Genomic DNA, 112,699 nt, shown 5'->3' with positions numbered 1-112,699 from the left:
GTTTTTACTTTAGTTTTAGTTGAGTGTAATAACCTTAGCAAGCTGTTCAGGGTGTACTCTGCCTTTTGCCTGACAACTGGGAAAGACTCCAGCAACCCCGAATTGGATAAGCAAAAGAAAATGGATGGATGAAGATTTTTAAGCATGAATTCCTCTCAGGGGTATTAAGGTTTTTAAGGTTTTAGTTGTGAGGGTCTAAACCAAAAGGCCAGCACTCTGTCCTAAAATGTTTTGATGTCTATTTTTTCCATTTTGTTGTATTTGTTCATTATTTGTAGACCCTAGTTATACAGAAAATTATACAGCGGTAGAACTACAATGCTACAGATTTTAACTTTAGTGCTTTAAACCACAGGAATACCATTATATTCAGACTCTTTCCAGTTTTAAGGATTCAATTTAAGTAAATTTAAATATTTATTTTCTTGATGTATTTGTCAGTTTTATTCTTAAACTTCTATAGAACATGACTTATGTATACCATTTTACTTACATTTCTAAAATAAATATGAATTTACTGTAATACAGTGGCTTCTTTGGTTGTCATATGAGTAATAAAGCAGCAGCAAAAAAATAAGTCTCTCCTTCTGCTTTAGCTATTATATCATATTGTTTTCTGTTGTTTCTATTCTGTATTGATTCTATAGCTGTAAGATGTAAACATGATTTTTCAAACCCTGATCTTATTTTTTCTGAGCCTAAAAATAAGCTACCTGCCAAAAAGTATTTTGCAGCACCACAGTAGTTTGTAACATACAACAAAATTATCTTTGAAGACTGAACCACAAGCCATTGCCGTTTTTTTCTGAATGCTTAAACCCTAACTGTGATTCTCATAGCACAATTTCTAAAACTATTAATACTTATAGCAAAACCACTCACTGAGTTTGCAAAACTAAAAGCACAAACACTGCTTTGCACTCAGTTTGCCATTTTGTAACACACACTTTGCAAAACTGTAGCTACAATCCACTGCACAGCACTCTTTTTGCAGAACTGTAAACACAACTCACTGCTTTACACTCAATTTCCAAATGATCAACGCACTCCTAGCAAAACTATACACATTTATGGCCATTATTTACACTATTTTACCAACTGTCTGGCACACTGTCACATGTGAAAACTTTTTTAGATAATTAGTTCACTTTGCAATCAGCCTAAGCACTATAATACAGGTAAGCTGTGTGTGTGGAGTACAATGGAGGGAGCAGGAAGAGTGAGAAGGGTCTGGGTCTGGGTGCTGTTTCCCCCTCCAGGGGCAAGGGTACCTAGACCCGGTTCTTAGAGTACGCTTGGGGAGAGTGATTGTGTGTACAGCGTCTCTTTATGTCTGTCTCCACGTTGGTTGAGTGTGGAGTAATTGCAATTGAGAGCATGAGGGTGGGAATGGATGTTTGTATCTGTGCGTGCCTGTATGTCTGTGTCTATATGTCAGGTTGGGTATCAGACGCCACCTCTCTGGGGACATCTCAGGCCCTCCAAGGTTTGGAGGCCTATCTCCCCCCACCACTTCCCCTGCCGGTGGCGGACGCCCTCAGACATCGGTGCGTTGGTGGTTCTTTGTGTCCGGGGATGGGCGCCCAGGCACACACTGGCTCACTCCTTGGCGGCTGCTTATCGGGACCTGGAGCCTGGGGCTCGCTCGGGCCACTTCGGAGGTGGGGTGCCCTCGGCCTCTCGGCCCGGGGCTCGGTCACTCAGGCACAGCTGGCTGCCGGCGGCGCTCACGGGCACGTCACTGCAACCCCCCCTGGCTTCTGCTCCGCGGCTGCTGAGTGACCCCTCATCTGGGACTCTCCTCAGCTCTTTCTGGGACAGTGACGCAGCTGCCCCTCTGTTGGTCTTCCTTGGTCTCTTGTGTTCTGGGGGCCTCTGGACGTCTGGAGTTTTGATCTCCTCCATACCTGCGTCATGCCCTGGAGGACGGGGCAGTGGCCCCCCACACCCTCTAGCAGATCATTACATGAAGGAACCTTTAAAAAAAAAAAAAACACAGGTGTACACACAGATGATCACACACACAAACTACACCCTTTTTGGCTCTTACTTCAAAGCACACTGTGCGCTGTCGATCTTACGTGCTGCACAATAATGTTTAATATTTAGTATTTACTGTCATATTCTCATATATCATTGTGATGTTGTTTATTACTCTCGTTTTCTTCTGCTTGCTTTCTTTTTTTCTTTCTCAACAGGTGATCCAGGTGATCGATATATGTATTTTTTGTCTGCTTATTCTGTTGGTTTTTGTTTTTTGCCCTTTTTCCCCGTCCCTCTTCTCAGCTGTTTTTCTTTCCCTCTTTCTTTCTCCCCTTTCTTTCCCCCAGTCAAGTCTGTCCCGTATTCAGCAAGTGAAAATAAAATAAACAATAAAAGGTGAATCAAATGGACCATTACGGCAAGGCTGGGATGGTCAATTTGGTAAAGTAAATCCGTTGGGCATCTTTCTTCGCCTTTAGACAATAATTCTGATGGCAAAAGAACCAAACGGGACAGGTTAAAAAAAAAAAAAAAAAAATTGTGCTATAAGAATCACAGTTAGGGTTTAAGCATTCAGAAAAAACTGTAAACAAAAAAGGGACGCAGATTATATATGATATGCTCTGGTCAAACAAGGGTTAAGTTTCTCCGAGGGTTGATGAGCTCTGATGAGAGCCTATTGTTTTACTCCACTCCTCTCATGTCAGCCGATCGGTGAAGCTCTAGGCAGCTCTTGTCCCGCCTTAGTGCCAGCTCCCAAGTTTTCAGTCTCTTGCTTCTACAGCCGAACAGAGCAGGCGGACTAAAACTTTGTTATCGGTAAGCTGGAGAAATTAACCTCTAACGAGTTAAAAAATACCATCTAAACTGATATTGTTCACAAAGTATGGTTTTGCACTTGTTGTCGTTGAGGGCAGAGCGAAACCGGAAGGTTTACTGAGCTGTGGCTTCACGTAAACGCTGAGCATCCACTCAACGACGGTAAGCTAAATGTGGCTAATCAGACACGTGATGTGCAGAGTGTGGGTACAGTGGTTGGGTGTCTCTGAAACGCACTGTTGTTATGCCAGTTAGATCATTAACTAAGTCATTACAGTTTTTGCCCGTTGCCTGAACACTATAAACCCATGCTTAGACTAAAGTAACACAACTTGAAGCTTTTGTTACCATACCTCAAACACATGTACCCATTCCTTAAGCAAAAGCGCTGCTTTGCACTCTAGTTGCAATTATGCAACACACTTACTCCTTTATGCAACACACATGGTCCTGCATACTACACTCTATTTCATACATAAGACACTCCGTTCAAAAATGAAATTTCAGGGTGCCATTTGGAAAACACATGTATCCAAAATACAAAACACATCGGGTAATTGCAACCACTCAAATGCACACCTGAAGGCACTTACTTGCAAAACTGAACACCAATTAGCCAACTACAAAAAGCCCTCAGTTCAGCCATTTCAAGAACTTTGCAAGCATGGATGGAGGGAGAGCAAGAGGAAGAGGAGGAAGAGGAGGAAGAGGAAGAGGAAGAGGAGGAGGAGGAGGTCGAAGAGGCCGTGCACGGACCCATATTTCTGATGACATAAGAGCAACTTTGGTGGACCATGTCATCAACCATGGCCTGACTATGAGGGAAGCTGGGCAGAGAGTCCACCCACATCTAAGCCGCTTCACAGTGGCATCTGTAATACGAACATTCAGACTAGAAAACAGGTATGTCGTCACCTCTCTACCTTCTACTCCACTCAGATGGTTTTCATAGCACTGTTCTACAGTATATCACATTACCATATCAAGTGTACAGGATATTGCAGGGTGCTAATGCTTCTTTTGCAGCCAAAGTGGTAGTTTTTGTGAAACATACCATGATTACTTATATTGAAGTACAGTGGATGATACAGTATATACAGTAAAGTACTGTAAGAAAAATGAGCAAACCAATGACAATATGTGGTTGTATGTCTCTAGAATGACTCGAAGACCTTCTGGGGGAGGACGCCAACGCCTGTTCACACAACAGCAGGAACTTGCCGTTGTGGACCTAGTGAGGGCAGACAATGCCATCCGTCTCCACCAGCTACGACAGAAAATACTTGCAGACAGGCAAGTGTTCAACGACATAAACCATGTGAGCATCACCACCATCAGACGCATCTTGGGAAAACACAGCATCACCATGAAGCAGCTCTACAGAGTCCCATTCGAGAGGAACAGTGACAGGGTCAAAGGACTTCGAGCTGAATATGTACAGGTAAGTGTAAATGTCCTTTACATTTACAATACAGTATTGGTGAAATCCAGTAGCAGCTGAATATGTACCATATCAGTACCACATGGATCCATTCTGAGGGCTACACAGGTGTGATGGGGTGAGGGTTCTGTATGTGTAGGACTGTAGTACAGTAAGATGTTCTAATGTTTTTTTTACAGAGAATCTTGGCCATGGATGGAGCTGCACAGCCTCATGAATACATTTTCATTGATGAAGCTGGATTTGACCTGTGCAAAACAAGACGACGGGGTCGTAATCTAATTGGCCGAAGGGCAATTGTGCACGTCCCAGGGCAGCGCGGGGGAAATATCACATTGTGTGCCGCCATAAGCCTTCGAGGGGTCCTGCATCATCATGCACAACTAGGTCCATACAATAGCCAACATATACTCACATTTCTAGATGCGCTCCATAATATAGTTGTACAGAACAGACCAGATCAGCCCAGGTTTGTGGTGATATGGGATAATGTCAGTTTCCATCGGGCTGCTCTGGTCCAGGCCTGGTTCACCAACCACAATCAACTTGAAGTGGTATACTTGCCCCCTTACTCACCATTTTTAAACCCTATAGAGGAATTTTTTTCGGCTTGGAGATGGCGTGTATATGACCTCCAACCACATGCCCGCATGCCTCTTCTGCAGGCAATGGAACAGGCCTGCGGCGACATTCAGGTGACAGCAATCCATGGATGGTTTCGACATGCAAGGGGATATTTTCCCCGGTGCCTAGCGAGAGAAGACATTGCTTGCGATGTCGATGAGGTCCTGTGGCCGGACCCCAACAGACGGCGGGATCCATGAGCCCACGTATGCACAATTGACATGGTTTTTTGTGTTTACATGACAGTGTTTTTTCTATTACTGTATTATTTTTATTTTATTTTTTTTGTTGCTTTATCTGAATTCATGGTACTACAATGTACAATATTGAGTAGGCCGATTTGCTTTTTTGGTTGTTTCAAATGTGCCTTCTGAATAAACAATGACAATCAAAGGCTGCAGTGTTTTATATAAAGTAGACTAGTGTGTTCCCCCTGATCTGAAAGTGTTTGCATATGATGCAAGTAGGTGTCATTTTGTCAACAGAGTTACATTTTGACACAGGAATGTTAGGTTTTTGTTAGCAGAGTTTAGGTTTTGAGAGTAGAGTTTCAATTTGGCACACATGTGCATGGTATATTTCCCAGTGTTGTGTCATGTTTACTTGTGTTTAGAGTTTTGGCACAATGAGCGACGTTTTGCAAAATGTGTTCAGGCAATGGGCAAAAACTGTAACATGTGAAAAGCTGTAAATGGTTAAAGCAGCTAAAAATAAGTCCATGAGAGATAATTGTAAGCAGACTTTATGCTGCTTCCTGTTTAATTTTTTGATGTCAATCAGTTGTTTTACAATACTCAGTATTGAATACTTGGAGGTAATTTTTAGTGTATTTCCACTGGTACTAGTAGGCCTATGGTACACGTGGAATTAAGCACATCTATTTTAATACTCCTATTTGTAGACTGAGTCCTTGTGTTTACATGTTATTGAAATTATTTGCACTTTGTTCAGTTTCTGATATGCATTTGCATATTATTCCATTTCTTAAAATGGGTAATATACTTATTTATTTGTGATTAGATATATATGTACAGTGAGTTTATTTTGATGGATGTAATTAATGTTTACCATGAAAGTGAATTATATGGTGACTATAATTCCTAAATGTTGGAGCCTTGTACAGGGAGTGCAGAATTATTAGGCAAATGAGTATTTTGTCCACATCATCCTCTTCATGCATGTTGTCTTACTCCAAGCTGTATAGGCTCGAAAGCCTACTACCAATTAAGTATATTAGGTGATGTGCATCTCTGTAATGAGAAGGGGTGTGGTCTAATGACATCAACACCCTATATCAGGTGTGCATAATTATTAGGCAACTTCCTTTCCTTTGGCAAAATGGGTCAAAAGAAGGACTTGACAGGCTCAGAAAAGTCAAAAATAGTGAGATATCTTGCAGAGGGATGCAGCAGTCTTAAAATTGCAAAGCTTCTGAAGCGTGATCATTGAACAATCAAGCGTTTCATTCAAAATAGTCAACAGGGTCGCAAGAAGCGTGTGGAAAAACCAAGGCGCAAAATAACTGCCCATGAACTGAGAAAAGTCAAGCATGCAGCTGCCAAGATGCCACTTGCCACCAGTTTGGCCATATTTCAGAGCTGCAACATCACTGGAGTGCCCAAAAGCACAAGGTGTGCAATACTCAGAGACATGGCCAAGGTAAGAAAGGCTGAAAGACGACCACCACTGAACAAGACACACAAGCTGAAACGTCAAGACTGGGCCAAGAAATATCTCAAGACTGATTTTTCTAAGGTTTTATGGACTGATGAAATGAGAGTGAGTCTTGATGGGCCAGATGGATGGGCCCGTGGCTGGATTGGTAAAGGGCAGAGAGCTCCAGTCCGACTCAGACGCCAGCAAGGTGGAGGTGGAGTACTGGTTTGGGCTGGTATCATCAAAGATGAGCTTGTGGGGCCTTTTCGGGTTGAGGATGGAGTCAAGCTCAACTCCCAGTCCTACTGCCAGTTTCTGGAAGACACCTTCTTCAAGCAGTGGTACAGGAAGAAGTCTGCATCCTTCAAGAAAAACATGATTTTCATGCAGGACAATGCTCCATCACACGCGTCCAAGTACTCCACAGCGTGGCTGGCAAGAAAGGGTATAAAAGAAGAAAAACTAATGACATGGCCTCCTTGTTCACCTGATCTGAACCCCATTGAGAACCTGTGTCCCTCATCAATGGTGAGATTTACAAGGAGGGAAAACAGTACACCTCTCTGAACAGTGTCTGGGAGGCTGTGGTTGCTGCTGCACGCAATGTTGATGGTGAACAGATCAAAACACTGACAGAATCCATGGATGGCAGGCTTTTGAGTGTCCTTGCAAAGAAAGGTGGCTATATTGGTCGCTGATTTGTTTTTGTTTTGTTTTTGAATGTCAGAAATGTATATTTGTGAATGTGGAGATGTTATATTGGTTTCACTGGTAAAAAAATAATTGAAATGGGTATATAATTGTTTTTTGTTACGTTGCCTAATAATTATGTACAGTAATAGTCACCTGCACACACAGATAAAATAGCTAAAATAGCTAAAACTAAAAACAAACTAAAAACTACTTCCAAAAACATTCAGCTTTGATATTAATGAGTTTTTTGGGTTCATTGAGAACATGGTTGTTGTTCAATAATAAAATTATTCCTCAAAAATACAACTTGCCTAATAATTCTGCACTCCCTATATTTGGCCATTGTTTATAGGTCAGGTTTTTATATGGGACGAATCCAAAGACCAGTCAGCGATTCCAGAACCCAGAGTGTTCCAGTGTTCACTGGATGGCGAGCCAACCCAAGATCCTAGGAGACGATATACATACACACGCACACTCATTTGCACATTGATGGACTACAATCCTCTACTGTACAAGTAGTACGGTAGGATAGACAATCACACACATTCTTACCATTGGACGGACTCGGATGCAATACACCCGTTTGTCATGGGCCCCACCAGTACCATTTGGACTTAAAACAGACTAATTCTTTTACTTGTGCACAATTTTATTTTATTCTATTTTTTTGCTACTTTGGGGGAAATTTTTATACTTGAAGTTCTGTTAAAACCTGTTGTAATTCAGTGTTGGTTACAAAATTCTTTCAAAAGGCTTGACATCACTAAAGTACTTTTAAGCCACACAACTGTGTTTTGTCTGGTTTCTGTGTCATTCATGTACCAGAGCTCTAAGAGTCGTTCTTAATCTTCTGATACTAGCCCGAATTACTCATTACCTTAGTAATTATCCATTGGTACTGTACTTCAACCCACGTAAGTGCTACAAGAGGAAGCCGAGGAAGAGGACGTGGAGGTGAAGAAGTAGGGACAAGGAGGAGCAAGAGGAGGACGAGGAGGGGGGAGAGGAGGACGAGGAGGGGGGAGAGGAAGGGTAAGAAGAGTAAGAAATAGAATTGCTGATGACATCAGAGCTACAATAGTGGACCATGTAATCAACCATGGAATGACCCTGAGGGAAGCTGGCCAACGGGTTCAGCCTAACTCAAGCCGCTACACTGTAGCAAGCATCATAAGGACATTTTGAAATGAGAATCGGTTAGTACAGTCACTTTGCACTAAGATTTGTAGCACTGCCATATTCTAATGAGAAACTCAACAATACTATAGATGTAAAATTCCAGAAGATATTTTCCCCGGTGCCTTGGACTAGAGGACATTGCATGTGATGTGGACGAAATTTTGTGGCCGGACCCAGAGAGACGACACGATATAGACTGATTTCTTTTTTTTCCTCAGTGAAATTACTATTTTGTTTTGACTTGGAAATAAACACTTGTGTTTGTTTTGATGTGTGTGAATAAACACCAATACTTGAAGTTTGGATCTGTCTATGTTTACGGACCTATGACAAAAGTATGACCTCAATCTGACATGGCCTACCTTGTGCACAGAGAAAGCAAAAGCCAGATGTGTTTTTCATTCATACCATCAGTGTGTAGTGGGTGCATTGTGTGCTTATTAATGTGATGGCTTGTGTTAACTGTTGGATACGAAAATACCATTTTTACAAAGGTTTGGAGAGTTAAGCAAGGTTTATTAGCTTTTACAAGAAAACTACAATGTTTTGCTGATTTGGTGAAGGGTTTTCTTATTGTGTGTAGAGTTTTGCAAAAATAGCCAATAGTTACAAAAATGTGCTTAAGCCATCAGTGCCATCGGGACTGGATCGCCGGGTTCTGCTGGCCGATCGCCGAATGTCCCGTGGCGCCCCACAGTCAGGCCGCAGGTCCTTCTTTACATATGCTGGCTTGCACACGTTTTGTTTCCTCCTGCTCACTTTTCGTGTGTCTCTCCCCTCGTTTCTGCGTTCACTATCCCCCTTAAGTCAGTTTGGAGGCTGATAGGCCACCTCAGGGAATGCCCCCACCTCACAGGTGCCTACAATTATCCGCTTAGTCCACAGTGGAATAAAAAGAATATTGTCCAACAACACTAAACACACAATGTAAATATGGGGATAAAACCATGCAATAGAAATATCAATAAACAAGCACGCAATATCACTATCACAATAAAATCATGCAAATAAAATCAACACGATGTACCAACACACAGTCTGACCCAAAACAAAATATAAAAATTTTCCACTGTGTGGCATTCGCTCGCTCTGCGGTAGAGTATCACTTCCTGTTCCTGCTCAAACACAGTGGTGTTTCTGAGTAGCTTATCTGCTTAGCAATTTAATTAAAAACTTTTAAATACATTCTTTTTTCATAGTATAATCTTCACGTGCTTCATCCAAAGCACACTTTCTGTGCACTCACTACCTAATTTATAGCCAAAGTATTCACTCACTCTCTCTGTACTGTTTCGCTAGCTTAGCTTAGCTCGTAGCCGACTCGTTAGCACCATGGCTACTTCACCTGTCCCTCCTGCACTTTCCTGCTCATTGTGTCAGGTGTTTAGCTACTCCTCTGCCTCCTTTAGCAGTAGTGATGGGATTTCCGGCTCTTTTTAGAGAACCGGCTCTTTCAGCTCAGCTCACTAAAAAGAGCCGGCTCTTAAAGCTCCGAACCGGCTCTTCAGGTTGTTTTGTTTCTTTAATTAATTTATTATTAACAATAATATAAAATTATGCACAAAAATTATTACTAATGTTAAAAAAAGTAGTTTTATTTATATATGTTTATATATAAATATATGCGGTGGCCCCTAGAGACAAAACACGTACAAACTCCAAAACACATTTCTAGTGTTAAGTGAACTTCCAAAACAGATTACCTAGATCACTTAAATTACACAATTGAAAGCATATGTGTATTGTTTGTGTATTTATACACAAGCACACATATATATTATATATATATTTAAATGTTCATTTACCTGTTACTACCACACACCAAATCTGGTCGTTGATACTTGCTGGCTTGTGTAGCCACTAGGTAACAAAAGCTCAACACTGCATTCTGGAGCACTTCTTTTGTCTGTTGTACGTGTTTTGGAGTTTTTACGTTCTTCTGAGTTTTTACGTGTTTTGGAGTTTGTACGTGCTTCAGGGTTTGTACGTGCTTCAGAGTCCGTACGTGTTTTCAAGTTTGTTTGTATGGGCTTTGTCTCCAGGGGCCACCGTAAATATACTTTTATTTATTCACTCCACATAAAATGTAATAAATAAATCATATAATACAAAACCAACTATTCACATTTCAACTTTTAACTATTTAAATTTTCAGCTTTTTACTTTTCAACAAATTTAAAGTAAAACAACACAAAACACTGCGAACCACAACACAATTAAATATAAATTTAAATATGAAAACAAAAAGAAGATGCATATTCTCTGTCATGTGGACCTGCATGAATAAACTTTCTGAATCCTTTATCATCTGCAACTGAAAATAGTTGTGGATGATTACTATACCCTTCTAATGTGACGTTGTTGTCCCTGGCTCTCTTTCTGTCTCTCTCTCTCCCGCTCTGTTCCTGTGCTACTGCGAGTGTAACTACCGCCCCTCCCCACTCTTCACAGCGCAAAGCACAAGCGGAAAAAAGTGCAAGAGTACAGAGCCCCGCAAGGGACATGGGAGAAAAAAAATTACGATGAACTTTTGCGAGATCTCACAAAACTAACTCGGGATCTCGCAAAACAAACTCGGGATCTCGCAAACCGCTTTCCCGGCACATCGTGCCTCGACCTCCCGGTCGGCTTCGAGCTGGCGGCCTCCGAAGAATGCGGCTAAAAGTTTTGCGAGATCTCGCAAAAGTTTTGCGAGATCCCGAGTTAGTTTTGCGAGATCTCGCAAAAGTCCGTCTTAATTTTTTTTTCTCCCATGTCCCCTGCGGGGCTCCGTACAAGACAGAGGGTGAGAGAAAGAAAAAAAAACCCCACGGCTCGCGATAAGGAGCCGGCTCGCGTCGTTCACGTCAAAGATCCGGCTCTTACGGTGCGTTCACACCGAACGCGATAGAGGCGAGCGAAAACGCCCCAAACGCCCCTAATGTGACGCGTGCACATTCGCACCTCAACGCGTGTCCAGGAAAAATCCACCGCGCCTCAAAATTGCATCTTTCCACGCGCGTGAACCGGAAATGTGGGAGGGATGTGGGAGGAAGGTGTGCCAGATGGTATCTTTGCAAGATGGCAGCTGTCGAGCTAGAGCTTGAAGAGAGAGTCAGCCTTCTCTATCTACTGTGGAGAGCAGAGCAGCGGCGTAAAAGACGTCCTCGCCGTACCTGGGTCTATCAGCTCCTCCAGAGGCGTGAGCAGTTTGGTGAGTTTCACCATTTGCTCCAGGAGCTGCGCCCAGCGATACCACCGTATGTCACCCGGCCAGTTTGAGGACCTGCTGTCCCGCGTCGGTCCCAGGATCGCCCGCCGAGACACCAACTACAGGCGCTCAATCCCACCTGCAGAGCGTCTGTCCATCTGCCTGAGGTTAGTAAAAGTGTTTAATACGGCAGTCCTTTATTGATACCTGTGCTAATATATGCTAAACCATCCGTTTATACACTGCTAACATGGATGTGCTATGCTAACAGTGAATGCCGTCGGTGTTTACTGATAGCAAACTGCGGTATGGAGACGACTGTTTATAATATTTCTAGTGATACTCGAAAGGTCTCATCAAGTCCCGATTTAATTTGTTCGCAATGATAGCATGGCTGTGGTGTCTATCAGTGTATGCTCTCTGTGTTTGCTGATATCACACTGTGGTATGAGGCCCACTGTTGGTAATCTTTGTAGTGATACTCTCCTTTTTTTATTTACACCTGGTTTAATTCTGGTATAGTTGAATATTTGTATATAATCCCTGCAGCTGTCAGACTCTATAACAGGGGTCACCAGCCTTTCTTAAAACTGAGAGCTAGATGAAATTGTGAACAGTTTGGTTCATCTTTAGTTATATGGTTCTATCTAGCATATTCTATCTTGATATGCTATGTCTTATCACAGGTTAATTTTTCAAAAATATCAACAATGATTTAAGCAAGGAAAGGGCTACATGTCAACATACAACTCTTTATTTCTATTAATGTCTTACTTCATTCCTACCTGACTGACATGTCTAGGAATTATGAGAGATTGGCACACTGTAGTGGTAAAAGTTGCTACCAATCAAATTATGATATGTTAAAGTTAAAAAAAACACAACTGTTTTATATTATATCTAATATATATTATGTAATTAGCCTTATAATTACAAAATGTTTTATGTAAGATTTGTTTTGAAATTTAAATCTGACATCACAAAAGTATTTTGGAATTTGAATAATGTATTTTGTAACTGCAGTACACATAATACTAATTTTGAACAGTTTTGTCCAGGTCCCTTGCCACCAGGGACTCCTTCAGGACCATCACGTTCAGTTTCAGAGTCGGTGTGTCCACGGTGTGCCAGATCACCCCCCAGGTAGCGACGGCCATCTGGGACTGTCTAGTGGACGACTTCATGGCTGTGCCTTCACCTGGAGACTGGCGCTCCATCACAGAGGGATTCCAGGAGCCCTGGAACTTCCCTCTCTGCTGTGGAGCTCTGGATGGGAAGCACGTCCAGACGAAGGCCCCCCCATATATCATATAGGAGACACACACATTGATATACACTAAATATTTATTTCATTTCTTTTTTTGTGGTGCCCAAATTTATGCACCTGCTTGATTTTGTTTAAACAATTATTGCACACTTTTTGTAATTCCAATAAACTTCTTTTCACTTCTCAAATATCACTGTGTGTGTCTCCTGTATGATATATTTAACTGACATTTTTTATTGTAACAACCAACGATTTATACAGGAAAATACTGGCTATTAACAAGGTTGCCCAAACTTTTGCATCCCACTGTATTAGTGTATTTTGTCATTGGTATAATATGAAATAAATTCTACATGTGTCAAGTCGTGTGCCAACATTTGCTGTGTAGTAGAACTGAGACATTAGTCATTATAAAAATTTATTTGAAATAATATTAAAATTCTCAAACAGAAAAACATTAAACATAAATATATAAAATATAAGTATTTACAGAGAGACAGGAATAAAAAGGACCCAGCTGCTCTCCAGAGCAGGAACAAGGCTGAGGAGGAAATGCTCCATTGGAGACTGGCGTGGCCTCTTCAGGAACTCTAGGATGGCCAGCTCCACCACCGATGGACCATCCTGGGACCCGTCCCTCATCTGCCTCGGAGCTGTCCTCCTCTCTGGGCCTGTGAAACAGCACAAAACACAAGGAAAAGAGAAGGCTGATGCTAGATTTTCATTTCAACATTGAAAAAACAAAACACAGGATATAATCAGATTGGTTGTTGACATTTAGTAAAGTGATCACAAGGGAATCCCACCGAGTAAAAAGCTATCAGTGCGCGCTGTACATCTGATGCTACAATTGCATACCTGTCGGTGCAGCAGCAGGAGCTCAGGGACTGGGGAGCAAGGAGAAGCAACAGGGGATGCTCTGCTGCAGAATCAGCTGGTTCTATCAAGACAATATTAAATGTTAACAGGTTGAATACAATAATCATAGAGAAAGTATATACAGTGGTCCCTCATTTATTGCAGCAGGGGTTGTCAGAATAACTAGCCCCTCGCCACGCACTTTATACACTTTTTTCCACCACACACATGAACATTAGTCACAGTTCTCACAAGTTGATTCTCAAAGTGCAAACCTTTGTAGATTGCAAAACGTAAAAGTATTATTATGTCGCGTTTTGTCTTCATCTGCCTGCCACTTTCGTGCGCCTTTTTCCCTCGCGGTGCAGGTGTGTATTTCTGAACGAGGGTCATAGTTATGAGTGTTTTTGTGCTGTTTTTTCTATTTGACGTGATGGTTAACAAAACCAAACATGATAAATTTGGCAAGTGCAGGAGACACGACACGGAGGAGATTTGTCAATCAGGCTGCAGAATGCAATGCTGTACTGTGCAATAAAAAATCAGCGAAAAAGCGAGGCAGTGACGGATGAGCGGGACCACTGTGTGCTGTTTATTAATAAACTATATTCCTATATGACAACATGCATAAAAGCAGAACGGTATTTGTACATCAGTGGGAAAATAGCGGGACAGTAGGCGGGCTTGCTAGCTTTTGCGCGGCTTTATCGGGTCAGTCTGAAAATTAAAAAGAAGAATGAATGAACTTACCAGGTTGCCCGATCTCCTCACTTCTGTGCCTCCAAGCTCGGTCCTTTTTATTCCTGTCTCGGTAGAAGTAGCAGCTGGCATCATACAGCTCTGGGTGATTAGCCACGGCACTGATGAGTTTTTCCTCCATACTGAATGAAGAATGAAGGGCTTTGGTTTGATCTGCCCCTGTGACCTGGTTACAGCCACGGCACCGGCCTCCTGATTGGTTGTCGGGGCGCGATTTGACGCCGGAGTTCATATTTTCCAACTCGAGCGGTTGGCGCGGTACGGGCGTGTGCACAAAATGCAACACACAATCTGACACGCGTGGTTTTCTTCGCGAGTCAAACGCGCCCCACGCGGTACACTGACGCGCGTTTCACGGGTTTTGGCATTTTCGCGACGCAAATCTGCTTCCGCATTTTCGCCGGATGCACAATCGCGTGTCATCGCGCTCTTTCCATTGACTTTACATGTGAACCTGACGCTCTGGCCGCCTCTATCGCGTTCGGTGTGTGCGCACCGTAAGAGCCGTTTTGTTCGCGACCGACACATGACTATTTAGCAGTAATGATACCTGTAACAAATGTAGCATATTTGCAGCTCTGGAGGCCAGGATTACTGAATTGGAGACTCGGCTTCGCACCCTTCATTCACCCATAGCTAGCCAGGCCCCGCGTAGGCCGCGCTAGCTGTTCCCCGGCAGATCCCAAGCAGCTGGGGAAAGAGGGCGGCTGTGTGACGGTGAGGAGGAAGCATAGTCCTAAACAGAAGCCCCAGGTACACCACCAACCTGTTCATGTGTCTAACCGTTTTTCCCCACTCTGCGACACACCCGCCGGGGGTCAAACTCTGGTAATTGGTGATTCTGTTCTCAGACATGTGAAGCTAGAGACACCGACAACCATAGTCAATTGTCTTCCAGGGGCCAGAGCAGGCGACACTGAAGGAAATTTAAAACTGCTGGCTAAGGGTAAACGTAAATTCAGTAAAATCATAATTCACGTTGGCAGTAATGACACCCGGTTACGCCAATCGGAGGTCACTAAAATCAATATTGAATCGGTGTTGTCAGGATCCTGGGTCTCCTGACCCAGCGTTTTTAGTTCTTTGTGATTCTTGTATTTTGTACTCGTGTGATTTATTCTATGGTTTCTACTTTCCCCTGCGAGCAAATAAAGCTGAGTTCTTTGTGTTAAACCTCATGCCTGAGTGCCTGCATTTTGGGTCCAACTCCTGCCTGCCACACAGTGCTTCCTGACAGGTGTGTAACTTTGCCAAAACAATGTCGGACTCTGTAGTTTTCTCTGGTCCCCTCCCCAATCAGACCAGGAGTGACATGTTTAGCCGCATGTTCTCCTTAAATTGCTGGCTGTCTGAGAGGTGTCCCAGAAACTATGTGGGCCCAGAAACGTAAACAGAAAAAAAAATTACAAAGAAAGAACAATACAGTATCCACATCTGAACCAAACAGTAAAACAGTGAAATGTGGATTATTAAATATTAGGTCTCTCTCCTCCAAGACTCTGTTAGTACATGACTTAATAATTGATCAACAAATCGATTTACTCTGCCTTACAGAAACCTGGTTGCAGCCGGATGATTATGTTAGTTTAAATGAATCAACACCCCCGAGTCATTCTAACTACCAGAAATCTCGAAGCACAGGCCGAGGGGGCGGTGTGGCAGCAATTTTTCACACCAGCCTATTAATCAACAAAAGACCAAGACAGACTTTTATTTCATTTGAAAGCCTGATGCTTAGCCTTGTCCACCCCAGCTGTAAAACTCAGAAACCAGTCTTACTTGTTATCATCTATCGTCCACCTGGGCCTTAAACAGAGTTTCTCTCTGATTTCTCAGATCTGATTTAGTGCTCAGCTCAGATAAAATAATTATTGTGGGTGATTTTAACATCCATGTAGATGCTAAAAATGACAGCCTCAACATGGCATTTAATCTGTTATTAGACTCAATTGGCTTCTCTCAAAATGTAAAAGAACCCACCCACCACTTTAATCACACTCTAGATCTTGTTTTAACATATGGAATAGAAACTGAACATTTAACAGTATTTCCTGAAAACCATCTCCTGTCTGATCATTTTCTGATAACATTTACATTTACAATAATTGATTACACAACAGTGGAGAGTAGACTTTATCACAGTAGATATCTTTCTGAAAGCGCTGTAACTAAGTTTAAGAATATAATCCACCCACTGTTATCATCTTCAATGCCCTGTACCAACATAGAGCAGAGCAGCTATCTGAACGCTACCCCAACAGAGGTCGATTATCTTGTTTATAATTTTACCTCCTCACTACGTACGACTCTGGATACTGTAGCTCCTGTGAAAACTAAGATCTCAAATCCGAAGTACCTGACTCCGTGGTATATTTCTCAAACGCGTAGCCTAAAGCAGATGACTCGTAGGCTGGAGAGGAAATGGCGTGTCACAAATTTAGAGGATCATCATTTAGCCTGGAGAAATAGTTTGCTGCTTTATAAGAAAGCCCTCCGCAAAGCCAGAACATCTTACTATTCGTCACTGATTGAAGAAAATAAGAACAACCCCAGGTTTCTCTTCAGCACTGTAGCCAGGCTGACAAAAAGTCAGAGCTCTACTGAGCCAACCATCCCTTTAACGTTAACGAGTAATGACTTCATGAACTTCTTCACAAATAAAATTCTTATCATTAGAGAAAAAATTACCAATAATCATCCCACAGATGTAATATTATCTACAGCTACTCTTAGTACCATTGATGTTAAGTTAGACTCTTTTTCTCCAATTGATCTTTCTGGGTTAACTTCAATAATTACTTCCTCCAAACCATCAGTGTCTTTTAGACCCCATTCCTACAAAACTGCTCAAAGAAGTCCTGCCATTAATTAATTCTTCAATCTTAAATATGATCAACCTATCTCTAATAATCGGCTATGTACCACAGCTGGCTGTAGTTAAACCTTTACTCAAAAAGCCATCTCTAGACCCAGCAGTCTTAGCTAATTATAGGCCAATGTCCAACCTTACTTTCATATCAAAAATCCTTGAAAGAGTAGTTGTCAAACGGCTAACAGATCATCTGCAGAGGAATGGCTTATTTGAAGAGTTTCAGTCAGGTTTCAGAGCTCATCACAGCACAGAAACAGCTTTAGTGAAGGTAACAAATGATCTTCTTATGGCCTCTGACAGTGGACCCATCTCTGTGCTTGTCCTGCTAGACCTTAGTGCAGCGTTCGATACTGTTGATCATAATATCTTATTTGTCACGGCTCGGGGCAGCGGCCGTGTGATGTGAGGAAAGGAGGACTCAAATGCAGTACTTATTCAGATGTGAGGGAGATTTATTACAAATACCAAACATAAAGTGGAGATGGTAAAACAGAACTAAGGATGAACTAAACTGGGAGAAACTAAACCAAAGAGCAGCAAACCTGAACATGAAGGGAGGACAGCAGGGAGAGCACGTAGGGTGACACAGAGGATGAACACAGACAACGCGACGAGGAACTAAGGGAAACACACACTATAAATACACAGAGGGACACTGGGCAATCACATACAGGTGGGAGACACAGCTGGACCTGATTAACCTGACGAGACAGGGGAACACTAACACCAGGGACCAACAGAGGGAGCACAAACCCAGAAACCCAGTATCTAAAAATCCCAAAACACAAACCATCCCAAAACAGCCCACAAATAATAACAATAAATACCCCAAACACAAAATCCCTGAGTCATGGACTCAGGATCATGACATTATTAGAGCGATTAGAACATGCTGTAGGTATTACAGGTACTGTGCTGCAGTGGTTTATATCATATCTATCTAATAGACTCCAATTTGATGGCCGCCCCTCCCTGAGCCTGGTTCTGTCAGAGGTTTCTTCCTGCTATAAGGGAGTTTTTCCTTCCCACTGTTGCCAAAGTGCTTGCTCATAGGGGGTCATATGATTGTTGGGTTTTTCTCTGTATCTATGAAGCGCCTTGAGGCGACTTTTGTTGCGATTTGGCGCTATATTAAAAAAAATTGAATTGAATTGAATGCCCTGGGGGACGGGGCTATGGCTCCCCACACTCCCTAGCAGATCATTACATGGAGAAACCTTTTGAATACAAGCATGCTTGTCCTGCTAGACCTTAGTGCAGCGTTCGATACTGTTGACCATAATATCCTATTAGAGCGATTAGAACATGCTGTAGGTATTACAGGTACTGTACTGCAGTGGTTTGTATCATATCTATCTAATAGACTCCAATTTGTACATGTAAATGGAGAGTCCTCTTCACACACTAAGGTCAATTATTGTGTTCCTCAGGGTTCAGTGCTAGGACCAATTCTATTTACATTATACATGCTTCCCTTAGGCAGCATCATTAGAAGACATAGCATACATTTTCACTGCTATGCAGATGACACGCAGCTCTATCTATCCATTAAGCCAGGTAACACACACCAATCAGTTAAACTGCAGGAATGTCTTAAAGACATAAAGACCTGGATGGCCGCTAACTTTCTGCTTCTTAATTCAGATAAAACTGAGGTTATTGTACTCGGCCCTGAAAATCTTAGAAATATGGTATCTAACCAGATTCTTACTCTGGATGGCTTTACCTTGGCCTCCAGTAACGCTGTGAGGAACCTTGGAGTCATTTTTGACCAGGACATGTCCTTCAACGCACATATTAAACAAATGTGTAAGACTGCTTTCTTCCATTTGCGCAACATCTCTAAAATTAGAAATATCCTGTCTCAGAGTGATGCTGAAAAACTAGTTCATGCATTTATTACCTACAGGCTGGACTACTGCAATTCATTATTATCAGGATGTCCTAAAAACTCCCTGAAAAGCCTTCAGCTAATCCAAAATGCTGCAGCAAAAGTCCTGACAGGGACTAGAAAGAGAGAGCATATTTCTCCTGTTTTGGCTTCCCTTCATTGGCTTCCTGTTAAATCCAGAATTGAATTCAAAATCCTGCTCCTCACATACAAGGTCTTAAATAATCAGGCCCCATCTTATCTTAATGACCTTGTAGTACCATATCACCCTATTAGAGCACTTCGCTCTCGCTCTGCAGGCTTACTTGTTGTTCCTAGAGTATTTAAAAGTAGAATGGGAGGGAGAGCCTTCAGTTTTCAGGCCCCTCTTCTGTGGAACCAGCTTCCAGTTTGATTCGGGAGACAGACACTATCTCTACTTTCAAGATTAGGCTTAAAACTTTCCTTTTTGCTAAAGCATATAGTTAGGGCTGGACCAGGTGACCCTGAATCCTCCCTTAGTTATGCTGCAATAGACGTAGGCTGCCGGGGATTCCCATGATGCACTGAGTTTTTCCTTTCCAGTCACCTTTCTCACTCAGTATGTGTTGATAGACATCTCTGCATTGAATCATATCTGTTATTAATCTCTGTCTCTCTTCCACAGCATGTCTTTCATCCTGTTTTCCTTCTCTCACCCCAACCGGTCGCAGCAGATGGCCGCCCCTCCCTGAGCCTGGTTCTGCCGGAGGTTTCTTCCTGTTAAAAGGGAGTTTTTCCTTCCCACTGTCGCCAAAGTGCTTGCTCATAGGGGGTCATGTGATTGTTGGGTTTTTCTCTGTATCTATGAAGCGCCTTGAGGTGACTTTTGTTGTGATTTGGCGCTATATAAATAAAATTGAGGTGAACTGAACTCAGAGATTCTCACATCTCTCAGATTTCCACAATCTCACACATACAGAGAGACACAAGGATGAGCAGCATAGTCAAAAACACTCCCGCAATCAAGGTGAAGAAGTCTGGCATCAAATAATTTTACAGTTTCTATTTCATCATATTAATTAAATTTAAACATGATTAACCATTAGCAAAATAACATCTAAGTAAACTCAGTTTTATCACTCTGCATCACGATTCCCATAAAAAGGCTGGATGTTAAGTCCTTCTTTTCCACATTTAGACAGAGATGAACCGAGGGATCTCATTGTCTTTGGCTCTTTGAATATGGAAGGAAAATCATTTGTATAAGTTCTATCACATCACAAACTGCAGATATTTTATGTGGCCCTACAAATGTATGTTTTCATATGCTGTCCCTTTTTGTGTTTTACAATGTAAATACATTAACATTAAAACGAATAGCGCAGGGAGGATAAGAAGGAATGTTTGTGTGAACCACAATCATTTTATGTAGCGATACAACATTTGAGCATGTTAAATACGCCATTAAATACGCCATTCTAAAAACACAAACAACAAAGCACAAAGCAACAACTTTCAGCCAAGATTTATAAATTATTTTTCCTTCTGTCAGTGAATCTACTAGCTATACACCATAATTCAGCAAGTCAAACTTAACAGTTGCATTTATCTATTGTGGGATGGTTGTGGCTGGCCCGATGACTGTGACAGAACAGAGTGGCAATTTCTATTTTTTTGATACTTTTGAGGATTAAAGATGGTATTAATAATCATTTTTTAAAGTGTTCATCACCCAACATCGTTTCACTCCTCTGTTAAAAAGTAAAACAAAAAAGAAAAACAAAACACTTGCTCTGAGGCAGGTTGTTACCTGTCTGCCAGCCACACCCTTCTGCACAAACACCTCCTCTTCCTGCTTTTCTCAGTTCTCCGTTCTGCTTTTCCCTGCTCCCGCTTTACTCATGTTGGATTTACCTTTCTATTATATGTATAGATGCAGTTGCACCTGTGCAGTCTGAGCCACACAGTTCCAGTTTGTTTTTAACCGTATCTGTTTGTGGACTTTGCTTTTTGCTCGATTTCTTTTTTCCCGCTTGTTTCCCGTTTTTGTCTCACTGCTTCCCTCACATCTCCCTCAGCAGCTTTTTCCTGCATTACTTCTAACAAAAGGTGAGCAGTTTGAACTTTTAATCTGAAATTTAATATCAGTGTCTCTGATTATATATGCATTAAAGAAGAAGCTGGTTACAAATGTCTAATCTGTAAAGCAGTACTGTCTGGTTAAATATTGCATTTTATATTTCAGTTTCATTTCTTGGTCATGGATGATTTCGTAAGAAACAAACTGGTTGAATGGGGGCTAAGTGAGTGGGTGGAGAAATTTAAAGGTAAACTATTAACGTGAATCTGTGATGGGTACAGATATTGATTCTGTTGTGTTCTGTTAACTGTAAAACAGATTATAGATTTGGGCCGATTGCTTTTTCACTCATTAACAAGAATTTCTGAAGCAAGTTGACAATAAACTTTATCTCTGCAACTTTGTTTTTAATTACAGATGAACAAATCGATTCTGAAAGTCTGTGTGAGCTTGATGATCGAGAAATTGAGAATTTGATCACAAAAGCTGGACCAAGAGTGAAATTCAAGAAGAACCTCAAGCTGTTAAAGGTAATTAAGTTTTTTTTTTTTTTTTTTTTTTTTTTAATGTTGCTATATACAGGGGTGAATTTTTGTTAGAATTATCTGTACATTTAAAAATGCACTGGCAGTAATAATCAGTGATGAAAACAGCAGCGATAAAAGTAACGCTGTTACTTTTTTCAGTAACTAGTAATCTAACTATTTGCTATTTCTATCGTTACAACGCTGTTACTGTTACTAACAAGAAAATGTGGTGTGGACGCGTTACAGTTTTTCAATACACAGATGGTTTAAGCTGTCTTCAGCTAATTTAAAGTGGAGACTATAAATTAGATAGATTTTCTCCTGAATACTATTGCCATGTTTCTGCAGGACAAAACTGTAAAAGCTGCATTTTCTAAGAAGCAAAAACAAAAAACTCCATCCTTTCTATGGGCTTAAATTGTGGTCATAAATATTTTGTACTTTTAAATCAAATGTGTAGTTGTGAACTCAGTTTTTTAACCTTGTAACGTAATAGTGACTTTTCCTAGTAATAATTTATTTTTAAAATATTGTAGCTCAGTTACTAACTAAATTAGTTTTTTGAAGAAGTAACTACTAACTATAACGAATTAATTTTTAAAAGTAATTTGCCCAAAACTCAAAATAACATCTAGCGCAATTTTTGTTAACTCTTTACTAAGATGGATTTGCAATGTTTTGATCGTGCTAGAAAGAACAAAACAGAAATCAAGAAACAGTTATTTCTTTTCAGTTAATTTACAAACTATTTTGTTGCCTTGAGATTCAGTATCTATAGGAGAAATACAGTTTTTAATACATGTTTAAGTGCTCAGTATTGTATTTGGCTTTGCACTTTTTATCTGCAGCTTGAACAGGAGCATGAAGAAGCAGCTGGTCTGGTTCAGGTAAGGATTTTACTGAATTTCAGACATATTAGCCAACTGCCTGAGACAAAGGAAAGCTTGATTTTGTTACCTATAGGGTAACATACTGATTCAATATTAATTTTAGTACCTCCGATTGACATAACCGAATGTCATTACTGCCGACGTAAATTACAGTTTTGCCGAATTTATGTTATGCTTTCAGTTTTACATTTCCCTCAGTGTCGCCTGTTCTGGTCGTCTTTGCTGGTGTCTCTAGCTTCAAATGTGTCAGAACAGAATCACCAATTACCAGAGTTTGATGCCTGGCAGGTGTTTCGAAAAGTGGGGAAAAACAGTTAGACACATGAACAGATTGGTGGTGTACCAGGGGCTTCTGTTTAAGACTGTGCTTCCTCCTCATCGTCACCCAGTCATCCTGTTTCCCTTGCTGCTCGGGACAATATGCCAGAGGGAGCTAACTGGGCCTACGCTACCTTTGGCTCCACCGGCTAAAGGGGCTTGGCTAGCTATGGGATTTTTGAGGGTGCGAAGCAGAGTCTCCAATTCTGTGATCCTGGCCTCCTGTGTCTCACTGGCAGTAATTATTTGTAGAGTAATTTTATTAATTCTTAACTAATATAGATTTGAACTGTTTTTACTGTTGTAGGAAGAACAAACCTCAAATCAGGAAACAGTCATTTCTTTTCAAGTCAGTTTAAAACTGTTTTTTCCTTCAGATTTAATGTCCATATGACAAATACAATTTTTAATACATGTTTAAGAGCTTAATATTAAACACTGCTTTGCACTTTTTATCAACAGTGTGAACAGGAGCATGAAGAAGTAGCTGATGTGGTTCAGGTAAGGGTTATACTGAATTTCAGACATTTAGGCCAACTGCCTGAGACAAATTAAAGCTCCATTCTCTGGTCTACAGAGACTGACCACTCTCTACAGAAACCAATAAATGACTGAATCTAAAAACTTAATTCATAGAAGGTTGGAGAATATACATTTTGCCCTAGCTAGGGGGTTCGCCAACTGTCTCTGTAGGTCTTCATGAGTGGGACTTAATTATGTAAAAGAATTGTCTCATAGATGTTTAATAAGAAGAAGGTAATTTATAGTGTATTCTTTATCAGCCTGCTGGTTGAAAACATAACTGCATTTAAGTTCGTTGATTGTAAAACTTGTATGTTGGTGTCCTTAAAATGTTGTTAAAGAACAATGCCAATGCAAATAGTAATAATTTCCTGTATAACTCATATTCATCCTCAGGTCTTGCCATCCACAAGTGATACAGGTGAGACACGTGTGTCGTATTTATTGTATCTCATATTAGTCGGTGTTTTAAAGGCACCAGTATTTTTTTGCAATCAACATAACTTTACTAAGAATAACTTTCAATGCTTTGTTCTTATTTTTTTGTTGTTTTTATCCAATCAGGAAAGAGAAAATCAGACCTTCGAAGTGATGCCAGCAGGTTGCAGTCACCAGCTAAGCGACAGCGTCTGTCAATGCCAGGATTTGCAGGTATTTACGTCTCTTTCTAAACAGTGTCACAGTTTAAGCCACTATAGAGTAAATTTCTGTGCAGCACAATCTGTCCAACATGCCAGTTTCATCTTTGATGCTAGAAATTACTTTTTCTTTGGTCTGTTGTCAAAATTTAACAGTCACATGATGCATGGTATAGTAAGTTTGATTGGTAAGTGGTCACATTATGCTCCTCATATACTCTAATTCACACAGGTTTGCTTTTTTTTAAAACATGAGATTTTACATTTTCTGGTTATTCTAGTCTATAATTCCTTCTAAATAGTTCTTTACTTTTTTGTCCACAGAATCAATCATACTGTCTGATGTGAAAAGCATCATGACATTTGTACATGCCAGACTAAATGACCAAGACAAACTCAGTGCTTTCTTGAAGTGAGTATTAAGTTTTTTCATATTTTGTAATGTATGGGCCTCGTTCCACTCCTGATCATGTGACAGTTTCACAAACAGATCACAGAGAGATTGTTTTTAAAGAAAGCAAAAATGCACAAAATATCTGTAAAACATCCTCAGGAGCTGCTAGTTATGTGTAATTTAGTCACACAGAGAAGATGATCCCTTTTCAAGAGTCTTGACACACGCAAAAATATTCAGTATATTCAGATAATCACAACAATTAAAATAATTCAGTACAAACAAAATTTATGGATGTCACACTGGTTACACCAAGAAACAGTCACAGGAATGAGTTACTACATTGATGAGGATTTAGAATCAATACTAATTGCATGTCTTTGGACTGTTGGAGAAACCCAGAGTACCGGAAGCAAACCGAGGCAAACATGGAGATAAACTCAAAACAAAAAGGCCCCCAGCCAGATGGTGGTGTGAGACAACAGTGCAAAACATCATGCCATCGTGCTGCCTGTACAAGAACCTATTAGGTTTAATATTCACCAATTTGTCTCTTGTGTCAGATTGTATGACACAGACTGCTGACATACAGCAGTACAATTACAGATGCTGAAATAATTCAGTAGTAAAATAAAACAAAATACAGCAAATAATTTGTGGAACCAGTGTATAAAACTGAAATATAAATATAAATCTAGTAATGATTCATTGAATAATCACTTCCATGATTATACATTTGAAATCTTTTAAAGCATGCTTAAAATGTTCTCATGACTGAATCAATTAACCATATTTAAAATCTTGTTCAACAGGAAAAAGATCAGTGATTTGGAGACAGACAAGAGGGAGCTGGTTGGTGTCTTTGGTAAAACTGGGGCTGGAAAGAGCTCTTTGATAAATGCCATCATCAAAGAGAAGAATCTTTTACCCTCAGGAACTATCAATGCATGCACCTCAGTCATGATAAAACTGGAAGCTAAAACACACAGCTCAAAGTATGAAGCAGAAATTGAGTTCATCACAAAGGAGGTAAAATAAATTTCCAAAGTTTGTTTAGTATGTGTGTTACACTGTAGTTCTCGGGGCTTAAGGCTGAGTACATGGCTCAATAAATGGCTTGTCATCTATTTTTGCAGGAGTGGAAAGATGAGTTGTGGTCATTTCGTCAGCTTCTTGACAATAATAAAAATCAGGAAAAGGAAGACGATGATTATCATGATGCTGTTGAAAAGCTGTCGGCACTGTATGGAGAAGAATGGAAAAAGTCTTCTGAAAACCTCATGGAGAACAAATATTTCAAAGAAATTCCAGAATTTCTCCAATCCAGGCGGAAGATTTTGACATGTGAATCAGTAAGACAAAAACTCTCATATTACTACTATAACAGTCAGCCATGATAGACTACACACTGGGGATGCTGGGAAATGCACACAGGTGAAACTAGGACAACCAGGACACAAAAGGGAACTGACCAAATTAACAAAAGACTAAGAATTGGTAACATATCTCGCGTCTGAAAATAGCATGCAGCATAGATTCAAAAGTCCAGAAAACACAAAACACTGAAAATAGATCCAGTGATCCCAACGAAACAGATCTTACTGAGATCCCTCAATAATCTTTAGATGATCACAATCTAAAATTGAAAACTAATTATTCAGCTTTTAGTGATCCAATTTCTTTTAGTATTTTTTTTATGTCACTGACTTTTTAATGGTTTTTGTAAAGCACTTCAAGTTTGAAGTTTATTCATTTATAATGCACTTTGGTCGACAACTGTTGTTTTTAAAAGTACTGTACATCAACACAGTCAAAGCAGAAGACATACCAAATAAAATATATTGTATTTTTGTTTAAGTATAGATTAAACAAAAATAGAATCATGGAAAGAACAATAGAAACAGACTCATCTTGATTTAAAAGCCAGAGAGTAAAAGTGGGTCTTTAAACAGGTTTTGAAAGTCTCCGGTGTTGGAGACGTCCTGATATGAAAAGGGAATGAGTTCCATAATTTAGGAGCAGTCACGGCAAATGCCCGGTCTCCTCTGTGTTTTAACCTCGACCTTGGGACAACAAAAAGCATTTGGTCGGCAGACCTCAAGACCCTACAAGTCTACCCATCTTTAAGAGTCACTTAAAAGGGCGACTGAGGTACACTCAAATATGTGATCATGTTTACTAATCATGCTTTATATTGGACATGAAAAAGAGTTAGTGTATTAAAGAAAAGGGAAACAACGATCAGTGTAATGGGCAGTGCAATATCAGGACAGTCAGGGCATGTGCAATACTGGGGTTTGTGCAATATAATTGATGTGTTTCTATTATTGTTATCTATATTGTCCTCTGTGTCCACTCTTCTTGTCATTGTTTGTTCTAGTATAATGTGATCACTGTTTTTGTCCTTGTCACATGACTTATAAATAGTGTCTCTGTATGTTTTTACTAACTTGTGTTTAACACTAACCTGCCAGAGGGTCTGCAGATGGAAATTAGCCCAAGGCTATAACCTGGCATATTTATATTTGTTAAAATGTTCATTAATATGTATTGCCCCTCGTTCTAAATAAAATTAAAAATTTAAAAAACAAATAAATCTTGGGGGAGAATACCGGGTTAGGGGATCAGCAAGATATATAGGGGCTTGGTCATGTAACGTCTGAAAAACAAGTGTTAAATTTTTTAAAATCAATTAGAAAGCTGACTGGTAGCCAATGTAATGATGCAAGTATGGGAGATATGTGATGCCGCTTGCGTGTCCCAGTTAGGAGCCGTGCTGCAGCGTTTTGGGCTAGCTGCAGTCAGACAATTAATGTAGCGGTAATACCAGAACAGAGACTATTACAGAAGTCGAGACGAGATGAGATGAAGGCATGGATCGCTTTCTCAAAATCTCTGAGAAAGCAATCGTCACTTGCACTGAGGATCGAAATTAAACTGCACTGCTTTTGCTGTTTATTGCAGGTTAATGAACTTTCTGCACAATTTGTCAAGTACACAAGAAGTGAGTCAAAACAAGGAGAAGGTAATGAAGGAAAAAAGTGGTTTTGGCCACTAGTGAAGTGTGTGACTGTCAGGGTGCCAAACAATCCTTTTCTCCAGCATGTCACACTTGTGGACCTTCCTGGAAATGGTGACTGTAACAAGAGCAGAGATCAGATGTGGAAAGGGGTAATTCACATTTACTGCTCTTTGCTTATACTGTGTTGTCTGTAAACAGTTATCTTTTAATGATGCACTGAGACATGTTATTCTCCTTTCAGATAGTTGGAGATTGTTCTACTGTGTGGATTGTGACTGAAATTAACCGAGCAGCATCAGAGAAAGAGGCCTGGGAGATCCTGGAAAGTGTCAGTAGTCTGATTGGAAATGGTGGCGAATGTCAGCAAATTCATTTTATTTGCACCAAGTCTGATCTTCTTGATGATTCAGATGATCTGTAAGTAAATTTTGAATGCTGATCAACTACAGGGTGTTTCCATGTAAGATAAACCGAGGCTAGACAAAGAATGAAGCACAGGGTTGAGCCTTTGTTGTAATGAATGCAGAACATTTGGGTCAAAAGCAGTCTCAGATGCAGATACAATTTGATGAAGTTTACTGAAGATGGTGGACTGAGTAATGAACAGAGAATTCCCTGGCCAGAGTGGAATAGTGGAGAGTGGGACAGGCAGTGGAATTTTTTAGTTCTAGAGGGACAGCAAGAGAGAAGAGGGTGAGCAATAACAGGAGAGCAGGAGGAGAAAGAGATGCAAATGACATCATGGCAGCTTTTATGTATGTTGCACATAATCTATGAGATTATAGGAAATCATGCATATCCTGGTCCTTACAGTCGAGTAATTCGACAATTTTACATTGTAAAGCAAAAGTACCATTACACTGTCCTTCAGCAACAAAGTTAACAGTCAAAAAAATACACTAAACAAATAAAGTCATATCATTATAAACTGGATCCACAAGGCAGACTTACACAACTAATATGACATTTAATAGGTTAATTTACAATGAAAGAAATATATAAAATGAACTGGTGAATTAGTGGAGAGCAACACCCTAAGGTGGCAGAGAAGCAGTGCCACAGCCAGTTTTTAAACACAATCTAGGCGATGACCATGAGTTACAGGTGTGCGACAGCCTGGGAAAGCTCAGCTTGGTCAGAAAGGGAGTCTCCCACATTTCCACCTAAAGGCCAAAGCTACGTCCACAGCTACATTGGTATTTTTGAAAACGCAGCTTTTTCTATGCGTTTGGGCTTTTCGTCCGCACGTAAACTGTGTTTAGGATCACTGAAAACTGAGATTTTTAAGAAACTCGTGCCAGCATGGAGATTTTTGAAAACTCAGTTTCTGCGTTTAACTGGAATACAGAGATTTCGTCACGCAACGTTTTGACATCATGCTGTTCACCACAGTATTGTTTAGATGAGATAAATTTCTACAATGGTGGATTTACACAATATACCGTTGCTGTTAATCTTACTATCTGCAGTTTTTACACGCTTACATATACGCACGCAGTTACTGTCCCTCCAGGTGTCGAAATTCATGGGCTGCATCCTGCTGAGGCCGCATTTGTAGGCCGATTACATCACAGCGACGCAATGAGGGCTGTCCATATTCGTAGACTCCTCCGAATGTGGCCGACAAATGCGTCCTTCATTTCCCCAGATTTGAAGGATGGGTCGAGTGTATCCTTCGTGGCCCACCATATCCCAGAATTCATAGCGTGGCCCAGCCAATTCCAGTTTCCAACAATGGCAGCAGCTACTTAGTTTTAATATTACTCATATTACTCCTTTTGGGTCACAAAATAAACTTTCAAGAGATTTTCAGGTGAGACTATAGCTGTGTAAACTTCAAGTATGTGCTTGGTTTATTAAAACATCACATATTTGCAAAAGTGCTCCGACTTTTTCGGAGACGTCTGTTACCCACCAGCTCGATAGCTCGAGAACAGCGAACTCCTGGCACGTCGTTTTCAAACCTCACGCGGTCTTTCCCTACTCAGGTTAAACAAGATATATAAGTCACTTAGATAACTGAAAATGTTACTTTTTGGCTTTTTTCTGTTTTATTTGTTTGTGAGAATTTTGGCTGAGATTAAAATTATTAGATAAAATAAAACTTTATTAATCCCTTGGGTGGGTTCCTCCGGGGTTTTTACACAGCTGAATAAACGTCAAACAGAAAACGGATTAAACAGAAGTGTGAGATGATCGAGAATTTACTCCAGTGTCCTGTTATATTTTAGATAGCAAGGAGCAGACGGCTGAGTTTATTAAACTCCGAGACAGCTGGTGACGCAAAACTGAAGGCTAGATCGTCTAATTTCACAGCTGCTCACTTCTGGCCTACCCAGCCTCCTGAAGACCCGGCCAATGTAGACCGCGAAGGCCAGGTCCTCAGGAGGATGCAGCCTATGAATTTGGACACCCCTAGAGTGAACTTCGGACATGGCTTCTACATTAAACACAAGCCAAATCCCGATGCCAACACGTCATTGTTTTTGAATAAATTTAATTTTATAAAATTAAATATTTGTATGCTGTATGCATCTTGTCTATTCCTAAGTTGTGATTCTACACCAGCCATATTTCACAGCGCTGTGACTCATGATTTTGAATCACCCAGACTAATGTAGTATTGTCAGTTTCTTTCTTATTTGAATAAACTCTGGCCAAGAGAGCCAGTGAGGCAAAATCCAAAATACTGTCTTTACTCGTTCCCTCCCAGGCTTCTACACTTCTGATTGGCCAATATTTCTAGAAGGTTAGGATTTGGCATGTTCTTGACAGCGTTTGACTTTGTGTTTGCGTTTACATGTGAACAGAGATATTTTTTTTAAACTGCACATGTGGATGGGTTTTTTTAAACGAAGACAGAAAATCTCAGTTTTCAAAAATACATGTGGACATGTGGACGTAGTCCAAGAGTAAATCAAAACCACCCAGCCTGCCCCAAATTAATGATGGTGATGATACTAGTGATGATGGTAACAGTATATATTTGCACATTTCTTGTAGTTCACGAGCTCATATCCATGATCGAATAGTTAAAAGAAACATGCAAGCCAAGGATGGGGTAAGGAAGGCATTCAACAAGCGAACCAAGATTAATGTGAGTTTTATAGACTGACAGAAAATAATACAGACTCTCCACAGTTCTAAGGATGCATTAAAATAAAATCATTTTTCCGCAGAAACACTTCACTGATGACAGTTTCAAAGTGTTCACAGTGAGCTCCAGAGAGTTCCTAAAAGGGAAGTATCTCAGTCCGGAAGAAACTGGTAGGTGAAGTCTTGAAGCACACGATGTTTTAGTTTGCTCTGACTGAAAGAAAGATTATTTAGTTTGTTTTATAGTGTGTAATGTCAAACTGTGGCACTGAAATTTCTTCTTAACAGAAATAACCAAACTTCAGGGATTTTTGCAAGATCTCAATGACTGTCACTCAGAGACGGTAAACTATGTGAGTGGAGCTTATGGGATTCTGTCTTTGATTCAAGGAGCCAACTCCAGAGGAGTGGTAAGGTCAAGTAAAAGATACACAACAACATTCTCTTACATGTTGGCATTTCTCAATTGTCTTTGTGTTTCTTACTTATTTATTTATTTTTAATTAATTTATGGGTTATTAATTGTCTCATGTATTTTTGCTGTTATATTTAGTTTCTCAGGTTCTTATTACAGAAAAGTGACTTTTAAAACCAACTGAATTCAAAAACCTATAAGAAACGACAAGTAGTTTTTATGGCTTTATTCCTTCAAATATTTTTCAGTATAGTAAAAAAGGCGAGGTGTTTGCAGAACTTGAGAGAATCGTGAACCTCCAACTTGAAAATATCCGAAAAGAAATGGAAGAGACCTATACGGCTTTTGAAAAATGTCTTAGTGATGGCGTTGAGAAATCCAAAGGTTCATATGGAGAAAAACTCAAGATCTTCTTGTATCGTGTATGTATTTTAAATCTAGTTGTAACAAAACAACAGATTTTACATGAATATGTGTTTAAATAATTCTTTTTTGTGTTTTAGGGAAGGAACAGTGGTTTTTGCAGGGTACTGAAGTGTGTTGTTGAGAATGGTGGTGTCCACAAACCAAAGAACGGGACCCTAATAAACCTTAACATGAAGCTGGCTTCATGTCTGACTGACAGCATTGATGAAGAATTCAGAAAGACCTTCCCGTGAGAAAAGACAAGTTCTAAACAGTCACATAATATTATTCAAGATCATTTATAACATTTAAACTTGCTAATTCTGCCATTAATAACCACAATGTTTACATGTTTTAGAAATGACTCAGAACGTGGAGCATTCAACGGAGTCATCAATGAATTTTCTCTTAACACTGATTTTCTGATTGAAAAGTACAAAAATGCTGAACTGCAGTTCAGGTTTCTCAAGACAGAGGTAAGAGATGAAACTTTACTGTCTAAACTAATGGACAGTAAAAGGAAACAAATGTATTATGACTTGATGTGATTTAAAATGATGTTCATCCATATTTCATGTTTATTCTCTAAGGAAGAAAAAATTAAGGCAAAACTGAGCAGAATGATGCGGAAACAGAAGAAAAGAGTCTACAGCAGTCTGACAGAGACAATTGAAGACATTATGGAAGAAGGCTACAAGAGTAAGAAATAAGATCAGAGCTTTACTACTTACCACTAAAACACATAGTTATATTTAACATTATATGGCATGAGAAATCTGATTGGAGTTTTCTGCCTTAATGTAGAGGCTGCAGAATTTGAAGGAGAAGGCATGCTGTACTGCATGAGGGAGACTATTAAGAACCATGTGCACTCGAAGAAGGACATGTTTGAGCAGGCAAAAAATACCATGTTGGAGAAGTTGCACGATTTGATGGTTTGTCATGTTTTATGAAGAAATATTATGACCGTATTTTGTTATAATTCACCCAAAGGCTTTTTCTATGTTTAGCTGGAATAGACTTAGACAAAAATGTATGTTTCCATTTATATTTTTAATCCAGTTTGAGAAACTTCTAAATGTAATTGTATTTGACTTTAACACATTTTGATCTGTGATAAGTAATTACAATTTTTAAAATAGGTAAACATCCTGGAGATTCTGGAGAAAATTATGAAGGAATCCATTGAACGTTCATTCAACACTGATGGGGGCTTACTCCCAGGTAAACAGGACAGTTTGCTGTAATTACATTTGATAAAGTTTCCTTCCTTTTCTCTTTATCTTTACAGTCTTGCACCTGATAGCACAGTCTGTTTACCTATTTGTCTCTCCATTTTTTAAATTAACTTATAAATTACTGAGTGACACTTTGACTCTGACGGGAAACAATTAAAAAATGTTTTGTTTTTCAGATGTTTCAACAGAGCTTGAGATGGTGAAGAAATATTGTGATCAACTTGCAGCCACTCCAGACGATGAAACATCACTGGGTAAATCCTTAAATGTCATCATCAGTATTACATTAAATGTTTTAAATTAAAACAATTGTCCTTAATGGAACCAGTGGAAACCAAAGTTTCCATTTGTTATCGCTCTTTGTTAAACCTTTTTTTCTGTTTTGGATGTTTCAGATTTGCTGACTGGGTAGAAATAGCAGAAGTCTGGACACAAACAGGTTTTCCCAGAGGAAGTGCTGTTTAAAACAAAAAAAAACATCTTTGATTGATTTTGTCTCAGTCATTTTCAGTTGTTTTTGTTTGGTTAAAAGTTGTTTGGTGACATTTGACTTTGATTTTGAGAATGTCTGTATCTTTAATGATTCAAATCTTGAGGCTGACAGAGAAGTTTGAGGAAAAACTGAAAGAGATTTACATTACATCACTCTACATATATTTCAAATCTTTTTTAATGTTTTTATTTTATGAATTAAGTTATGGCTCATTCAGATGCCAATGACAATTATATAGCACATTTCAGTACATGTAAAATCAGTCTACTTAACACAGAAGATAAAAACATGGCAACACTTTATAATACAGCCCACGACTTACGCGTAATTCCCCTGTAATTAAATGGAATATCAATGTATTTTATCTAAAATTACAATTAAAATTGTGATTGTATTTACCTACAAATATTTAAAGGTAGGGATTTCTGAAATGTTTAGTACTATAATCTAATGAATCCTAAAATTGATCTTGTAAACTTTGAGACAGGATTGGTCAGTTAGGGTAAGTAGCTCCATCTCCATGCAGCTACAGGACTAGTTTTATCCCTCTACATTGTGTCCATCTTTTTCCTCAATTTCAGGAGTTCTTTTCACTGTGGAATTAATTGTTTGATTGTGAGATTTAAAGTAGTTTTACATCTCAACTTTTCACACTCAAATATGTGTTTTTGACAGGTTTTCATACATTAGAGCCACAGCAGAGGGTGTTTTTCTTGAAAACAATATCTGAATTAGGATAAGATGGATTTGTGTATGAGAAACACAAATAGTCATAGATTTATTTGTAAAAGTTTTTTTTTTCAAGGACACATTCATACTTCTTGTCATGTTTTTTAATTATAAGTTTCTTGCTCCCAACAACATTTCTGACCTGTCATCTATGTTTATTCTTCACAAAAAATATTACATAAACATTGTTTTGGCAGTAGTATTAGCAGAATCTGTTGTGATATTTTGACAACATTGTGTGCTCTTAACAGAATTTGACCTCTGTCACACCTAACAGCCATTGTTGTTGTTATGCAGGTCTTTCCAAGTACTCGGTGCCATTTGAGGCACTAACTCCTTCCCCACAAAAGAACTGAGTGTATATTGTATAAAAATATATTATCACATTATTTCTAAAAGCTTGTCCTAAAATGTTAATCCCAATTTACCTTTGTAATAAATTCTACATTTCAGTAAATATTCTTTTCTTTTTTTAGTATGAGTATCCTAAAATGCCATCATTTTTGTTTAGGTTCAGTTGTTAATATAAGTTATAAAAAATTGACAAAAACATTTGACCTTCTTCATTACAGTTTTACAGCCATACTCATAATATTATAGCCAGATGTTATTTTATTCCACTAAGGCATTTTTCATTTCTAAGGCATTTCTTTTGTTTTTTGTCTTTTTGTTTTTTGAAGGGGAAAAAAGAACCAGAATAAATATCAATCTTTCATCAACCTTTTTCTCCTTTTTTCTGAATGATTCACAAATGTGTTAAAGCATATCCTGTCCACCCTCTTATGGTTATTTACAGTATAAACTGATACTGCATCTCATAAGTCAGTGATTCTTAACCACTGGGCCGTGAGTCACACCTTGAGGGCTGGAAAAAAAATGTATTTTACACCTGTGTCCCTGTCCATTAAAAATAATTTCACTTTCAATACAGCTTCCCACCACTTGTTGGGGGTTGTTTAATCAGCCTCAATAAGCAAGCAAAGGAAGACAGTCTGCCCGCTGTTTACAAATACCAAAATAGATGGAGAAGTTCTTAAAATGCAAAAATGAAGATAAAAGTCACAACCCCCCTTCTAAAACGGCAACATTTTTGCGCAAGTACAAGCTTGACTTCCTGAAGTATGTGTTTGTGAACAGAGGAAAGGAGGTGGACCTGAGAGCCCAGTGTGCGAAGTGTGGACTAATGCTACCCAACGAAGCACTGAACTGATTTTACCTGTTGCTGTATATATGTGCCATGAGCTGATGGGAGAGGCTGCTGCAAAGAAGCTACTGACCATCCCACTCTCAAACGAAACTCTGAGCTACCGTATTACAGACATGGTCTTAGACAAACAGCATCAGCTTCTGGAAAGACTAAAAAGTACTACATTTTTCTCTTTGCAACTAGACGAGTCCCTTTTTTTCTTGTCTCTTTTGCTGTAGTAAAATTGAATTATTATTTTTTATTATTAAGCTTGACTCGAGCCTTTCAATTTCTACTTGTAGTTGGATTTGTTCCATGAATTGTTGACCTGTTTGGCATTTTGTTTTATGTCCAGGTTCACATACAAGTAATAAATAAATGTCTTTGTGATTATTACATTGCGTTATGTCATCATCATGTTTATTTGGTTTTAGTTGTCAAAATGAAGTACATTTGATTTAGTTATTAAATATAAATCAAACCAAAAGCAACCTCAGTTTATTGAATACAGTGTTAACATCTGAATGGGCCCTGGGCCACTTTGTAGTGAAAAAGTTGGGCCCCGAGGTAAAAAAAAAAAAAAGGTTAAGAACCCCTGACATAAGTAATAATGACTAATTTAAGCATTGAACGTCTTCCTTATGCATGAGCTTCATTTGAAAAATTTGGGTTTGTCAACATCCCCAAAAATCATAAATAAGTAACAAACCAGTGTATATATATATATATATATATATATAAAGAGATAGACATATAGATATATAGGTATATATATATATATATATATATATATATATATATATATATATATATATATATATATATATATATATATATACCTATATATCTATATGTCTATCTCTTTATATCTATATATAGATATAGATAGATACAGATACAGATATATAGATATAGCAGCTGGATGGTGTAGTGTTAAAACTATGCAAACTGTGTAAGTGAGCAGATTCCTAACATGTTGAGCTGTCTGTTGTGATGACCTCTTTTTTCTTCTTTTTTAATGTTTTGTTTTCCAGTTTACTGTAAGTAGACATAAAACAGTGTTTTTGTCTTGTTTTTAACCCATAACATTTGTAAAGTTTTATCCCTTTGGCTTGTGTAAGACAAAAAAAACAAACACTGTCTGGCAGGTTGCTACCTGTCTTTCAGCCATGGGACCTGCACAAACACCTCCTCTTCCTGCTTTTCTCAGTTCTCCATTCTGCTTTTCCCTGCTCCCGCGTTACTCATGTTGGATTTAGCTTTCCTCTCCTCAGGAATTCTCTCTGCAGGAGGGGGAGATATAGGAGAGGTGGAGGAAGATCTCAGCCTGGGCATCTATTGTCTTGTGTAGTCTGGAAGATGAGTGGATGATGGGGTGGGTGCAGTTTTCTCTGTAGTGGGGTCGGGTGGGCTGTCCCGGGCTCTGTGGGGCCGGGCGGCGCTGCTGCACTGGGCCCTGGTCCGGATGGGCCTGGGCCCCCTTTCCCTGGCGGGTTGCAGAGCATGGGGGTGCCTACTGGGGTCAGCGGGGGAGCTGGCCCCAGGGAGGGGTCACTTGCCCCTCCCTTTCTTCCCTCCCCATCTCCAGCTGCCTCCCTCTTCCCGCTCCACCACAATCACCCACACATGCAGGGCCTTGGGGTAGGGGTGTGTCACCAGGGTGCAGAGGAGGCATCCCCCCCCCTCTGTCCCCTTCTGGCTGCCTCTGCCTCAATTTTATCTCACAACTTAGACATTCACATTACTCACACTCTCATAACACATACATTTAGGATCTTGGGGGTGGGCTCACAACACGGACTCCAAATTACCATCAGGGTGTACACCGCACCCCTGGCGTCGTTGCCCACCTCTCAATTTTAAATACACGTAGACATTGAGGGCTATCAGGAGGGGCTATGCGCTTACCTGCTGCTCTCTGGCAGGTAGCTCCATGCCCTCCTGGGTTTTAATTGCACCTTAGAACACATATACATCAACACTACATATGAGCGGGTAGAGGGAGGTTTGGAGTCTTCTCACACCCCCGGTCTCTGCGGCCTGCTGGAGCGGGGGGGCTAGGAGGAGGAGTTGGCCGTCCGACTGGGGTCTGGTGTGTGGGGCCTCCCTGCTGCTGCGGAGTCGGGGCAGTCTGCTTCTCCCCACTGCAGGGAAAAGGGTAACACCACCTGGGTCTGGGTGCAGTTTCCCCCTCCAGGGGCAAGGGTACCTAGACCCGGTTCTTAGAGTACGCTTGGGGAGTGTGATTGTGTGTACAGCGTCTCTTTATGTCTGTCTCCACATTGGTTGAGTGTGGAGTAATTGCCTATGAGAGCATGAGGGTGGGAATGGATGTTTGTATTTGAGTGTGCCTGTATGTCTGTGTCTATATGTCAGGTTGGGTATCAGACGCCACCTCTCTGGGGACATCTCAGGCCCTCCAAGGTTTGGAGGCCTATCTCCCCCCACCACTTCCCCTGCCGGTGGCAGACGCCCTCAGACATCGATGCGTTGGTGGTTCTTTGTGTCTGGGGGTGGGCGTCCGGGTACACACCGGCTCACTCCTTGGTGGCTGCTTATCCGGGCCTGGAACCTGGGGCTCGCTCGGGCCACTTCGGGGGTGGGGTGCCCTCGGCCTCTCGGCCTGGGGCTCGGTCACTCAGGCACAGCTGGCTGCCGGCGGAGCTCACGGGCACGTCACTGCAACCCCCCCGGCTTCTGCTCCGCGGCTGCTGAGTGATCCCTCATCTGGGACTCTCCTCAGCTCTTTCTGGGACAGTGGCGCGGCTGCCCCTCTGTTGGTCTTCCTTGGTCTCTTGTGTTCTGGGGGCCTCTGGATGTCTGGAGTTTTGATCTCCTCCATACCTGCTTCATGCCCTGGAGGATGGGACTGTGGCCCCCCACACCCTCTAGCAGATCATTACATTAAGGAACCTTTTAAATACAAGCGCGCTCATGCTCACAGGTGTACACACAGGTGATCACACACACACAAACTACACCCTTTTTGGCTCCTACCTCAAAGCACACTGTGCGCTGTCGATCTTACGTGCTGCACAATAATGTTTAATATTAAGTATTTAGTGTTATATTCCCATATATCATTGTGATGTTGTTTATTCTATTACTCTCGTTTTCTTCTGCTTGTTTTCTTTTTTCTTTCTCAACAGGTGATCCAGGTGATCGATATATGTATTTTTTGTCTGCTTATTTTGTTGGTTTTTGTTTTTTGCCCTTTATCCCCGTCCCTCTTCTCCGCTGTTTTTTTTTTGTTTTGTTTTGTTTTGTTTTTTCCCCCCTCTTTCTTTCTCCCTTTTCTTTTCCCCTGTCCCGTATCTAGCAAGTAAAAAATAAATAAATAAATAAAATAAAATAAACAATAAAAGGTAAATCAAATGGACCATTACGGCAAGGCTGGGATGGTCCATTTGGTAAAGTAAATCCGTTGGGCATCTTTCTTCGCCTTTAGACAACAAATCTGATTTGGGCCAACTGCCTGAGACAAAGTAAAGCTCCTTCTCTGGCTGATAGAGACTGAATCTAAAAACTTAATTCATAGGGGGTCGGTTAATATACATTTTAACCTAGCCTAGCAACTACAACTTGCTGTAGGGGTTCACCGACCGTCTCTACAGGTCTGCGTGATAGAGACTTAATTAGGAAAAAGAATTGTCTCATAGGATGAGATGTTTACTAAAAAGCAGGAATGTAATTATAATGTATTCTTCATCAGTCTGCTGGTTGAATAATTATCTGTATAACTAAGTTTCATCCTCAGGTCTTTCCATCCACAAGTGATACAGGTGAGACACATGCATCTTATTTATTGCATCTCATTAATCTGTTTTAAAGGCAGCACTATTTTGTACAATCAAACTTTGAGATCAACTTTCAATGCTGAGAGAAACGTTTTTTGTTCTTTCTTTTTTGTTTTTGGCCAATCAGGAAAGAGAAAATCGGATCTTCAAAGTGACCCCAGCAGGTTACAGCCACCAGCTAAGCGACAACGTCTGTCTGTGTCGGGATTTGTAGGTATTTACATCTCTTTCTGAACAGTTTTACAGTTGAAGCCACTATAGGGTTAAATTTCTGTGCAGGACAAATTTTCCAAAATATAAAATGTCGGTGTGGCAGGAATGAGGCATGACGTGACCACAATTCTGCATTCTCCAACATACTTTTATCTATGGTTGCTGATCTAATACACTTCCACACATACCCACAACAACAACAACATTACAGGACCCTACACCATTCTTAAGCTAGTGAAGAGTGATTACGATGCCACGCAGGTGCGTCTGCCTTCCCTGTCGCGGCACCACCGCCCACGCCCCGCCACAGTCAGTTTCTGCTTTGGTGTTAGAAATTACTTTTTCTTTGGGCTGCTATCAAATTTTAACAGTCAGCATGTTGCATGGTTTATTAATGTCTGTCGGTAAGTTGTCACATTATGCTCCTGATATACTCTAATTCACACTTTTGTGAATTTTGTGAACAAAATTTTTGTTGTTGTTGTTATGAGACTTTACATTGACTAAATGCTAGTTTAGAAATCCTGCTAAATAGTTCTTTACTTTCATGCCCACAGAATCAATCATACTGTCTGATGCAAAAAGCATCATGACATTTGTACATGCCAGACTACATCACCAAGACAAGCTCTGTGCTTTCTTGAAGTGAGTATTAAGTTTTCATATTTTTTAATGAATGGGCCTTAGTTTTTTATGTTTTGTAATATATGTGCATGGTTCCACTCATGACCATGTGCAGGTTTCACAAACAAATCAGTTTATTTTTAGCTTCGTCTCAAATCCTTTTGGTTCAATATTCAACCATTTATTTCTAGTGTCAGTCTGTTTGGTATGTTGGTTCTTTATCTATTTTTAATCTCCTAGGACCTGGCGTCCACATATGTAGACATCACATTTTGGGTTGTTCAGACCAAAATTAAAACTAAACTTATTTAAAACTAAATAAAACTAAATTCTGCTCTTCAAGGGTCTGATATCCACTTACGAGGACATTATACTGCCACTGTTCTATCAAAATGAATGATATGTGGATCCCAATTTTTAGAAAAAAATAATAATCAGGTAAAAATAAAAAAATCAGCTAATTCTTTGTTTTTACATTCATCAGGTCCCTATCAGCCCAAATAGCAAAGAGAAATTAAAAATGCATGCCATGAAAGAGTCTGGGTCTTCGGAGGTTAAGTTGTACTTCTGACTAACAACCATACAAATTATAGATGATTTACTGCTTTAGTAGCACTTGAACATCTGAATTTTAATGTGTATCCCACTTAGACTTATAAAATATGTCATCCACTAGCTCTTGGGGAAACATCAGCACTTTTGCTGACAAACAAGGAAGCTATGGACCAAAATAACAATAAACAATGAGCTGAATAAGTGTATAAAACTGAAACATCTAATGATAATTCTTTGGATATTCTATAATGACATATATTATATACTATAATGACTATCACTATTCTTTTATGCATTAGTGATGTCAAAATATTGTTTTAAACCTTTTTAATTACATTTGAAAATGTTTTCATGACTGAATCGATTAACCGTATTTAAAATCTTGTTCAACAGGAAAAAGATTAGTGATTTGGAGACAGACAAGAGGGAGCTAGTTGGCGTCTTTGGTAAAATTGGGGCTGGAAAGAGCTCTTTAATAAATGCCATCATCAAAGAGAAGAATATTTTACCCTCTGGAAGTGTCAACGCATGCACCTCAGTCATGATTAAATTGGAAGCTAACACCTACAGCTCGAAGTATGAGGCAGAAATTGAGTTCATCACAAAAGAGGTAAATTGAATTATAAAAGTTTCATTTTTACTTAAAACCAAATCATGTGTTACACTGCAGTTCTGGGGGCTTAAGGCTGGGTACGTGCCTCAATAAATAATATGTAAAAATGTTATTTTAGGAATGGAACGATGAGTTGTGCTCATTTCATCAGTTTTTTTGCAAAAATGGAGATCACGAAATGGAAGATAATGATGATTATCTTGATGCTGTGGAAAAGCTGTCAGCAGTGTATGGAGAAGAATGGAAACAAAAGTCTTCTGAAAACCTCATGAAGAGCAAATATTTCAAAGCAATTCCAGAATTTCTCCAATCCAAGAGGAAGATTTTGACATGTGAATCGGTAAGACAAAAACTCTCATATTACATTATATCTATCATATATATACAGCAAAATTAATTAAGTAGTTGGCTTTTTCACATGTTAAATTTCTAGTGACTTTTAAATGTGTTCATAGAAATCCACTACTGAGCACCTTTGGCAAAAAGTGAATTAAAGGGGCCAGAAATTTTAGCAAGTTAATGTCTGACAGTCGGTTGCATCAGGAAAGGCAAAAGGGCGTACAACTCTGTCAATCAAAACATGCTGAGTTACCCGCAGAGGTACCCCCTTTTGAATAAGGGAGCAGTGTAAAGTAGCTTTTTAATGTGTCAAATTTGTGGACAACTTTGCAACATGCCCACATAAAGTTGTTTCTGCTAAGAGCAATACTAGTTATAAAGAATATAAAACTTTTCCTAAATAACTTCTTAAATACATTTTAATTGTGGCTGGCAATGATCCTTTTTCTAAATTATCAAATGGTTGATCGTTTTAAACAGTTCAAGAAAGCAACAATTTCCATAGAAATTACTGTTACCTGAATTTCCCCCCAGTACCCCTCAGAGTGGGGGACTGTCTTGGTCCAATATAAAACAAGGAGAAGCTACATTATCCCATACTTCTGTGATAGACATACGTGTACAGCTTGTACACAATCAAATCATTTAAATCTAAAATTTAAAACTAATTACTCAAGCTTCAGTGATCCAGTTTCTTTAATTAATTGTTCTTTAGTCACTGACTTTTTGATGGATTTTGTAAAGCACTTGCATTGAGGACTGAAATTAAACTGCACTACTTTGCTTTTGTTTTTTATTGCAGGCTAATGAACTCTGTGCAGAAGTTGTCAAGTACACACGAAGTGATTCAAAACAAGAAGAAGGTAATGAAGCAAAAAAGTGGTTTTGGCCACTAGTGAAGTGTGTGACTGTCAGGGTGCCAAACAATCCTTTTCTCCAGCATGTCACACTTGTGGACCTTCCTGGAAATGGTGACTGTAACAAGAGCAGAGATCAGATGTGGAAAGGGGTAATTCATATCTACTGCTCTTTGCTTATACTGTGTTCTTGTGCGAACAGTAATGTCATCTTTTGATGAAGCACTGAAACATGTTATTCTCCTTTCAGATACTTGGAAATTGTTCTACTGTGTGGATTGTGACTGAAATTAATCAAGCAGCATCAGAGAAAGAGGCCTGGGAGATCCTGGAAAGTGTCAGTAGTCTGATTGGAAATGGTGGCGAATGTCAGCAAATTCATTTTATCTGCACCAAGTCTGATCTTGTTGATGATTCAGATGATCTGTAAGTTAAGGATGCATGATGATCAACTACAGGGTGTTTCCATTTAAAATCAAGCTAGGTGAGATAAAGCACAGAGTTGAGCCTTTTTTTGTAATGAATGCAGAACATTTGGGTCAAAAGGAGCCTCAGACTCTGAGACAATTTTATAAAGTTTACTAAATAAGGTGGACTGAGTAATGAACAGAGAATTGCCGGTCAGAAGGAAATTGAGTTATTTAGGAGAGGCACAGACAAGGGTTTGGAACAGCAAGAGGGGCTGAAGAATAAAACAAGAGCAGGAGGAGAAAGAGATGCAATGATGGCATTATGGTAGCTTTATGTATGGGTACAAAATCTATGAGATTATAGGAAACTTCCTAACAAATCATGGTCCAAGGAGAACATGCTGACATGTCTCATAATGCTTTAAGATTAATACAAATAATAATAGTGTGCAAAAGCCACCTAGGCAAAGCTCAGCTTGGTCACAAAGGGAGTCCCCCACAACTCCACCTAAAAGCCAAAACCACAAAACCTCCTGCAAACTGATGATGGTGGACAGAACACACACACACACACATGTGTATATATATATATATATATATATATATATATATATATATATATACATATACATTTTTTTCTTTTAGTTCATCAGCTGATGTCCATGATCTAATCACTGAAAGAAACGTGCAAGTCACTGATGCAATAAAGAAAGAATTCAACAAGCGAAGCAACATTAGGGTGAGTTTTGTAGCCTGACAGAAAATCTAATGCAAAGACTCTCCACAGTTGCAAGAATGCTTTCAAATCAAATCACATTTTTCCCTAGAAACACTTCACTGATGACAGATTCAAAGTGTTCACAGTGAGCTCCAAAGAGTTCCTAAAACAAAACTACTTAAGTCCAGAAGAAACTGGTAGGTGAAGTCTCCTTTGAAATAACTGAAAGTATGGGGGGCCAGAAGTGACCAAATTAACTAATTAAATATACCATTGGGCCAATAAGCCAAAACAACAATTAATTAAATGCCCATTCATTTCATTTAAAACATGTAATAAATTGTTTATTCAAACATTTATTTAATTAATTATACATTTGATCAGCTATTTATTGACACATTTAATTAATTATTTAATTATGTATTTCTTACATTTATTTTGGCACTCTTGGCCCTGGTACTGTCTTCATGAATTTTATTTTAGCTGTCAGTCTCACCCATCAACTTTAGGGGGCGGGGTTAATGCTGTTCGAGTCAAAACCGTTGCTTTGGCCTGGTGGCTATTCTTTAAGTGGGCGTTTCTCTGCGCCAACAATGACATGTAAAAACTAACTGAGCTGTACTTTGAAAAACCCAGTTTGTGTGTCACCAAATACACTTTAAATATTTTTTTAGCTGAGAATGTAATGTTTTAATCTTCAGATATCTGGTTAGTGTGTCAAGATAGAGCCTATTTGCAAAAGTTCTTCGATGATTTGAAAAATGTCTGTCCAGCCCAGTTTCATGGCAAAGCGTGTGATAGGCCTGCTCGCAAGTGCTCGAGCTCAGGTCCTGGTGCACAACTGTCATAACTCCAGCTGACTGGAGGTTGAACACCAACTTCCTTTACTAAGGTTATATCTATCGGGTCTTTATCTCCTGATGTTCCTATATGTCATACTTGTTTCAGTCGCCAATATTGAATTAAAACTAACATTAAAATTATGTTTAAGCATATCCAGGATATTTTTCAGTGTTCTGGAATCACTGACCCTAACACTGGGACCAGGATAAATGCTCACACGAAGCTGGTTGTCAGCTCTCTAAGTTAACCCAGGGTTTCCCAGGGCAGGCACAAAGTGTTGGCAGCATCAAATTAATCTAACGGTCATATACGTCACGGGTCATATCGATATTCTTTTACAGAAAATCATCTTTATCAGACTATTCCAAAGACGTGAGAGCTAAAACTTTAAAACTTTAATCAGAGCCAATCCGATTTGCTCAGTTGTAAATAAAACAGTGAAGTAAACATGACCCGACAGACAGAACCTGAGTAAATTATGTCTGGTGTTTAACCTTCACTGAGAGCTAAAACTCAGCAGAGGTATTAAAGCTGTGTGCCGTTGATTCGATATCAGCTGCTGATAAAGTGGGTTCGCCTATGAGGTGCTCTGTAGTTTTCTAAGTGTCCATCACTCTCTGTAAATCCCGTTTGTCATGTTTAACCCATGTCAGTCACTCGGAAACAAGTTCCAGCAGCTCTGCGCTCAGGAAAAAAACTACATTTGATTATCTTGTGCAGAATATTGCTCCGACATTACGTTATATCAAGCAGCAGTGCCCAAGTTAAACTGTGCCGATCACCATTTAACGTGAGTCTGTTTCCCGAATCAGCAGCAGGTGCTAAACAGCTGACAGGTGAGCAGCATGTATGCAGGTGAACTGAGGGTCCATCAAGCTGATCGCTGGTGTTGTGAGGAAAAAGTCGGCTCGTTATTTATGTTACAGAAACACAGAGACACAAGACCAGGTGGAATTTTAATTAAAATAATTTCACTGTTGTATGAAGATAATATCCGTGTATGCATTTGTAGGAACTGGAGAGGATGGAGACCTTTGCTGACTGTTAGCAAAGCTAGCGACTTCTCCAAAAACATCGGAGAACTTTTGCAAACATATTCTGTTGACAACCTGACCTGATATGTGAAGATTACGCCACTGAATTCTCGGCTAAAACAATATTAAAAGTACAGTTTATGACAGAAAAACGGGTATTTTAAAAGATGCTTACAGTTTAGAGCGCCACCACCATTGCCGCTTGTGTTTTGAAATGCATTCTGGGATACCTGGCTGCCCCAAGTCCACACTATCAGCCTGCCCCCTGACTTTGAAATTATAAATAAATATTGAAATATTTATTTAATTAATTAATTCCAATTTTAATTAATTAATGAAACATATATTTAATTATTTAATTGCACTTTTAATTCATTCATTTTGATAATCCTGGTCCTCCATAGGATGCACTTGTTTTTTTAGTTTGCCTTGACTGAAAGAAGAATTATTTAATTTCAAATAAGTGTGTATTGTAAAATTGTAACATTGAAATTTATTTTACAGAAGTACCCAAACTTCAGAGATTTTTGCAAGATCTCAATGACTGTCACTCAGAGACAGTAAACTATGTGAATCGAGCTCACAGGATTCTGTCTTTGATTCAAGGAGCCATCTCCACAGGAGTGGTAAGGTCAAGTAAAAGATACACAACAACATTCTCTTACATGTTGGGATTTCTCAATTGTGTTTGTGTGTCTGATTTTGGTTTTGCTATATTTATTAAATTATAAGTTATTGGTTCACTGATTCATAAGGTTTTGATGCTCCATTTTTGCTTCTCATGTCTTTATTACAGGAGAGTGGCTTTTAAAACCAACAAAATTTCATTAAACCTTTTAAAAAAAAACCAACAAGTGGTTTTCATGGTTTTATTCCTTCAAATGTTTTTCAGGATAGTAAAAAAGGCGAGGTGTGTGAAGAACTTGAGAGAAACATGAGCCTCCAACTTGATAATGTCAGAAAAGAAATGGAAGACAACTGTAGGGCTTTTGAAAGATGTCTTGATGATGGTGTTAAGAAATCCTTCTTATATCATGTATGTTTTTTAATTATAGTCAAAATACATACAGATTTTATATGACAATGTAAAATGCAATAATTCTGTGTTTTCTTTTTTGTTTCAGAGAAAGAATGGTGGTGCTTTTTACAATTTACTGAAGTGTGTCGTTGAGAAAGGTGGCGTCTACAAACCAAAAAAAGGGAAACCAGTTAACCTTTTTTTTTTTTTTTTTTTTTTTTTATTAAACCTGTCCCGTTTGGTTCTTTTGCCATCAGAATTATTGTCTAAAGGCGAAGAAAGATGCCCAACGGATTTACTTTACCAAATGGACCATCCCAGCCTTGCCGTAATGGTCCATTTGATTTACCTTTTATTGTTTATTTTATTTTATTTATTTATTTATTTTTATTTCTTTACTTGCTAGATACGGGACAGGGGAAAAGAAAAGGGAGAAAGAAAGAGGGGGAAGAAAAAAAAAAACAGCGGAGAAGAGGGACGGGGATAAAGGGCAAAAAACAAAAACCAACAAAATAAGCAGACAAAAAATACATATATCGATCACCTGGATCACCTGTTGGGAAAGAAAAAAGAAAACAAGCAGAAGAAAACGAGAGTAATAGAATAAACAACATCACAGTGATATATGGGAATATAACGCTAAATACTTAATATTAAACATTATTGTGCAGCACGTAAGATCGACAGCGCACAGTGTGCTTTGTGGTAGGAGCCAAAAAGGGTGTAGTTTGTGTGTGTGATCACCTGTGTGTACACCTGTGAGCATGAGCGCGCTTGTATTTAAAAGGTTCCTTAATGTAATGATCTGCTAGAGGGTGTGGGGGGCCACAGTCCCATCCTCCAGGGCATGAAGCAGGTATGGAGGAGATCAAAACTCCAGACATCCAGAGGCCCCCAGAACACAAGAGACCAAGGAAGACCAACAGAGGGGCAGCCGCGCCACTGTCCCAGAAAGAGCTGAGGAGAGTCCCAGATGAGGGATCACTCAGCAGCCGCGGAGCAGAAGCCAGGGGGGGTTGCAGTGACGTGCCCGTGAGCTCCGCCGGCAGCCAGCTGTGCCTGAGTGACCGAGCCCCAGGCCGAGAGGCCGAGGGCACCCCACCCCCGAAGTGGCCCGAGCGAGCCCCAGGTTAAACCAGTTAACCTTAATATGAAGTTGGCTTCCTGTCTGATTGACAGCATTGGTGCAGAATTCAGAAAGACCTTCCCGTAATAAAAAAAAAAAAAAAAAAACATGTTCTAAACAGTCACATAATATTATCCAGGATATGTAATTCATAACATATAAACTTGCCAATTCTGTCATTATAAACCGTAATGTTTACTTGTTTTAGAAATGAAGTAAAATGTGGAGCATTCAACGGAGTCATCAATACATTTACACTTAACACTGATTCTCTGATTGAAAAGTACAAAAATGCTGAACTGCAGCTCAGATTCCTCAAGACAGAGGTAAGAAGTGAGACTTTCTATACATTAGCCCATTGATAAACAATAGGTAAAGTTCATCTATACTTCATGTTTTTTCTCTCAGGAAGAAAAGATTAAGGCAAAATTAAACAGAATCATCCAGGAGCAGATGCAAAAAGTCTACAGCAGTCTGACAGAGACAGTTGAGAACATTATGGAAGAAGGCTACAAGAGTAAGAAATAAGATCAGAGCTTCACAACTTATCACTTAAACAGATATTTATGTTTGTTATTATTCAGCATAAAAAGTCTGAAGAGTTTTCTGTCTTTTTCTAGAGGCTTTAGCATTTACAGGAGAAGACACACTGTACAACATGAGGGAGACTATTAAAAACCACGTGCACTCAAAAGAAAATACCATGTTGGAGAAGTTGCATGATTTGATGGTTTGTCATGTTTTACGAAGAATTACGATGAACGTATTTAGTCATAACTCACCTGAAGGCTTTTTCTGTATTTAACTGGAATAGACTTATACCGAAATGTATGTTTCCATTTATACTTTTCATCCAGTCTGAGAACCTTCTAAATACAACCTTAGCACAATATCTTGGTCTGTGGTAAGTGATGAAAAACTTTACATTTTTAAATTAGGTATATGTCTTGGGGACTCTGGAGAAAACTATGAAGGAATCTATTGGACTTTCATTCAAGGCTGAAGAGTGCTTACTCCCAGGTAAACAGGGCAGTTTGATGTAATTACATTGGTTCTAATTGTTTGCCTTTCCTCTTTATCTTTGCAATCTTGCAGCTGATAACAATAAGGGTGTCTATTTATCTTTTTAAAAAATTAATTCATTACTCATTTAGTCTCACATTTACGTATGTGTGTCACTCTGGGAGGAAACAATTCAAAAAAGTTTTGTTTTTCAGATGTTTCAACAGAGCTTAAGATGGTGAAGAAATATTATGATCTACTTGTAGGCACTCCAGATGATGAAATATAACTGGGTAAATCCTAAGATTTTATCTTCAGTATGAAATTATTGTTGTTAATTTTAAAAAAAAATGTCAGTGTTTTTGTCTTTAATAGACAATAGATTCTGTTTGCTTGCTTTGGCTCTGATGGAGGCGGACGCATCTCTCTCCCTCTCCCTCCCTTATCTTTCCTGTTTGGCTTCTCTTGTCTTATATCTAGTCGTCTCTATCTCTAACCCCAGAAGAGCCTCTCAGTCCTGATCTCTAATACCTAAAGAAGAACTATGAATTTGATCAACTGATCCCTAAAAGCAATTGACACTCACTTCTCGATGAAAAGCCTGGTTTCGGGAGAGTTCAAATGTCCTGGAGGGACGTTCCCTGCCGGATACACGATGGCAGCAGAAGTGGCATGTCGTGTGCCTGGCGGGACTTTCGACTGAGGACATTGAAGACATCTACCTATTTGGAATCATGATAACAGGATTCTTGCTGATCGGAGATGGCTTGGCCCTGGTTTATTGGAAATTGAAGAAAGCAGTGACAGCTGTTATAAACCCCACAAGGCTACCCGCTATGATCGAAGCTATGGGTAGAGCTGTGAGTACTCAGAACGACTGTAAAATTCTGAAAAAATGTCTCATTTATACATTTTTATACACAATTCTCCTTGATAATGGGACAGTTAGACTCTTTTGCCCATATCCTTCAAGGCCACCTGCGTAGGCTGTGGACTGTTGACTTTTGCTTAACAAGGTGAAAGGACAGTCTCTCAAGCTGAACATAGGATGCACATACACACACACACACACACACACAAGTACACTGACACAGATACGCACTCACGTACCCTCACCCATCCCAAACGCCTCCGATGCATGTCACGTGCTTACATGTTGTACATGTGAATATTCATGTCATGTGCTTTTTTGTGCTAAGGTGTTTTTTTAATGTCCTCAAACTGGTCTCCCAGTTAGGAGCCCGTTTTAAGTCTTTTTTTTTTTGTCTCCTCTTGTCCCTGATGTGTGTACCTTCACTGATTTTATTTATGGCATGGCTACGTCTGTAGAACTATGAAATCACTATAATAGTGTAGAAATGTGTATTTAAACATCGTTACATTGACAGAAATTGGAGTTTCGATGGTTTGACCCATCTATGATTGAAGTGAGCTGTATGTGGCCTACGATGAAAAATAAGTTTTACATCCTGTGCGGCCTTAAGCCTTGTTATTATTTGGTGGGCCTGTTTTATTCCCTTTTGTTCAGGTCATCATTAGTGGCTCCTCCCATCTATTACGAGACAAGGAGTTCACCTGTTTGGGAACCTATGTAAGGTGATATTCTTTTAAGATGGCGGCCACCCTCCCCCTCATCTAAGAAGGCTGGGGCTTTTCTGGCACCCAATTTAGGGTTTGTTTGTTTTTTCCCTGCTTTTGTGGCTTTTGCGGTTATTTCTAGTTTCAGTCACTTGCTGGTTATAGGTAAACACAAAGCTGTTTTGTTTTTTCTCCTTTACTTCTGTTTGTGCTTAATAAATGAATATGGTAAAATTATTTGTGTGGAATTCCCTTCTTTGTCATGTCCCTAACAAGCTGTGCATATTAATAACACTACTGACAACAACAATAATAATAATGATAATAATAATTCATTTTATTTGAGGGTGTCTTTCTAAAACCCAAGGTCACCTTACAAAGAGAAAAAGATAAACATGGATAAAAATCAATAAAACAGTAGATTAAAATAGATTAAAATTAATTAAAATACAAAAAAACTCCACAAATAAAAAACACAACCAAGATTTGACAACAAGTAAAATCTGACTTAAATAAGGGAAGGGAATCTATTTTTCTTATAACTGGAGGAAGTGAGTTCCAGAGCCAAGGAGCAGAGCGACTGAAAGCTCTGTTCCCCATTGTGATAAGACGAGCAGAAGGAACAACAAGATGAATGGCAGATGAAGATCTGAGAGAGCGGGAAACAATGGTGATATGAAGCAGATCACAAAGATAAGGAGTGGCAAGGTTATGGATGCACTTACATGTGAGAACTAAAATTTTAAAGTTTATCCTAGCTTGTATGGGTAACCAGTGAAGCTGTTGAAGAATTAGGGTGATATGGTCTCTTAAGGGAGTATGAGTTATGACCCGAGCTGCAGGATTCTGAAGAAGTTGAAGTTTATGGAGGGACTTATTGGGGAGACCAAATAAGAGGGAGTTGCAATAATCAATCAGAGAAGTAATAAGACTATTGAGAAGGATGGCAGCAGCATGGGGAGTAGGGAACTAAGCAAACCAAGCAACCAACTTTATTTGACACATACACAATCATACAGAGTACAACATGTATAAAATGCTTGTGTCCGAGCTGTGGACTGGCTGCAGACGTAGCCGCGCCATTCCAGGGCTTGGTTTTAGCATGGGGGGTCTGGCCAGGACCCTTACTGGATACCGGGTGGGAAGGGACGAAGTCGGTTAATGTTACATAAGTGAAAGTATGCAGACCGGGTTATGTAATTAATGTGAGACTGAAGTGAGAAATTACTGTTAAATATGGCACCCAAACTCTTTACAGTAGTACCTAGTTTAACAATTATTATTCACTCGAAATACAAGCTTTATACTGACAAACAATGTGAATGGAATTGTAGGAGAAATAATCATATATTTTAATATTGCATTGTTAATCACAAATTAATGGCCAATCACATTATATGGTGCTACTATAACTAGTAGCTGCCATCTGAGCAGCTGTTAGAGGTTGGCCACTTTGTTTCATACTCAGATGATGTCGTTTGATCAGCCTGGGCCTGGGTGGGCACTTAACAGCTTTAGAGCTTTGTTCGAGTTTTCTTCTGCCCATATCAGTATATACATATACATATATCTATATATATGTATATATGTGTATATATATATATATATATATATTATAATATGCAAATCAATATTTCAAAATAAATTATTTATCCAATTAAACACTTTAAATTCAACTTGGATTTTCACAAAAATGGAAAATTAAAAACCTTGATATTTGAATTCATTTACTTATTTCTCTTTTTTTAAATTGTAACTTGAAAATCTGTTTTTTCTAATTTGGAATATAAAAATTATTTTTGAACTGAGGTTTTTATTGAGAATTTAAAATTTTGTGAAATCTGTTTTAGTTTGAAGTATTTATTAATTGATTAATAATTCATTTTGAAACATTGATTTATAAATTGTTATTAAGTTATTAAGTAATACATTAATTTAGTAATTTTTAAATGAGTAAAATAATTTTGTATTTTCTTACACAATTCATTATTTTGACACAGACGCACTTCGATGCACTTGACTCTTCTGGTCCTCCATATTGACATCATTGGTTTCTTGCTCTTCTCCCTAATATCCCGCAACACACAGACGCACACACATACACACGTCTGCCCCGTGTTGTCACATGATGTAATGTTTGTTTTTGTTGTGACTGTGTAAAGCAATGATGGTAGGGAGGAGGGCGTTCAAGTATTTGAATTAGCCTTATACGACTTGCAAATGAATGTGATGCAAATGGCTTGATCATAGTTTTTACTTGCCAGAGTTTCAGTTTCTATTTGTGTAAAATAAATGCAAATAAATGTAAAAATAAATGTCTTCGAAGACATTTATTTTTACACTTGTCTTCGAGACAATCTATTACTCTGGATGACATTACTTTTGCGTCAAATGTTGAAGTTATGTCCTTCAATGTGAATATTAAACAAATATGTGGTACTGCTTTTAAAGGGGTTATGCCCTTCCATCTAAGCATCCCTCACTAGCTCACCTGTTGCTGTATACATCCGGGTCTTCGTCACCTGCCCTGTCGAGCTGTTACAGGTAGAAGTCGCTGGAGCCACTACTGTTTCTCTGGCATACACTTACAGAAGTGCTGCTGCTTTGCCGTTATGCTTTGTTTTCCCCCTTCTTTCGTTCGGGTTTTATTCTTCCCATTTCAGTAACTGTCTGGGTTGAATTTGATCTTAATCGTTTGATCTTTGTGCATTGCTCTGGTTTAAGATTTTAGAATAGCCTTTAAGCCGTATGTAGAGTATATGGAAGCCTGTTAATGTGTTTTTGATGTATTGAATTATTCATTTCAAGCAGTTTGAGTATATAACAACTTATTTTAATTTTTGAAGTGATCAACAATAACAGCTACTCATTACTGAATTCATGTTTGTAACTTTGATTTCTGTTTGGGGGGTTTACTGGGGTCCTAAACTTTTGATCAACTGTAAAACAGCCTGTTTCAGTTTAAGGGTTGTTTTCATTAACCTTCTAAAAAATGTTTTGTTTCACTCCCATTTCTTCTTTTTGCATGTTCGAGCTCCAGGTAGAACCTTGTTAAGATCCAACCATGCAAAATATGATATTTTTTGTGCCATTTTTCAAGTGGTCTTAAACTTTTGATCAGGACTGTGTTACACAATTGGAAGTAGCCCCTCTCTCCGTGTTCTAGCTGCAGCTGCACCAGTGTTTCTGCAGTAGGGTTAACAACAGAGGCTGTTTTTTTAGATGAATATTTTAGATAAATTAATAACTTGTTTCCTTTTATCAGGGGCTGATGCAATAAGGTGGAAATGACTGGATGCCTTAGTGGTGGAACCTTCCATGTGCCTTGATTAATAATGGACCTCTGGTTTAAACTGCATGGGGAACTCAAAATCTTGTCTTTTTGAGTCTCAGGTTGAAGTAGCAGCTTTACTAATATTGACCTGTGACTACTTCATGGATTCAGTGCAGCTGCTGAATAGATCACCTTCAGTGTCATTAAAAACACTGATAATGTTACTTAGGACAAAAACACATCATAGTTAATCAAGGCCGTTTTAATAAGGTTAAAGTTTTACCCAGTTATGAAACAGCAAAACTGATTTTATATTTGGTAAATGCATATATTCCTGTATCTTTTGGAAAGTTTTGTATTAGGCGAAATTGTATATGCATTGTTCTTTAGATTCAGTTTGTGTATATTATGAAAACAATCTTGCCATGCTGTTTCATCACTTATTCAATCAATCTTGCTTCCTGCAGTCTTTCTGACCTTGTAAATGACATAAACATAGATGAATAACATAAATACATAAATACTGAAGACATGGAACAAATCTGTGTCATGTCATTTATGTTTATTCTTTAGAGAACTTCCCTTTGGAAAGTTTTTTTTTTTTTAAAGTTTGGTGTTTATTTATATATATTTTTATTTTAAACATAGCTTTGGAAGTAAACCCAGAATCTTTTTGTGCTGTTTTATCATAATTGTGTTGACATTCTGACAAAATAGTAAAGAATCTGAATGTCTCCAAAGAGCACGTTTGCTTGTCATACCTAACAGTTACTGTTAGTTTTGTTTTTTCTTTATGTATTTGTTTACCAAAGTTATTCTTTTTTACATTTTTCCTAGCTGGGTTTTTTCCCACATTCAAACAAAACTAAATGTCAGTGTTCCTATATTTAGTCTTTCACTCACTCCTTATTTTTACATATCCACTAAGATCCTATAGTTAAACATCCAGCCACTTCCGGCACCTCTGCAATAACACTAGCTCTTCCACCTTTTCGCACTTACCCTTACTCATCCCCTGACTAGCATCTGTTTATGTTCAGATCTGGTTCCACTCACCTCCTTTTGTTCTACTTACCTTCTCTTGCCTTTTGTTTTTTTGCTTTTTTTTTTAACCTTAATCGACTTTTGTTTTTAAAACTTCTACTTATTGTTGGACTTCTCCTTTTTTGTTTTTGTTCCTGACTGTTCCCAGTCTATGCCTTCTGGCTGACTTCACCCTCTCTGAAATAATCTTTTTTACCGCATCTTCAATAACCTAGTTGAACTTTTACTCTAAACGTATTGTCTATATATTTGCCTATTCCTAGCCATTTTGTTGTTTGATTAGAAATTACAATTTATCTTTCAGTTTCTCTTTTTGGTCATGGATGATTTTGTGCGAAACAAACTGACTGAATGGGATCTACAAAAGTGGATGGATAAATTTGAAGGTAAGGTATTATTATGCATCACTGATGAGCACAGATTTTGTAAAATATTAATGTGATGTTTAACATGACAATTTGGCAAGCGAAAGGTCACTGGATTGTTTCCAGCTGGAGATTTGGGGCTGTATCAGGAAGAGCATATTGCCTAATGAAGCATTTGGAGCCACCCACTGTGGCAACAACTCGTAGCAAGAGAGTAGCCAAAGAAGCTTTTGTGAATACTGAAAAAGAATCTGTTAGTGTAGACATAAATGCTGCAACTTTGTTCTGCAGCAAATCAGGTAAAAACTGTACTGGAGTAGTGCATATGCACAAACGGCAACACAGTGGTACATTTTATACAAATCTCGATAACAGTTATGATAGTTACTTTTCTGTAGCATCTTGTAGGTTGTTAAATTAACAGAGAAAAGTAAAATATAAATTAATAAAAGAAAACCCAACTGACATGCCTTCAATTCAAACAGCCAATGTTTTAAATTACCCCTGTGAGGGCAAATTACACTTTTACAGCTGTGTCAATAACTAAACTCTCCTTCATCAAATGCAGATGTGTAGTAATTTTAAAATGATTTGCACTTCTGCATTACTAAGATTTAAAATTTTAATTACAGATGAAGAAATTACACAGGAAAGTTTATATGAACTTAATGATGAACTCACTGATAAGTTGATTCCAAAAGTTGGACCAAGATTAACGTTCAAGAAGAAGTTAAAGCAGTTAAAGGTAATTGTACTAGTTTTGTGTTTATTTTGCTGCTCTCTTTTTTTGCTTGTTTTCTCTTTTTTTCTCTTAACAGGTGATCAGCGAGATTTTTGTTTTTCTTTTTAAGTGCCCTTTCTCACTGTCACTCTTCCACTCTGTTTTTTCTTTTCTTTCATCTTTCTTTCTGCCTTTCCTATCCCCCAGCCATGTCTGTCCCATCTGTAACAACTGAAAATAAAAATAAAATAAATAATAATAACAAACGTTGATCAAATGGACCAATACGGCAAAGCCGTGATGATCCACTTGGTAAATTAAATCCGTTGGGTATCTTTGTTGGCCTTCAGACAACAATTCTGACGGCTAAAGAACCAAATGGGACAGGCACAGAAATAAATAAATTAATTAATTAAAAAGGGTAATTGTACTGCATGTAATTAGTATTTCTAAAGTTATTTTGAGTGATAAAGGTAAGATGTATGCCATCATATATATTACAAGTATTAGCAGTATTTTCAAAACAACAATGGTTTCACTTGGACAGAATAATACCAGTGAGTTTGAGTATTAAATTTCACTCCTGAGCAAATCCCATTAAAATTATTTAATTGTACATTTTTATTTTTATTTTATTTTATTTTTATTCAATTAGGAAAGAGAAGGTTTGAACATCCAGACGAGTCCAGCAAGTTGCAACCACCAGCTAAACGACAACGTAGCTCCCAACCAAGACCATACTTGGGTATTTCTCTATAAACAATGCCATTTAACAAAAATGGCATTTTTTTCAAATTATTTTTTTCATTGGTTTATTGGTGTAAAAGTATGTTAATAAAACTGAATTTTTAAGAGGCAACGGCACGCATGCCACATAAACCATAATTAAATATTTAATGTTTTTGCCAAGTTCCCATATTATGAGCATGATACATAATGTTCAAACATTTTTCCTCTTTGTATTACATTTTGTATCGACTAACACTGGTGTGGAGGAGCCTGACTTAGCTGGGCTTACTACAAGACACCATGAGCTCAGAACCAGTCATCTTGAAGGGGGCTGGACTGTTCAAAACCGAAGTTACTCTTGCTGAGACTGGCAGGAGCTGAACCACTCCAGTAGCTTAGTGAGATGTGGTTGGCAGGGCTGAGTTACTCATATTTACCCAGTTCCAGCCCATGGGTTGGTTAATGGGTCCTGACTGTCATTTGAACTAATCCACATTAATGACAACTGACAGCTTTTTGGAGTCATGGGGAGGAGGCTTTACTGCCCTACCGAGGACTTTCAACACTTGACAGTGATATCTGGGAATATCTGGACAGAGATATCTGCTGTTCTCATATTCTTCCCCTGCCACTTAGCGTACACCTTGGATAATTTACTAAAGAGCATCTGGCTTGTTCTCCTGGCCTCTCTTCAAGGGCGTAGATTTGGTTTTGGCATCGGTAGGGACGGATGATTCAACCACCGAACCCTGCCCTGTTTCTTTTTTTTTCCTTTTTGTCTTTGCTTCTTAACAAAAAAGGAGAAATATACTTGCCTACATATGCTATTCTACATGCTTTTAAACCATTTAACATTACAATTCATAGTTTTATATGTGAATTATATAATGTTAAATTACTATTAAACAAATAACTGACTAAAGTATTTTAGGCTTTAGTTTACTTCAGCCATATTCCATATAACTCAGGTATCATACAAAAATAAAAATAGCTTCAAATACAGTCATGACAATAACAGAATATGACTTTAAGGACTTAACAACATTACTTCAGTTATAGTACACCAACATCTCTGATACATTAGCACTAAGGGAACACTGAATGACCTGCTGGTTTTTGTCCATAAAACTACTCATCTAAGATTACCACAAAAGATCTCTCAGCAAAATTATGCAACATTTAGGCACTATTGCCCCGATCAACTCAGTGAGCTGGGATGTTTTGTTCTAAACATGAACTACTGTTACAGCAACAGACATGGACTACTGGTGCCCCACACAACAACTCAATGTCCACTATGTGAAGGAGCCAAACACATGCCTTCTCCTCTCGTTAATCTATAGCACCAAATCATCAGTCAGTCACCTGTGATCTTGTATCACCATCACTCTCTGAGCTTTGTGTTGGTTCTTCTGTCACCTGACAAATAGGACATACATGACAATAAGAATAAAATGTGTAGCTGCTTCAGTGTTTCTGTCACTTTGTGAAGATCTTGACTCATCAGCAATGTTTGTAGGGTGAGTGCATTTTTAAAACAATTTGTGCAAACTGCACTACAAGGTGGAATATTTGCAAAATCATGACTACCTCATGATATTTTGTCTCAAAAATCAACCCTATGAATATGTCAGCACCATTAGGATGAAATTATTGTGTCACCAACATTTTAACGTTAGATATATAATTTTAACAGGCTCTTTAAACTGATATCCTGGCTTGCTCGAGGCTGCCATTTTCTCTGACAGTTTCAATCAAAATTCGAAATGTTACTCTGAGACTGAGAGAACTAACAGTGCTGCCTGTTGTGCAGTTAGTTTCCAAAATACATTATTCATGGTTACATACAATTTTAGACTGATGTGGGCCAAAGCCTAGCATATCCTGTAACGTTATTGTGACGGACACATTTTATGAGTGAACTTGACTTTAAGTGACTTACAGGTTTCTTTGAAAAATACTTTCTTATATCCAGGTTCTTCCTTTTTGCTGCCATCATCCTCTCCTCCTCGCTGTGCGGGCTGTGCCTTTCAGAGCTCCCTGAAAGGCACAGCCAATCACATTGGCCATATTTGTCACATGAGGTAGGACTCCAGTAGAAAACGTAATTTAACTCTTTCTGCACCGCTGGGTGAATGAGATGTTGACAGATCTTTTTTATTTTTCTATCGGGTTTGTTTTTCTTTACTCGAAGAGATCAAATTATTGGTGGGGACAATTCAATAATCGCTGGATATTGGTGGGGATATGTCCCTTCCGTCCATGCCACATCTACGCCCTTGCCTCTCTTTCTCTGGTGTACCTCTTCAGGTGATTAGTGAAGGCTATGAGTCTTTGCCTAGCAGTTTATAAGGCCTTGGGCATGGATAGCTTGCTGTACTTCTTAAGCATCCCTTTCTTCATCACACCTTTCTGCAGCTCTAATAGTTGGTTAACTTCCCTCCAGTGTTGGTCAAGTTACTTGAAAAAAGTAATCATTAACTAATTACTGATTACTTCCTCAAAAAAGTAATCCCATTACCTTACTGATTACTTATTTTCAAAAGTAATTAATTACTTAGTTACTTAGTTACTTTTTAAAAACACGATTTACAACCTGAATAGGTGATAAAGCAATAGATCTTTCAGCCCAATTCTACTTTTTCTGCATAATCCATCATACAAAATGTAATCCAATGGAAAAGTCTCTTTTTAAAACTTGTTTTATTAGTTTTAATCTTTTAACTTTATGCATCAAGCAAAAATTTAATTATATGCAACATTCTCTGACTGAAAGAATTTTTTTTAATATTTAAACCTATTTTCTGCACATTCCAGCACATAAAATAAAATATTTTTTTGTGTTTACACTCACTCTTTCAAATAGATGCAAGTAAAACACAGCAGAAAATAAATAAAATCAAAGACTCAGTGGTCCTGTTGCTCTATTTTCACCTGTAAAGCAGGAGTGGGGTAGGCGGAAATTTGCCCTGGTGTGCCGTAGTGGTCAGTGGAAGAATCCGCGAGTTTCTCTGTGAATTTCCTTGGTACGGAAATATGTGGTAGCACACTCGGTGCTTGCTTGGAAGTTTAGGGGGGTTTTTTTGCTGTAAAAAGAAGTTTTCTTTTCATGCAAAACTAATGTTTTTGTCACTTTTTATGGAATCAAACTCAAAATAAGGTCAGTACTTCCACGCTTTAAACGCTGCATGCTCATACTCTCTCCCGCACTAGATATATTATCCATTGTTGATCTGCACACAGCTGTTGTCACGAACGTCGCACTTGCTTACGTCACTGTCATGAGACATTCTCGCAAAAAAATCACGGTTTTAGTAACGCAGCATTCCTATGGGAAAGTAACGGTAATCTAATTACCGTTTTTGCAATAGTAATCCCTTACTTTAACCGTTACTTGAAAAAAGTAATCGGATTACAATATTGCCTTACAATAACACGTTACTGCCCATCTCTGCTTCCCTCTGTGCTGCCTTGATCTTGGCATGCACTTCTTCTAGTAGTCTGTCAGAGGATACGTCTCATACAACCTGGAACCATGGAGGATCCAGGTTTCTAGCTTAGCCACAATCTTTTCTTTAAGCTCAGCTGCTCTCGTACTCAATCCCTTCAATACACCAGTTGTTCTTGGAGCTCTGTGAGATCTGGTGATCATAAAATCCCCTCCGACCTGACGTGACCTGTCCCACCGTTACCATAGCATTTGTGTTATACAGCATCAGTCTTGAGTTGTGGTAGCAGTTACTTCTCTTGGATACTGAAACAATGAGCTTCTTGTTGTTTTGCCATTAGTCTAGATCAGGGGTAGGCAACCTTTTTGATGACGAGTGCCATCTAAAATTTCCTCAAAGGTCAAAGTGCCATATCAACCGTTGCATTAACAAGAAATTTATTTACAACAATAACAATACCAATAAAATTGCATTAACAATATGTAACAGCATATCAACAGTTACACACCATAGAATAACTTTATTGAACTATATTTGCTGACAGATGTTGGCAAAGTGCAGATCAGCCATTTTCAAAAAACACTTTTTATACATAACAAAAACACCATAACAGCAAAGAAACTGTACAACAGAAAATGCAAATCCTGTTTATGGTCTCCTCACAACAGTGAAAAGAAAACATAAACTGGGCTAATATGACATTTGTTAATACAGGGATATGCATGTTAATGTTATCCCTGTCCCTGCTTTGTATTTGCCAGTTGTGTTATCTGGGGATCACATTTTGTAACTTTAAGGAGCACACAGGTCTCTGAGTGTCCAGCAGTCAGACGGCAACGGGAGGCACTAAGGACACTCTTCATGTGAGAGAAAATTTGCTCACAGAGATAGGTAGAGCCAAATACTGTCAATAGGGCCTGTGCAATGTTCTTAAGACAGTTAAATTTGTCTGGTAGTGATGTCCAGCAAGTGAAGATGCAAGCTCCATGATCACGCGCAGCTGTGGATTCTAGCTGCGTTCGTAGTTCTGTGAACTTTGTCACCCACAGAGTCGAGCTTTTCAGTTCAATCAGCTGCATTTCCATGTCATCTGTGTCCAGCCATTTAAAAAGAGACAAATCCAGCTGCTCATTAAAGCTTTCTGGCTTGATAAGAAAAGAAAACATCGGTCCATACACCTGAAAGTCCCGAAAACGCGTTCTGAATTCTTTCTCGAGTCTTTGGACGTATCCGTGTATTTCCGTGGTGCTGATGCTGCGCTGAGCGGACAGCTCCCTGAGGCGTTTGAAGTAGCGGAACGTGGAAGTTTCAACATCGCTGGAAAAAACTGCCAGTTTTTGAACGAAAGCTTCCCACGTGTCGCGCATATCTAAAACAGTTTGTCCGGATCCCTGCAGTTTAAGATTAAGCTCGTTGAGGTGTCCTGTTATATCAGTGAGAAAGAAAAGTTTTTCAACCCACTTCTCGTCTTCGAGTTCGGGATGGCTTTGCCCCTTTTCTGCCAGGAATTTTTATACCACATCAAAACAATCCACAAATCGTTCCAGAACCTTTCCACAGCTAAGCCATCTGACAGCACAGTGGAGCGGGATGTCTTTGCATGAGCTATCCATCTCCTCGAGCAGAGACTGGAATTGGCGGTGAGTCAAAGGAGATCGCTTAACTATAAAGTTCACGACTTTTGCCACTGTGGCCATGACGTCATGAAGATCTGAATTTGACATCTTGGCACACAGGTTTTCTTGGTGTATTATACAGTGTAGTTTCATGATGGGATGGCGAACTTGTTCCTCAATTAAGGTAACAGCACCCCTGTGTTTCCCAACCATAGCTGGCGCACCATCAGTTGTCACAGCAAAAATCTTTGTAATGTCAATGCCTCGCTCATCAAAACACTCCTTAAAAACTTTGGCAATATCTTCACCTCGCGTTGTTTCAGGCATCGGGGTTAAACAGAAGAGTTCCTCTTGTACTGCCACATCACAGTATCTTACCATAACAGCCAAACGTGGAACGTCATTGATATCATCGCTTTCGTCCAAAGCCACACTAAACACCTGGGCTTCTTTCAAACCAGCTGTTTGTTGGGCTCTGACATTGTCACCCATTTCCTGGATGCGTCGTTCCACAGTTCTGGCTGATGCAGGTATGTCTTGTATCCTTGCTTTAATTGCATCTTTGTTTGGAAGCCCATTAAATAACACTTCTGCGCTTGAGAGAAAAGCCTCCTTAACAAATTCTCCGTCTGTAAACGGCTTTCCATGTTTAGCAGTACAGTGTGCAATACGATAACTTGCTTCAGTTCCATGATGTCTTGCAGCTGTAAAAACTTTTAGAGTAATTGCTTGTACCTCATATCTTGACACAGCACGTGTAATTGATTCAGCTTTCTCCGCCTCATCCTTGAAGGTTTTTTGATGTTTCGTCTCAAAATGTCGTTTAACACTGGAGGTCCAGCAAACAACACTCTTCTGTTGCACAAAACCCCAGTCTTCCGTCCAAATTGGCATAAAAGACCAGGGATCATCTTTTTTCGCTCGCTTCGAGGCCATAATTCACAGGACTGGCTAGCTAGCTACATCCCTCTCGTCTGTGTAACTTTTAGCCAGTTACAAGTAAAACAAGGAGGTGGGGCTGTTAGCTTAGATACTGTCATTAAGACGCGCTGTCATTAGCTGTATTGTTATTAGCTCTGTGAGAGCTAATTTGTGATGTGCATTGGTGGCCCAGTCGTAGATATTTATTTTTAAATACACCTTCTCAGATTATTTCACTGCATGCCGTGCCATCACTTAACCCTTCGTGTGCCAGCTGTGGCACGCGTGCCCAGGGTTGCCGACCCCTGGTCTAGATGTTAGTCTAAACAAGTTTAATCAGATTGGTAAAACTGTTGTTTGGTTAGCATATCTTAGTTGCACTGCAATGTAGCATGTGACAATTAAAAGCCACACTTTAGAGATTAGGTGGCATATCATCAAAGTAGCCATTCATTTTACCGGAATCCTTGAATCTCTCCCGAATTATGTCCTTTCATCTATTTTCTTACCATGGTAATTTCACCTTTCTCCATCCCTTCCTCACTCTTTTGTGGACTTCTGTCCCCCCTGTACTTCTCCATTGCTGATGCTAGCAACATCAGCGCCTGTGAGTGTGAGGACTTGTTACTTGTTGGTGTTGGTGGTGTTGTTGGTACCACTGTTGATGGTGCAGCTGCTAACATGTCAGTTACCTTGACATATTTTGTTGCATTTATTGTAAGTGGATTTTTTTTTCTCTCTTAGCTTTTCAGATTCATCCTTTCACCACTTCTTCCACAATAAACTCTGTTGTACAGGGTGTGTGAGTGCACGGCAAAGGTGGAGAGGGCCTGGTTGTGCAAATAGTTGTGTCAAGCTATTTGATTGGGTGTCAGTTAATGATAGAGATTAATTAATGAATAGGCAGCTGTCAGTGTTTGTGTGGATGGTGCACAGCAGCCATTGGTCTAAAAGCACATTGGCAAAACAGGCAAATGTCTGGTATGCCAGATTACCAGTCAAGCCCTGGTGGGCATTGAAGGTGAAGGGATCAGGTTTTGGGAGGAGTCCTGTCACTCATGGTTTTGAGTTTGTGGGGCTCGAGAATCAGTTGGCAGTTAGTGATAGGCCAAGTGGAATGTAGATCTGGCAGTAGCTGAACGAAAAACTCAGAACTGCCAGTGTACTGCAGAGGAGAGTCCAGCTATTAGATGAACCTTTTGAGTCAGGAATGAAAATGCAGCATTCGTAGTTATCACAAAACACTGTACCATCATTTTATGCTGTCAAAGATATTTGAGGTTGCATGGGAGTTTTCCAAACCAATCTATTTGGGTTTTTTGGAATTCAAGAAGGTATTTTATTCTGTGAGAAAAGAATGGAGTGGCCACTCAGGGAAGCACTTTTGCTTCGAGTAAAATATGTCTTTGGGTCCTTTTCACAAGTGAGAGTGGAGTGAGAAATTAGTGATATGGTGAGATGGTCATTCAGAAAGGACTCAGAGTAAGGATCATTGGGATGGTTTCACTGGTTTATAGCTCCTGCTAAATAATTATTTACTTCTTTGCTTACAGAAGCAATCGTTCTGTCTGATGTAAAAAACATAATGAAATTCGTCCATGCCAGACTACACGAAAAAGACAAGCTCAGTGCTTTCCTGAAGTGAGTATTAAGTTTCCATATTCTATGTTGTGTCTGTATAGCTATGTTAGAAAGCCATGCTTGTTTGCCACCAAGTGATTCTAGAATCATAAATAATCATGGTAACATGGACATTCTTTCCTTATTTAATTTGTAAGACTGAAGACCTCCATTGTTTGGGAGCACATGAGCTGTCTTTCATTGTTGGGGGATGTTCATTACAAGAAATAACACAGTTTTCTTTTTGCTGATTCTACATGAACCTACATTTTGTGTTAGTATTCACCAATGTATTTCTTGACCGGTGAAGTATTTTTACTATTACTTACTTTATTAGTTACTTTAAAGTTGTATTGCTAACAGACAGGTTAAAACAGAAAATTAATTCTTCCAGTGCTTTTAGTGTGGATCACAGTTAGTCTCACTTGGACTCAATTTAAGTCTGCCAGACTTTTATTCTTGTGAATTTCTGGTAAGTCTGTATAGTACAGCTACTTTTATTTGCTGTTTCTGGTATCCACAAATTTGAGGTAAAAATTTAACTCTTCATCTCATTTAACAGGAAAAAAATAGTGATTTGGAGACAGACAAGAGGGAGCTGGTTGGTGTCTTTGGTAAAACTGGGGCTGGAAAGAGTTCTCTGATAAATGCCATCATTGAAGAGAAGAACCTTTTGCCTTCTGGAAGTGTCAGTGCATGCACCTCAGTCATGATCAAAGTGGAGGCTAACACGCAAGGCTCTAACTATGAGGCAGACATTGAGTTCATCACGCCAGAGGTAAAATTAGTTTTAGCTGCAGAAATATAATTTCTTATTATTCTGGGATTAGGCCCTTTTAATAAAACTGAAAAGCATTTTTGTTTTTAAGGAGTGGAAAGATGAGTTGTGGTCATCTCATCAATTTCTTGGGGATAATGAAGACTGTGAAATGGATGTTGATAATGACTATCATGACATCAGTGAAAAGTTTTCAGCGCTCTATGGAGAAGAATGGAAAGGAAAGTCTTTTGAAGATCTCATGGATGGAAAATATTTCAGAGAAATTCCAGAATTTCCCCAAAGTAGGAGGAAGATTTTGACATGTGAATCAGTAAGACATCACCGCTCTATTACTAAACAGGAAGTGTGGTGTGTTAAAATTGTATAAATTTGCTGTTATTAAGTATAGTATTTGGTTTCAGTAATATAGGAACTGTGCAACCTACAGTAAGAGGTGTATGAGACAATTGTCCACTAACAAAAAATTAATCTGTTCTATTTTGTTATATTATCTTTTTCAGACATATTTTCTTTTTAGCCCTGTGACAGACAGGCAACCTGTCCAAGGTCTCCATATGGCAACTGGACAGGTTGCAGCCCCCCTTGAGACCCTATATTAGAAAGTTGAAAAGAATGAATGGATGGATCAGTCATTTTAAACACTGTTCATATTTGAAAAGTTGGTTCAAAATTCAAGTAGTGTGTGTGTGTGTGTGTGTGTCATTTTAGGAAAAATCATCAAATTTCAAGATTTTACTGCTGTTAAATGTGACATGATCTGAACAGTATCTAAGGTTTAATTTACACCATTTAACAGTTTGATTCTTGGGTATGATTTCACTATTTGCCATGCTATTTGCCATTATTACTGTTACTGAAGGTTACTCACCATACCAACTAGATTTTAAATCTTAATATAAAATGAGTAACAGTAGGGTGGACATTAGGTAAGGCTGCACTTTTTGCAGCGATCTCCTATAGAAAACTATTACGCGTGGATATAAAACGGGTCCGCTGATCACATTTAAATCTAAAATTAATGACTCATGCAAACTTTTACTGAGACCAGGGAATTGCTTTTTTGTCATCTTTTATGGCACTGTAATTCTTTAAAGCAATCTGTAACACACTTGCAGTGTAGGATTGAAGTTAAACTGTCTTGCATTGCTTTATTTTTGTTATTTATTCCAGGCTGATAAACTCTCTGCAGAATGTGTCAAATACACAAGAAGTGATTCAAAACAAGGAGATGGTAATGAAGGAAAAAAGTGGTTTTGGCCACTCGTGAAGTGTGTGACTGTCAGGGTGCCAAACAATCCTTTTCTCCAGCATGTCACACTTGTGGACCTTCCTGGAAATGGCGACCGTAACAAGAGCAGAGATCAGATGTGGAAAGGGGTAATTCACATTTACTGTTCCTTGCTTTATTCTGTGCAAACAGTAATGTCATCTTTTGATGAAGCACTGAGACATATTATTCTCCTTTCAGATAGTTGGAGATTGTTCTACTGTGTGGATTGTGACTGAAATTAATCGTGCAACATCAGAGAAAGAGGCCTGGGAGATCCTGGACAGTGTCAGTAGTCTGATTGGAAATGGTGGCGAATGTCAGCAAATTCATTTTATTTGCACCAAGTCTGATCTTCTTGATGACTCAGATGATCTGTAAGTAAATTTTCCATGCTGATCAACTGCAGGGTGTTTCCATATACGATCAACCCAGGCTAGAAAAAGAGTGAAGCAAAGGGTTTGGGTTTATTAATGCAGAACATTTTGGTCAAAAGGAGTCTCAGACGCTGAGACAATTTTACAAAGTTTACTAAATAAGGTGCACTGAGTAATGAAAAGAGAATTGCCCGGTCAGAAGGAAATTGAGTTATTTGAGAGTGACACAGGCAAGGCAGCTTTATGTATGGGTACAAAATCTATGAGATTATAGGAAACTTCCTAACAAATCATAATCCATCTAGAACATGTCTCCAAAAGTTAAATCTGTTCATCTGGATGTAGCGTTTAGTGGGAGAAATGTTTCATCACTCATCCAAGTGACTTCTTGACTACTTCAATATTCATATGGACAATGACAAAATCCCTCTTTCCAGAGAGATCTGCCATCCATGACCTTCCATCTATTCACAGCTCCTCAACCCCTCATGAACTTGTTTCTCATTATAATGTCAACCTTCATAACCTTCTTAACATATTTGCTCCACTTAAACATCGAACTGTCTCATTTTCCCATTCAGTACCATGGTTTACCCCAGGCGTGTCCAAAGTCCGGCCCGCGGTCCAGTTTCAATTGGCCCGCAAGTAATTTTATAAATAGAATAGAATATGGCCCGCACTTCAACTTTTGGTTGAGTGTATTGCACTTCTTAGTTTTAACACCAGGGGGAGCTACTGTTGATCAAGGCAGTTGCTCCACCAAAAAGGACAATCACAGAAGAAATTTACCCCCAAGTTACTAAACATGGCAGAACCAAAGAAGCAAAAGGTAGAAAGTGAATGCAGAAAATTTCAGACATGGTGGGAGAGTGAATATTTCTTCAAAGAATTCAAGGGAAACTGTGGCAGTTATGAAAGAGTATAATGTACGACGTCATTATTAAACCAAACATCAGGCCTATGCATCCTACACTGGTGCTGAGCCAGAGCAGAAATTAAAGCAAATGCTAGCTCTCCTGCGGGGTCAGCAACAGTATTTTTTTTCATGCTCAAATTGTCCAGAAAAAGGCTCCAATAGCCAGCTATGAGGTCGCCCAACTCATCGCAAGACATGGCAAGCCTTTTTCAGATGGAGACCTCATTAAACACGGCCTCGTTAAAGTCACCGAAATAATGTGCCCGGAAAAAGTGCAGGACCTCAACAACGTCAGCATGTCCAGAAATACAGTTGTGCGACGCATTGAAGACTCGTCAGCCAACATTAAACTGCAGCTGTCTGATAAAGCTGTGCTTTTGATTTTTACTCCATCGCATGCGATGAGAACACCGATGCGTGGACGAGAGCACGAGCGCTTAAGGTGAGTAAAAAAAATATATTCCACAGTACCCGTGTGTTAATGTGCAGGTACATATGCTTCAAATATCAATAATGCGCATCAATTCTGTCACTACGCTGCTTTTGCGCACCACTTTCTTATATGCGTTTTTCTTGTTAACACAGAGTACACACCGCTGTGCACAGCGCACGCACACGCAAAGTCAGCTGATCTCATCTGATGCAGATCTGCTCCTTGATCAAGTGACATTTGTCTGGATTTTTGCCACGAGTGGCGATCAGCACCGCGGCTGGATGGCCCGATTTACATATCCAGCGCAGCTGATACTCACTGGAATAATTTACTAAAATTATATGGACTCCTGTTATTAAGTCCAGTGCAGTCTGTTAATGTTGATAACGGTTTCAAACTAACGTGTGATAGGTGTGTTGCTAAGCCTAATAACTTAAATAACAAACTTGAAATTTACCCGTCCCATTTTCCCCTTTATTGTTTTTTCTCTGTACTGTAAATCTTCCCTCTAAGAAGAAATCTGCTGCTGTTCTGAGAATGAGCTACCAAAGCTTTTTCTGAATAAATCAATAAAGATCCATTTATGGAAAACTGTGATGAAGGCAGTTTTGTCTTTAATTATATTCAACAATATAACACATTTGACCACTTTTAAGTGATTTTTAATACAGTAAAGTTAAGGTTATATACCTAACTTCTAGTAAGTGGCCCAGCCCCTCCTATATTTTTATGTATGTGGCCCTCAGCGAAAAAAGTTTGGACACCCCTGGTTTACCCCCAACCTGCGTCATCTTAAAGCTAAAGGACGCCAACTCGAACGTCTATTCAAGAAAACTGGACTTGCTATACATAAAGAATGTTTTGGTCTATAAGGACTGCATTGTTTCAGCCAAATCCGCATACTACTCTGGTTTAATCAGTTCTAATAAAGGTAACTCCAGGTCTCTCTTTTCATTGTTCAGTAAAATTACAAAACCTCCAGACATATTCTCCTCCCATATGTATTCTGCTGACTTTTGTAATTCTCTTATCTCTTTTTTTCACCCGTAAAATCTCAAATATTCACCGTCAACTTAACTCTGCAGGAGCTTCCGACTCTGAAGTAGACTTCCTGTTTCCCCCACTGTCTTCCTGTCACTTATTTTCAAGCTTTACTCTTCCGTCCATAACCGATGTATGTAATCTTATTAAAAAATCTAAATCATCCACCTGTCAACTTGACCCTCTTCCCACTGTGTTAGTTAAAGCCTGTCTTCCCTCATTAGCTCCTCTCATAACCAGTATTATCCATTCCTCCCTTAACACTGGAATCATTCCTTCATCTCTGAAAATGGCTTCTGTTATTCCAACTCTCAAAAAGCCTGGTGCAGACCCCAATAACTTTGATAATCTTCGCCCTATATCAAATCTCCCCTTTATTTCAAAAATTTTTGAAAAAGTTGTCGCCTCCCAGCTTCACTTACACCTCAGTATCCATAATCTCTAGGAACAATTTTAATCTGGTTTCTGCCCCAATCATAGCACAGAAACTGCTTTGTTAAGGATTACCAATGACCTTCTGATGGCAGCTGATTATGGTCTCCTATCCATCCTCATCCTTCTTGATCTTAGTGCGGCGTTTGATACCATTTCTCACAATATCCTCCTGAACCGGTTAGCATCCATTGGCATTAGGAATATCACCCTTGCCTGGTTCACCTCCTATCTCTCAGACCACACTCAGTTTATCTAATTTAAATCCCACTCTTCAAGTCTCCTGTTTCTGCTGTTGTGCCCCAGGGTTCAGTATTAGGGCCTCTTTTATTCATTATTTACATGCTCCCTCTTGGTTATATATTCCGAAAATATAATATAAATTTTCACTGTTATGCCGATGACACCCAGCTCTACATTTCTTCTAAACCCAATTCATCCCTCCCGCCTACCTCCCTCTCAAACTGTCTTATCGAGATTAGATCATGGTTCTCCTCCAATTTTCTTAAACTTAACAGTAATAAAACAGAAGTTTTACTTGTTGGTGCAGCCTCTATCTTATCCTAATCCCACAGTTTTTCCATTAACATTGAAAGTTCTCCCACCCTTCCCTCCCCTCAGGTTAAGAGTTTGGGTGTCGTATTTGATAATACTCTCTCATTCCAGTCTCACATTAATTACATAACCCGGTCTGAGTACTTCCACTTACGTAATATTAACCAACTCCGTCCCTTCCTTACTCCCCATGCTGCTGCCATCCTTGTCCATAGTCTTATTATGTCCTGTATTGACTACTGCAATTCCCTCTTATTTGATCTCAATAAAGGTCCCTTCATAAACCCAAATTCCTTCAAAATTCTGCAGCTCAGGTCATAACTCGTACTCCATCAAGAGCTCATATTACCCCAGTTCTTCAGCAGCTTCACTGGTTGCCTGTAGAAGCCAGGATAAACTTTAAAATCTTACTTCTCACTTACAAGTGTATCCATAAATCTGCTCCTTTCTATTTGTGTTACCTGCTCCATATCACCACTGTTTCCCTCCCTCTCAGATCCTCATCTGCTATTCATCTTACTGTTCCGTCTGCACGTCTTACCACTACGGGGAACAGAGCCTTCCGTCGCTCTGCTCCTCGGCTCTGGAACTCTCTTCCTCCAGCCATAAGAAATATAGACTCTCTTCCTGCATTCAAGTCACAGTTTAAAACACATCTGTTCAAACTGGCTTATTCGCTTTAGTGCTGATTTTATCTGTTGTCAAGTTCTGTTCTGTTTTGCAATTTTACCTTATGTTATTTATGTTATCACTATTGCTTCTTTTATTAATTTTGTTCTTTTGAAAGGCGCCCTCAAATAAAATGTATTATTATTATAATTATTATTATTATTATTATTATTATTATTATGTCTCGGCTGACTGCAGGTTTCCCCAATCTTATAAACAGTACATTTGCATAATAACTGAAACCAGCCCAGTGAAGGAACAATGGGCTGGGAGGTCAGTACTTAATCTTAATTATTCAAATTCTCATGACCATTGATCAACAACCACTGACCAAAACCCACTGATCAATGGCCATGAGTACCATTCACAGAGAGTTGGGGAATGGCTGCAATCACAGCATTGTATGACATGCTGACATGTCACATAGTGCTTTAAGATTAATAACAATAATAATAATTGTGTGTGTGTGTTACCCCCCCCCCCTTTTTTTTAGTTCATCAGCTGATTTCCATGATCTACTAACTGAAAGAAATGTGCAAGCCAAGGATGCAATAAAGAAAGAATTCAACAAGCAAAGCAAGATTAAGGTGAATTTTATAGTCTGACAGAAAGTCTAATGCAAAGACTCTCCACATTTGCATTAAAATGAAATCACATTTTTCCCTAGAAACACTTCACTGATGATACTTTCAAAGTGTTCACAGTGAGCTCCAAAGAGTTCCTAAAAGAAAACTACTTAAGTCCAGAAGATACTGGTAGGTGAAGTTTCCTTTATGTAAACATAACATGCATATGTCATAACTGTCTTCCCCATGTGATGTTTTGTGTAATGTATGTATGGTCGGAGGGCAAGATGGCGCTGCCATTGCGTGCAATAGGTCGGCAGCCTTATGAAATTTCCCCCTTGTGGGACTAATAAAGGTATATCAATCAATCAATCAATCAATAGCTAGAATGCTAATGTTATTTCCGTTTGCTTTGACTGAAAGAAGAATTGTTTAATTTTAATTAAACTATGTATGTATGTCCTTTAAACAGAAATAACCAAACTTCAGAGATTTTTGCAAGATCTCAATGACTGTCACTCAGAGACAGTAAACTATGTGAAGGGAGCTCACGGGATTCTGTCTTTGATTCAAGGAGCCACCTCCAGAGGAGTGGTAAGGTCAAGTAAAAGATACAAAATAATATTCTCTTACATGTTTGGATTTCTCATATGTATTTGTGTTTCTTTTATTGGTTTTTATTACTAATTTATGAGTTATTATTTGATTGATTCGTGTAGTTTTGCTGTTCTATTTTGCTTCTCAGGTCCTTATTACAGGAGAGTGACTTTTTAAACCAACTGAATTTCATTAATCTATAAAGAAACAACAAGTAGTTTTTATGTTTTACTAATAAAAATGTTTTTCAGGATAGTAAAAAAGGCGAGGTGTGTGAAGAACTTAAGATAAACATGAGCCTCCAACTTGATAATGTCAGGAAAGAAATGGAAGACACCTATACGGCTTTTAAAAAATGTCTTGATGATGGTGTTGAGAAATCCAAATGTTCATATGGAGAAAAACTTAAGAACTTCTTGTATGATGTATGTATTTTAATCATAGTTAAAATGCATACAGATTTTACCTGACAATGTAAAATACAATAATTCTGAGTTTTCTTTTGTGTTTCAGGGAAAGAATGGTGGTGCTTTTTACAATTTACTGAAGTGTGTTATTAAGAATGGTGGCATCTACAAACCAAAAAAAGGGAAACCAATAAACCTTAATATGAAGTTGGCTTCCTGTCTGATTGACAGCATTGGTGCAGAATTCAGAAAGACCTTCCCGTAATAAAAACATGTTCTAAGCAGTCACATAATATTATTCAAGATATGTAATTCATAACATATAAACTTGCCAGTTCAGCCATTATGATCTACAATGTTTACTTGTTTTAGAAATCAAGTAAAATGTGGAGCATTCAATGGAGTCATCAAGACATTTGCACTTGACATTGATTCTCTGATTGAAAAGTACAAAAATGCTGAACTGCACCTCAGATTTCTCAAGACAGAGGTAAGAAGTGAAACTTTACTGTCTATCAATGGACTGATGGTAAAGTTCATCCTTATTTCATGTTTGTCTGTAAGGAAGAAAATATTAAGGCAAGACTGAGCAGAATCATCCAGAAACAGAAGAAAAATGTCTACAGCAGTCTGACAGAGACAATTGAGAACATTATGGAAGAAGGCTATTGCGGTAAGAAATAAAATCAGAGATTCACAACTTGGCAGTAAAACAGATAATTTTTTTTTTATAATTATTCGGCATAAAAAGTCTGATAAGAGTTTTCTGTCTTTTTGTAGAGGCTTTAGCATTTACAGGAGATGACACACTGTACAACATGAGGGAGACTATTAAAAACCATGTGCACTCAAAGAAGGACATGTTTGAGCAGGCAAAAAACACCATGTTGGAGAAGTTGCACGATTTGATGGTTTGTCATGTTTTATAAAGAATTATGATGAACATATTTTTCATAACTCACCTGAAGCCTTTTTCTGTATTTAACTGGATTAGACTTATACAAAAATGGTTGTTTCCATTTATATTTTTCATCCAGTCTGAGAACCTTCTAAATACAACTTTAACACAATATCTTAGTCTGTGGTAAGTGATGAAAGACTTTAAAAAATTTTTAATTAGGTATACATCTTGGAGACTCTGGAAAAAACTATGAAGGAATCTATTGGACTTTCATTCAAGGCTGAAGAGTGCTTACTCCCAGGTAAACAGGACAGTTTTCTGTAATTACATTGGTTCAAATTGTTTGATGATGTTTCCCTTCCCTCTTTATCTTTGCAGTCTTGCAGGGGTGTCTATATATTTATCTTAAAAAAAAGAATAAATAACTGATTACTCAGTCACACATATGTGTGTCACTCTGGGGGAAAACAATTCAAAATGTTTTGTTTTTCAGATGTTTCAACAGAGCTTGAGATGGTGAAGAAATATTATGATCAACTTGTAAGCACTCCAGATAATGAAATATCACTAACTCTGTAAATCCTAATGTTACCAACTGAATTAAATTAATGTTTTTAATTTAAAAAATGTCAATGTTTTTTGTCTTTAAAAATGTTAAAATTTGTTTTAAGTACATATGCTGATCATCGTAGAGGCTGCAATTAGTCCATTTTAGGGATTCGTGTAGTGTGAGGATTGTAATATTAAGACACAAAATGTAAATAATTTATATCTTCCATTTGTCATTGTTCAGTATCACACCTGTCTGGTTGTGTTTAACCAGTACTAATTCTAAAACTATTTATGCATTTTGACTGATTTTTGACTGATACTGTTTAAAAAGCTTGAGAATATATTTTTTATGTCCTTGATCTGCTTACCCTGTGTTACAGTTTTTCTTATTAAATCATTACATGACATTATGGAGTTGTGTAATGTTTAGATTATTTCTTGTATTCTTCCTCTCAGTGCATTTAGTCATGTTGTCTTGTTGGTTTAGAGCTTAATTTCTCCCTTGGTGTTCCTTAGTCCTGTGTTAAGAAAAATTTATTTCCTCTTTGGTTCTTGACTTTTTCTTTAAAGTTTTAGGATCCAAACTTACTAAAAAGTCCTGCTCCGTAACAAAACAAACATACAAAAACCCCATTACATTACAGTTTTTGGAAATATGAAATCACTATAATAGTGTAGAAATGTGTATTTAAACATCTTTACATTGACAGAAATTGGAGTTTCTATGGTTTGACCCATCTGTGATAGAAGTGAGCTGTATGTGGCCTACGATGAAAAATGCGTTTTACATCCTGTGAGGCTTTAAGCCGTGTTATCGTTTGGTGGGCCTGTTTTTATTTCCTTTTTGTTCAGGCCGTCATTAGTGGCTCCTCCCATCCATTATGAGAAAAGGAGTTCACCTGTTTGGGAACCTATGTAAGGTGATATACTTTTAAGATGGCGGCCACCCTCCCCCTCCTCTAAGAAGGCTGGGGCTTTTCTGGCACCCAATTTAGTTTTTTTTTTTTTCTTGCTGTTGTTTTTTTCGCTTTTGTGGCTTTTAGGTTTTTTTCTAGTTTCAGTCACTTGTAGGTAGGTTATAGGTAAGCACACAGTTATTGTTGCTTTTTTTGCTTTACCTCTGTGCTTAATAAATGAATATGGTAAAATTGTTTGTGTGGAATTCCCTTCTTTGTTGTCTAAGGAGCTTGGAAAGAAAACCGTCTGGACTTTTCTAAATTGCTTGAAGACGTTTCACCTCTCATCCGAGAAGCTTCTTCAGTCATAACTTATCCATGCCTTTGTTACTTCAAGATTAGACTTCTGCAACTCCATTTACCTGGGCTTCCAATCTGCCCTTCTTCATAAACTACAACTTGTCCAAAATGCAGCGGCACGCCTTTTAACTGGTACTAGAAGGTGTGATTCTATTACCTTGATCCTTGCTGACCTACATTGGCTGCCCATTAAATATCGGATTAATTTTAAGATTTTATTGCTTACATTCAAAATCGTAAATAATATTGCGCCGTGCTATTTAACTGAACTTCTCAGCCTGTATACTCCTAGGAGAGCACTTCGATCATCGAGTCAAATGCTCTTGGTGCAACCTTGGTCCCAGCTGAAAACCAGAGGTGATCGTGCCTTTGCCATTGCTGCACCTAACCTCTGGAACAGTCTTCCAGCTGATATTCGCGTGCCGGAATCTATTCAATCTTTTAAAACACGATTGAAAGGTTATTTATTTGATCTTGCATTTTCGATTAGTTAGTGATTTATCGGATGTACACTTTGTGCTTTTATTAAATTTGTGTGTAATTTTAACCTATTGTGTTACTGTTTTTTTCCAGTTGATATTTCTGTGTTGATTTTACCTAACTTTTACACCAGGAGTGAAATATTTCTTTTAACATAGTACTCCTGGGTTAATTAGTGCTTCTTCTTTTTTTGTTTGGCAATGTATTTGTACTCTACTATCGTACTCACATGTAATTAATTTTATTTCATATTTAACTATTAAGAAGCACTTTGTTGTACCTCTGGTCTTTAAATGTGCTATATAAATAAAGTATTGATTGATAAGGTCAAATGGTGGAGAGTCCCAGATTTAAACCCTATGGAAGTGCCCCCCCCCAAGAGGGACAATGGACCCCCTAATTATCCTCTACATAATCACAAGAGCCAGGTGTGAAAACAGGTGTGGATCACAATCAACCAAGGTTTCAGGTGAACTTCTTGTGAAACCAAGCCCCACCCTATGGGGCAGGATGTGAGCGGGCATTAAGGGGTCTGGGAAGGAATCTCAAAACTGGATTATAGATGGCAAACAGTTGGTGTCGTAAACCACCTACTCTGTTCAAACAGAGGTGGTGGCCTGTCTGTCATCTATAATCCGAGACACCTTAACGCCCACTCACATCCTGGGCCTTCTGACAACAGGAAATCACATTCTTATAGATGGCAGACAGTTGGTGTTATAAACCACTGCCTCTGTGCGAACAGAGCTTCCTTTCCAAGCTCCTTAGACTATGATGACCTGGATGACTGAGAAGCTTCACAGACATATCCCTTCTTTGTTATGACCCTAACATGCTGGACATTGCAATCTCTAGTTTATCAATTATAAATAACACCAAAAAACAAGCTTTACACTGACATGCAATGTGAATGGAATTGTAGGTGAATGATTATTATTTTTCATATTGTATTGTTAATCACCAATTAGTGGCCAATCACATTATATGGTGCTACTATAAATAGTAGCTGCCATCTGAGCAGCTGTTAGAGGTTGGCCACTTTGTTTCATACTCATGTGAAGTCGTTTGATAAGATAAGATAAGATAAGATAAGATAGAACTTTATTAATCCCTCGGGTGGGTTCCTCTGGGAAATTCGGTTTCCAAAAAAAAAAAGCACAACACCGACAGAAGTTACAGAGCGTGAGGAGAATAAATTACTTATTTATTTATTTAATTTTTAAATAAATAAAATAATTACAATTTTGTTTTTAAAAATGAATTTACGAATGCATATTTCATTATACAATTAATTATTTCAAAACAGAATTGCCTATTTCGATGCATGTGACTGTTCTCCAGTCTGTGTCTTCCATATGTGTCATCATTATTGGTTACTTGCTCTTGTCCTTATTATCCCGCCATGCCTCCCACGTCTGTCCCGTGTTGTCACATGATGTAATGTTTGTTTTTGTTGTGACTGTGCATATAGTAAAGTAATAGCAGAAGGGAGGAAGGTGTTCCTCCTGAATACAATGAATGAATTAGCCTTAAATTATCTGTAAATGAATATGATGCAAATGGCTTGACCATGTGGGAAGGGATCTCAAAACTGGATTATAGATGGCAGACAGTTGGTGTCGTAAACCACCGCCTCTTTGAACAGAGGAGGTGGTTTACGACACCAACTGTCTGCCATCTATAATCCAGTTTTGAGATCTGGATTGAGATCCCTTCCCAGACGCCTTAACGCCCACTCACATCCTGGGCCATCTGACCTCAGGAAATCACATGATAGGGTGGGGCCAGGTTTCACAATGAGCTCACCCGAAACTCTGGCTGATTAGGACCCACACCCGCTTTCACACCTTGGCTCATGTGATTAGGTAGAGGATCATCAGGGGGTTCTTTGTCCCCCTAGGTTTAACTCTGGGACTCTCCACCACTGATCCTTAGAACTGAAGAAGCTTCTCGGATGAGAGGTGAAACGTCTTCAAGCAACTCAAGAAGTCCAGACGCTTTTCTTTCCAAGCTCCTTAGTCTACGATGACCTGGATGACTGAGAACCTTCACAGACGGCTTGACCATAGTTTTTATTTGCCAGAGTTTCAGTTTCTATTTATCATGACTACATTTATCTTTACACTTGTGCTTGAGATTATTGTACACGGCCCTAAAAATCTTAGAAATATGGTATCTAACCAGATGCTTATTTTGGATGACATTACTTTGGCCTCCAGTTGCACTGTAAGGAATCTTGGAGTTGTACATGTCCTTCTACGTGCATATTAAACAAATATGTCGGACTGCTTTCTTCCAAGCTATACATACAAGGTCTCAAATAGGGATGGGTACCGGTGTCCGGTGCTTCTGACATAAACGGTAGTAACCAGACTGAAAAGCAGCGCACATTTCTGTGCTTTATTTCGGTGGTTTTTTTTTTTTCCCTGAGCCAATTCTAGCCAATCATTTTACGTTTCCGAGGATAGTAGGCGGGCCCAGGTACGTACGTTCTTTTAGAGCAGAGCTACAGATTAAAAATGCCCAAGGCGAAGCGGTCAAAAGTCAGGCTGTACTTCACAGCAAAAGCTGCAAACTCAGCAGCCTGCAACAAGTGCTTAAGCTGATACTGTGATACTGTCAAAGGAGGTAACACCTCAAATCCGATGAAACACCTGGCGACGCATAGCGTTTTTTTTAAAGCCGAGAAATGCGCCGTGTTTCATAGCTTGCTGCGAGACCTCACACCGAGCACATCTACTGCGGGTGTGGTGCCTGTTATCGGACCCGGAGTTAGCAACATCCCCCAAAAACCCGAAGAGTAGAGTCCTGGCCCCTAGCCCTGCCAGTGTAGCAGAAATGATGACGGATGATGATGGCAGCAGCAGCCGTTCTTCTCTGCGTGAGTAGCTTAATGTTGTTCGTGTGTAATTTACGTTGAGTAGACTAACCACGTTATTACATTAATGCATGTAAGGTGAACTAGCAAACACCGTCGTAGTTACATGCGGCTGTCTTCTTGTTTGATGTCAGATACTCCCTTCACCCTGGCCAAAAAGGCTAAAATGACCAAAGAAAAAGTGGAAAACAGTTAAACATGAGAGGTTTTTGGACCAATTTTGTGTTTTTTCCATTGTTTAAGCACTGCTTCCAGCCAAGAGTGATACCATATATGCCCTATAGCTGCAGAAAAGGCTTACATTGTTATCTTTTTACAAAAAAAACCCCAACTAAACATGAGAGGTTTTTGGACCAATTTTGTGTTCTCCATTCTTTAAGCACCGGTTTGAGCACCGTTTAAGCACCGGCACCGTTTCAAAAGTACCGGTTTGGCACCGGTATCGGATAAAACCTAAACGATACCCATCCCTAGTCTCAAATAATCAGGCCTTAACCTAATAACCTTACAGTACAGTAGCACCCCATTAGAGCACTTCCTTCTCAGACTGCAGGCCTTCTTGTAGTTCCTAAAGAATTTAAAAGTAGAATGAGAGGAAGGCCTTTAGTTTTCAGGCCTCTCTTCTGTGAAACCTGTTCCCAATTTGGATTCAGGAGACAGACAATCTCTCTACTATCAAGATTAGCCTTAAAACGTTTAATCTGTTTATACATTACTCTGCATTCAATTGCTATCAATCTATGGTTTTCTTCCACAGCGTGTCTTTGTGTTATCTTCATCCTCTTACCACAGAGTTTTTCTTTCCCACTGTCCTGAAAGTGCCCGCTCATATGGGGTCACATGGTTTTGGGGTTTTTCTCTGTTTGCATATTTGCATTATTGTAGTTTCTTTACCTTACAATATAAAACGCATGAGGCAATTATTGTCGTGATTTAGCGCTAAATAAATTCAATTAAATTGGAATTTAATTGAAGTGAATCATGAACAAAAATAAACTCAAGTATTCTGATGCATTTATAACTTACTTGTTGTGTAAAACATCTCCCAAGATTACCCCTTTCACCAGATTGGCATTAATGTTGCTTTAACTACTCATTAACAGCTAACAGGTGTCACTGTAAGAGAAGATTTAATGCAAATGTTTCATATAGAATTTCACAGAAAAGTGCCACTTGTGAAATGACAACTGATATTTTAAAATTATTTTGAATCTTCTTTTTTTGTAGTAACAATAACAGCAATAATTGTATAATTGCATTGGATACTGTAGTGGATATTCCATCCATTCACTTCCGCTTATCCTTTTCAGGGTCTAGCAGCCTATCCCTGCTGTCTTAGGGACTTATGTATACATACATATATATATATATATATATATATATATATATATATATATATATATATATATATATATATATATATATATGTATAGACAGACAGATAGAAAGACAGACAGATGGTGTCTATCAGTCTATCTATCTATCTGTCTATCTATCTATCTAGTGTTCAACATGGAGCAAAAAAATAAAGAAAGGGGGATTATTTGAGAATAAAAATACTGGTACGATATCACTGAAATCAGGCAAATAGATGTCCTGTGTTCAATCGTAGCTTCCATCTAAGCATCCCTCACTCGCTTCCGGGTCTTCGTCACCTGCCTTCTGAAGCTGTTACAGGTAGGAGTCGTGAAAATGTTGCTGCTCCCTCCGATTGAATTGGTTACATTTTTGTTGATTTGGTGATACTCGTGTTTTTGTAGAGATCACCTGCGGATTGTTTCCTCTGAAGTTTTCCTTCCATCGATTGCTGGTATGTTTTAATTTTGTGCCGTATTTTACGTTTATTTTACTTCGCAGTAAACAGGTGTATTTATTGGTCGTAGCTGCAGAGAATCGGGAGACGCCGTTTGATCGGTATGTAACTTTGATTTTTCACGGTCTTAGCTTTATTTCTGTCACAATAATCTTTTACTGTAAATGCTAAATTTACCGTGCATTCACAGCATGTCTGGCCCTGGGTGGGTGGCTGATAGCATTACTGTTTCTCTGGCATAGATTTACAGAAGTGCTGCTTTGCCTTTTTTTTTTGTATTCTCCCTTCTTTCGTTCGGGAGTTATTCGATTCGAGCAGTTTGTGTATATAACAACTTCCCAGTACTGTTGTGTGTATTTGTTGTGTATGTATATTTGGTTTTTGAATGAACGTTTCATTTGTAAATTGATAATATACCGTCCTGATCAAAAGTTTAAGACCACTTGAAAAATGGTTAAAAAAAAATTTATTTATTTATTTATTTATTTTTTTGCATGGTTGGATCTTAACAAGGTTCCAAGTGGAGTTTCAACATGCAACAAAAAGAAATGGGAATGAGACAAAACAGTTTTTGAGCATGCGATGTATTGAAAACAACAGGCTGTTTAATAGCTGATCAAAACTTTCCGACCACATGCCTTTAAAAGGCCAAATCTGTGCAAAAATGTGGATTCATTGTCATTTTTTGGTATGTAACTTTTGAGGTCCCAATCGTCACGCCGTCATTTTAGTGTGTGCGTGTGACATCGTCCTTATAATTCTCTCTTACTCGCACTGCTACACACGCAAAAAAACAAAACAAAAACACAAGAACATTGTATCTGTGCCTGGTTGTCCAACAGGTGCAGTAGTTGTTGATCCATTTTGCTTTTCCGTTTGTGCTCCTTTCATTATATTCTCCGTTTCCCTCATTCCTTTTTCTTTCTTTCTTTATTTTACATTCAGGTCCGCAATAGACATGAATAAATAAACAGATAAATAGAGAATTTATAGGTTGGGGTTATCTTGGAAAAGCAAGTCTGTTTGGCGCAATATCGCGTTCAGATTATGTCTGCAAAATCTGCAAAACAGGACAAAAAACATACATGAATTATGTTGTTTTTGCCTGCAAGGCACTGAAGACAGGGATGGGGAACTCAAAACATTGTCCTTTTGAGTCTCAGGTTGAAGTAGCAGCTTTACTAATATTGACCTGTGACTATTTCATGGATTCAGTGCAGCTGCTGAATAGATCACCTTCAGTTTCATTAAAAACACTGATAATGTTACTTAGGACAAAAACACATCATAGTTAATCAAGGCCGTTTTAATAAGGTTAAAGTTTTACCCAGTTATGAAACAGCAAAACTGATTTTATCAAAACTGTGTTGACATTTTGACAGAATAGTAAAGAATGAGTGTCCAAAGAGCACATTTGCTTGTCATACCTAACAGTAACTGTTAGTTAGTTTTTTTCTTTATGTATTTGTTTTCCAAAGTTATTTCTTTTTACATTTTTCCTAGTGGCTTTTTTTTTTTAAATTTTATTGTCACATTCAAACAAAACTAAATGTCAGTGTTCCTATATTCAGCTCCTTATTTTTGCATATCCACTAAAATCCTTGAGCCAAACATCCAGCCATTTCCATCACCTCTGCAATAACACTAGCTCTTCCACCTTTTCTCACTTACCCATACTCATCCCCTGACTAGCATCTGTTTATGTTCAGATCTGGTTCCACTCGCCTCCTTTTGTTCTACTTACCTTCTCTTGCTTTTTGCTTTTTTTTTCTTTTTTTTTAACCTTAATCGACTTCTGTTTTTAAAACTTCTACTTATCGTTGGACTTCTCCTTTTTTGTTTTTGTTCCTGACTGTTCCCAGTCTATGCCTTCTTGCTGACTTCACCCTCTCTGAAAGAATCTTTTCTACCGCATCTTCAATAGCAGGTAAACTATTTGAACTTTTACTCTAAACGTATTGTCTATATATCTGCCTATTCCTAGCCATTTTGTTGTTCTTTAGAAATTACAATTTATCTTTCAATTTCTCTTCGTGGTCATGGATGATTTTGTGCGAGAAAAACTGATTGAATGGGATCTACAAAAGTGGATGGATAAATTTGAAGGTAAGGTATTACTATGCCTCACTAATGAGCACAGATTTTAAACAATATTGATATGATGCAGTGTTTAACACGTCAGTTTGCCAAGCGAAAGGTCACTGGATTATTTCCAGCTGGAGATTTGGGGCTGTATCAGGAAGAGCATATTGTCCATCCATCCATTTTCTTCTACTTATCCGGGGAAGGGTCGTGAGTGCAGTAGGTTGAGCAGAGAAGCCCAGACCTCCCTCTCCCCAGCCACCTCCTCCAGCTTATCCGCTGGCCAAGGTGTTCCCAGGCCAGCAGAGAGCTACCCTTTGGAGGAAGCCCATTTCTGCCACTTGTATCTGCGATCCTGTTCTTTCAGTCACTACCCACAGCTCATGACCATAGGTGATGGTAGGGATGTCCACGTCCACATCAATGCAGCCGCAGCACCAATCTGTCTTTTGAGCTCCTGCTCCCTTCTCCCATAACTCATGAACAAGACCCGAGATATGTAAAGTACTTAATGCTATGCAGACCAAGCTCATGCAACAGTTGTATAAGGATCGAATGGCCCATAACAATGGGTCTGACACCAAATACTCCAGAAACAACACCCACTGTGTGAAATCTATAATCCAGATGCTTTTCTTTCTAAGCTCTTTAGACTACCATGACCTGGATGACCAAGAACCTTCACAGACATGTGTAGTAATTTTAAAGTTTAAAAAACTTCTGCATTACTAAGATTTATTTAATTACAGATGAAGAAATTACACAGGAAAGCTTTTATGAACTTAATGATGAACTCATTGATAAATTGATTCCAAAAGTTGGACCAGGATTAAAGTTCAAGAAGAGATTCAAGCAGTTAAAGGTAATTTTACTGTATGCAATTTAATATTTCTTATATTATTTTGTACATTGTAACATTTGGTCTGATAAATCTCAATTTATGCACATCTGTGTTAGAATTACATTGGTATCTGCAAATTACAGATTAAAACAAAACTATTTACCGGGACTCTTTTGTTGTTGCTAGGAAAAACAAAGCGCAAATGAGGAAACAGTCAATTTACCTGCTGAAGTAAGTTAGATACAATTTTGTTATAACTGGTTAAGATCAATAATAGCAATTATGTATTTCAGTTATTTTGCACTCAGTTTTTTTGTATTCACTATTAACAGGAGCGAGAAGATGCACCTGATTTAGATTGGGTAAGAATTATATTAAATCTCTCTCTCTCTCTCTCTCTCTCTCTCTCTCTCTCTCTCTCTATATATATATATATATATATATATATATATATATAATTATATATATGTGTATATATATATATATATATATATATATATATATATATATATATACATATATATATATATATATATATATATATATATATATATATATATATATATATATATATATATATATCTATATATATATATATATAGATATATATAGATATATATAGATATATATAATCTCATGCATTAATATGTACATTGATCCCCAGGTTTTGCCATCCACAAGTGATAAATGTAAGATGTATGCCATCTTATTTATTACAAGCAGTATTTTCAAGACAACAGTCACTTGGACAGAATAATATAATTAAAGTTAAATATTAAATTTGACTCCTGAGCAAATATCAGACAACAAAGTTATATATTTATCCTTTTCTTTAAATATTTTTCTATCCAATTAGGAAAGAGAAGGTTCGACCAACCGGACGAGTCCAGCAAATTGCAACCACCAGCTAAACGACAACGTAGCTCCCAACCAATGGGTATTTCTCTCTAAACATTGGCCATTAAACAAAACTGCCATTTAAAAAAAAAACAAAAGTATTGGTTTATTGGTGTAAAAGTATGTTATTAAAATTAAATTTTGAAGCGGCAACAACACGAGTACTACATATACCATAATTAAAGTTACCATATTGTGTGCCTGATACATTACATTCACACAGGCCCTCCCAGGCCCCCATACCTGGGAGGGCCTGAGATGCTCCCAGAGAGGGAAGACCCGACCTGACAAACGTGCATTCCCACTCTCATGCACACATATACACATACTCGGCACTCACCCAATGTGGAGACAAACAGAAAAGGACACTGTACACACACCCACACTCCCCAAACATACTCTATACCCCAGGTCCAGGTACCCTGGCCCCCGAACTGGAGTTACTCTTGCTGAGACTGGCAGGAGCTGAACCACTCCCTGAAATGGTAGCTTAGTGAGCTGTGATTGGCAGGGCTGGGTTTACTCATATTTCTCCTCTTCCAGCCTATGGGCTGGTTAATGGGTCTTAAATGTCATTTGTGTTAATGCAGATTAATGACAGTTGAAAGCTTGAGGCTGGAGGATCATTTCAGTATCTTTGCTATTCTCAGGATTGCGCTCTAACACATAGAGCTCACATGGTGTTTCTGGGATCTGTTGTAGTCACCCTCCCAGTTTGGGGATAACTGCCCTGAGTGCTCTGATTACCATGGTGGGGACCACTCTGCTTTCACCCTTCACATCTTTTAAAGTTCTTCTCTCAGCCCTTGGAATTTCTCAAGCTTCTCGTTTTACTTCTTCCTAATGACATCATATCTTGATATAGTTACATCTATCACTACAGCCAGTCTTTTTGCTCCATCTCCAGGCTTGGTGGGGCTGCTGTTCTTATAATCTTCCCGTGCTGCTTAGCGTACACCTTGGATGGTTTACTGAATAGCATCTGGCTTGTCCTCCTGGCCTCTATCTTTCTGGTGTATCCCTTCAGGTGGCTAGTGAAGGCTATGAGTCTTTGCTTGCATGGGTAGCTTGCTGTACTTCTTAAGCATCCCTTTCTTGATCACACCTTTCTGCAGCTCTTATAATTGGCTAACTTCCATCCTTGCTGCCTTGATCTTGGCCTCTAGTCTCCTTTTTCATGGAGAATACTGCTTCTTGTGGCCTTTTTTATCTTGTAGCCAAGCATCCCAAAGATTTGCTTCTGTGGTGTAGATCAACTGGTTGGTTTCAGTAATGGTCATAGTAAAGATTATCCATAATGCTGCATTCACTTCTTCTAGTAGACTGTCAGAGGATCAGTGTTGGGCAAGTTACTTTGAAAAAGTAATTAATTATAGTTACTAGTTACTTCTTCAAAAAAGTAAGTAAAACAGTTAGTAACTGAGTTACAATATTCTAAAAGTAATTAATTACTTGAAAAGTAACTATTGCATTACTTTAAAAAAAACATGTTTAACCCTGTGGGGTCCAGTGTATAATTGGCCATTTTTAACTACTTTTGATTTTCCCTCCACATTTTACCTTTAAAAACTATTTACTTTGCCTTGTTTGGTATCATCCTTTTCAGCACAACCTCACGTGTCTGAATTTACAGTTATGTTTTCATTTTGACATACTGTATTAACACAATTGATCTAAAATCAGAGTAGAAAAAGTTATATTTTTTACTGTAACAACCACAAACATGTTTAATGAATCATATTTCATAACTTTAAATGCAAATATAAATTGTCAATTTTAAAATCCTATGCAAAAGTTTTGCAAACAGCAAAGTTATTTGCATCCATTTACCTTTTACCTTGATTTTTTAAATAACCATTTCAAACTATTTACAGAACAATCAGCTGTTCTTTAATAAGATGCCACACAAATTATTTGTGACACTCCAAAAAAATAATTTCTGTCCATTATAAAGGAGAACATCACAGCCTGATACCTGCAGGTCTGACAGCAGCAGGTGTATCACTCCTTTTTTTTACCTGGAGACAGCAGTCGCCTCATTGTTCTGACACACAACGCAAAACTATCCACAACACTACACACTAACTACACAAGACAACATATTAACTACACACTCCAAACACGCTAAACGTCACAAATCTCTCACATCTCAAAACTCTCTCTCTCTCTTTTTCTGCTGTCTCTCTCTCTCTCTCTTCCTCTCTCTCTCTCTCTCGCCGTCACTCCTAAAACTTCCCCTGTTTTTTTTTGGTCATAAGCAGAGAGTGTCCTTAGACAGTAAACATGACGAAACTATTGAGGAAAAACATGCGTATATATTGTTTATCATGACTCTGGTTTTACGTGGCCTATCAACACAATTTATAAACTGGTATATGTCACCTTGTTGCTTTGTCTTTAAGTGGTCATGTGATTCGCTTACCACGACTACTTTATTCTTCCTCAAGCAAACAGCAGCACTCATGCGATTGTTTTGCCCCCTCAGCTCCAGGTGTTGTGCTAGACAGTGATCGTGATTACCGTCCGCTGGAGCGCGCAGCTGCTTAAAGCTGTAGCGCCCAGATTACTTACAGCTACTTCCGTGCGACTGATATAAGCTGCAGTAAGCTGAACACAGCTTCAACCGTCTGTTTGTTGAAAAATAGTAACGGACCGCGTTTTCTTGTTAGTAACTGTAACGGCGTTGTAACGATAGGAATAGTAATTAGTTAGATTACTCGTTACTGAAAATAGTAACGCCATAAGTAACGTCGTTACTTGTAACGCTGTTATTCCCACCACTGCAGAGGATACATCTCATACTCTTGGTAATCAACCATGGAGGATCCAGGTTTCTAGCTTAGCCACGATCTTTTCTTTAAGCTCAGCTGCTCTCGTACTCAATCCCTTCAATACACTAGTTGTTCTTGGAGCTCTGTGAGATGTGGTGATCATAAAATCCCCTCCGACCTGACGTGACCTGTCCCACCGTTGCCATAGCATTTGTGTTATACATCATCAGTCTTGAGTTGTGGTAGCAGTTACTTCTCTTGGATACTGGAACAATGAGCTACTTGTTGTTTTGCAATTAGTCTAGATGTTAGTCTAAACAGGTTTAATCAGATTGGTAAAGCTGTTGTTTGGTTAGCATATCTTAGTTGCACTCCAACAATTAAAAGCCATACTTTAGAGATTAGGTGGCATATCATCGAAGTAGCCATTCATTTTACCGGAATCCTTGAATCTCTCCCAAATTATGTCCTTTCATCTATTTTCTTACCGTGGTAATTTCACCTTTCTCCTTTCTCACTCTTTTGGGGACTGTCCCTCCTGTACTTCTCTATGGCTGATGCTAGCAACATCAGCTCCCTGTGAGTGTGAGGGCTTGTTACTTGTTGGTGTCGGTGGTGTTCTTGGTACCACTGTTGATGGTGCAGCTGCTAACATGTCAGTTACCTTGACATATTTTGTTGCATTTATTGTAAGTGGATTTTTTTTTCTTTTTCTCTCTTAGCTTTTCAGATTCATCTTTTCACCACTCCTTACACAATAAACTCTGTTCTACAAGGTGTGTGAGTGCACAGCAAAGGTGGAGAGGGCCTGGTTGTGTTAAGCAATTTGACTGGGTAAAACAGTGTCAGTTAATGACTAAGCAGCTGTCAGTGTTTGTGTGGATGATCCACAGCCCTTCTGTTGACTCATTAGTCTGAAAGTGCATTTACCCAACAGGCAAATGTCTGGTATGCCAGATTACAAGCCCTGGTGGACACTGAAGGTGAAGGGAGTCATCAAATTTTAGGACGAGTCCTGTCAGGCGTGCTTGTTAGCTTGTGGGGCTCGAGAGTCAGCACGCAGTTACTGATAGACCAAGCAGAGTGTAGATCTGGCAGTAGGTGAACCAAAAAGTGGGGGGTTTTCAATGAGTCCATGAAGCAAGACTGATCGAATGTGAGAATTACAGAGATTACTTTGTGTAAGGTCACTGAGACAACTGGGGTGGATAATATACTCCTTGATTTTTCTCAGGGATCTGAATGTGATGGGGCTGTTTTGGTTGATATGCTTCTACAATGTCACATGGAGGTGGGACAGTGCAGTTAGACTGACAGACCAAGGTGGTGGACTACTGCCGAAAGGTCTTGGCCAGTGTAGTGCTAGGCACAGTCCAGCTATGAAATAAACCTTTTGACTCAGGAATAAAAATCCAGCCATCGTAATCATCACAAAACACTGTACCAGCACTGTATGCCGTCAAAGATATTTGAGGTTGCATGGGAGTTTTCCAAACCAATCTACGTATATGTGTTTTTTGGGATTCACCAGGGTATTTGATCCTGTGAGAAAAGCCTTTTGCGTCAAATTTGGATTCGGACTCAGACTTGGACTCGGATTAACAGTAGAAGATGGATGGATCCATAGGTTTATAGCTCCTGCTAAATAGTTGTTTACTTCTTTGCTTACAGAAGCAATCGTTCTGTCTGATGTAAAAAACATAATGAAATTCGTCCATGCCAGACTACACGAAAAAGACAAGCTCAGTGCTTTCCTGAAGTGAGTATTAAGTTTCCATATTCTGTGTTGTGTCTGTGTAGCCATGTTAGAAAGCCATGTTTGTTTGCCACCAAGTGATTCTAAAATCATAAATAGTCATGGTAACATGGACATTCATTCCTTATTTAATTCGCAAGACTCAAGACCTTTTTTAATATTACTTACTTTATTAGTTAGTTTAAAGTTGTATTGCTGCCAGACGGGTTATAACAGAAAATGAATTCTTCCAATGCTTTTAGTGTGGATCACAGTTAGTCTCACTTGGATTCGATTTAAGTCTGCCAGACTTTTATTCTTGTGAATTTCTGGTAAGTCTGTATAGTACAGCTACTTTTATTTGCTGTTTATGGTATCCATAAATTTGAGGTAAAAATTTAACTCTTCAGCTACTAAATATCTATATTTTTTTCTGAGATAGCATCTAAAAGATTGAGTTGTTAGCAAAAACAAAAGCTATAGAAGCGTGAAAAGCATTGTGATAATTATTTGTGTAATCAGTTGGATCAGTTAACCCATATTTACAATCTCATTTAACAGGAAAAAGATTAGTGATTTGGAGACAGACAAGAGGGAGCTGGTTGGTGTCTTTGGTAAAACTGGGGCTGGAAAGAGTTCTCTGATAAATGCCATCATTGAAGAGAAGAACCTTTTGCCTTCTGGAAGTGTCAGTGCATGCACCTCAGTCATGATCAAAGTGGAGGCTAACATGCAAGGCTCTAACTATGAGGCAGACATTGAGTTCATCACACCAGAGGTAAATTTCTTTTAGTTGCAAAAATACAATTTCTTATTATTCTGGGTTTATGCCCTTTAAAAAACTGAAAAGCATTTTTTGTTTTTAAGGAGTGGAAAGATGAGTTGTGGTCATCTTATCAGTTTCTTGGGGATAATGAAGACTGTGAAATGGATGTTGATAATGACTATCATGACATCAGTGAAAAGTTTTCAGCGCTCTATGGAGAAGAATGGAGAGGAAAGTCCTATGAAGATCTCATGGATGGAAAATATTTCAAAGAAATTCCAGAATTTCTCCAAGGCAGGAGGAAGATTTTGTCATGTGAATCAGTAAGACATCACCGCTCTATTACTTACTGACGCATTCTTGCAAGGGTGATGTATTCAGGATGGTATAATCTACATACAGCTTTGGTTTCAGTAATCCTTAACTGTGCAACCTAACTAGTGTGCCCAATATACATCACATGTATGAGACCATTGTCCACTAATTAAAAATCTGTTCTATTTTGTTATATTATCTATCATTAGTTCATAGTTTCTTTTTAGCCCTGCGATGGACAGGCAACCCTGTCCAGGGTGTATCCCAACTTGTCATATGGCAACTGGAATAGGTCTGTGCCCCCTTGTGACCCTAAATTGAATAAGTCGAAGATAATGAATGGATGGATCTATCATCTTAAAAACTTTTTCTATTTGAAAAGTTGGTTCATAATTCAAGTACAGCTGAAGTATGTGTGTTTTTTTAATCATTTTAATAAAAGTCGTCAAATTTCAGGATTTTACTGCTGTTAAATGTCACAACAGGTCAAATTTTATCTGACCAGTATCTAAGGGTTAAATTACACCAAAACAGTCCTACTCTGAACAAATGCAAATCTGCACTTGCAATGTGCATTGTTTAATTTGAATTTAACTTTGGAGAAGAGAACAAGGTGCAAGAACCCAGACGTTAATAGTCTTATTCTGGGTTATGATTTTACAATGTGAAACACAGTGAATGTGTGGAATAAATTAGGTCCACAATCCCATTTGTGCTCCCTACGTGATGCACTGATCTGGTATTAAAACCAGAGATTCTTACAAGGCTGCTGTGTGGGGTCTTCCTAACGTCAAAGCTGGTTGGGTTTGTAAGGAGTTCACGTTTGCTTTAAAAACAGGAAAAACATGCAAGTAAGTAAGTATCTTAAAAATAAATGAAATGTTTATTTTTCTTCTGTGTACACTGTTTTTTTTTTATTTGTGCTTTTCTGTCATATTTTATGCTGCTCTAATGTTTTAACTTGTAAAACACGTGTAGTGCTAAGAGTAATGATGTCTTTTGTTAATTATTGCAGGCTAAAGAACTCTCTGCAAGATGTGTCAAATACACAAGAAGTGACTCTAAACAGGGAAGTGGTAAAAATGTAAAGAAGTGGTACTGGCCTCTAGTGAAGTGTGTGACTGTCAGGGTGCCAAACAATGATTTTCTCCAGCATGTCACACTTGTGGACCTTCCTGGAAATGGTGACCGTAACAAGAGTCGAGATAAAATGTGGAAACAAGTAATTTATTCACATATTCACTGCTGTCTATTTTTACATATGAAGTTTTGATAATAAGTTACTTACAGTTGAATTATAATATTCTTTCAGATTGTTGAAAATTGTTCTACTGTGTGGATTGTAACTGAGATTAATAGAGTAATCGCAGAAAAAGAAGCCTGGGAGATTCTGGAAAGTGCCAGCAGCTATATTGGAAATGGTGGGGAGTGTCGACAAATCCTATTTATCTGCACTAAGTCAGATCACATTGAAGATTCAGATGATCAGTAAGTACATTATAACACAAAATGTCCAATTCTGGAAAAGCTTTAGGTGTCAGACAGATGCCCCACAACAGGCTCTAGAATACTTCGGTATACCATAGAAGTTCAAGGTCAATTCAATAACTTCAAAGTACCCAGATAAATGAGCCCCATTTTGCAATCCTCATGGTACCACGTTGTTTCCAGAAAAGTGAGGTTTTCCCCTTATAACTCTTCAAACAAGCCATACTTGTTTAGTCTTTGTTCTAACCGTATCATTGTGAACTTTGACATTTAAAATGCTAACTGAAGCCTGTAGAGCTTGACATGTAGCCCTTGATTTTTTGTAATTTCTCTGAGAATTTCAGTCTGACCTTGAGGTGAATTTTCTAAGATGGCCACTTATCGGATTGTCCTAGCAACAACCTCTACTTTTAAAGCGGTGCTCACTCGTTAATTAATTAATCAAGTGCATTTTATCAGCAGTACCTAGCTGTTACATACCCAGTAAGGGTGCACTTATTGCTTACTTAGAAAGGGTCTAGTTAGAGACTCTAAGTACCCCCTTACTGTCCAACTATATGTGCAAATATCGTTTCTTCTAGTTTAGCAGCTCAACGCCAGGACCTTATAGTTAAAAGAAACATGCAAGTCAAAGATGAAGTGAGGAAAGAATTCAGCAGGCTGCACAAAATTAAGGTGAGTAAGCTGAAGAAAGCTAACACAATAACTCTTTTTAATGTTAAGATTAAGTTCAAACGAAATCCATTTTCCCCAGAAACACTTCACTGATGACCATTTCAAAGTCTTCACAGTGAGCTCCAAAGAGTTTCTAAAAAAGAAACGCTTAAATGCAGATGAAACTGGTAGGTAATGTCTCCTTAAATTACCATATTGTAGCTAAGAAAAAATGGTGCAAATGCATATTTTGTTTTTGGTTTTTTTAACTGAAACAAGAGTGAACGATTGGATTTAAATCAAAGTATGCACAGTCACGTAAGATTTTAGTATTCAAATTCCTTTTAACAGAAATACCCAAACTTCAGCAATTTTTGCAAGATCTCAATGACTGTCACTCAGAGACATTCAACTATGTGTCTGGAGCTTATGGGATTCTGTCTTTGATTCAAGGGGCCAACTGCAGAGGAGTGGTAAGTGGTAATAAATACTCAGATTTGTGATTAATATGTTTTTAAAGGTGTGTTTATTGAAATTAAGTTTAGTAAAGTGTGTTCAGTTTCACTGGAAAATGACAAGGTGCACATGAAATGTCAATCGCAAAGATTTTTAGGAAAGCACAACAGCAAAGGAAAAATACAACAAAATTTTATAAAGCAGAATAAAACACAATTTTCAACCGCTTGAGAAAATAAAAGAAATTTAATCAGAAGGGAATTTTTAATCAAAGAATATTGGTATGATCTATGTTTTTAAACAGTTTCATTAAATCCTGAAAGCATGTTGTAAGTGAGGAGAGGGCCAGTAGAACAGTTCTTACTGTTGTGTTAGATGAAGTTCTTACATTCTTAGACATGAATAAGAAAGTGCCAGGATAGCACTTCTCTAAGATAAGTCGCAGGTTGTGAATAATCCAATATTGGATCTTGCGTTGATTGGGTAGTTGATGAATTAGTAATTTTGAATCTCAAATTTCTGTCCAAACAAACCAAAAACTATTACCCATACCTATTCCTTAATCTGAAATGCTTCTTTTTTTTTCTTTTTCTTTTTTTCTCTTGTATTTTTACTTTTGACTCATTCGTGAATCTTTTTTTAAAATTGACATAGTTTGATAAAAAATTGCAACATGTTCTTTTTTTTAATTTTAGGCTAGTAAAAAACATGCGTGTGGAGAACTTGAGAGAACAATGAGCCAACAGCTTAAGCAAGTGGCAGAAGCAATGGCAGAGGCCTATAGGACTTTTGAGAGATGCCTTAGCAAGGGAGTTGAGAGCTCCATCTGTTCATATGGACAAAAACTGAAGACCTTCTTGTATTATGTATGTATAAGCTAGTTCCATCAATGCAAGCAACTTTGCATTTTATATGATTATGTGTTAAAATGTTCTCTATTTTGTTTCAGAGAAAGAAGGGTTGTGCTTTTCACATGACACTAAAGCGTGTTGTTCAGAGTGGTGGCATCTACAAACAAAAAAAGGGGAAGCAAATAAACATTAACATGATGTTAGCTTCATACTTGATGGACAGCATTGATGAAGATTTCAGAAAGACCTTCCCGTAAGGATACACATTATATACCACACCTCTTAACAAATAAAAACATGAAATGGATATATAAAAGTCAGTTTTAAAATAAAACATTCTAGTTCTGCGTGTTAAAACCATCCTGTTTAAATGTTTCAGAAATGAAGTTAAATGCGGCGCATTTAATGGTGTAATTGAAACATTTTCACTTAACACCGATTTTTTGAATAAACACCACAAAGATGTTGAACTGCAGCTGAGATTTCTCAAGACAGAGGTAAAAGATTAAAATTCCCAATATATTAGTCAAAACTGAAAAATAATGATATATATATATATATATATATATGTGTATATATATATATATATATATATATATATATATATATATATATATATATATATATATATATATATATTATTTCATTTTATTTTTTTCTCTAAGGAGGAAAAAATCAAGGCAAAACTCAATAAAACCATCCGGACGCAGAAGAAAGATGTCTACAACAGTGTGACACAGAAAATTAAAGAAATTATGGAAGAATGCTACATCCGTAATAAAGAGATTTATAAGTTGCCACTAAGATACATTTCTTTTTATCATGATTCTGCATCAAAAGTTTGACAGACGTTTTATGTCTTACTCTAGAGGCTGCAGCATTCAGAGGACCAGGCACACTGAACAATATGAGGGAGACTATTGAGAGACATGTGCACTCAAATAAGGGCATGTTTGAGCAGGCAAAAAATACCATGTTGAAGAAGCTGAATGCCTTGATGGTTTGTTATATTTCATATTTAAACATAATAAGAACACAATTTAAGCCATACTGTTGCACATCAATTTTTCTTTGTCCAATATTTACACAATGCCTTTTTCTGTTTGAGTGAATATTATAAGAAATGTGTGTTTCCTTGAGTACTTTCCTCAGTCCTAGCAACCTCTAACGCATCTTAAGTTATGTTTTTTAAATGTATTTCTCAGTACTCAGTATGCTCACTGGTTCTTTGATAAGTGATTAAAAGTTTGGCACTATCTTAGCAATACATCCTAGAGATGCTGCAGAAAACGATGATGGAATCAATTGAACTCTCACTTAGGATGGATAACTGCTCACTTCCAGGTAAACATTTCTAAAGACAATTAAAACAACTTCAACTTGACCGAAACCTGAATATCTTTTTTTTAATATTTTTGACATTTTTTGTTTGCTTGTTTTAGATTTTTCAGCAGAGCTTTCAATGGTGAAGGAAAATTATGACAAACTTGAAAATAGCCCAGTCGTCCGATGAAGAAATGTCACTAACTGAGGGAATAGCAAAAGATCATATTTTGACTAGGAACCGAGTCCACAGTTTTACTAAGGAGATTCTCAATTTTCAATATTGTATTTTGTTTTTTAAACATACAAATTTCAATACATATTTTAAGCAAATATGATTTCCTTTCATGTTCCATGTTATGTTAAGATTTTTAAGTGTATCTTTTCTATAGTTTTTAATTTTTTCAAGCGTATGTTTTGTTTTCAATTTCATATTTAAGTGTTTTTTCAGTATCATTATTATTATTATTATTGTACCAATGACAGTTTCTTTTCAAAATGTGTCCTACATTCGTTCTACTTAAACATAATGCAGTTCTGAAATCAGGAGCACACTTCCCTATCCACTTTAGAATTTGTTTGTACACATTACAATTGTTTTGACATGCACATCATTACCAAAGACATTATATTGCTGTGTTGATGCATTTTCTTTTTACTCTTGCAGCTTTTTGCAATTTTTTTTTATACTTTTGTCAGTAATAAGCAGAGATTTGTAGAGACTGTCTTCAAAAGTGTGTGAAAGAGTGAGGCAAGTTGCCTACTGTCAGTGGTAGCAGTGAAATTGTCCTTCAGTTAAAAGCAAATAAAAATGTATGTTCTCAGAAGAAGTTTAGTTGAAACAAATAAAAGCATGTAACCACAGAGAAGATGCAGTGATGTGGTGGAGGAAATGCAGGGAGTGTGACTGAAGAGAATGCTAAGAATAGAGTGAGATGAGGCAGATCTGCTGTGGCGAACCCTAAACAGAAGCAGCTGAAAGAAGATGATAGTTTCACATGTATCTTCCTTTTCAACAATTGCTCTTTATTTATCTATGTTATTGCAATACTCTTACAAAAGTCAGTAAGGTTTTAAAGTAAGTATCCAAGTAAAACAGTTATAACAGTTTTTGCAAGTTTCTTTTAATATTTTTTATTCATTGGTCACAGAGCTGAGACATACTCCACAACGATGGTCTTCAATTAAAAGTTTTTAAGGACAAATATTTGCTTATTTTACAATGATGGTTCATATCAATGACCACATGAGAAATGTTGCAAAATAGAAGAAACTATTAAACTACGACGAAAATGACATCATTCAGCTATTTAGTTCAATCTGCTCTAAATCTAAAGGTGTGCATGTATTTGATATGGTGTACTGTTCAATAAAACATTAATAAAGGTGCAAATTGTGAGAGGGTAACTTTTGTTGCCAACCTTGTTCTTGTGTTATTCTTCCAGAAAAGGTTACTTTTACATGAAGAAATTTTTTTAAATCAAAATATACCACAACTTCACTTCAGAAATATGGGCCGAGAGATTTCAAAACAGAACTGATCCAGGCCTTTTAGTGTTTTGGGTGTGGACTGTTCTCCCTGCTTCGTTTGATTCTTGTGCTTGTTTTCATGTCTGAAGAGGAGGACAGAAACAGAGATTATGAAAAACAATTTGGTTAATGCAAACTTTCCGGTACCTTTGGGAAGTTTTGCATTAAGTAGATTTGTGTATGAAAACAAAATGTAAAGGAAAAGTGGCAGGATTTGATCTTTAGTTTCATTTTCTTTTTATCAGAAACTGAAAGTCACTCAGTCTTGTTGTCATTTCATTAAGAACATGACACTTTTTTGTCCCCAGCAGACTTTCTTATCTATGGCATTATTTTTGTGCCACTATTCTGAGTGCACATAAAAAGAATTGCAGGTGCAAGTGTTGCATTTTGAGGAGAAATTTATTTTGAGCGAAGAAAAGCTAAATTTGAGTTAAAAAAGTCCCTGTTGCGTGCAAAAAATGTATTTCATTGTTTGCTATTATCCATATACACACACAAGAGCTGCCCCTCTCACTCAGTTTTTGCATTTGCGCTTGCTCGCAATGTGTTGCTTGCACTCAACTCTTTCTGTACATCGTTATATTTGTGCAACAAAACCAGCCAATCTCAAACTTGGATGCAAAAAAATCTGATTGGCTGTTTTGGTCTCCAATCAGCTTGAAATGACGAGATGCAATATCCCAGAATGCATTTCCTCCAAAACTCAAATGAGGCAGTGGCAGAGGAACGCATAGCGGCGGAGTTTGAAATATTACTCTTTCTGGATCACAAAATAAACTTTTAAGATATTTTCAGGCAAGAATGTTGCTGTGTAAACTTCAAATATCTATTATCAAGATATCACATATTTGCAAAAGTGCTCTTTCAGACTATCTCTGAATCGAGGAGAAGGGCTAAGGGTACATCTTTCGCCATCTTACAATGCTGTGATTGCAGCCATTCCCCAACTCTAAATATTAAATTAAATAACTGTTAAAGCCACAGATGACTTTTGATTATTATACTGCTGTAATAAAATCTGTTTCTTGGCAATAATTTTAATAAGCTGTCTTGACAATTTATCAATTATTAAAGCTCACTGTTGGTTTCATTGTTTATTTTGCTTCCTGTTGGAGTCACACATCTGGATTTCCCAGCACAATGTGATGCAGTTTTTATATTATTTCGTTTTCTTGCTTCCTAATCTGTACTGATTCTAAAAGAATGTGTGTAGTTGATATTGTATACTGTTCAATAAATCTTGAGTGAAAGCAAATATTTATTTTAGCCATAAAATGGAAACACATTTATTATAACCTAGATCTTTTAACCCTAAAACCACCAAACAATTGCATTTCAGGACCAACAGTGGTGTTAGAACGTGTTTGCTCTCTTCCGGATTTCCTATTTTTGTGTTTGACACACTTCAGTGTTTCAGATCAGCAAACAAATTAAAACATTAGAAAAAAACTATACAAGTAAACACAAAAAAATATATCATGTAGGGGGCAAATACTTTTTCACATCACTGTAGTTTGAAACACAAAAATTACAGGTTACATTATACAGATTGTATGTTAACTAACATCTTAGCCAGACTGCAAGATTTACATCTCGTTCTAATGTCTGTTTTTACAATACAATAAAACTAAAGATGTTTGTGTAAATCTTTTATATGATTTTTTTTTTTTATCTTTATTATATTTTATTTTTGATGTTTTACATAGTATCACATTAGCCTCTCGTTTGACACAAAAACTTTGCTTATTTGAGTTGGAGTCCTTTTGTGGTTAAACACGATGTGTTACTGCATGGATGAGTAGTTGAGGGAGCTAAGAATATTTGGAGAAACGTGCAAGTCAGGAAAAGCTAATCATCCCTTGACTCTTAAGATTTATCTTGTAAACCTTTTGGACAGAAATGGCCTCTCACTTTAGAGTAAATAAGGGGTTTCGGTTGCTCACAGGTTTAACAATTATTAAAAATAGTTCTTCTGTCATCTATAAGGGAAACTTGATAACTGCATCATCAATAAAACTAAACTCCAGTTTACCGTAGTCTAAAACATCTCCAAAGATTACACAACAATTGTTATTTCAAATTATTTTTAAACCTTTCCTTCAAAAACTATGATAACTGAGCTACTCTTTGCACAATTTCATTACACAATATGACTCCCATTGTCAACAGAAATGATAACAAGGAGCAAATAAATTTAAGAAAAGCAGAATCACAGTGACAATACTGAATGACAGAGAACATTAGATAGAGATTATAGTTGCAATATCAGGCAATCAGATGGCCTGTGTTCAGCAAGTTGTTCAAGCTTAATTGTTCTTCTGAGTAAATATGGTGTGTTCTGTTTGCATGAGGTTGTTTGCTATGGGCGTGTGCAGTGGGTGGAACACGACATGTTTGGGAAAATGGTGATGGCAGACATCATGTTCCCAAATTCTTTGTACTTTCTATTTCAGGGAATCAAAGAAGCTGTTTGCTCATGCAAATATAAAACCTGGTTATCCTTTAAAAAGAAACTTAAACCACTGTGTGGCCACAGAGTCTGGTACTGCAGTGTTGATGTACATGTGTAGATGTGACCTCTTTCAGTGATGTAAGGGACAGGCTTGCAGTCTCAAAGTCAGTTCATCACAAAGGTGATCAGGTTTCATAAATGTTTGTTGTTTGTTTGTTTCATAAATGATTGGTTTTATACCCCTGTGACCATGTAAACTCATACAGTGTGACATGAAGTACCAAAAGATATACAGCTTCTTCGCTAAAAGCCAGAAATGTCAACCTGGTTGTCATGGTCCTGAGTGTTCCTGATTATTAGTTACTCATGGTTTTGTTCTCTTGATCTTATTTGTTGTTTTGCCTTCTAGTTTAAGTCACTGTCTCCCTTGTGGTCCATGTGTCATATTCCTTCAGGCTGTCTCTCAGTGTCATGTCTGTGTCTTTTTTTTTTTTTTTTTTAAACCTGTCCCGTTTGGTTCTTTTGCCATCAGAATTATTGTCTAAAGGCGAAGAAAGATGCCCAACGGATTTACTTTACCAAATGGACCATCCCAGCCTTGCCGTAATGGTCCATTTGATTTACCTTTTATTGTTTATTTTATTTTATTTTATTTTTTTTTTTTTTACTTGCTAGATACGGGACAGGGGAAAAGAAAAGGGAGAAAGAAAGAGGGGGGAAAAAACAAAACAAAACAAAAAAAAAACAGCGGAGAAGAGGGACGGGGATAAAGGGCAAAAAACAAAAAACAACAAAATAAGCAGACAAAAAATACATATATCGATCACCTGGATCACCTGTTGAGAAAGAAAAAAGAAAACAAGCAGAAGAAAACGAGAGTAATAGAATAAACAACATCACAATGATATATGGGAATATAACACTAAATACTTAATATTAAACATTATTGTGCAGCACGTAAGATCGACAGCGCACAGTGTGCTTTGAGGTAGGAGCCAAAAAGGGTGTAGTTTGTGTGTGTGATCACCTGTGTGTACACCTGTGAGCATGAGCGCGCTTGTATTTAAAAGGTTCCTTAATGTAATGATCTGCTAGAGGGTGTGGGGGGCCACAGTCCCATCCTCCAGGGCATGAAGCAGGTATGGAGGAGATCAAAACTCCAGACATCCAGAGGCCCCCAGAACACAAGAGACCAAGGAAGACCAACAGAGGGGCAGCCGCGCCACTGTCCCAGAAAGAGCTGAGGAGAGTCCCAGATGAGGGATCACTCAGCAGCCGCGGAGCAGAAGCCAGGGGGGGTTGCAGTGACGTGCCCGTGAGCTCCGCCGGCAGCCAGCTGTGCCTGAGTGACCGAGCCCCAGGCCGAGAGGCCGAGGGCACCCCACCCCCGAAGTGGCCCGAGCGAGCCCCAGGTTCCAGGCCCCGATAAGCAGCCACCAAGGAGTGAGCCGGTGTGTACCCGGACGCCCACCCCCGGACACAAAGAACCACCAACGCATCGATGTCTGAGGGCGTCTGCCACCGGCAGGGGAAGTGGTGGGGGGAGATAGGCCTCCAAACCTTGGAGGGCCTGAGATGTCCCCAGAGAGGTGGCGTCTGATACCCAACCTGACATATAGACACAGACATACAGGCACACTCAAATACAAACATCCATTCCCACCCTCATGCTCTCATAGGCAATTACTCCACACTCAACCAACGTGGAGACAGACATAAAGAGACGCTGTACACACAATCACACTCCCCAAGCGTACTCTAAGAACCGGGTCTAGGTACCCTTGCCCCTGGAGGGGGAAACTGCACCCAGACCCAGGTGGTGTTACCCTTTTCCCTGCAGTGGGGAGAAGCAGACTGCCCCGACTCCGCAGCAGCAGGGAGGCCCCACACACCAGACCCCAGTCGGACGGCCAACTCCTCCTCCTAGCCCCCCCGCTCCAGCAGGCCGCAGAGACCGGGGGTGTGAGAAGACTCCAAACCTCCCTCTACCCGCTCATATGTAGTGTTGATGTATATGTGTTCTAAGGTGCAATTAAAACCCAGGAGGGCATGGAGCTACCTGCCAGAGAGCAGCAGGTAAGCGCATAGCCCCTCCTGATAGCCCTCAATGTCTACGTGTATTTAAAATTGAGAGGTGGGCAACGACGCCAGGGGTGAGGTGTACACCCTGATGGTAATTTGGAGTCCGTGTTGTGAGCCCACCCCCAAGATCCTATATGTATGTGTTATGAGAGTGTGAGTAATGTGAATGTCTAAGTTGTGAGATAAAATTGAGGCAGAGGCAGCCAGAAGGGGACAGAGGGGGGGGGATGCCTCCTCTGCACCCTGGTGACACACCCCTACCCCAAGGCCCTGCATGTGTGGGTGATTGTGGTGGAGCGGGAAGAGGGAGGCAGCTGGAGATGGGGAGGGAAGAAAGGGAGGGGCAAGTGACCCCTCCCTGGGGCCAGCTCCCCCGCTGACCCCAGTAGGCACCCCCATGCTCTGCAACCCGCCAGGGAAAGGGGGCCCAGGCCCATCCGGACCAGGGCCCAGTGCAGCAGCACCGCCCGGCCCCACAGAGCCCGGGACAGCCCACCCGACCCCACTACAGAGAAAACTGCACCCACCCCATCATCCACTCATCTTCCAGACTACACAAGACAATAGACGCCCAGGCTGAGATCTTCCTCCACCTCTCCTATATCTCCCCCTCCTGCAGAGAGAATTCCTGAGGAGAGGAAAGCTCCTGCAAGATGTGACAACCTCCCCCACCAGTTGAAGAGTCCCCCAGGTGGCTCGATGCACTGGCGGCGCCCTGCGCCAGGACTGGGCTCCCATATACCCACCCGCCCACAACCCCAGCAACACACCAACCAGGACCCGAGCCCCCGAGGCCCGGCCAGGGCCCCAGCCCAGAGACGGAGCGCCCCCAGAACCTCACGCCCGTCCCGGACCCACCCAGGGGCAGCCAGGCTACCAGGTCAGTAACCCACGTCCGTCAGCACAGACCCTCCCCTAGCCCCGCTGCACGCAGCCACGAGGAAACCGTCACCTAAGAGCCAACAGAGCCCTTAATTGGCCATGACCGCTACCCCGGGTTGAGCCCCCCAAGGAAGATGCTCCTGGGGAACCCCCCGACGCCCTAAGCCTGTCCCTACCCCCACACCAATCACAACAGTGAAGGCGGGACCAAACTATGACCCCCCACCCCCACTAGGTGATGGAGCTGATCAAAGGAGCCCAGAGCAATTGATCTGATGTGGTGGCAGAGGCTGTATCAAGACTAATGTAATCTAATAGATAATTTCTATACTGGTTAGAATTAAGATTATTTTTATTTTTCCAGTTCATGAGGACTGTTTTCTTGGCTATGCATAGGGCAGTGAAAACCATGTGGGCTATATTCTTTTCTGAAGTGACATTATCTAAGCTGCCCAACAAACACACTAAAGGAGAAGTTGGAATGTTACATTTCAGACACTTCGATAAGTCTTCACATATCTCACGCCAAAACTTCTGAACTGGTGGACAGAACCAAAGAGCGTGGATATAATTGTCCGGTGAATTGGTTTGGCAGTGTGAGCAGTTGTTGGTAGACGTAAAGCCCATCTTGAACATCCGATGACCTGTCATGTCTGTGTCTTTGTGAATTGTCTTTTGTTTCCTGATTTATTTTGATAGTCCCAGTCCTACGTGCAGTGATTCTAGTTTTGCTTCCCCTTGTCTCATTAGGTCTAATTTCTCCCAGCTGTGTTTCCCTCCTGTTTCCAATTCCCTGATTATTTACCAATAATTTAAGTGTATTTAAGCCCTGTGTTGTTGGGGTTTTTTTTTTTGCTCTGTGTGGTGTTGTACCCTCTCTTTGTGCTGTGGTTCTCTTGTCATGTTTTGAGCCTGTGTTGCCTTGTGTTTAGTTTCCAGTGCCAGTTTAGCTTAGGTTGCTGTGATTCCTAAAATCGGACCAAGAGTAAAGTTTATATAAAGAGAATATTACAAGTAATATTTTACTAATTTTTTTTAAACCAGTCAAATCATGGAATATAAAGTCATTAAAAATGGCCTAATATAAACACGTTTCACACACATGAAGCCATACATAGATCACTCCTAAAAATTCTTCTTCTTGGTTTGCTCTTCTGATGCTGTGACAAGGCCACTTCTCCAGAATTGCAAACCAATCAATGGAGAATATGCTGGTGACTGGTGTTTACACCCTGGCACAGTGGTAACAAAAGGCTCTGGATCTGTGAGGTCACAGCGATATGATGAAATGAAACAAACATCAAGATTAACAAATATGTTTGTTGAAGATGTAAGAGAGGCTGAAGAGAACACATCAAAGTACGGAGTAAAAGGAGTGCCCTTGCTTCCAAACTTCCTTTGTTTGACATTGTGTTTCCTTGTGTGGATTTATACCCGAATATTTGCACTCAAATTTATTTGGTGTGTGTGCCTTTTGTTAAATGCATTTAGGTACAACAACAGTCTTCACATGTTAAGGCCTACATCTGCATTGAGCACATCTTCATAGTCTTCATAGCTACTGTTGATATCCCAGGATAGGGATATCAGATCATTTGCACAGATAATAACTTGTTTGCACGCATGATAAATGGTGTTGGTGGTGGTTGTACAAGAGGTCGCTGGTTTTGAGCAAAATTAGGAGTGGATATTCAAACTAGTGTGCAAATCACTTCTACCTACTTCCGGATATCAACAGCAACTTTCTGTCTATGCAAATAAGAAACCTGTTTATAAAAAAAACAAACCCTTCTCGGGGTGTGCCACTTGGCTTCACTCTCTGGTATCTGCATTACTTTCAACACCTTCTGTAACATGTCTAACTCCACACATCTAAACTCAAGTTGCTAGAATTTTTTTTTTTAATTTCTTCGAATTAACATGAATTAATAGATTTATCTGAGTAATGACACAGTGTTTAAGAAATTATCTGCAGTTTTGTTGTGTTTGATTGGTTTCATTTTTTAGTATAAACTGGAAATATTATACTATTTATAGACACTAAATAAATTAGATTGCAGAAAGTAACACAAAATATGTCACCATGTGACCTGTGTCAGTGGTGGGAGGGGACTATTCATACATAGTGCAAAATACACAGAAGAAACAGACTTCAGTTCAGTAGAAGAGACCACATGTAAGTAGATACTGAATTAGTCTGTATTATATTTGTCATTGTTCTGGGTCTTAGTCCCAGCGTTTTGTTGTTGTTGTTGAGGTTTGTTATCTATATTTCTAGTCTCCGGTTTCTTGTTTAATTGTTGTTGGTTCTCTTTTGTTTCCTAGTCTTTTTTCTGTGTTTTGTCCTTAGTGTCTTGTTTGTTGGGTTTGGGGTGAGCTCATTTTGAAACCTAGCCCCACCCTATCATGTGATTTCCTCAGAAGGCCCTATGATGTGCGTGGGCGTTGAGGTGTTTGGGAAGTGATCTCAAAACTGGATTATAGATGGCAGATAGTTGGTGTTGTATTTTCCTATAAATCTCACATGAATAATCTCACCCGTTCTGCCTACTTCCATCTACGCAGCATTAACAGATTGCTTCCTTCTCTTTCCACCCAGTCTACGTTCATTCTTGTCCACAGTCTTGTTACCTCCCGTATTGACTACTGCAATTCTCTTCTGCATGGTCTCCCCCAAAAATCCCACCATTAGCTACAACTGGTTCAGAACTCTGCTGCTCGCATTATCACCAGAACCCCCTCCTACCAGCACATCACCCCTGTTCTTCAGGAGCTTCACAGGCTCCCTGTGAAATTCCGGATAATATTCAAACTTCTTCTGCTCACCTTCAATGCCATTCATAACCTTGCAACTCCTTACCTTTCTGACCTGTTAACCACTACCTGTTCTGCTCGCTCACTTCGAGCTTCTTCTTCTATCCAGCTTGCTGTACCTTCCTTCCGCCTCACCACCATGGGAAGCAGAGCTTTCAGCTGCTCTGCTCGCAGGCTGTGGAACTCTCTGCCCCCAGAAATAAGAAACATTGGTTCTCTCCCCCAGTTTAAATCTCAACTCAAAATGTATCTGCTCAAATCTGCATATTCACTGTGAATCCACTGTTTGTTAATTTTATCTTGTGCTTTGTTTTATTGTTCTTATTTTGCCGTTGTTTTATGTGTGTTTTATCCTATTGTAAAGTGTCCTTGGGTGACTTGAAAGGCGCTCATAAATAAAATGTATTATTATTATTATTATTATTATTATTGTAAGCCACTGCCTCTGTTCACTATGTGCACTGTCCCATAGGGCTTAAATTTGGGCCTCTCCACCATTTGACCTTAGACCTGAAGAAGCTTCTCGGATGAGAGGTGAAGCGTCTTCAAGTGACTTTAAGAAGTCCAGACGCTTTTCTTTCCGAGCTCCTTAGTCTTGTGTAGTCTGTTTTCCTCGAAGATTCAGATCTCCTTGTTTGTTTCTTTTTTGTTTGTTTTGTTTTTATCTGAATTATTTTGCATTTTAAATTAATAAGGTCACTTTTTAGTTTACCACTTCATCTTCCGAATGCTGCGTTTGGGTCCGACTCCTGCCTAGTGATGTGCAAATAAAACAGTGAACCTCTATTGAACCACGTCATCAGTCCTGTTGAAAGTTGGTTCATTCATTCAAAGCTTTGTTCAGTGACATCTAGTAATGAAATAGGAGACAGCACATAAAGTCTCAATTTCCATTTGCTGATTGTATCAAAGTATTTATATCATTCATTGTGTGAATGATATAAATGCAATTTTGTAACAATGGATTGATTGGTCAGTTGAATCTGTAAACTTATGTAATGTAGCAGGTAGAAGAAGGTGTCCTTGGTGAAACAAGATGTGTTGGGATGCTTGAGAAAGTAGGGCGGGGTGTGATCATGTCCATGGGACATGTGATTTTCCACACTGAAGCAACCTTTGTAATAGTGGTTCAAGGAAAATGCAACTTTGAGTTTGGAGCTTATATGGGAGCATCAGTGTCATACAGGCAGGCACTACTCATGCCTGCCTGTCAGTCTTCATAATGTCCTTCCTATTGTTTATTTTTATTCCTGTTGACTATTAAGTAAGAATTGAAGGTTAGAGTAGTTGAGTTGCTTTTGCTTCCTTGTATGAAGAAAAAAGTATGCTGATGGTAAAGCATCAGGTCTTTAGTCTCTATAGTTTTAGTGACAATGAAAAAAATGTATGCTTTTGTCAACGTGCTGATGACAGTAAAGGTGAGTGGAGAGATTAAACAAGATATCACAAATACTTTTTATATAAATGACATCTGGAGACTAAAACATTTTGAAACAGTGCCTGTAGCACATTATGTGTATGTAAACTATCAACTCTGAAATGAATAAGATCTAATGAGATCTTTTAGAATATGTTTTTTTTGAAAATGTCGACATGTTTGCTACAACAGTTACCTGTTAATTTCATATTTTTTGCCCCTTAAAAATCTTTGGCTCTGTAAAAATCATATTATTCCACTATGACAAAAGAAATCAAATGAAAATTAAAACTGAGACCTTTTCATCAGTGTAAACACATTTCACTAAACTGGAAACATTAGATATTTAGATGAACTCCTACAGAGTGACATGAAGTCGCAAAAGTTGCAAGAGTTCAATCCAGCTAAAAGACAAAAACATTTACCTCCTGTTGTCACATGAAAAAGGTTATTGAGATAAATAGAAACTTAAACCTCTGACACTTCAGAACCACACAGGAAAGTAAATGACCTTATTCAGTGAATAATACTTTAAATAATAATTAGTTATTGCTGATTGTCCCCACAGCAAATTCCATGGAGACATCTGGATTTGTCCAGGACAAACTCACTGAATGGGAATTCAGTGAGTTCATGCAGAGATTTAAAGGTATGAGTTTATTATTATTCTTTAATGGGACTTGTTGTGTCTGTAATGGCACAATAACAGCATCGTAATTTACTGTTTTAGAAGTCAGTGTGGATATTCCTGTGATTTATGACTTACAATAGAAAGCAGAAATCTTTCATACTCAAAGGTGATGAATATTAATGTTTTGCAGTGTTAGCTTCATCTGACTTGAATATTTTATTTTGTTGTTGGCATTATTTCAGATGAAGGCATTGACAAGGAGACGTTTCTAAACCTTGGAGATTCCATCCAAATCAATTTACTGTTTCCTAAAATTGGACCAAGAGTAAAGTTTAGAAAGACACTCAAAGAATACCTACAGGTAAGGCAGCTATTTTTTATTCTATATCATCAGGTCTATTGTTTCATTAATGTATGATGTGTTTGTTTTGATTCTGTAGATGGAGACATGTCATTTTGTCCAGGATAAATTAACTGAATGGCGTCTCAGTGAGCTGATTCACAGATTTGAAGGTATTTTATTGTAGTTTGGTTTTGGTCCTTCGTAAACTACTACTCTACTGTAACGCCATATTGATATTTGTTTTGTCTAATTTTAATTTGAATACTTCATTTTGTTCCAGAGGAGGGTATTGACAAAGAAGCTTTCCTAAGTCTCGAGTCAGGCAGAATCAATACTTTGATTCCTAAAATTGGACCAAGAGTAAAGTTTAAAAGGAGGCTCAGAGAATACTTACAGGTAATGTTTTATTAAATGTTACAAATAAAATCCTGGAACATAAAGCCATAAAAGTTTAAACATACTGGGTTTTTAAAAAAGCAAACGGAGGTGAAGATCAGTAGATTAATAGTGTATGAAATGCATCAGAGTGGAGGTTGTGTGTGAGCACTGTGACATTCAGAAAAATAACCTCGCAATACTCGAGTACAAGATAATGTATTTAATGTAACATTTACTGTGCATGTGATGCATTTCACACTGGCAGGTATCAATATAACAAAACTGATCACACTTCTTTTATTATATGAAATACATCTTAAATTTATCCCTCACCACTGCAGGACTTGAATAGAACAAATGATGATTCTGCTGACATGATGGAAACAAGTGCAGAGCAAGAGGACAGTTCACAAATGGTATCATTGTGCCTGAACATGGTTTGTTCTTCAATTATTCATCTTTGATCATTTTTGTTATCAATGTCATCATGTTATTATATAAAAATAAGCGTTGTCAGCGTTAATCTCCTTAAGTAAAGTAAGCAGGTAAATTTTTATTTAAATAGTGCCTTTTAAGATAAAATCACAAAGTGCTTCATAGAAGCAGGAATGGACATACAACCTCAAACAAACAAAATCAACCAAAAGTATGTTTCAACAGATACGTTTTTAACTGCTTTTTAAAAGAAATGACTGAGTCCACAGATCTCGAACTCAAAGGGAGCGAGTTCCAGACTCTGGGAGCCATTGATACAAACGCTCTGTCACCTTTTGTTTTTAACCTTGTATGCTGGACAGCCAGCAAGCCCTGGTCACAAGACCTCAGGGACCTGCTGGGGCGGTAAGGCAGAAGAAGATCACTGATGTAAGTTGGAGCTACACTGTGCACAGCCCTATTGGTCATGATTATAATGGTAAATGGTAAATGGCCTGCATTTGTATAGCACTTTACTCAGTCCCTAAGGACCCCAAAGTGCTTTACACTACATTCAGTCATTCACCCATTCACACACTGGCAATGGCAAGCTACAATGTAGCCACAGCTGCCCTGGGGTGCACTGGCGCCACCGGGCCCTCTGACCACTACCAGTAGGCAAACATGGGGTTAGTATCTTGCCCAAGGATATTTGGCATGCAGCCAGGAGGCAGCCTGGTATCGAACCACCAACCTTTTGGTTAGTGGCTGACCTGCTCTGCCACCTGAGCTACAGCCACCCTAATCTTAAAATGAACCCTGAACTTGACAGGGAGTCAGACTTAAAATGACGTTGACACCATAGCCGCATTAACGCAGCAAATCTACGTTAGCTGGTTACCGCGGATCGCCCCATGCGTGGAGCTGGACGCCGCTAACATGTTAACAAGGTTACGCCATAAAGTTAAAATGACATTATGGCGTTAACGTCATTTTAACGAGATTAACGCTGACAGCACTAATAAAAATACATTTTGATGGATTCAAGGACTCAAATCTTTAGAGTAAAACAGGTGTCGATATGAGCTAAATGAACCAGGTTAGCTGTTTACCTAAGTCCTCTCCAGAATTCTCCAGCACAGCTCAACTATTTTTCACAAACTGTGAGTAAATAACATGAAGGACTGTGCCTTGTCTGGATGATTATTTGGTATTTCTTTTCACACAGGAGCCAAACATTTTTCCTCAGCATTTGGAATCTGCTTCAGCATCTGACACAATAGATGGTAATGACACGGTAAGAAAGGAAGTCAGAAAAAATATTTTCAAACTGGTTGAAAATCCAGTGATTTACAAATATTTTATCTGCAGACAAACATTTTGTCTCCATAATGCTGCATTAAGTGGAGCAATAAGTAATGAAGCTAACAAATGCATATCTGAAATGCACCTTCATCAAGTGAATATGAAATATTAAGACTATAGGTAGGTCTGGTTGATGTTTTGGCATTGTTTTAGATCCAGGACCACAACATTTTTCCATTTCAGTTGGAGTCTGCTTCAGCAGTTGACAGAGGCAGTGACACGGTAAGAAGGAATATTGATGTTCCTCCTCAAGTCATTTTGTTATGCCAACATTATTTGTGTATATAAAACACATGTTTGTTTGTCTTTTTAGAGTAACGCGCCAATTTGCTCCAGGGCAAGAGTGACTGAAGGACAAAGTCCATCCAAATTTACAATGTTTTACTGTCAAGAGTGTAAAAACTTCATGGGAAACAATCCTGATTCTTGTTGTTCTCACTGTGCCTCAGTGTTTAACAAGGCAAGCAGCATTCAAAATGGAAACTTCTTTCTGTACTCATCCCTGAAAGACCTTCTGAAAGGTATCCTTGAGAACCACAGCACTGAGTTGTTACCTAAAACAGTTAAAGATGAGCATGATAACATCAAAGATGTGATGGATGGGATGATGTACCAGAATCTCCTCAGAGAGGGTAAACTAGCTGCAGATGATCTCACACTGACATGGAATTTTGATGAAGTACCAATTTTTAGCACCACCAGATACTCAATTTGGCCCCTTCAGTTTGTTATTAATGAACTACGTTACACACAAAGACAGGAAAATATGATAGTTGCTGGATTTTGGTTTGGCCAAGGAAAACCTCATATGAACACATTTCTGAAACCGTTTGTGGATGAATGTTGTGATTTAGCCCAAAATCCATTTCAGTGGAGAGACAGCAGAGGCACTCTTCATTCATCAAAAGTCTTCTGCTTGCTTTGCTCCTCTGACGCTGTGGCGAGGCCACTTCTCCGGAATTGCAAACAATTCAATGGAGAATATGGTTGTGACTGGTGTTTACACCCTGGCACGGTGGTAACAAAAGGCTCTGGATCTGTGAGGTCATACCGATATGATGAAACTAAACAAGAATCAAGATCAAAGAATATGTTTGTTGAAAATGCAAGAGAGGCTGAAAACTCCCATGAAAACTCCTCAGAGTATGGAGTAAAAGGAATGTCCTTACTTTCCAGACTTCCTTTGTTTGACATTGTGTTTGGATTTGTACCCGAATATATGCACTCAGTTTTAATTGGTGTGACTAAGCAACTTATTGGATTGTGGCTGAACTCAGAGAACTCACTGAAAGACTGGTATGTAGGTCAACAGATTTCACAAATGGACTCTTATCTTCGCAAGTTAAAGCCTCCATCAGAAATGAGCAGATCTCCACAGTCACTGAAGGGTCGGGCCACTTGGAAAGCATCTGAGTGGCGAGCTTTCCTTTTATTTTATGCTGTTAGTGTCCTACCAGGTTTTCTCCAGCCTCCATTTCTCCAACTTTTTTTTTGTTTGTCGGTCAGCATTCACATTCTGCTACAAGAATCAGTCTCCCAAAATGACCTCCAGCTGGCTCATGAGAACTTGGTACTCTTTGTTAGAAACATGGAAGAACTCTATGGTGAAGAAAACGTTTCATTCAACTGCCATCAGTTGATCCACTTAGCTGACTGTGTGCGTAACTGGGGGCCTCTCTGGGCAACATCAGCATTCAGTTTTGAGAGGAACAGCGCAAATTTAAGGGCACTGCTTAGCAACATAAACTACAATCCTAAAAAAATTCAAGACAAGTTTCTCTATTGGCAGTGCCTGCCGAGTCACCTTCGCTCCTTTGTTTCTAACAGAAATTCTCCGTTAGCCAGAATTTCACCAGTAAATGACACCACTGATTGTTACAATCTGCTTGGAAATTCACGGCATCTGGATATCACAGGATCCATAAAACTAGCAATAGAAGAGCTCTTAAATCGACCTGTTTCATTCAGATCAGTGGAAGCCTTTGACAGCTTCATCAACAGAAATACTGTTTACTCTGTAAACCATGAAGAGACAGACAGGACAGACTGTGTCATAAAACTCAAGAATGGCTGCTATGGAGAAATACAGTTCATCGTCAGGTTTAAAGAGAACTGTGTTTGCACATCCAACTGTTTGTGCTCAGCTATTTCAGTCATTGTGGTCCAGCTGTTTTATATCAAACGTGATGCAGAGGACAGCAGGATGATTCCTGACAGTGCATCAAGGACTATCTTTGTGGAAGTGGAAAGGACAACTCAGCTGAAAGCCTTCTTCTTGAAGGATGTTAGGTGTAAATGCATGTATGTGGATGGTTGGCTGGTGCCTTTACCAAACTCGTATGAAAGATATTGAAGTTCAAGCACAGCTAAGGTGCTGTCTCTGTCTTGTATATCATGGCACATGGCTGTTTTTACTACAGGAAACTAAAAACTTTTTTTTATGTTTATGACAGTGGTAAAGATGGAAAAAAACAATGTCTTGGCCAATCTTGGAAAAATGAACGATAATGAAGTTTTTTCAAAGCAGTTTGGAGTCATTTTGTTCATATGTGTGTGAGATCTGTAGCTTACGTTTTCTTTTGGTGTGACAGTGTGGACATAATGTAGTCAGTGTAATGTAGGATTATATCACTCAGTACTATATGTTTATTATCTGTATATGGAGGAAATTATCGAGTGATTTGTAAACAGCCACAAGCTTGCCTTTCCCAACTTTGTATTCACTATGTATTTATCATACATGTCAGTTTACCTCTATTCAAAATGAAATGCAAATTATTGTGACACATAAACATGCATGCAGGCTAAAAATCCGGGGTGAGTGGATCAATGTGGTTTACTGCATCCTGATACAGATTGCTATTACTAAGATAACAGATCATAAAGCTTCATGTTACCTCATATTATTGTCTAATGGCTGATGGGACTTATTCTGTTTAATGGTCTGCAAGTCTGTTGAATATAATACAGATTGATTTGCTCAAGAATGTTTGTATCCTGCTACATAAAAATGATTATAATTAAAGTCTTATTACTTTAAATATGCCTGAAAAATCTGTTTGATCTCCTTCTTCACTTTGGATTTGTGGTGGTATTCAGAGTCAATTCAAATTATAGTCTCATTCCTAAAAAAAAAAAAAAAAAAAAAAAAAAAAAGGATGTCTAAATACAGTAAATGATTTTTAGAGATTTTTGAAAAATAAACATGACCACTGTTCATATGTGGCTTTATTACCTTACCATAGGCCAGATTTAAATATCTAAGTAGGATCCTTGTTTAATACCATGTTAAACATGTTTACTGGGTCATGAACCATCGGTGAAGCAAACAACAGAAAAGAAGTTCATATATAGACTTATGTCGTAAGTTGACCTAAAACTAAAAAGAAAAAACTATCTGACATTTTAAATTAAATCAAACATCATTTAAAAGACACACACAGCAATGTGGGAGAAAAAACTCAACACTGAATGCTACAAGTGCACAAATATGAAATCAGCGTGGTACTGCAGTGAACGCATCAATTCACACAATATTACAGAAATACTTTTTATATAAATGTCTCATATTGTTTCTTGGTCTCATCAATTTCTTATTCTTCAGTCATTTCTTAAACAAAGTCCACTCTGAATGCCTGCTGTGCATCTGTGGTCATGTGAAGCTACATTAATGTAACAGCATGCCAGAGTGTAAACAGAGATCTTTGTTTATACGTCGAAACAAGGTTGTGCCTGGAGACTGCTACTTTTATGTGACATTTTATGTGAATATGTGACAAATGATGTTAGAATTAAAATTAATTATAGAAAAAACTGTTTAAACCTTGGTGGACAATGCGCTGAGAAAGAATGATTATCTAGAAAATGACTTCAGGAAATGGTTGTGTTATAAAGTTGTTTTACAATGTGTACCAGTACAGACTTGCCCCTGACGGTTAAACTGTCCTGGGGCACAAACCGTATGTCCTTGGCTTGGCTTCAAGACTATAGGAAAGGAATACTGGATGTATGTAAATAACTTCTGGAGAATATAATCCAGAAATTGCATAAAGGGAAACACAAAATGAACAAAAAAGAAATAACATCCCACAGCCGTGTTTCACACCTGTTGGTAGTGGGGCTTTTTGGCTTCTGCTGCATCTTCCTAGTCTGTGCTGGAGATTCACCAACCCTGAAGAAGTCCAAATACACCACTGATCACTGGATCTCAATAGCATTAATGCAAAACATGTGTTTCCATTTCTTGTCTTACTTCTTTTTCCTGTCCAGAGACCTCTGTGTGGCAGCAGAAAGAGCCACTCTCTCTTTGGGGCATTGGCTTTCTCCTGTTGGAGTGAATGTAGTTTATAGTTTATGAAAATAATAATCAGAATACTGAAGATGTCAGAGATTGTATCTTTTTTCCTTTTCATAAGGCATTAAAACCAAATACTAAAACACTTTGATATGACACAGAGAACTGAAAACTCAGCATAGATAAAGAAGGAAACAATGTACAAATTTGTAACTATAGCCCAAAAGGCTGATTGTGTTCATCTGGGCGTAGTGTTTTCAGTGGGACAAACGTTTTGTCACTCATCCAAGTGACTTCTTTTCCCAAACAGTACATTTGGGATTTACTTACCTTGATGATTAAGCATGCATCTGGTAATTAAAGCCCTTGAAGAAAAAAA

At 38.7% G+C, this 112,699-nt stretch overlaps 3 protein-coding genes and 1 pseudogene across 3 annotated transcripts; all 4 read left to right on the top strand.

Moving 5' to 3' along the window:
- The first annotated feature begins 21,456 nt into the window (after window positions 1-21,456).
- LOC134626742 (nuclear GTPase SLIP-GC-like) lies at window positions 21,457-33,153 on the top strand. The gene is made up of 23 exons (XM_063472679.1): window positions 21,457-21,523; window positions 21,694-21,806; window positions 22,652-22,690; window positions 23,474-23,512; window positions 23,930-23,954; window positions 24,098-24,160; window positions 24,428-24,442; window positions 24,496-24,583; window positions 25,378-25,594; window positions 25,702-25,917; window positions 27,530-27,736; window positions 27,829-28,004; window positions 30,591-30,684; window positions 30,767-30,854; window positions 30,972-31,098; window positions 31,352-31,520; window positions 31,602-31,753; window positions 31,862-31,979; window positions 32,094-32,202; window positions 32,308-32,438; window positions 32,646-32,727; window positions 32,918-32,995; window positions 33,137-33,153. The coding sequence occupies exons 1-23, from the start codon at window positions 21,457-21,459 to the stop codon at window positions 33,151-33,153; spliced, it is 2,430 nt and encodes an 809-aa protein (XP_063328749.1).
- A 2,055-nt stretch (window positions 33,154-35,208) lies between these two features.
- On the top strand, window positions 35,209-49,898 carry LOC134626741 (nuclear GTPase SLIP-GC-like). The gene is made up of 19 exons (XM_065470694.1): window positions 35,209-35,326; window positions 39,074-39,166; window positions 39,711-39,804; window positions 40,732-40,948; window positions 41,070-41,291; window positions 42,093-42,299; window positions 42,398-42,573; window positions 43,203-43,296; window positions 43,385-43,472; window positions 45,657-45,764; window positions 45,986-46,018; window positions 46,058-46,188; window positions 47,249-47,379; window positions 47,505-47,622; window positions 47,705-47,813; window positions 47,917-48,059; window positions 48,235-48,316; window positions 48,899-49,158; window positions 49,827-49,898. Exons 1-19 carry the CDS (start codon window positions 35,209-35,211, stop codon window positions 49,896-49,898), a joined length of 2,496 nt encoding a protein of 831 aa, XP_065326766.1.
- Window positions 49,899-50,903: 1,005 nt separating this feature from the next.
- On the top strand, window positions 50,904-83,644 carry LOC134626740 (nuclear GTPase SLIP-GC-like; annotated as a pseudogene).
- A 3,768-nt stretch (window positions 83,645-87,412) lies between these two features.
- On the top strand, window positions 87,413-93,905 carry LOC134626739 (nuclear GTPase SLIP-GC-like). The gene is made up of 16 exons (XM_063472676.1): window positions 87,413-87,418; window positions 87,777-87,886; window positions 88,424-88,640; window positions 88,730-88,951; window positions 89,959-90,165; window positions 90,256-90,431; window positions 91,013-91,106; window positions 91,186-91,273; window positions 91,437-91,558; window positions 92,237-92,407; window positions 92,491-92,645; window positions 92,772-92,889; window positions 93,058-93,166; window positions 93,262-93,392; window positions 93,655-93,736; window positions 93,835-93,905. Exons 1-16 carry the CDS (start codon window positions 87,413-87,415, stop codon window positions 93,903-93,905), a joined length of 2,079 nt encoding a protein of 692 aa, XP_063328746.1.
- The last annotated feature ends 18,794 nt before the right edge of the window (window positions 93,906-112,699 follow it).

Source organism: Pelmatolapia mariae, linkage group LG4 (assembly GCF_036321145.2).
Source record: "Pelmatolapia mariae isolate MD_Pm_ZW linkage group LG4, Pm_UMD_F_2, whole genome shotgun sequence".
NCBI classification, from domain to species: Eukaryota; Metazoa; Chordata; class Actinopteri; order Cichliformes; family Cichlidae; genus Pelmatolapia; species Pelmatolapia mariae.
Note: the sequence above shows the minus strand (reverse complement) of the source record. Positions and strands in the feature narration are given on the sequence as shown.

Coding starts and splice junctions, on each gene's coding strand:
- LOC134626742 (XM_063472679.1), top strand. CDS start 21,457: ATGGATGATTTCGTAAGAAACAAACTGGTTGAATGGGGGCTAAGTGAG. Junction 23,955..24,097: donor GCCATCCACAAGTGATACAG/GTGAGACACGTG, acceptor TTATCCAATCAG/GAAAGAGAAAATCAGACCTT. Junction 30,685..30,766: donor ACAAGCGAACCAAGATTAAT/GTGAGTTTTATA, acceptor ATTTTTCCGCAG/AAACACTTCACTGATGACAG.
- LOC134626741 (XM_065470694.1), top strand. CDS start 35,209: ATGGGAGAGGCTGCTGCAAAGAAGCTACTGACCATCCCACTCTCAAAC. Junction 47,623..47,704: donor TCAGATTCCTCAAGACAGAG/GTAAGAAGTGAG, acceptor TTTTTCTCTCAG/GAAGAAAAGATTAAGGCAAA. Junction 49,159..49,826: donor TCGAAGCTATGGGTAGAGCT/GTGAGTACTCAG, acceptor CCTTTTGTTCAG/GTCATCATTAGTGGCTCCTC.
- LOC134626739 (XM_063472676.1), top strand. Junction 92,646..92,771: donor GATTTCAGAAAGACCTTCCC/GTAAGGATACAC, acceptor TAAATGTTTCAG/AAATGAAGTTAAATGCGGCG. Junction 93,167..93,261: donor TATGGAAGAATGCTACATCC/GTAATAAAGAGA, acceptor GTCTTACTCTAG/AGGCTGCAGCATTCAGAGGA.